Raw genomic sequence first — 144,179 nt, forward strand, 5'->3', positions numbered from 1 at the left:
AATTCCCCCGGGAGACGGATGTGTGCTCTGTTCAGACCCTGCCCTCCAGTGGCCAAGGGGACTTCGCAGCCTGGCCCCTCCCAGTCCACCCTGCCAGCCTCTAGAAACCTGGCCCCTGTCTAAGGCTGGCTGGAGAGAACTGAAAAACACTTTCCCCAGTAAAAAGCTGATTTTCTCAGGATTCCGCTCTCTATTTGGCCTTTAAATAAAATGTACCTTTTCCTGAAGAAATTGGGAGGGGGGCAGTGGCCCACAGTCACCATGTCTGAGAACTCAAGAGACCACTGATCTCTTGGAGTCATGTGCTCTGAGTTCAAGTCCTGCTCTGTACCTACTACCTGTGTGACTCTGGGCAAGTCCATTAACTTCCTGTTGATAAGCCTGTATATCTTTATTTGTGCAACAGGACTCTAATATAGCATCTCCCTCATGGAATTATCCTAGGAATCACATAGATGACGTATGGAAAGTACTTCCTAATATGAAAAGTGTTATACAAATATAAGGCATTGCTCCTGCTATGCCAGAGAAGCCTCTTTGTGGCTGCTCCAGAGCACTCCTCAGGGCTGTGGGCAGTGGGTGCCTGGACCTAGATGGCTTGCCCCTTGGTGGTAAGATCTTGGTGGCTGAAGACTAGGCTGTTTTAGGGGATGTTTAAGCCACATGAAGGATGTTGAATGAAGCACCTACCTTGAAGATAAAAGCCAGGGATTTGGATTCCAGTTTTACCACTTTCCTGGGCCCTGTGACCTTGGGCAACTCCTTTAGCATTGCAGAGTTTCTATTTATCCACATGGAAGGATGGTGATACTATCTGCTGGGGGTGGGGGAGGGGTGTAAGCAAAATAACCCTATGAAAGGGTATGGAAGGCGCTACCTCCTCAGATACAAATTTTGAACCTGCATCTTCTTGTATTTGGGGCTTAAGGAAACTAGGGTCCAGCAGCTTACTGTATGCCAAGAAGTTTGAGTCACTCTCTGTTGTACAGAGATTTTTAGAGAAGGGAAATATGTGTGCTTTGAAATCAAAGGTACGGCTAGGTCAACCAGTAAAGGGAGTGTGCCGGGAGGCTGGGACCAGTGTTGGTAGAGCTGTTTATGTTGGTAGGAAAGCAGGGCATTTTCCTCTGAGGCAAGCCTTTCACAAAGGAAAATCTGGATTTGAGAGAGATTAAAAGTCTCAAAGGTAAGGGAAAGATGTAAGGAAATGGCCTGCACTGAATCACTGCAAAGGACAGTATTCACCAGAGAATTAATTTAGAAGGAAATAGAGTGTGAAATAGCTGCAAGGCTTTCAACTCTGGGCACTGTGGCCTTAAAAACCCAAGCAGTGCTTCAGAGGCTTGCCAAGACCCAGCCTAGGAGCTACCTCCGGAAAAGCAGCTGGGGGATGCCCAGAGACCACAAATTGCTGAGCTTGGGAGGAACTGATTGAGTGTGCAATTAAGGGGAGGGTTGTATAACACTTGGGTAAGTAGAACTTGATGGGGTCAAACCAGCAGGGCTTTTGGGAGATGAGAGAGCAGTCCCTGGAGCTGTTAGTAACTGAAGCCAGCTGCATAAAGGTAGGCACAGCTTACCTGGGCCTTGCAGAGAGAAGGATGGAAGAGATCAGGAAGGGAAAAGGTTGAAGGAATGGTTGTTCTCTAGGTCAAATATTCCAAAATGCTGAATACCTTAGGGGTTCAGTTCTAGGACTAAGGTAATATTATGGAACAAGGGGAAAAATCCCTGGAAACTGAAGATCAGAGAGCCTGTGGCTTGGCTGAGGTCATATAGCACCATGGAGATTTAATGGATTCTGAACTGCAATTGTGCATCTGGAGTACATCTTGGCCAGGTAGCTCACACCTGTAATCCTAGCACTCCGAGAGGCTGAGGTCAGAGGATCTCTTGAGCCCAGGAGTTCAAGGCTAGCCTGAGCAACGTGGCAAAACCTCATCTCTACAAAAAATTTAAAATTTAGCTTGACATAGTGGCAAGTGCCTGTAGTCTCAGCTACTCAGGAGGCTGAGGTGGGAAGACTGCTTGGACATGGGAAGTCAAGGCTGTGGTGGCCCATGTTCATGCCACTGCACCCTAGCCTGGATGACAGAGCAAGACTCTCTCAAAAAAAACAAAAACTAAAGCAAAAACAAAACAGTGTATTTTTCTGTGCCACACTGATGGTGAAGACTGGAAGGTAATGGTTTGGAGTATAAAGGGAGTGTCCTTTGATCATGTATGGGGATCAGGAAAGGAAATCATTCACAGTATATTTGTGGACAAGATGGGTATGGATGGGCTGGATACTGAAGCAACTAGGCACATTCACCACTGGTTAAATGACTGGAACCCCAATCCCTGATGTACAAGGCCTCATGGAATAGGCCCCCTGCCTGCCTCTCCAGCCTCATCCTCTGCCACACTCCCTTTTGCTCTCCCCACAGATCTCAAGGAGTTGGCTCCCTCTTGTCATTTTAGATCTCAGCTTAAATATCACCCTCTCTCACGTGGGAATATATGTGTATACGTATATATTTAATTGAGTGTTTATTTCTACAGAGACACAGTAGAAGCCCAGTGGCTAAACACACAGGCTCTTCAGATAGACTACCCCGGTTGATGCTCCATCCTTTAGGATCCATATGACCTTGAGCAAGTGACAACTTCTCTGCATTTTAATCTATAAAATGGGAACAAGAAGAGTACTTACCTCATAAGGCTTTGTGAGGAATAAACACATAAAGCATTTAGAACAATGGCTGGCACATAGGCAAGCTAAAAAATATTAGTGATTATTTGTTTTTAAGGGTTTATTATCCCCTGTATCCTTCTCTGCAAAAAGCAGGAACTTTGGCTGGTTCACTGCTGGATGCAGTGAACATGCTGGATGCTGTCTGTAGATCATGGCCTGGCATGTAGTAGGGGCTCAATTTGAACTTATTGAATGAATTTGCTGAATTAATAAAGAAACTAATTCAGTGGTCAGCTGTTCTTCAGGGAAGTATCCCATGTTGTATGATAGGCCTTTGCCCTGTTGGACACATTTTTTTCTAAGATTTACATAAAATACAGCTGTGTAAAAATACAGGGTACAGACTGGTCACATTTACTGAAGACATAAAACTGGGGAAAATCACTGGATGACTAACTGAATGACTGAATAAATGATAGATGTCTTAGATATGTTTGTGCTGATACCAGTTTTAGATCCTAGGCCAAATATTTTAAGATGAAACTTAATGGAGACAAATGCAGAGTTCTGATCTTGAGTCCTCAAAGTCAGTTGCCCACAGCTGAAGAGGGGTTTGTTCTGTGTGAATCAATAGTATGATGTGTTCCTTAAAGTCCTAAATGTGCAATGGCTATCCTGGCAATGCCTTATATTTGTATAACACTTTTCATATTAGGAAGTGCTTTCCATACCTCATCTATGTGATTCCTAGGATAATTCCATGAGGGAGATGCTATATTAGAGTCCTTTTGCACAAATAAAGATACACAGGCTTATCAACAGAATGAAGGAAGTGATGTTCCATCCTGCATAATTCAGAGCACAGCCAGGGAACTGTGCTCAGATCTGAGAGCCAGACTTGATAGCAGAGCTAGACAAGCTTGTCAATTGGAGAAAGACCATCAAGAGAGAGGGATCAAAGAGACAGAGGGCATATCAAATATTTGATTTATGTGGGCACTGAAGACCACACGCAGAACAGTATTGTATAAGTTGCAGGGATGTATAGACTTGAGATCAACATAAGGAAAATCTTTGAAATAATCAGAGCTGACCGTGAATGAATTGGGCTACCTTAGAGGGTTCTTTTACTAGAGGATTATAAGCTTACACTGGCATTTAGCCAAAGTATTGTAGAGGGTCACACACGGGCCAGTCCCTGCCTACCATGAGAATCTGAAGTTCCAGGATTCCACAGCATCCTTCATTCCCTGTGAACAGTTTGAGTCAGAGTCAGGCCTCATTTTGCTTTTCATGTGGTCAGGGATGGAGTTTGGTCCTCTAATTAGATGATTCTGAACCTTAAAAGCAGGAGGAGAGATGTGCTTGAGAATCTGGTGACCCCAGTGTAACCCTATTAAAGTGTTGCTGTTATCCCCACCTTGGGCTGGCTGGGCTTGGGGACTCCAGGGATTAGCAGCTCTTGAAAACGCCTTCCTGCTGTGGCCACCACCATCCCATCGTGGAATTTCCACTGTGCTGCTTCTTTCCCTATGGCTTTTCTGTGCTACCTTTCAGTGCCCAGGAGGGCAGCAAGAGGGGTCCCTGGGTATCCCTTCTGAAAGAAGAATCACTATTTTCTGCTCCAGCTAGAACCCTCTTACTAAGCCCAGCTGGTGTATCTTGTGAGCTTTCTAATTTCCTCACCAGAGCAGCCATTTCATATCGTTTTGCATTACAGCCTAAGGCATCTCTCAAAAATGCTCTGATAACTCATATTAGGCATACACACGTTATCTGATACCAGTTTCACAAAAAGCCTATGACATCCAAAGGTGAAGCAGCCAGCTCAAAGGGATCAAAGTCAAATATCCAGGGAGAAGCAGAGGCAGGACTCAAACTTTCACCTTTGACCTGAGGATCAGCATGGTTTTCCTTCCATATCTGCATGTCTAGCTTCTGGGATGTGTCCCTTTGTCTCTTTGCTTTACCTGCTTCATCACACGTGGCACCTTTCTCCTTTCACTTCTGGTATCTTTCTTTCCCCAAAGTTTACCGCTACCTGTGCTTCAGTTCCTGTCCTGCTTCTTGTGATCTTCCTGCCAAGGATTTTTGTCCTCAATCCTTCCCACTCAATTGGTTCCTTCCTTTCTGTCTTAAATTAGTAGTATTTCCATTGTCTTAAACTTCGCTTATTTATATTTTTCTTCTACGTAACCATCCTATTTCTCTTGCCTGGTACTGCCAAACCTACTGAGCATGTATAACTCAGTATCTCTTCGCCTCTTTCACACTTACACCCCTTCCCCCGCATGCTTAGGTTTCTCTTCTGCTTTACCACAGCTACACTCTGGGAGACCAATACATTAATCAATTTCAAGTACCATCCTTAGTGCCTTCACCTTTTTTGATTGATCAGAAGTATTTGGCCCTGTGGACCACCTCCTATTTCTTGAAAGCCACTCCCCCAACCCCTCAGGACTTATGCAACTCTATACTTTCATAGCCGCCTTAGTCACTGATTCATTTTTATCTGGACAACCATTTCCTCATCAGTTAGATGGGAGAAGTGGACTAGATAATTTCTGTTTTCTTCCTATTCCGTGAGTTTCAGTTTCTTTTGCTGGAACTTCTTCCTGCCTGTGGACTGTGTCAATCCCTCATGACTGAGTACTTGGCCCTCCACTTGGCGCTCCATTCTCTCACTCCTATAGAGAAATAATCTATGTTCATCTCCATGCGGAGGAATTCACATCTCCATAGCTAGTCCAAACTGCTCACTCATCCCTGTCCCTAATTTCCAACTGTCCACACATAGACACTTCATCACTTCATACTCAACACTCTCTCAACCCCCAACAAGGACTTCTCCCCAGCTTCCCCAATTTTTACTCATGATAATACCAGAAGCTTGGGCAAGATTGGGACAGGAAGGGGAAGCTAAGGGCTCTTAAGCTGTATTCTGAGAAAAAAAGTAATGAAGAAGTAAAAGACAGACTCAGCATCTGGGGGAGAAGATTTAATAGAGGAGAGAGAGAAAAACGAAAGCAGTTAAATCCAAGTCCCTCTCTTTCCTAGTAAGTCTTTCCTAACAAGAGAATCTACCTTTAAGCCACAAATGGCCCAAGATTGCTGGAAGGAATTGAAACCTTAGAGAGGTGAGGACAGCACCTGGTTGATTTCAGTGAGTTCAGATCTTCCTATTTGGTAGGTAATACCCTGGGGTAAATAAAGTTAACTTATAGATGTCACTTCAGACAGTAATCTATGAGAAATGAAGATACTGTCAGATTTCTAGTCTCAAAGAACCAAAATACAAAGGCAAATGTGGCCCTAGTTTTTAAAACCCATAAAATGATAGACTCCAGAATTTAAAGACCGGAGAGCTCCTTGGTCTAGAGTATACCTTTAAACAAAGGAAAAGTCTGTGAGCACTTAGGAAAGAAAGCAGCAATCATCACTAGGAATCAGTACTTGGCTGAACTATTTCCTTTCTCCTTTGGGTTAACAGACCAGTAGATAGATGATTCTCAGGAAATTTGATAAAATCTTTTAGGTTGCATTTCCCTGTCTTCAATGTAGGCAGCTTCCTTTTCTTTCATGCCATGATTGTGCTTGTAGTCGCTTATTCAGTGTTCAACGTCTTCAATAGACTCTGGGTTTGATGAGCTCAGGGTGGGACCACTCCTGACCAGTTCACTGCGGCATCCACGGTTCCTAGCCTTGTAGAGACTGATGAGTCAATCAGAGCCAATTACTCAATAGGTAGATGGAGAATGAGAGCTAGATGATAATAGGTAGAATTATAAGTGATTATACAAGTATATTTAAAACATTTAAAAATTACTGAATTGATGTCACTCTAAAGATTAGCTGTAACTATAAAGTCTTAGAAGACAACAAAGGGGAAAAGCTTTATGATATTGTATTTCACAATGATTTCTTGGATATGATACCAAAATCCCAGGCAAGGAAAGAAAATATAGATATGTTAGATTTTATCAAAATTAAAAAAAAAAAAACTTTTAGGCATCAAAGGACACAATCAACAGAGTGAAAAGAGAGTCCATGGAATGGGAGAAAATATTTGAAAATCATTTATCTGATGAGGAATTAATATCCAGAAGATAAAAAGAACTCCAACACAACAACCACCAAAAATCCTCATCAAAAAACAGGCCAAGGACTTGAATACACATTTCTCCATGGAAAATACACAAATGGCCGATAAGCACATGAAAAGATGCTCAATGTCACTCATCAGGGAAATGCAAACCAAAACCACAATAAGAAAACAAACAAAAATAATAAATGTTGACAAGAATGTAGAGAAATTGGAACCCTCATACATTCCTAGTGGGAATGCAAAATGGTGCAGCCCTTATGGACAACAGTAAGGCAATTCTTCAAAAACTTCAGAGGGAGAAATGAGAAGTTATTGTTTAATGGGTACAAAGTCAGAATTTTACATGATGAAAAGGTTATGGAGATGGCTGGCGATGATGATTGTGCAACAATGTGAATGTACTTAATGCCACAGCACATTAATGTATACTTAAAAATGGTTTAAATGGTCAGGTTTTTGCTATGTATTTTTTACTGCAATTTTTAACAATGGGTGATAAAAGCACCTCAATTATGAGCTCCAGGTCTTTATCCTGGGTCCTTGTATCACTTTGATGAAAATATTACTAGCTTTGCTTTTGACAGAAAAATTAGAACCAATATAAAGATTGTTAGAATAAGTTTCTAAGGACTTTAAGATTGTGGAACAACAGATCAGAATGAATATTGAAATTAAATAGGAATAACTAGAATTCTGAATATAGGATTTAAATAAGCAAAATAATATACAGAATTAGGGGTGATGACTTTTTTTTACATGAAAAAGATCTTGAGGCTTTCATTTCCTAAAATTCCAATATAACTCCGTAGCAGTTAAAAAAAAAAAAAAAAGATAAAAGAAACTTTTGCCTATTAGTGAAACTATGCTCAGATAAAAGAAAGTAATAGTCTCACTGTGTTCTCTGCTGATCAGATAGTACTGGGGCACCAAACACTTTATTTCTTCCTCTGAGGTATGTGTAAACTGTGATAAAACAAGATAAAACTATGAGGGCAGTTAGGGAACCTCATCTCATTGGTCTTGATTGATGGACCAGGGCATTTAGCTTAGGAAAAGGAAATTAGGAGGGAAGTAATAATTGTTTTCAACTCTCTGAAGGGCTGGGATGAGAAAGAAGGACTGCTGTTACTCTGTATTTACTCCTACAGTCAGAATTGGGATGAATGGGCAAAAAGCTAAAAGAAGCCTGATTCATTAGGCAGCAGAATTTTCTAAATATTAGTGCTAATGACGTTCAGTAGAATGACCTCCCATTATCGGATGGCTCAAGTGGAGGTGCTGGCCACCTGTCAGGGATACTGTAGGGCAGTAGGGTGGCCCCTTCCAACACAATTCTACCTTTCTTTCAGCTTCTCAGTCTCAAAATCACCACATCATGTTTGATTTCTGCCTCTTCTCCAATATCTCCATGATTGCCCCCATTATCCAATGAAGTCTTGGGGATTCTTCCTTCACAGCTCTCTTTGCTACTCCCTTTACTCTCCATTGCATCGCCAGGAACCTCACCTCCTCAACCCCAGAATACCTGTGTGCTTCCAGTCAGCAATTCCAGCCTGTCCTTGCTTCAATCCATCCTGCTTGCCCCTGCCAGACTCATTTGATAAAATACTTAGTATGTAAGTCTCTAAGACCAAAGAGTGGGTCCTCGTTGCTTCTCATATCAAGATGAAATTCCTTTTCTTGGCTTTTGGGGCTATTCATTCTTCCCTCCCTTTTCAGTTTCACATTCTATTATGCACATGATCAATTTTGTTTAAGCTGTTCCCTTCACTGTCATCTGGCCTGCTTTTCTTTATCCATCCATTCCCACTACCATTTCCTCATTCCTGTTGTCCCCTGTATGTCCTCCACCCCCAGCCTCATTATAGGGTCCACCTCATGTACCACAACCAGCATGAAATCTCTCCTGGCCACCCAAGCTCATACAGATCCTTCTTCCCTCTCACTTACTTAACAGCTATTTACTGATCTTTGATAGAGTGCAGGCACTGTGCCAGATGCTGATGAACAAATGATGAGCAAGAAAAATGTGGTTCCTGACTTCACACAGTGGGCAAGATGAAATGCATAATTGCTATGACGGATACAAACGGGGTTGTGATACAAAATGATGGGGTGTGTGTGTATGTGTGTTGGGGATAGGTAGGTATTTGACAGGGTACTCAGAGAAGACCTCTCTGAGGAGATGACAAATAAGCTAAGACACCTAAGGGGCATGGAGAAGCCAGCCATTGGGAAAGCCTGGAGTCAAGTATGCCAGTCCAAGGAACTGGTGTGGGTAAGGTCCTGTGGCAAGAAGGCCTTGGCACTCTGGAGATACTGAAATTAGCATGGTTCGGCTGGAGCATAGTGGGTGGCGCGAGAAGGGCATGAAGCGAAACTGGAGAGGCATGGGGCCTGGCAGGCCTGCCAAAAATCTTGGGTTTCATACTAATTACATTAGGAAGCCATGAAAAGTTCTTAAGGAAGGAAGTGGTGTGATTCATATTTTTTTTTTTTTTTTTTTTTAAGACAGAGTCTCACTCTGGCTCGCTGCAGCCTCCGCCTCCTGGGTTCAAGCAATTCTCCTGCCTCAGCCTCCTGAGTAGCTGGGACTACTGGTGCGTGCCACCACATCTGGCTAAGTTTTGTATTTTTAGTAGGGACAGGGTTTCACCGTGTTGGCCAGGATGGTCTCAATATCTTGACCGCGTGATCCACCCGCCTCGGCCTCCCAAAGTGCAGGGATTATAGACATGAGCCACAGCGCCCAGCCAATTCATACTTTTTAAGGTTACTTTGTTTATATCATGGAGAATAGACTGAAGAGCTAGAGTGAAAACACTGGTTAAAAAAGAAAAAAAAACCCCATAATAAATGAGGTGAAAGATAGTAACTTCCTCCAGAGTGATGAAAAAAAGTGCATGGATTTAAGGTATGTTTTGGAAATTGGCATGAAAGGATTTGCTGATGGTTTTACGTGAGGAATAAAGAATTAGGAATGATTCCCAGGTGTCTGACATGAAAACTAGGGGCTGGACATGTCATTTACTGTGATGGGGATGTAGGGTATGGAGATAAGATTTGAGAGAAATTCAGAGGTTAAGTTTAAGACATGTTAAGTTTGAGGTGCCTGTCAGATAATTCTCTCCTGGGCCTGGTTCATCCTTCGTATGGGAGTGGTCCTTGTATTTCCTCATTGGTATTATCACACTTTTAAATAATGATGATTTTATTTTAAAAGCCTTGCAGGTACCGAGCATAACAGGAATGAAGAAAATTCTAGGGCTTCTCCAGCCTCATTGACAAGGAAAAAACAAACTACTCTTCATTGCAATGTTGATATTTCAAAACTGGCATTTAATTATTTACACACTTTCACATATTAAAGGTACATATACACGTGTATAAGTAAATCCGTATGTGTATATGTGTGTATAAAAGTTTTCAATAGCTCGACTACTCACAGCTATCCTAGAGAACTTTACCAAAGCCCAGGAGACCTTCTGCAGTTTAGAGAATAAAATAAATCACAGTAATCCACCATCCCCTGTAATCAAATACATTTTGACTGAACCCAATAACAATGACTCAGTTTCTAGCAAGGTGCCAGGCCCAGCCCTTGTCTTCATCTGATGTTGAGAACCGAGCAGCCAGAAGCCAGTACTCCAGAGCCCGTAAAGCACCGTCAAAAGCGTGGCCTTAGATCACAGATTGATTCATGGGGATGGGCAGGAGTCTCCAGGGAAAACAGCTCACGGGGTAGCTGTTGAGCTTCTATGTGGGAAGTGAGGAAAATGAAAGCTCCTGGAAGCTTGGTAAAGATAAGAAACAAACATGAGCTCCCGGGGTCTTTAATAAAAAGAACTTTGGCTGTAGAAAACAAACAAACAAAAAAATTATTGAAAACTTAAATTCACTCTCAACACTAATTAATTGGATACTTGGATATAACTGAGATTTGTAAGCTGTTTCTGCCCTTGACCCTGGCTCCAGCCTCTGGAGAACGAAAGAGTGTGGCTAGCACAGAACTGCGAGTCAGCCCCTCATGAGGGGGGTTGCTGGTCTAGGTGCAGCTGGTGAGGTATGAGAAACCCAACCACCCAGAACCGGACAGCAACACGCCCAGCTGGCCCCAGTGAAGACATGCAATTTCCTAGGGCTGGGTTTCTTTTTCCTGTTCTTTGGAACCCCAGGGTACCCACATAATTGTTTGGGGACACTAAGCGGGTATTTGCAAGAGAAATCTGAGTTCTTTCGTGTTTGGTGAAATAAGTGAATTTTCCCATGCTTTCTGTGTGAGGAAATAATTTCTGATTCTTCTCTTTATTTTATCTTTCTATCGTCATACATATACTCACCGTCTTCATCTGACAGTATTGATTACCAAGCACAATTAAGCACTGAGACAGAAAGTTAACAGCTGAAGTGGGGTCACCTATAGGCAGAAAATAGATTCGTGTCTGTTTAACAGTAACGCAGATAAGAAGCCATGTTAAATAGAGACAACTTCTATTACAATCCTCATAGCATACCTTCCTTTTAACATTATTTTTATGATTTAGCTCCCTCCAATAGGAAATGTTTGGCCACCCACTGGTTTTGTGCTTTATACACTTATTGCTTTAAATGTGTTATTAAAATCTTACCACCAAATTAGGACTTCATGACTTTTCTTAGTAAGGGTTTGTGACTTTGAAAAAAATTACAGGTCTGAGTTAGAGAAAAGAAAGTGGCAGTGAGGCTCAAGTTGTTTAAACAGCATGGGAAATATGATACAATTTAATGTTATTTAAAGCAAAAGAGATGAGTCTAAGGATTTTGTAGAATAAGCAAATTTTTGCAAGTGATCTTCCTGTGGTTCTCTCACCCCGCGCCCAGCCTATCTTCCACATCCCAGCCAATCTGATTACCTGATCCCTTGCTTAAAACTTCAAAGTTCAAACTCTTTAGTGGGCCACACTGGGCTCTCTGTGACCCACTCTCTCTCTAGGCTTATTTTATTATTATTATTTATTTTTTTATTTTTTTTTTGAGATGGAGTCTCACTCTGTTGCCCAGGCTGCGGTGCAGTGACGCAACCTTGGCTCACTGCAAGCACTGCCTCCTGGGTTCTGGCCATTCTCCTACCTCAGCCTCCTGCCACCACGCCCAGCTAATTTTTTGTATTTTTAGTAGAGTCGGGGTTTCACCATGTTAGCCAGGATGGTCTCGATCTCCTGACCTCGTGACCCGCCCGCCTCGACCTCCCAAAGTGCTGGGATTACAGACGTGAGCCACCGCGCCCGGCCTAGGCTTATTTCTTACTTCTTTATTTCTTCCTCCCTTAAAGAGGCCATCCCATCAGCAGGCCCTTGCTGTTCCCATTTCCTCTGCTTCAATGCTCACCACCATCCTCCAGGAATGCTCTCTCCTTTAAGAGTCAGTTCAAAAAAATCACCTTTCCTTTGAGCATTCATTGAATTTTCCTTTCTGGCCCATTGCATCCTGTCCATACCTTCACTGTAGCAATCACTGTATCGCAGTAACTGGTTTACACACCTGTTTCCACATCCCAGCCTTTGCATAGTTCTTGATACACAGTAAGTGCACTATAAATATTTGCTAAATAAATGATTCCTTGGGTTAAAATGCTACATCCCTCTCCTTTCAGCACCTTGAAATTACTCAGAAAAGGAAAAGGAAATGACTGAAGTGTAGACAGTTTAAGCGGAACACAGCAAGTATCCTGGCCACCTGTTAAGCAGCAAGAATAAATATGGAGACTGGGGTCGCAGCACCTCTGTGGAGCTGTTGTGATTTCTGTTTACAACAGCCGGGCTAAGCACTCTGTGGGACCCAGGGCAAAATGGAAATGTGGAGCCCCTATTCAATAATGAAGAACTCCAAACAGTGATGGTGGAGCATTAAACCAAGCTGGGTCCTGTCCAACTGCACAGGTGGCACATCCGTTAGGCTGGCCCTGATGACCACAGTTGCATTTTGATGATAATATCAATAAATATAGAGCGCAGGGAGGCTGGGAGAAATGCTGGATCCATTTATAAGGAGTAGCTTTAAATATGTAAAATTGTTTTCAATTTATTTTCTCATGCCGCCTCCTTCATAAGACTCCTATAATTACGTCTGTTTTCATTTATAAGTGTTGAATCTTTTCTAAAGAAAAGTATTTTATTTTACATTGTTGCATGGAAAATGCTACATACTTCTAGTTAGTCCTTAAGAAAAAATGCTATGAGTCACACACACTCCACCACTTATCCTGAAGTGAACAAGTCACTACTGCATTTTCTCCATTCAGTCCCAAAATTCAGAAGAGGAAGGAGAGAAGATTGGCTGGGCTTTCACAGGAATGTGTTAATATGAAACATCTTCATCACTCTTTCACTGATTTTTTTTAAAAATCTTATATCAGTTCTCCATGCAGTAGCATCCAGTCTAAATGTAATTTTACTTTGTAACAATCTTAGTAAATGAGAAATTGTTGTATTTAGACCCTAAATTTGGCTTGTCAGAGATGATCGTGATGAAATGGCATGTGCTGATAAAGTGAAGGAAGATGTATGATGGGGTATTTTTAAAAACCAGGTGGGGAAGTTGCTCTGCACTGCCGCAAATTCTCCAGCAGGGGGCTGTGAGAGGAGTGCCACACATCCAGCTACACACAGCAGCCAGACCCACCGGTCTCTTGCTAGCCCTCTAAGTGGGTACCTGCTCTGCTTTATGGGTACCTTTTATGCCTTGACTCCCTGCCTGTGAGAGTAACAACAGGACCACACACCATTAGTGACTGCAACACTTGGGTACACCAAGGAGGGGAGCGCCCCAAGAAGCCAGACCAGTGGGCAAATGCCAGGTAGGGCCCTTCCTTCAGGTTCTCATCTTGTGCTGCCCATGCTTGGCTGTCAGTCTGTTCTCATCTACAGACTTTAAAACCAGAGAACCCAGAAACATGGCTAAGTTTGTGAAACAAAATCTTCATTTTACTATCCTAATTTCTCTACAACATGAAAGTTTCACTACCCAGCACCAACACAATACACCAGATTGAATCAGAATTCTTAAACTTGTGAGCTCGGTTTTCTCATCTGCAAACGAGATCATTACCACTCACGTCATAGAGCCCCTTAAAAATCAGCAAGATAAAGTGCGTGGAGACGACTGGTAGAGTAGGCACTCAAATGTTCATCTCCACATTTTCTGTTGTCTGGGACACTTGCGTTACTGAGAAGACAGGGCTGCTGAAAAGGAAGAGAAAATGGCTCTCCAAAACAATTGTCGGAGAGAAAAGCTCAGACTGTGAAACACCAGCAGAGCCCAATTTGTCCAAGTTTGTCTGCAGATGACTCTGCACCTGCCGCTCCTCGATTAGATTCTCTCACCTAAGAACAAACACGCACACAGACGCCCACTTGCTGAGCTAAAAACACCTACAACTCAAAAGAAATGCACACACCAGAACAGAATTAACTGCACAGAAGCACAACAGCGAGTCCATTAGACACATAACTTGCAGGATACACACTGATCTGCTGAAGATGTGTGTGGTGAGAACTGAACTGTGCACAACGACTGAGCAGGGTTAGCAGAGGTGATGGAGATGAGGGGGAGGTGGGGAGCCAGAAAGGACCACGGAAACCCACGGACTGTGGAAACCCATAATTTGCAGGTATGGTAATAATATTCTACCTTAACAAGACCCAGGGACACCTCATAGCTTATTCAAATAACTATACAACCTTTGGCCTTCTTAATTACTTCATACCACTAAACTGGCTCTCACAAACATTCCTAATGAAGACCATTAATTGCCCTAGAGGTAAAGTTCAGCAATGGGACCAGGGTTGCTCTTCTGCTTATAACTAGGATTTCATGACTGAGATAGGAACAGTACGGAATAAACCTATATGAGTAGTTATTCCTTAACAGCATGGAATATGCTTTGAGAAGGTACTTTTATTTGCTTTCCCTAACCATCACCTTATTGATCAACTCCAGTACAAAGAGTTTACGCCTTGGGTCACATGGCAACCGGTATGCCCAGTACTAAACAATCAGGAATCCAAATGAACAAAAAAGGCAGTTCAATTTTGTAAGAAACAATATATTTTATTTTTCTGACACCACAGCTCTGGCGAGTGGTTTTGTACCAAATTTAATGGAGGTTACACAGAACGTCTTACGCATGGGAGGGGGAGGAAAGGGAAGGAACCACAAAATTTAAAACAAACAAACAAAATCCTGGATAGCTTTTAGCATCTGTTCCACTCCCACATTAATAAAATTCACTTGGGAATTCCTAATAAAAGGAGAACAGAAAACAAGGTGGGCAGGGAAGGGTATGATAGGGAAGAGAAAGGCTTAGGGGAAAAAAAGACCAGAGAGCATCCCAAGGACAGACCTCTCCCTCCCAGAGCCAGGAGGACGCTCGGCACGGAAGGCGAGGCTTTGCTAGATTTATTTCCCCAAAATAACACTGTGTATTGCAGCTGCCAAAGGGAAAGAGAGAGGGAAGCAGAGGGTCACCAGTGGGGGGCACAAGGGAAGGAAACACTTAACTGAGGAGACAGAGCAAAATGGGAGAGAGAAAACGAGAAAAATGTGCCAGTGGGTTGGTATATTGGGAGACAGACAGTGCTGAAGAGCACTTGAACTGAAAAACAAATGTCCTAAGAGTCATTATTTTTTCAAAAGAAAAATCTCCCCCCTCCCCCCACCCCTCGCTGAACTTAGTTCCTTTTTTTGTGCTTTTCATTAATACTCTGCTCTGAGGTCGCTGTTTGGTTTTTCTATACACTGGAGTTGAAAGAAAATAGTCCAAAGGTCTGAAGATGGATTCTCCACCTAAAGTAAACAGCCCAGCATTCCTGTTCTCCTCTTGCCCCAAAGACTAAAGTCTCTGCTAAAATCCCTTTTACAATATAGTACAGTACACACAAAAAAAATAAAGCCCAAATCAAAAAAACAAAAACAGAAAAGAATCCTGGGAGAAGCCAGTCCAAAGGACGTAAACATACAGAGAACGGTGCAACACATGACCGATGGCAATTCTCAAAGCACAGCTACAGGTTCCCAAAAGTAGGTGCCATCATGGATACCCAAGTCCACAAAAATAATTTTTAAAAAATAAATCTTAAAAAAAACACACCTGTTGATTAAATGAATAATTTGTTTTCAGGTAAATCCATACATTCTCAAGTTCCCCCCTCCCCCAAAGCAGCCCTCGGGTCTCTGTTCTCCTATTGCATGACCAATAGTAAGTACTCCTGGAACTCCCTCAAAGCAGCTCTCAGGACCTGGAATCTCATCTTGACAAGGATCGGCACATCCAATCTTAGCAGCTTAAAACATCATGTTTCCTGGGTTGCCAGGTCCTTGGCTAAATCCACCCATGCCCACATCAGCAGCCATGCCCCGGGGCCTCATCTGCGGAGGGATCATGATGTTCTGTTGGGGTCCCATCATGCCCTGCATGGACATCATCATGCCTGGAGAGCCCACGGGCCCAGGGTGGGTGTAGAGCCCGGCAGGCCCCCGATCCTTGCCAGGAATCATGCCCACGGCAGCGGCTGGATTGCTCATCAGGGTGGGCTGGCCAGGCATTGTAGATTGTGCTGGTGACATCATCCGATGGTGAGGTCCCATCATGCCTTGTTGGAGAAAGGCTGGTGGTCTCATGGGGTTGTGGCCTGGCATGGATGGAGCTGTACCAAGAGGGATGTCTGGAGTTCCCACTGGCCCTGGACCTCCCATGCCAGGTAATGCTAGTCCCATTCTGGGGGCTTGTTCGCCCATCATCCCCTGCATGTGTGAAAACCCAGGTCCAGGACCCTGGGGCTGTTTACGGCCTGGAACTTCCCCTCGAGGGAAATATTGCAGCGTCTGGCTGGGCTTCTCAGATGGAATAATGCGGGACAGATCAAACTCAGGAATTCCGGTGGCTCCAGGTCGGATGACCTCCTGCAGATCTGGGTCTGTAAACACTGAAGGCATGCTGTTCCCCAGGACAGTGAAGGAGTCAGGACCCCCAGGGCCTCCAGGCTTGCAAAGTGCTGCATCTGCTGAACTTTGGGGCAGGTTGCTGGGACGGCCAAGGGGGCCTTCTCCTGGGAAACCCATCCCTCCTGGGAAGCTGCCCTGCCCCCCACTGGGGCCATTGTGAGGGAATGGAACCTGCTGTGGGGGAGACTGTACTGGAGGGAAGCCCTGGGGGAAGCCCATCCGTCCTTGAGGTACCATCGGTGGCTCCTGGGACCCATGCCCCATGATAGGATTGTGTGACATCAAGCCAGGCCCCATTGGGACCCCATGAGGAGGTATGTTGGGTCCCATGGCATTTGGAGAGGGCATCTGATTGGAGTGAGAAAGTGGCTGGGTCATTCCCATTGGGCTGAGGGTTGGCATCGGAACCACGGGGTTTGGACCTGAAATTCGAGGATTCTGTGTATTAATGCCCATTCCTAGAAAAATAAAGATATCAAAGGAATCAACTTAACCAAAAATCAACTCAGAAAAACTATAATAAATTAACAAAAAAATTATTGTGCATCCAATGCGCATAGTACAATGCTGGGAAAACATACAACACACAATCCCCGCCATCAATAAGATCATAATACATCCGGGGACATACAAACCAAGAGCTCTACAGGACAATATATTATTGAGTCTTAAACTGTATGATTTAAGAGTGTGTAGAAGATAGCAAGGGAGAAATTCTCATGTGTGAAAAGTTATAAATTAGCACATAAATGAGTTTCGTCTTCCTCATTGGAGACATTTAACACAGAAGAAAACAATTTGCCTGAATGACTCAAGTACGGTCCTTTTGGAGAAATCAGTACTACAATCCCAGTGATCAGGAATCATAACAAACTATCAACAGGTCATTTTTAATTGGCATTTGGCATTATTTTATAGTGCCTTATAGAGAAAGCATTTAAAACTCGAGATTACATGATATGTTAAAGAAATAACTTTTAATAGAAAAGGAAAGTAACATTCTAATACAGTCCCTGGGACACTGAAGTATTTGGTCTCTCTGTGGAATTATCACCGAGTGTGGTATGAGGCTTATGCTCTTCCTGGTACATGTACTAACCTGGTTAATTAGAGTTACCGATAAATACATAGCATTCATAACAATCAGAATAGAATTGGAACCAGAAACTCATGGCTGAAAACTCATGGTCTCTTTGCTGATCGCTTTCACCATCCTGATCATTTTCTGTTAGTCAGGTGGCAGGGGCTGAGATGAGGGGTGGGTATAAGGAATGAAGGTGTACCGAATGTGTAGGGAAGGGAAGGTATTTTATTATCTCCCTAGTCCTTAAGAAAAAAAAAAAAAAAAAGGCTTTTCTAGGAAATAGGAGCTTTCCACTGTCTGAAATCCTGTGACTACTTGTGGTTTGAGGCTGCTCTTCCAGACAAAAGTACTTGAGAACTAAAGACATTCCAATCAGCCTGTTAGAAACGGCTCACTATATTGCTACATGAGGACCCAAAGAGAAAAAAAACAAAAACAACCCTCAAAACCATCCAGGTACACAGAAGCATCAGAACTATAAAGAAACCTGCTTTCTTACAAATAAGGAATCAAGCTAATAAGAAATTATCTTCCTCTAGTCAAGACACTTTCATTCTACTGAAACTACCTTAGATGGAAGATTTTTTTCTACTTGTTGAACTTCCACCTATTCAGGTGTACAGCCATTGAGAAAACGCTTCAAGAGGTTTCTCTTTGGTCTAGCACTCACTCCACAACCTGCCTTTCTGATTTCTTACCTGGCATATTATTCATTGATGGCAAGTTGGGAGAACGAGCTGGAGGGGAGTCGTCATCTGAGCTGGCCACAGTCTTGATGGCATCATGGTATAACGGGGTGGAACTGGGCATTGCAAACTTGGACATTCGAGACATCATAATAGAGAGTGGGTTCTGGGAAAGGGTTGGCTCTGGAGGCATGGTATAAGGTGTACTAGAGGGAAGACTTCCAGGGATATTCACAGAGGCAGGCTGGCTGGCTGTAGGAGGTGGGGGGCCACCTAAAAGGAAGCAAAATAAAACAAAACGGGCAGGGAATTAGATTCCTTTTGAAGGGTATTGGGCCCTATGATTATGAACTAGCAAGGCCAGGAATGAAACAGACGAACAGGACAGTGTTATTAGACCCCAGACACAAATCATCAATCTTCTAGTCAAGCTCTGTGTGAGTGCAGAGGGAGACCGCGGCGTGGTGTGGAGGTGACATGACGGATCAGCAGATGTGAAGACAAACACACCAGAATGTGTTAGAAATATTAGTTCAAGCTTGGGGAAAATATGGTTTACAGACAACCATTTCACTGAATAGAATGTGAAATAAGTGGATCTCTTTCCCTTGCCAATCACAGTTTAGAATTCGACTCAGGTATTAGTATGCCATGAAGCCAGACTAGTGATATAGCCCCAGGTACTAACGACATTACCCTACACGCATTCTTGATTAATTTCCACAACCAAGATGTTTGAACCAAAAAGGTCCGGGGGGCTGTTCCACTGTACTGCTTCAGTGAACTGCTACTCCACGGAGAGACACTTTAGTTTGGTAGGATAAATCTTCTATCTTGCTCTGATTCTAGTCTTTCTCAGGTGGAAACAGCGCCAACCTAGTTTTTACACCTTGGCGCTACTTCCACTGACCACCTCAAGTCCCACTCACAAAACCATCATCATCAGCAAGAATCTCTCCCAGGAAGAAAATCCTCCTAAATTGTAGCTCATCTGTGAAAACTGTGGTCTACTAAGGAGAAGGTTTTGTGGTCAACAGGTATTTACAAGAACCACACAAGTCTTACAGCAGCTTCCCCTGTCTCTGTTTGGGATTATATCCAGAATCTCGATTCAAGGGCAGCCGCTTGCAGTGGGTCCAGTATTTAAAGAAGCCACATTCATCCACTGTTAAGACATTTTATTGCATCTGTTCATTGTGCGAATGTAAATTATTCTGGGAACCCAACACATATTCCCCATTTCCCCTCTTCCTTTTAACAGTCCCTCTGACACACATATTTTTTGCTGAGATTGGGCACTTCTGCATAACCCCATGGAAACACTGATTATGCACCTTGCCACAAATACAGCCATTTCAACAAAGACTGCCAGAGGTGTACTCAAGACACCAGTTTTCTTAAAGTAACTGTATCAGGCTCTAGCCGTCTCCAGCTACAAGGTGCACTGTGAGGATGCAAGCATACTGACCTGACTCTACATTTCCCAGCATGGCTGGGGAGGCCATGGTGAGGGGTGCTTTATGGTTTGGAGGGATCCCAGGACTCTGAAGGGGAGGTTTTGGAGAAGAGGTCCATCCAGGTGATGGGGCAGGAAGTGATGGAGACTTGAGGTGGACAGGTGAAGCAGCAGCAGACCCCAAAACAGGGGGGGACTTAATGGAAGCAGCAGCAGCTGGGCCCGCCAGCATGCCTGCCAGCTGCGATGGAGTCTGGGGCGACTTGAGGTTCCCCGAGGGCGAGCCCAGCATTGGTGACTGGACTTGGTGCATCGTGGGAGACTTCAGAGGGTTAATGCCTGGGGAATGCACCTGGCTGCCTGCCACAGATATATCCAGGGGCTTCCGCCCCAGGCCGCGCTGAACTGGAGGAGCTGTGTTGAGGCTGGTGGGGTTACTGGAAGGGTTGAGAGGTAGTGGTGGCATATGACTGAGCCGGCTGTTAGTCCTTTGGTCGGGCCCAATTGGTTCTCTGAGATTCCGCAAGCCACTGTTGCTGCCTGGACCCTGAGACATGGGAAGGAATGGTCTGGGACCCATGCCATACTCCTGCTGGGGGTGCTCACCAAATGGCAGTGGCACCATCTTCTGCTGAGCAGGCAGCATGTCTGAGCCACCTGGGCGTAATTTCAGCATTTCCTCAGGGCCCGCCCCAGCCTCTCTCATCTTCTGAGGTATCATCTGAGAGTTGGATCCCATGTTGACATTTAGATTGACATCTCCCTTCATCCCACTAGGAACCATCCCAAACTCAAGTTCCCGACCAGGGCCCATCTGTGGGGGCATTCCTTTTGGAAAGTCACCCCTAGAAGGACTCAGAGGGCCCTCAACTGGTATTCGAGGGAAAATGGGGTTATTCCCAGGCTCCATGTGGCGCTGGGAGCCTGGAATCATCCTGTTCATCTCCATGCTGGGCCTGATGCCTTCCATGGCCATCCCTGGGGGGAGACCCAGCTGTTTCTCTGCCAGCTGCTGCTGAAACATCTCTTCAGACAATCCTTGGGGGTTTGGGAAGCGTTCCCCTCGGCCGGGACCGCTGAAGACGCCCTGGCCGGGAGGGAAATTTCGACCATCTGGGATTTTTGGCACATCATCTGGCCAACTGACTCCAGAAAGACCTGGTCTAGATGCAGGGTTGGGGACATTTGGCCCTTCCATTTCAGAGTTTATCATGCCTGCAAATCCAGGGAGGCGCATCTGGCTCCCTGGCATGTTAGGGTGGGGAGCCATGCCCCTCGGGGGCAGAGAATGTGGCATGTTGATACCATCAGAAAATGGCTCTGCACCCCCAGGTGCCCAGCCTTCACTAGGGGTCATCTGGTATGGAGGGGGGGGCCCTCGGACCACTCCCCGAGGCCCGTGCTGATGGACCATCATGTCCTGGAGGGAACATTGCTGGACAACCACTTGTTCCTGCTTCCTCCTCTTCTCTTCATAAAACTCCTGCTGCAGTTTCAGCCACGCTATCTGCTCGGGAGTCATATGGTCAAGGTGGTCGGGTCCTATGGTCCCAGACTGGGAGTTCAGAGAAGGTGGAACCATTTCATCTGGAGAAAAGGGCACATCTCTATGTCCTTGAGGGCCAAATGGAGCTCCCACGTCTGTCCGGGGCCCAGGTCCCTTACCTAGGCTTTGGGATTGGGCCATCATGGCCTGTATTGGCCCTTCTGGTTTTTTCTGAGGCCCATCTAATACCCCAGGATTCTGCTGGGGTCCCCCACTTTGTGTTCCTGTGAATTCTTTCTCATCAGGAAAAAGCATGCGCTGGATATCTCTGAGAGTTTGTAAGGAGCGCTCCCGGTGCTCCAGCTGCTCCTGAGATAGGCCATCAGGATTCTCTCCCAGTGTGGGGGGCTCGCCACTGGACACTGGTGGAGGCGGAGGGGCTTTGGGATCTGCTGAAGAGCTATTGCTCCCCTGGGAGACAGGGGTCACTGCCCGATTGTTGGGTGTTGAGTTGGGCCCAGTACCATCTGGGGGCAGTGGAGTGGAGCTGGCAGGACTTCCTACAGAAGGAATCAGTTTGTTTTCTATCCCAGGACTCTCCCGGTCCAGGGGACGTGGGGGTGCGGCAGGCTTGGGTGCTGGTGCCGGAATGGGTGGAGTTGGCTGCAGTCTGGTATTCTGGGAAGAATTCTGGTCCTGGTTGGCTGGAGCTGGGGGCTGTTGCGGGAGAGGTTTCGGATCATTCCGAAGGGCAGATATCTGTGTGTTCTGAAGACAAACAAATATTTTAAAAATCACTGGTAAACTGAACAGAAGGGCAATTAAAAGCGCAAGATATGTTATAAAGGAATTGTACCCAGTCACATAAATCTAACTGACAATGGCTGTAGAAATTGCTCATGTACAACCCTCTTTTGGGCAAGGAGACATTTGGATTTTTTTTTTTTTTTTAAACTTACTGTCAAATGGCATCCTCTTTCCCGTGCTGAAGATTAGGTTTCAATAACTTTAAAAGTATGCCAGGGGAGAGCCACTCTGCCAAAGTGAATACATTTCAGTATCTATTTTGAGGAACAGGTTTGATATCACATGTCTACTATGTGTTTCTGATTCAGAGAGAGATTAGTTTCTTGGTATGTGGGAGGCTGTACCTAACACCTTTTTCTTTTCCCTGAAAGTATAACTGGGTATATAGACTTCTCATTGTCAATCAAAAGGCCTGATGTTGCCATCTGAAAGAGAAAGCGTAAGTCACTTGCAGCTCTGTACTCTACCAGCCGAGGAAGCGGGTAAGGCTGCTCCATTTCAACATCTCCTCTGGCAGGGTGACTACTGAGGCGCTCCCCTCCTGGAGTTTCCAGGGGGTCTGACATCTCCGGTTTCTGTTTTTGGTTTGTGATCACTGATTCCATATTTGATAAGACTTTGTACATTAACTGTAGTGAGATAAGCTGCAGACAGGAAGCTTCTGTGGAGAAATCTGAGGCTATCTAGCTTATGGTGTCTCTTGAACTGTTCTTTCCAGTAGACAGTAGACTGCCCTTTTATAACATGCTGGATGATTGCCTTATTATTATTTATTAAGTCCCAATGCTATGTAAGTCCAGGGTGGGAGCACACTCACCTACAATAGCTGACATGGACACCTTGAATGTTTGGAAGAGGGATGTATATGTTCTGGGTCTAAACCAATAGCACTGCTGAAATCTAAGAGGGCACTGACAAACAGAAGGGCTTGATCTACAAACTCTGTCTCAGAGACCTTTCACCAAAGGCCTTTCTCCAGATCCTTTTTTCGTGTTCATTTGCTCCTACTTGTTCACTTAATCCAGTCCATATTTCCAAACCCTTCAGGCTCTTACCTCTTCACCTACTCTCTGGAATGTTTACCTGTGTGCAAATATGTAAACAAATAATTATGTATACCTCTGCATATGAACAATTTGTGTTATATATACATGAAAACATATCTTTGAGTACTTATATTCTGTGAATACATATATGAATGTTGGATTTGGAGGTATCCATGCACTTCTGTCTGTAGGTATCGAGTTGTGTGAGTAAGATCGGCTGAATCTTATATGATTCTGTACAGTCAAAAGTAGATTTCATGTCCACAACTCCTAACTGGAGTGTAGAGGTCACCCTGATTTTCCTTCTAGTACCATTTTAAGTTTGGTTTTGTTGGTCAGGTTTCGTTTGTTGTGGGTGGGTACTGATTTCATATAAGGAAACCATGACAGCAGAAAACATTCAGATGGGGAACAATGGATTATTCCCAATTCCTTCCTTAATTCCTTTCCTGATTTTAGTACCAGAGAAGGTGTAGGTGTAGTATTAAGGTGTAGATATTAAGAACTACCATTAAGTCAATAAAAGGTTGGTTTCAGCTGTACTGTACCGTATTCATTCCAGGACAATACGCATTTTAAATATAATTGTATGCATCTTCTACCCTTGAGTAGTCAAGATGCATGGGGAATGTGAAATTCCTTTTCTAAGTTTAGGAAGGCCTAAGCTCTGCTTATGTCTACAAAGATGGAGACTTTCCTGATACACAAAATAGGAAAGATGCCACCTATTTTATCTTGAATTGTCACTTTGATCATTTATTGTCAATTAACTTTTCCCATGTTTAAGACTCATGCCAAGGGCACGGCGCGGTGGCTCACGCCTGTAATCCCAGCACTTTTGGAGGCCAAGGCAGGCGGATCCCAAGGTCAGGAGATCGAGACCATCCTGGCTAACATGGTGAAACCCCGTCTCTACTAAAAAGTACAAAAAATTAGCCAGGCGTGGTGGCGGGCACCTGTAGTCCCAGCTACTTGGGAGGCTGAGGCAGGAAAATAGCGTGAACCTGGGAGGCAGAGCTTGCAGTGTGCCAAGATGGCGCCACTGCATTCCGTCCTGGGTGACACAGCAAGACTCCGTCTCAAAAAAAAAAAAAGACTCATCCCAGTATTAGATTTCATGCTCCCTGAAAGCAGGGACTGTGTCTTGAACCTCTTAGTATCTCCCACAGCATTTGATGCAATGGCTTGATGATGCCAGATACAAGAAATATCTTTTGGTTCAATTTGGTAAACTACATCCACTGTATGCTTTTTCTAATGGAGTTTATAGCAGGTGCTTAAGATCCAGATAGAAAACAGACTAACATTTATTACAATTTTACAAATATCAAGCAATTAAAAGCATTCAATGGTCTTACCACTTTGAAATAAATATGAATCACTTTGAAAGTTGAAGAGGCTCTGATTATGATATTGTCATCATGTACACCAGAAGTTTTAGTTGTTGCTTTTTTTCTGTTCTTTGTTATTCAACTAGCTCAAGAGTGTTATTTTTAAAAAACCTGCTCTGTACACAGGGTCTGAATTTAGATTTTCCCAGAGACGATTACATGAAGGAAACCCAAAGATATCTTTGTAGGTCCTCTTTTAGTTTGCATCTTCTTCCCCCTAGCAATTCAACTTTCTCGTAGAAAAGGCTAATATAGTATGATATGCCTAATGCCCCACAATGTCAGAATTAGGTTAAATGCCAAGAACACAGCTCATACCATCAAGACTACCTTCCTATCAATTAAATTCACCACCTCCTTTCCTTTGCAGTCATTGTAGACCATTACTCGGTTTCTGAAACAACATACCAGAGGGGCTGTGCTTCTCTCTGTCTTGCTGTTAGAAACGTTCTGGATGTGGAAAGAGACGATAGTTTCAACCTGACCTTTCAAAACAGCTTCTGCAGCTCTGCAAAGACGGAAGAGATAGCACACACTAGAACTTGTTTCTATTTCACTAACTGTAATTCCAAAGCACTTTAACCCCACAATAAACTTGTAAGGGAGAAGAAGGAATATAAAGAACCACCACAAATGTTGAAGAAGAAATCAAGACAAATATGTTTCATTATTTATGTTTACCACTTACCATCAAAATTCTAAAATTAAAAGATAGCCATCAGCAAATCTCAAAAGAGGCATTAAAAAACAAAAACCAAGATTTTCTCCTGAAACCAATCCACTGTGGTAGGCATTTTACAGAGAATCTGAGTTCAAAATCCCAACCCAAGAAAGGGGAAGATAAGATCGTACAATACCTAGTGACAGTTTAAGGCTATTAAGATTCACTTTTTATCTTAAGTGAAAAACAAGTCAGAAAACCATATGTAGGGTATAATCACAGTTCTGATAAATAAAAATTGATTCATCCATCCACTAGAAATTTATATATAAAAATGTTTACAGTAGTTATCTCTGTGAATTCCAGAGATACTAATTTTTAGTTATACTTTCTAATTTTTCTAGAATGGACATTTATTACTTGTGTTGTTTAGAAAATAGTAACAGGTAGGTTGCAGAAAAGTGTGTATTGTGCAATCAATTTCTTCTATAAAAAGAGGTATATATGGCCAGGTGCAGTGGCTCATGCCTGTAATCCCAGCATTTTGGGAGGCTGAGGCAGGCAGATCACCTGAGGCCAGGAGTTCAAGACCAGCCTGGCCAACATGGTGAAACCCCATCTCTACTAAAAAATACAAAAAATTAGCTGGGCGTGGTGATGGATTCCTGTAATCCCAGCTAATCAGGAGGCTGAGGCAGAAGAATTGCTTGATCCCAGAAAGTGGAGGTTGCAGTGAGCTGAGATCGCCACTGCACTCCAGCCTAGGCAACAGAGACAGACACCATCTCAAAAAAAGAAAAAGAGGTATATAAGTATATCTGTACAAGCATGAAAAATTTCTGAAAGGGAAGCAAAGGATATATTATCAGTGGTTGCCTCTGGGGGAGTTTGAGTTGGGGAGGTTTTATGTTTTATCTCTTTCTGTACTGTTAACTTTAGGTGATAATAAAAGATCAATCTGCAATGGGAATAAGAACTTAAGTCCCCAGACAAGCCCTACCCAACAGCAAGACACAGCCATCAACTTACTTATTGGCCATCTCAGTAGAAAACACATACACCACTTTGGCTGGAGTCTTCTGAGCAGGTGTGGGCTCTGGGGCAGTAGTTTGGCCATGGGAGGGGGTGGAAGACCTGGGGGCTGTAGCATTTGATGGGGTCATCGAGTGTGGTGTGTGCTGGGAATCCTGGGACTTTATGTGGTCAGCAGAATTACATTCTAAAAGAATAAAATGACTCGTCATAGAAAGAATACAATTTCCTTTCTTCTGCCAGCATTTATAGTATCACAACACAAACCAACCTTGAGAATTTCAAGGAAGTACCACCTTGCTAAGAGGAAACCTCTTCTACTCATAAAATTTCAAATACTCTTCTCTCTCAAATGACTAATCACAGAGTAGTCTTCCCCCACTTCCTTACCTCTCTATTACACCTCCTTCATATATTAGCGTAAATGTCCCTTCTTCCTGGTAACCTTTTTGAAACCTCCTAGACTTAACTGGGGATGGATCTCGCAGCCCTCTAACTTCTCTTATTTTAGCATTTATCATCTTTTACTGTAACTGTCTAATAATCAGCTTTCTAGGTGCATTCAAATCTTTGAGGACAACAGCTGTATCTATCTTGCTGACCATGGCCCCCCAGCATAGTGCTAGCACTTATAGCAGGCCTGCCAAAACACTTGAGGGAGGAGGGGAGGAAGGGAGGAGAAACAATCACCCAGGTTTTCATTTCTAATTTGGGTTGGAAAATCATACTTCCATTCCTTGAATACTAACTTCATGTTCTGGCCTACAGTTAAGACTTTTGGTCTTATACTAGGAGGAAAAAAGCCTAAAACCACAGCTGTTGGTCCCATACCCTTCTTGGCTCACTCCATTTTGGTACCTGCCAAATCTCTACACATCTGGTAGCCACTCATTCTTGCTACACTAAAATCAGCTGTAACAAATCTGGACTACTGCCAGGGCCATAAAGGCTTCCTCTTGTGTCTGCAAGTCTGGCAAAATGGCAACTGGAGAATACAAGACCCAAGCCTTGGAGGATTGCTCTGATGGAGAAGAGAAGGGGATACCAGAAAAACTGCCCCAGTGGGGGCCGCTGGCACAGACAAACTAGAGTGACTGGCTTGAAACTAAAGTACAAACAGCACAGAGGCCAGAAACATGTGTACAAACAGGGTTAGGCCTGTGAAACATCCTACCATAACCCCTAAATCACTGCATCCTTAAGGGCAAGAACTCCTTAACTAGGAGGTTCCAAACAATTCTTCAGCTAGTAACAAAATGAGAAGAAACAGTTCCATCATAAACTGTGAGAACTCCTGCATCTGCATACCTACTCTCCCCACTTGTCTGATACTAGGCTCTCTTGCCTCTGTCGAATGTCAGAGGCCTTCCCTCAGGAATACCTACTTCCCTCTGAGTCTCAAAGATCTTATAGACATACCTTTAATGTCAGAGTCATCGTTTGGAGTCCCAGGATCTCTCTGATCAAAGGAGTCGGCGGAAATACTTCGCTCCCTTTTCCCCTTGCCCTTGGCACCATTTCCAGCCCCATTCTTCAGCCCCATGCTCCCACCTGGGCCAGGGAGTGCTTTAGGGGTATGGCCCCCACTCTTGGAGTCACAGGGGGATGGCTGGGATTGGCTGGCTGAGCCCCCCTGTTTACCCTGATTGGAGAATTTGGAATCCAGCTGGGGGTTTCCAGATGGGGACATCACTGTAGGGGGACGGACCATCACCTCCTGCTTTGACTTAGGGCTACTAAAAGAAACAAATAACAAAGGAAGATCAGACACCAGATACAACTGGTCAGCACAAATTAGGGAGAAGCAGTTTCTACTGGGGGTCAAGGAAACCCTTAGGACTAAAATAACCACCCCATGATTCACCTCAGCCATTTGCTTGCTCCCACCACCCCGATCCCATCTCAGAGCTATCAGTAGAGAGGAGGATCAAGCAGAGTGGCCTGCCAGGTTTCAGGAACCCTAGAGTCACATGGGGACCCATCTCCAGGGCTTCTGTCAATAAAGGACAACGGTTTCTATGTACATAGAGAAGTGACTCTTACACTAAGACTAGCTCAGAGTAAACAAACAGGCATCGTTAAGATCAAAATACTACCCAGCCCCAGGCTGATGACAAGAACAGCTGTAGGAGAGCCTCACTTCCCTGATGGAAAATGCAAGCAGGTCCCAAAGAGCACGGGAGCTGGTGACTGTCAGGTTAGGGAAATCCTCCAGGATACTAATCCCTCCCAACAAGCAGTATTCCACCAAAGCAGATAAACCAACCGCTGCCCTCAGGGAGGGAGGACAAAATTCTTTTAGAGTAACAGTTTAAGTACTGGGAAACAGAGGAAAAAGTGTCACAGTGGGAGTCTGGGGAATAATGTTTTGGTTCTAAGGCGTCAGGCCTCCTCACCATTCCAGGCCTCAGTTTCCCTGTTTGCCAACTTGGGCAGATTGTACTGGTTGGTCTCTATGGTCCTTTTGTTTGTGCTTTGGCAGGGAGGTGGGTGGAGAGGTCAGGGAATGATGAACAGAAGAATAACAAAGGAAAACTCTAACATTATCTTTGATTACACTGTATCCTGCTTACTCTTACATTACTACTTACTAGTCTATTTTCTCTTCCTTTCCCATTTGGGTTTCATTTACTTCTAATTCAACATACTGTTTCACCAATGAGTGTTCATGGTGTGACTATGGCATCCCCAATGGGCTGCAGGAAGAGGCCCTAGCCCTTACCTCTGTGTGTTTCCTGATGGAGAGTTCCTCACTTTAGGGTTACTGGAATGCATTGATTGAAATCCTGAGCTTGCAGTCACAAACGGGACAGGCTCACCGAGTTGCTCTCGGGTTGCAGCAGAAACAGCTGCTGGGGGCAGTGGCACCGGCCCACTGCTTGCTGGGTGCGTTCCTTAGCGCTGGCTGCCTGTATGCCTTTTTCCTCTTTGTTTTTCTCTGCTGTGGAAGTGGGTCCTTTCCCCTTGCAGCTCCAGCATTCTCTGGGGGCGTACCTCCTGCTGCCAAAGGAAAATCTCGCATCTCCAGGGCACACTACAGGAAAAGGCCACCCAAAAGAAGTTGGGAGCAAAAACAGAGACATAAAACACCCTTACAACAGGATCAAGGTGAAAGCACTAGCCAACTCAGCGAAGCAGCTAGACCATGCCTCCACTTCCATCAGGGTGAAAGGAAAGGGTGATGCTCCCATTGTGGACAAATGCTCAGGGGCCACAACCAGCTGGAGGGTGACTAGGACTTCCTGTCAAGCATGCAAGCCTCCCACCCAAGTAGCATGGACCAGGCAAGGGTGAGCAGGGTGAGAAAGGCAGTTTTCTCTTTAGCTATGTATTCTCCCTTACATTTCTGTAGTTTTGAATACAAAACCCTCAAAAACTTGTGTCTTTCTTCTTTCAAAACAATGCTTTGAAACCCCTTGACACCGCAGATCCATAGTGACTATCTGGTGTTTCAGTTCTGATGGCAAACAACAGCCCTGAAATGAAACAACCCCCAATTTCAAACCATGATGCAAATTAATCTACGTTTATACTCTCAGGGCCTTGGGGGTGGGGGGACTTAAAAGGAGATACTTCTGAAATCAAATATTGAGCCAACACCAAATACAATCAGTTCTGCCCCCTGATTTCCATGATCTTTCTATTAAATTATGCCGAGTATGTGTCTCGTGTTCTCACTGCTTAATGACAGGGACTGCAGGCATGGGTAAGCATGGGAATGATCCATAATTCTGAAAGTCAAAGAACATCTTTGAAGGCTAAGATATTTTTTGAGCCAATTTGCAAGGCTAATTTGAAGCATAAAGGTCAATAAAATATTCCCAAACCCAGCTAGAGAACAAATGAGAAAGTCCTTTATTTAGGGAAGCCTAGATGAATTCAGGTAAAACCAAGACATACTTTAAATCTCTGCTCCCTCCCAGGGCAATTCCATTATGGTTTTCTTGTAACCACTATCCCCTTATCAACACCCTTCCAGCTTCTGGTATCTTACTGACAAAGTATAGCAATGAAGCAGGAGATTATTAGGTGCAGGACTAGTGACTACAGAACCAAAGGGAGTTAGAAACAGCTCAGGTGCTGCAGCTTACATGTACTTCGAGAGAATGGAGACTGGGCTAAAATTGGGAGGATCAGCTATATCCCAGGTTGTAGCACTGTGATCATTGTCACACGTTAAAGGTCTATTTATTCAATTAGAAATCTGCAATAGTCCCAGCTATTTTACTTGGGACACTGAAAGAAATTTATGGAAGTTCTGAGTACATTCAATTAAATTTTTTCCTTTTTAAATAAAAAAGTCAGGAAAAAGAACTAGAATGAAAACATTATGAATGTTTCTATGCCGACCTCAGGAGAGAGCATGTTAAAAAACATTTTGGTCTTGATTATATTTAAGGTTCTATTTTTATCCCCCATCATCTTCCAGCTTTTTTTTTTTTTTTTTTTTTTTTTTTTGGTTTAGACTAAGAAATGGATTGTGGTTGTCAAATTTGACATATATAATCATAAACCATTTTGTAACCTGTCAATGAACATTAGAAATCACTGGGAAAATAGAAGTAGAAAATGAATCTTGCATGGACAAAGCCATCAGAAAACATTTACCTCAGGAAAAGAAAAGCAGTTACCACCTATATAGTCCCCCTCCATAACTTCTTCTAGTACTTTCTGTCTGCTTCTAGCACTCCATCACATGTCGTACTGAATAATCCTAGGTGTGTATTTTATCACCCTGTTAAGACTATGTTCTTAGAAGACAAGAACCTTGTTGTAAAGTTTTGTTTTTCTATAATACTCAGCATGATGTACTAAGAATGTAGTTAGATCCTCTGTGACTTTTTCAGGTTCTCCCATAAGAGGAACACCTGGCATTTGTGTTACACACGTCTTCCAAAGAAACTCAAAACATTACAATTATCAAATCACCTCATTAATCTGCCAAGCATTTATGATGAGCTGGTAGCAAAGATTATTTCTGATAATAATGCTGTGAACATAAAACATTTTTATTTTTGAAGTACTTCTACATACAGTTTCATTTTCTCACAATTTGCCTGACTTTGATTGACAGGCATTTTAGAGATGAATGAATGGAGCACATGGGGTGTGAATGGTTTCTTCCAGGTTTCCAGTCACTGCTCTCAGACCCTGGCTCCTTCCTTGAAGCCATCTTGCTTCCCATTACTTTATGGAGAAAGAGACAGCACAGAGGTTGAAATAAGCATGTGGGTTCACCCAGTGACTGGGATCAAAATCTAGATTTTTCAATCCCTAATCCAAGGAAATAAGTTGTTCCTACTTTTAGCCTTTCTGATGATCAAAACGACTGAGCAAAAAATCTGCCAAACATATAGTTCCAAAGAATAAAATTAGGCTCTTCAGGAGGTTAGCGTTCAACTGTTTAACCTTTAAGGACTGGAAAGGATCTTCCGTAGAATCGTTACAGCCAGAGAGATTTTTTCTTTCCCCAACATAACTACATCTCCGAACACCTTAGATCCACTTATAAGATGTTTTTCTCTTCTATTCTTAAATTAAAACTTAAAAGTTTTACTATGTGCCATGCATTCCTCTGAGTACTGTACAAACATGTTAACACAGTCACAAAAACCCCAGGAGGCAGGTGCCACTACTATTTCTATTTTAGAGATGAGAAAACGGGCTCTGCAATGTTAAGTAACCTGCCCAAGCTCACACCCTAGTAAATGGTAGAGTGGGCCTTTAACCAGCACTCTGGTTACTCCAGCCCCAAAGTCTGTGCTCCTCATCACTGTAGTGCCTGTTAAAGTAGAGCCTTGGTGGGCAAGGTGAGCTAGTTCATATAAAGTGCTCAGCAGTATAATGTAAGCACTCCAGCGTTAAGTATCACTATGACTACTACTACTCTCTAGCGAGCACGCTGGCTTATCATGCCTGAATCCATTTCAAAATACCTTCTACATCTCCTAGGTACCACATTTCCTTCCTTCCTTCCCACTCCCAGTACCTGGACTTGCCCAGTACTTAATAAGAGATGTTGCCGGGCAGAAAGTTCTTACTAGTAAATACACAAACCAATTTTCATCAATAGCTATCTCCTCTTTCTTTTCTATTACTGAAACAAAAAGATAGCCCACTTTCTCCCAAGTCAGTCCAGCCACAGGTGAACTAGGCCTATCCCTTCCAGCGTTCTGAGAGCTATCATTCTCCCCTCTGGCCATCCCCTCTGTCTGTTGGATCTTTCCAATCAGCATTCAGACAGGCTGTAGAATCTTCCAGTGCAAAAAAAAAAAAAAGCAAAACAAAACGCAGATCTAGCATTCTATTACCCTTCAGAGCCAAATTTCTGCACAGAGTTGACAAGACACAGTGTTCACTTCATCCTTTAATCATTTTAAAGCAACTTCCACCTCGAGATCATAGTGACCACTATTTCTGTTAAGGTCACCACTGGCCACTCTTCTAATCTCATCTTACTCCATCTCTTAGATTCTGCCAGTTGCTCACTTCGTTCTTGTAACTCCTCTCCTGGTTTCCGTAACACCTCATTTTCCTAGCCTTCCTCCCATCTCTCCAGGCCTTCTTCAGCTGCTTCCTTTGCAGGCCTCTTTTTCACCTGATCTCTAAACTTTAGAGTTCCTCTGGACTCTACTCTGAGTTATCTTCTCTTCTCATGCTCTAAGTTCTCTCCATGCCAACAACTCCCAAATTCACAGGTCCAGTCCAGCAGATCTGTATATACATCTACCTGCTTGACATCTCCCTGGATGTCTCAAACTTAACAGGATCAAATATGAATTCTTCGATTCTGTATATAGCCTTCCTCCTAAAACCTTTTTCCTTCAGTTTTCCGTATCTTAATAAATGGCTCCTTTATCCACCCAGTTGCTCATGCCAGAAATTCGGAAGTCATTGTTGACACCTCTCTCCCTAAACTTCAACTTTCCCATATCAAGTTTGAATAGTTTTGTTGAATGAATGAAGTCTTGGCTTAAGTGTTTCTTTTTCAGAGGAGAATAATCCCTTAATGCCATCAATCTACATGAAATTTTATATTACATTCTTTTTAAAGCACCTAGGGTTTTTCAACATGTTTCATGCTTTGTAATTATCTAGGCAATTTATGTGATCATCTGTGTAACATTCATCTCTCCAATTAGACCACAAGCTCCATGAAGGTAGGGACCATAACTGACTTATTCATCTCTGTATACCCAGCAATTACTACAGTGCCTAGCAGATGGTATGTGCTTAAAAAAAAATTTGTTGTGTTCTCCAAAGGAAATGAAATCAGTATGTGGAAGTGATACTTGCCCTCCCATGTTCACTGCAGCATTATTTACAATAACTAAGACAGGGAACTAAGTATCCATCAACAGAGGAATGGATAAAGAAAATGTAGTATATATGCACAATGCAATACTATTCGGCCTTTAAAAAGAAGGAAATCCTGTCATTTGCAACAATGTAGATGAACTTGGAGATAGTAGGTTAAGTGAAATGAGCCAGGCACAGACAGACAAATGCCACATGATCTCACTTACATGTGGAATCTTAAAAAGTTGGCAGTAGAAGCAGACAGTAAAATGGTGGTGGTGACCAAGGGCAGGGGCTGGGTGGAGGTGGCGGGGTGAGGGTTGGGTGAGGTAAAGAAAAAAAAATCGTTAAATTGGGTGATGTAAAGAAAAAAAGTCGTTAAATAAAAGCTGAAGTTTTTCCCTAAGCTCGTTCTTCTAAGCCAGGCATGTGCTCCAGTGCTATCAGCCATCAGTGTACTCACCAAAACCCCAAGGGTCACGACACTGCAGTGCTCATCCTGGAGGTGAGGAATCCAGGAACCCCCTTCTCAAAGATGACCCTCGACTAGAAGAGAAAAAAAAAAAAGTCCTAAGCAGATTTTTTAAAAAATCAAAAACATCAATTTGTCAATGACTATCTTAAAAGAAAAATAGGTTTCTTATTTATTCCAGAATATCAGTTTCAGAGGAAGCTGTCATTCCCCACACAAATAGAATCAACTCCCAATTTTTCAAGGGTTATATCAGATCTGTAGCCAGTTCAAGGCTCGTGTGGCTTTTCCTCCTTCCCAACAGCACATTTTATTTTCAGAAGCTGGAGAAATATAAAGTGCAAATCAAGTTTTCTACTTTTTAGAACTCTGGAAATGTAGTAGAAAGAAACCCCTCATAATTTTGCTTCTTCCCATTCCTTATTAGTATAGAGATTTGAAAGCTGACTGTAAAGGTGAGAAGAGACAAAATTCCAGATACGTCTCTGAACTTACAAAGTGAAGATCACTCACAGTTCTCCCTACTCTCAACCATAACTCTACATCCAGCAAGAACATTTATTTTCATACACTTTTGGGGGTACTTAAGAGCTGAATAACGTGACCAGATGACTTCCTTTTATTCAGTGCCTACTGTGTGCAAAGTGTGGTACTGAATTGAGCTGGCTAAGTCAATAAAACACTAAGTACTGGCCAAGCAGAACAATTTCCACCATTAGTCCTTATAAACTAGAATTACGACACTGAGCCTCCCTCTTTGCCCAGAATTTACAGTTTTGAAATAGCAAGGGAGAAGTAAGTTGCAGACTGTCTTAGGGCTAAATTATTTAGGAATCTTTAAAAGGATTCCTAGAGAGGCATGCAATCAAGTTGTTTAAGTAAATTCACAAATTAATCTAACCAAGCTCAGAATCATCTCTATGATTCCAATTTCAACTCTTCCAGTGATGCTTTCCCATTTCCCTGCTCTAAGAAGTCCAGTTTATTAGAACGATGTCATCTTTAACAAATTTCATTTCTATGCTATGACCACTACTCCATAAAAGGCACAGTATCAAACTTAGAATGTGGAACTAAAAGGCCTCAGGATTCCATTCCTAGCTCATTCTTAACTTCTGGCATACCAACTACTAAAAAGCTTCCTCTTAGAAAAAGTACACAATAGGAAAAACCAATCTTTCCCCAACATGTGGAGAAAAGTAAACTATGCAATGGGCATGTAGAGAAAACTTTGGTCCAAGCAAAATATTAATGTACATTTTAGTACTCGTGGGGTAAAAACACCTCTGTCACCTTTTAATAGCTAACTTTAAGCAAATAAAATTTTATATCAAGCTAAAGATTTCTGACAAAATTCAAGCATTCAAAAATGAATTTCAACTATCACCATCTGGAATAATGGCTACCCAGAATATGATTTCAGCACAGATGCCCCTTCTCTGTGAAACTCTCCTTGATTACTAACTCTCCTCTGTTTGTCCTCCACGGCCCCCGGCATTATAATCACAATACTATTATAACACAAAACTGTCTGTGTAGACACGGAACTCCCTGAGGGCACTGTCATTCCTCCTCTCAGCACCTGATACCTGGCAGAAACTCAATTAATGCTGTTTGATCCATGTATTATAATGAGCTTGGGGCTTCTTGTATTGCTACCTTTACCTTGCATTCACACAAACTAAAGATGACATGATAAATACCTGTTTAACTTCTCACCACCTGCCTTTATCCTTGGCCCTATGAAATGAGTTACTGCACAAGTCCCTGCTCACAGAAAGGTGTAAGATAATTGCTCTTATATTTTTGACTTGCATTTAGTTTGATGATTTTTGCCTTGAGAATTCTTAGAATAATGAATAAATGTAGTTGTAACTTACAAGAGGCCCTACGGAAACAGAAACAAAAATCCAATATATTCAGACTGAATCACAAAAGTAACTGACTTATCAGGATGTTCTTTACCTTTCAATATGTCCAATTTGCTATTTCTTCTACATCAGGACACGGAAGAACTTTCCAAAAATGATCTCTACCACCCAATCAGATGGGAATGTTTAGGTCAAAGAGGAATGACACCAACTGGTCCCACATTCAGTCCTATAGGGATAAGGAAAAAGTAAAGTTCATACCTCAATTCATACTGATTCCAAGGAAAACCACCCATTCCCCAATGCTCTGCAGCCAAAGCAATCTTTGGAAGAAGAAACAGTAAGAAAACAATTAGGTCAAAAATGGAGAAGGAAGGCAAAACCACTAAAACTCAAAATACAAGAAGTCCAAGATAGGGTCACTGCAGCCCATCTCCATCCCACTGAGGCCTAACCATGCTAATGGATGACTGGGAGCTTAGAAAAGCAAAAGCCACCAGATACAAAAGCCTCATTTTAATCATTGTTTTTAACATTTTCCACAACCAAAAACAGTCACCACAGGTTGTGAAATGGACTTTTGTTTCATGTCTTCTCTGTGCTCCTGTTCTTAGCATGGTGGAGATGCTAAAAAAACACTGCAAAGCCTAAAATGCAACAGGCCATGAGATAATATAACTTTCAAAAATGGGTAAGAGTTCTTAACCTGGGATCCCACTGACTCCCAAGAGGTCTGTGGATAGACTTGGGGGAGGGGAAGATGTTTATGAAACTCCTGGGGAAAGCTAAGATGTTCATTTTGACTAACCTCTAAGTAATAATTAGCATGGCCTTCAATGATGAATGGAAGTAACCATCCCTGATAGCATTAGCAACTCTGTGACCTTGTCACCAACAGAAACCACAAGACATTTTCATGTCACATGGTTTTGTTGCAAGTATCTTGGTATAATACATACACTACTTCAAAAATTACAGTCTCATTAGACCTGCGGCTGTATTTATTATTTAATAATGTGTTATAAAGAAACATATGTTACAATTAATATTCTGATGACTGTTTCCATTTCATTTATAATTCAATGTATTTTATTTTGTGCATTTAAAAAACATTCTCAGAAGGGAGTCCTATGTTTCACTAGATTGCCAAAGGAGTACATGGGACATTATAAGGTTAAGAACCCCTGAACTGGCCAGGCACGGTAACTCAAGCCTGTAATCCTAACACTTTGGGAGGCCAAGGCAGGTGGATCACAAGGTCAGGAGTTCGAGACCAGCCTAGCCAACATGGTAAAAATCCCGTCTCCACTAAAAAAAAAAAAAAAAATTACAAAAATTAGCTGGGCATGGTGGCGTGTGCCTATAATCCCAGCTACTCAGGAGGCTGAGGCAGGGGAATTGCTTGAACCCAGGAGGCGGAGGTTGCAGTGAGCTGAGATCGTGCAACTGCACTCCAGCCTGGGCGACAGAGCAAGACTCCGTCTCAATTAAAAAAAAAAAAAAAACAAATCAAACAAACAAAAAACCCTGATCTAGAGCAAGTAATCTTCACCAAGGCAGGAAGAGAAGTTATTCCACCAACACTATTTCACAGCTGAAGAAAATTAAGCTGCCAGGAAGCCAGGAAACATATCCAAGGCCACAGACATTTGGGGTTGGCGTAGCCCAGGTTAGCACTCACAGCATCTATCTTCCTACTCTCCCATGGGGACCTTTGCTTACATTTCTACAATTGTCATCACTATTACTGTCTTGCCACTAAAGGGAGAGAGGCATTACCTTTCAAAACTAATATAAAACAAAAACCCAAACAACAGAACAAGACAGATGTACAAGATACTCCTTTTTGTTCCTTGATAAAGCACATTACCAAAGCTGAATTTGGTCTGTTAGTGAGATAGTAGTTTTACAGAAATTGAAAGAGTTGGGCTACATAATCTCTCATTCTAAGAGATGTTCAGAGTACTTTGCAGTTAGGCACTAACCTGTCAGGCAGAAACACTATTATGAGTGGTTAGGGCAGGTGGTCTTACTACTTTGTAGATGGGAGAACTGGAGAAATATGAGAAATATAAGGGATTTGTTTAAAGTCACACATAAGTCAATGGGAGAATGAACTTCCTGATTCTACAACTAAGGCTCTAATTACTGTACCAAGTCACCATGAACAAACATTTAGTTGATTATAATGCTTGTGAAACATCTGTATTCTTTTTCCCCACAAACCAGAGAGCATTTTCTTTTTATTCACAGAAGCAGACACTTCTGAGGAGCCAAGTGACATACACTTACCTTATACAAAGAGAACTCTATGGAAACTGTTCTTTTATCTTTTAGCCAATGACCTCCCTGTCTATCTACCATCTCTTTTGAAATCATTATCATCTTATATTCTACATGGTTATTAACAAAATATTTTAATGGTTCAATTCCAAATCTCTAAGTCATAAAACTTCCAAATCTCATACTCCCATCCCTCATCTCAACTTTTCTCAAATTTACATTAAAATTTCTCTTCTAGGCCATGCGCAATGGCTCACGCCTGAAATCCCAACACTTTGGGAGGTGGAGGCAGGTGAATCATGAGGTCAGGAGTTCCATTCCAGCCTGGCCAACATGGTGAAACTTCGTCTCTACTAAAAATTCAAAAATTAGCTGGGCATGGTGGCGCATGCCTGTAATCCCAGCTACTGTGGAGGCTGAGGCAGGAGAACTGCTTGAACTGTGATGGGGAGGCGGAGGTTGCAGTGAGCTGAGATTGTGCCACTGCACTCCAGCCTGGGCTACAGAGGGAGACTCCATCTCAAAAAAAGACAAAAATTCTAGCCAGGTGCGGTGGCTCACACCTGTAATCTCAGCACTTTGGGAGGCTGAGGTGGGTGAATCACCAGAAGTCAGGAGCTCAAGACTACCCCGGCCAACATGGCGAAACCCCATCTCTACTAAAAATACAAAAATTAGCTGGACATGGTGGCGTGTGACTGTAATCCCAGCTACCTGGGAGGCTGAGGCAGGAGAATCACTTGAACCTGGGAGGCAGAGGTTGCAGTGAGCCAAGATTAAACCACTGAACTCCAGCCTGGGAAACAGAGCGAGATTCCATCTCAAAAAATAAATAAAATAAAATAAAATAAAATAAAATTCTCTTTTTATCCAAACCCTCAAACAACTAATGGAATCTTCATTTCTCAAAGCATCCTTATGCCATTTAACTAACATCTCCTCTTATAAACCCATCTCTGTCTTTAATAGTTTGGGTGTTTTTCAATAGTGAATAAGGAGGTCTTTCTTAAATTTTTATGTAGGGTCATTACGCTATTCACACAAACATCTCTTCCTTGCTAAAACTTTCCAATCACTAGTATTCAGTAAAAAACACAAAACAAGACAATCATGTTGCACAATTTCCACAAAGGTTCTAAACCCACAAGTCTTACCTCCAACATCCTTTTGCCCCCTCCTCCCATCTCTCAATGATTTTACAATTTATCCTTACTGTCTGTTCTAATTCATCACTTTGCTCAGTGCACGAGTCCAAATCTCTGCCCCAAAAACGAACATTTAATTCCTGAATATATCAAGTGATAACTAATACCCCAATACCCATCACTGACCAAAATGTAACTCTTTACATAGACAGTCATTTCCCCACTGAAATCACTGCCAGGGATTTACCTATGTTTGCTGTAACCAAAGTCAAATTGTGCATCAATTCTATCCCATCTTACAGACTCTCTACTACGAGATACTTAGGTCCATTTCTCTAACTTATCTAGTAACTTTATTAGTCCCCAATTGGACTCCAATGTAGGCTCTAAGTCTCTCCTATCACTAAAAACCCATTCTTCCTTCCCCCTCCTTCAGACCTCTTGGGAGGACAGATTTCTGGCCTCCTCCTTTATGCTTGGTAGCCTTCCCATAAGGCCCCCAGCAATACTATTATAGGCCTCTGGCCCCTCCCTCTCCTTCCCTCTGGACATAATAACCAACCCTGCTGTTGTTTTACTTAGGATATCTCCATTTCACCAGGCTCACCCAACACTAAATCAGTGACATCTTAATAGTTTCTGCAACTTTCAAAGGCCGGTGACTAGGGCTCCACTTTGGAAATCACTGGTGTGTCCCACGACCCCCACAATGACTCAGTGACCTAGACATCACCAACTCACCTGCCTCGGCCCTTAACTACTCATACATTCTCCCTAGCTTCCACCTCCCTCTACCCTTCAACAAGTCACTGGCCTGCAAAGTCGGCTTTACCTCTCTCCATCTCAGGGGTCTTACAGACCCCATCAAACTCAATCCCAATTCCCTTATTTAGCTCTCCAGCTCGCCCCTCCAACACCCCTGCATTCAAGACCCTGGGACCGTGCTCACTCTCCTGGTTTAACCTCTCTAAGCACTGCTTGGGACACAACCTCTGAAAAAAAGAGATGCCCCCCTCTCTCCCCACCGCCCGTGAAGCACCCCCACCTCCCCCCACAGGTTCCTCCAGACTCGTCTCACTAAACCCGCAACCCTGGCCCCCGCCCCTTTTCTGCCCCCCTCCACCACGCTCTTCGTGGCTGTGGCTACCCCTGCCCCCAAACCGGCTCAAAACACGCGGACGCGGACCCGGCCCCCACTGCCCCCGGCTACGGTCCTTCCCCTCCCCCTCCCCCAGGTGCCACTTACCCCGGAGGCAGGAGTGGGGGAGGGGAGAGGAGGTGCAGAGCAGGGGAAGAGGCTTGGGGCCGGGGCGGCTCTCAGCCCCGGGGGGCTGGGGCCGGGGCCAGCGGCAGCGGCGGCGCAGCGTCTCCCCCCGGCGGCGGCAGCGGCGGCGGCGGCGCCGTCCCACTCCGGCAAGCACACATAGGCTCCATTGTCCGCCGGCGCCTCCCCCTTTCCGGCTCCCCCCTCCCGGTCCCGCCCCTTCCCTCCCTTCGGCCCTCCCCCGCCGCACCGCGCCACGAAAGGTATAGCCGGCCCCGCCTCGGACGCGAGCGGAGGATGCCCCCTCCCCCCGGCCCGACGTCCCGCCCGCAGGGAACCGGGACCGCCCCGCCCCGCCTCAGCGTCCGGCCCCGCCACCGGGAAGGGCCCGCCCCTCCAGGGAAAGTCGCTCGTCCCCCTCCCCGGACGCGCGCGATGGTACCAGCCGCGGCCTCCTCCCGCCCCCACCTTCCAGCAGGGCCCCGCCCACCAGGCAGCCGCGCCTCCCGCCGCCCCGCCCCCGATATTTTACTACGGGCCCGCCCACCGCCGGCACCACCTCCTGGTTTGCATAGGCACGCCCGCCAGGGCCCACCCCAGACCGTCACCCGGCCGGAGGGGACGCCCACTCCCCAGCTTAAAGCGGCAGAGCTCTAGTCCCCAACTCCAGAGCCTCCCGAGGGGCCGGCGGGGCGGGAGGTGCGGCCCGGGAGGGTCTCCTCTTCCCGTGCCTTCCTCCCCACGCGCGCACTCTCCCGGACCTCCCCGCCGCCTCGCGCAGCCCTGGGAGCAACCGAGCGGGGCTAGGAAAGGCGCGGAGGGGGAAGGGCAGCGTGGAATTTGGCCATTTTTGACAGAAACGAATTGAAGAGCCGGTCTTTCCCTCACTCTTCCCTGCCGCCCAGGTCCCGGCCTAGCCCTCAACCTTCAAGGCCACCTCCTCACACCTCCGGGACGCAGTTCCACCCTGCTTTCTGGTCCCGTCTCTCCACCCCTGAGTCTGCACCGCCTGGGCCATGGCCGGCTTTCTCCCCTCGCAGGGAAGCAACCCCTGCCCGGGACTGCGCTCTCCTCCACCCTCTGCGAAGTGCAGGAGTCCCGCTGATGCGCCGGGGGTGCCGGGTCTCCTTTCACATCAGGCCTGGCCCAGCCTGGCTCAGGCATCGCTGCCTGGTGCCCACAGAGGGGATCTCTGTCCAGGACCTAACGTCGCTTCACAGCCGCGGTAGCTCCCCTAATTTTTCGGAAGATCTCTGCTCTGGAGGGCTCAAAGCCCGAGGATCCCGGCGCTGTCGTGAGAGGGTAGCCCATTAAATTACACTTTTTCTCAGAAGGATAAAATGACGGCATCATGGTTAGAGCATGTGGCTGAATCAAAGCTCAGATTCGGGCTATTCCTGCTTCATCTGTGTGGCCCTGGTTGCTGCGGTGAACAACTGTTATTATAGATCTGTCTGCTCTGCACCCTCCCCAAAATACACTGTTGTTGCACCTCTGTGCTTGTGCCTTGTGGGGTCTTGATCTAAGTAAGCTGCTTTGGCAACTGTGCACTGACCCCGCAGCTCTTCTGAATCAGTTAGGTGAAGACTGCCCATGTTAGAGTGTACTGCGTGTTCTCCCTGGAGACAGATGGAGGCAATATGGCCAGGAGAACGAGATAAGTCTTCTCTTGCTTCTGTCACCCATGGTTTTAACCAGGGTACTTATTCATGTGTCGGTTTCCCTTCCTAAAGGAAACCTTCCTTGGGCAACCTTTTAAGGAATGGTGCTACTTGTAAAGGATGGTCAAGAGAGCCCTAAATGATAAAGCTGATCTGCTTTAGAAATCATTTAAAACTCTTTAACTGGTCAATGTAAGTTACTATACCCTGCCTCCCCTGCTTAGATCCTATGAAAAACTGTGGCAAGGTATTTTCTCTTTGTCTTCTGTCATGACTGAGGATATAAATTAAATAAAGAAGAAAGGCAATAGTTGGTATAAACAATATCAAGATCAATTGAAGAATTCCGAACAGAAAATAATTAAAACGCCTTTTGTTAAGTTTGGGACATAGAATATTTGATGTAACATAGCTAAGAACCCTTGTAAGAAAAGGGAGGAGGAAAAAGTCAGGTATGGACCTAACGGACTTTTCTTATGGTATAAGAAAAGACAACCAAATCAGGAATATGCAAGAAACATTTGGGATTGCTCATGTTAGGTGGAAAGAGGTGGAAAGAAGGAACTCACAGAACTTATCTGTATGAGAAAACCACTGCCAAAATAAGCTCTGGCCTGGGGGGAATCCCAGACCAGATCACCTCTGCTCAGCAAGCTCAAAACAAACTCAATAACAATAATACACATGTTAAAAGAAAGTCTTAGCCATTTTACTAAGCGTTAAGCCCTCATGCAGCCATATGTGTCAAATTTCAAAATTATTATTGAATCAGAAGAAAAATACAAATGAATATTAAACATACGACACTAGGGTAAAAGAATAATAATATTGAGAATTTAAGCATGCTAAAAGTCATGAAATCTAAAGGTTAGAGGTTCCATAGAAATGGTAATTTAGCTACATTGCGGATGGGACAGAAATGTGTTTTAAAATAGAATTTATTCTATTAAATAGTTTATTTTACTAGAATTTTTGCCCTCTGAATTTTCTACCTTCTATGCATTTTCATCTCACTTGAGAAAGAATTCTATTTTGGTGTATAAGGATTTAACACACTGTATATACATAAACATTAATGGATAATGAAATGCTTTTTTAAAAGCATCCTATGAATAAAAGCTTCAAACTGTTACTGCTACTCTAGAAATTTTAAGATAAGAAATCATTTTTTTACCCAAATGGTAAAATTGCTAAAAATAAAGGATTTTGATGCTAAAGAGACTTGGTTTTGATTTTCTCACTTACTGAAATTTGCTTCTCATAATGATGAGCACTCACTGTGTTGCAAACATAGATGATGTAAGTTTGACTTCTTAGTTCTTTAGCTAATCATAGCATTTATGTTAGGTTTGCCTCCAGTTTTTCCACCTGTAAACTCCACTTTCAAGTTGAGGCAACAAGTGCTTTTGTTTCCTCAGTTCTTGATAAACTCACACCTAAATTTTAGGATTGGAAGGAATTCCATCCTGTCTTACAGAATGCTAAGGCATAGAAGTTCAATGATTTGCCAAGATTATGCTCAGTTTTAGGGACTAGAATTTGAGTCCAAGACTCCACGGCAGTATTCTAAATTCCAATGATTGTTCATTCCTAACAATATTTATTATTGTAGGAGAGAATATGAAAGTCTACCTTAGAAATGATGAAACCAAGACTAAGAAAGGTTGAGCCCACTCAGCCAGCTGGTATCAGGGTTACGAGAAGGCTTAACAAATTCTTGCCTTGGTCAAAGCCCTCAGCTTGTCGGTGGGCTCCTGCTGCTTGTACTATTAATATTACCAATTCATCTACCTCATTGTTCACCAAAACTGGTGAATTTCAGCTTCAAAAGAATACTACCAAGAGAGTCATTAATGATTGAAAATGAAGGGTAAGAGGCCGGGCGCGGTGGCTCAAGCCTGTAATCCCAGCACTTTGGGAGGCCGAGACGGGCGGATCACGAGGTCAGGAGATTGAGACCATCCTGGCTAACACGGTGAAACCCCGTCTCTACTAAAAAATACAAAAAACTAGCCGGGCGAGGTGGCGGGCACCTGTAGTCCCAGCTACTCCGGAGGCTGAGGCAGGAGAATGGCGTAAATCCGGGAGGCGGAGCTTGCAGTGAGCTGAGATCGGGCCACTGCACTCCAGCCCGGGCGACAGAGCGAGACTCCGTCTCAAAAAAAAAAAAAAAAGAAAAAAGAAAAAAGAAAATGAAGGGTAAGAATGGAATAGCATCTAACCATTAGAAAGTCAATCTAATCTCTTGACTTTCATAGTGATGTGCCCCAGTGCTGTAATAACATGGCCAGGAAATTATTTCTTATTTAGGTTTCCTAGGAAAAAGAAACAAATCTCCTTATCCTACCTTTCACCAGTCTATTGAAGTCAATGAGGGAGTCCCAGAGCTTCATCCCTGGCTGGAAAATTTAAAACTAATTGTCTCCTTTGTTAGGTGGAAATCAATTTTCCCGCCCCCTTTCCTCCTGCAGCTTCACTTGAGGCCCCTGGCATTCGATGAGAGCTTGAGTCTTGTTCTGTGTCACCACATACCTGCTCTTCACAACTTGGGAATCAGAGTCACCATTATTATGAAGCTTTGAAGTGACATTCAGATCCTACCACCAATGCTTCCCCTTTGTTTTCATCCTCAAACCTACATGGTTGTGCTTCCTACTCTCATTACCTTCTAAAATTCAGGTTTTATGACATTCTCATTTCCTGAGCCCTAAATGATTGACATAATGATCCTGATCCTTTCCCACTTTTCCTATTTAACCATTGTCCATCATGCCTTACCAAAGGACAATCTACGTGTTCCACATGCTTTAACCATTTCTCTCCAAATCTCTTGATCTTCATACCAGTTCTTCACATCAGTTCTTAGAATCCCACTTTCCTTTTCTTCCTCAATTTCCACTAATTTATTATTTAGAGATAGTCTCCTATGTTTGCCCAGGCTGGTCTCAAATTCCTAGCTTCAAGCAATCCTCCTGCCTTGGCCTACCAAAGGGTTGGGATTATAGGCATAAACTACTGAACCCAGCCTCATTTCTTATTCATAACTGCTTTCCCAACAATAATTCTGGGTGTTTCAGAATTTGTTTAATTCTACTACTTTGTTTAATTCTCCTAGACATTTCCGTAGGAATTTTGCCCTCCAGTTGTTTTTCCTGATTTCAGCCTGTGCTACTGGACTCTTCCCAGCTCACACAATCAATCTCTTCCCAGTTTCTCTAGAATTACTACCCAACTATTTCAACCTTGATTTCACCTTTATGGTTTGCATTCAGGTTGCACTCACTGGCCACTTTGTCTCCATGGAATCCTTGACCATCCACCATTCTGGCCATGGAAATTCCCAATGCTAAGATGTTCCTTCACTTCCTTGTTTCCACATCTAGTCAACCAGATATTGCTAGAAAAAACATGAAGCCAATAAAATGGATCCCAACCAAAATTAAGGTGATGACATTGAATTTCTTTACTACCACTTTGTAATCCTTTTATGTATCCTCATTGTTGTCTCTATCATTTTCCACAGCAATTATTCCAAATTCTATCCATACTTTTTCTACACTGCAAGACCAACCTTATCATCTCATCTCACCTCTCTGAAGGACCTTGCTCACTCTTCTCCCGTCCATTGGCTTCTTACTCTTTGCTTTAGAATCTTCAGTAAAATTTTTCTTATATTAGTACCCTTTTCCCCCCCTTTTTTTTAATTCCCAATTTATCCAGAGGGCAACCTACATTCTCTGCCACAACAATTGTGTTTCCTCCTCTGTAATTAACCCAACCATTCTACCAAAATACTCTGTCCAATATGGCCAAACCTAATTGCCAAATTCATGTAACGAATATCCTTTCCTCCCTGAATCTCTTTTAAGTTGTTAATTCCAAGATGTGATGATATTACAGTTTTGCCTTCTTCATTGATTTAAATTCTTCCCATTGTCTCCTAATTGTGGATGTTCTTTAAAGTCGTTGGTTCTTTGATCTTGTCTCTCTCCAATTTTCCCTAAGTCATTTCACTCTCCTAACTTTAGCTATCATCTCTTTGAAGTTTAAAGAACTTTAACTATGACCAGCACATCTACAGGTCTAGCTCAGGCCTCTCTTGAACTTAATCCTGCATTTCTATCTACTCAGCTTGCTCATCTAAAGTGACTTAACATGTCAAAAAGCAAACTCACCGTCTGTCAAGATTAAGTCTCACTTCTGAGTTCCCTATATCTTTCACTTAGACTTAAAACTTTGTGGTAATCCTGACTCAACATCCTCTGTCTTTGTCTCCTCTCATCACCAGTGTCCACAAATTCCTCCTTAAATCAATTTCTTGTTTTCTGTTTCCAAGATGGGACTGTTGCAATAGATATCCCTGCCTCCAGCCTCTCCCCTCATCAGTCATTTCTACACGCTCTTGCCAGATAGATCTTTCTTTAAAAAGCGGTTTACATATACCACCATTTTTTACATAGTTCATGCAGTGTCTATTCCTTGTTAATTATTTAAGCCCTGCTGGTTCTGCTGGGCCCAATGAGGGCCCCTCTATCTACCTTAAGATCTCAACAATATGCCTTATAGTCCAGGGTCTGTTTTCCTGTAGCAGCTCCCTATTGCTGGAGAAGGAGAAAATTGCCCAAGATCCTTTCAGGACTAATTTATTCAAAAAGGAAATAAAAAATACTCAATATGCAAAAGTCTTGTGAAGAAAATGATGGAAAACCACAGAACATGCCAAAGGCCGAGGAAGATCGCCCTTTGGAGGATGTACCACAGGAAGCAGAAAGAAATCCTCAACCTTCCGAAGAAGGTGTAAGCCAGGAGGCAGAAGGAAACCCCGCAGGAGGGCCAAATCAGCCTGGCCAGTGATTTAAAAAGGACACACCCATTAGGCCTTTGAACCCTGAAGAAATGATAAGAGGAGTAGATGAGCTTGAAAAGCTTAGGGAAGAGAGAAGAAGAGTAAGAAACAAGTTTGTGATGATGCATTGGAAGCAAAGACATTCACACAGCTGTCCTTATCCTGTGTGCTTTAGGCCTTGAATTCATTTTTGCCCAATATTAAAATCTGGCCCAAGCTTGCTTTCTGTTAGCATTTTCTGATGTATCTTTGACCTCCATTTTACTTTTAATAATCTGATGAAATTTTGTTTTAGGTAGTTTCCTTGGTACCAGCATCTCTTTGGATTTTGGATTTTGACCCATTTTCCGGGTCTATTTCTCAATTGGAAACTTTCACACATTTGCATGGGAATGTGTTCATTCCATGTTGTAAAGTAAAACATAACAGGTTATGGCAAAGCAGCATATTTAATATCAGCTCACATATATAGGATAAAATTCCAAACTTTGTGTGTGTGCATGTGTGTATACATGCATCCATATAACATACATCAAAAACTTAACCAAGCTTATTTCTATGTGATGTGAAATTTTATTTGTTTTCTTCTTTTTATTCTTTTTGCTTATATGTGCTTTTTAGTGAACATGTGTCTCACACACAAAAAGAATTAAGGATTTTTTTTTACAAGTAAGAGTCAAATAATTTGCAACCAGCTTATGAGGGCAATGGGGGCACCTAAACTCTAGATGAAAGAACAATAAAAAAGAAATGTAAACCTCAGATTACCTCTGGATCTCTTAGCCAGAGGAATAAACTGGCAATTATTACAGATAAAAAAAAAAAACTCTCAACAATATTGTATGACAGAAACAATACTGGTTTTAGAGTCATATGGACCTGGGTTTGGATATTAAACTATATTTTTGTAGCCAAGTAATTTTGGTCAAAAACAATGTTTTCTTTCTCATCTATTTTAGTGGTAGATGTTTATTATAATCAACTTAAAAATATAGCCTAGATATGCAAAATTTACTCTAGGTCCCAGTCTTCCCCCATATCCCAAGAGCAGAATCTCACATCTCTTTTGTTTTTCAATTATTTATTCATTGCAATATTTATTGAGCAACTACTAAGTGCAGGGCTTGGGGGATACAAAAAATGAATCCGACATTCAATTCTGTTTTCAAAATATAATCAGATTTGTATGGAGGGTTCATTCATTAATAAGAAAAAAAAAGAGTTTACTAAGTGCCTACCATGTGCTGGGTATTGTGCAAAGTACTGAAGATTCAAAAAAGTATAACTTAACTCCCCTGATGTTGGGATCTGGGATGTAGCTTGTTAAAAATATTGACAAGTAAACACTTATAATCACTTATAATAAGTGGCATAATATGAATAAATGCCAAGTGTTTGGGCATACAGAAGAGAGGTATCTAGTCCAGGCAGAAGAGTCAGGGTATGCAATAAGACCTGAGTGGAATCTTAGAGAATGCGTAGGAGTCAGCCAGGCAAAGGACTCAGCAATGTGACAATGTATATAAATAACCACAATGCAAGATAGAAGGTAATAAATAAATGGCAGAGCAGAAGCAAAAAGTAAATCGGCAATCAGAGGAGATACATTATTTGAGGGAGAAGACATGAGCAGAACTACTTCATAGAGGTGGAAGCACTTGAGGCAATCTGAGGGTCAGGTTGATTCAGGCATATGGTGGGGCACCTCATGCAGTGCCCTGCATACACAGGGACAGCACCTTGTTTGCTGTGATGATGATGGTGAGGGTAATAATGATAATATCTAGGTTTGTTTCTCATGAAGTTTGTTCCTCTGTTTTCCCAGAATGTTTACAAGGGGAGACGCGTGATTCAAAAACCCACTTCTGGGTGGAAACCACCTGATTTTGAATCCTACCTCTGCCATGAGCAGGCTATATAACCTTGGAAAAATTACTTAACCTCTCTAGGGTTTTTTTTCCCCCATCAAGTGGAGTACTGATAATAGGTATTTTTCTCCCATAGTAGTGTGGGAATAAATGAGTGACTGTAGACATGTAGGAATAGTGCCTAGCACATAGTTAAGTGCCCGATAAATGTTGGTTCTTATTGTTGCATTTGGTCATCTCTGGATTTTCCAAAATGGAATTGGCCTGTGGGGAGATTTTAGGGACACTGAAAGGCTACCCCCTCAATACCTCACTCATTCTCACACCCAACCTCGCTTAACTGATATCTCCTCAACTCTCCTGACACACTCTTGTAAATTCTGACATTAGAAATTCATACTTTGGATTTAAGATGTCACTTTGCCCAGCCCCTGGGGGGATAACATAATAAAAGGTTAGCCCTGTTTCATTTTAATAAGTTATCTGGCCAGACCTCTATCCTCCTTAACTGCTAACTGCACTGAGGGAATATTGTGGGGAAGAAAGAAAAGGCGAATTTTGAAGCTTGGAGAACTTTCCCCAGAAATTCAAGATAGAGGGAAAGATACTCAGAGGGCTTTCTGAGGGCAGCAAGTCCTCTGGGATTGGAGGAAGTGATTGAGATTGGCGAGAGATGCCAAGAAGTGATGAGGAAAAAAACAAAAACAAGGTCATCTGTGCCAGTAAAGACAGGCTTTGCTAACTTAAACAGTGCTGACCTTGATTTGGGTGTTCTGCATCAACTGCTCTTTTCTCTACTCTGTGCTGGTGTTTTGAAATAACACTGCTCAGGATCACTCTTGATTCACAGTCATTGAGGGCACTATCCAGGTGGTTAAGGAACCCCTGTTTGCAAAATCTCACAATTACTTTTATGTGTTTGCTTTCTTAGTTATTGTTTATCAGTCAAGCATTAATAAGCACCTACTATGTGTCTAGTGCCAAAGTAAGCCGAATGAGAGCTTCATTGGAAGCTGAATAAATACCCCTCCTCCAGAATCTTACAGTCCAGTCGAGGAAACAACTACAACAGAATATGTTTAATAATTAATTTCTAAACAGAATTACAGACACTGCACAAACGACAGATTTCCGGGGAGTGGGAGGGCCGGACGAGAAGCAATGATTCGAATCTGGAGTAGTGTGTGATAATTTTGTGAAGGATCAGAAGCCGAACTGGCCTTGAAGAACACGATTTGGGCAGTTCCAGGAGGGGAGGATGGCCAGGAGGGAGAGACAAGGAGCCAAGCCAGAGACTGAAAGGAGCACAGCTTATGTGGGGGTAGTGAATCAGAAAACGATAGTGGTAAAGGTGATTAGAAACAAACATAATGGCAGCTGCTGTTTATTGAGTATTTAGTATGTGCATGTGCCAAGCACTATTCTAAGGACTTTCTATGATCTTATTTATATACACAATAACCCCATGAGGTATGAATTGCTCTCCCTCAACTGTTTTGCAGTTGAGGGGCCAGATACTTAAAAAGGTAAGGTAACTGTGTGGAGTCATGTGTCTAGAGAGTGGTGGAGCTGAGATTAAAGCCAAAGTCAGCCTGAGGTGAAAATGCTTAATCTTTCCACATGATAGCCTCTCTTCAATGTATGTGTTAGGATCAGTGGGGAATACAGATAGATAAACAAGGTGGGAATTAATTATGAAGAATATAATTTAGAGAAAGTATATAAGAAGAATACACTGCGTTTTTGTTTTTTTTTAAAAAGCTACAGTTTACAGAATACTGGCTGTGGAATAGGCACCATCTGACAGCATTAACCTCAATGTGATTTATAATTATACCCATTTTACAGATGAGAAAACCAAAATGGAGAGGGTAAATGATTTGTTCAAGCCTTGCAACGGTTAAAAAGCACAGTCCAGATTTGAATGCCAGGCTAATGGCAAAGTCTGTATTCTTGCTGCTATCCTGCACTGCCTTTCTCCTTATGCAAGGGAAAAAAACATGTAAAAATAACACCATTGCAATTTGCACGGTATTTTTCAAAGTATTTTTTATATTCACAGCCACACTTGATCCTTATGACAACCATATGATAGGCCTAGTAGATAGCGCCCATCATAATGATTAACAATAATAGTCACAATAATCATTAAAATAACAACATTTGCCAGCACTGATTGAGTGTTCTTCATACATCCGGGCACTGTGCTAAGGGCTTTGCATGTATTATATAACAACTCTATAAGAAAGGTTCTACAATTATCCTTAATTTGCATATGAGGAAACTGGGGCTCAGAGAGGTTAAGTAACTTAACGAAGGAGCTGGACTCAGGTAAGTTACGAGACTAGTTCAAGGTCACGTGATGATGAGTGGTGATTCCTGAACTAGAACACAGATCCCCCAATTCCATATCCATGCATGCTCTTTTCATGTTACTATTTTAACCATTGATCTGCAGCTATAGGAAGGAAGATTTGAAGAAAGAGCTATGACAGGCAAGGAGAGAAGCCAGAAAACAGCAGAAATTCAGGTGTGAAATGATGCAGATCCAGGTAGGGCAATGTAAAGATAAATGAAGAAGTAGGAAATTCAGGTGCTAGCTGAAGAAGATTGTAGCAGCTTACTTCTGAAGCATGTAAATGTAAGAGGAAGGAAGAATAGTGTGTTTGCTTTCTAGCCATAAAATTGGTGGAAAGTGGGGGCAGTATGGTCAGAAGTGAGACGAATTCAAAAATGACACTGGGTAGAACATGCTGGTGGCTCATGCTGGTAATCTTAGCACTTTGGGAGGCTGAGGCAGGAGGATGGCTTGAGCCCAGGAGTTAGAGACCAGCTTGGGCAAGATGGCAAGATCTCATTCCTATAAAAATAAAATAAAAAATGACACTGTTCTACAGTGAGCTACCACTACACATCAGCTAGGAATGGCTACAATAAAAAAGAAAGACAATGGTAAGTGTTGGTGAGAATGGGGAGAAACTATCACTTTCATGCATTGCTGGTGGGAATGTAAAATGCTATTGTCGCCTTCAAAAACAGTTTAGCAGTTTCTTAAAAGGTTCAATGTAAGTTTACCATGTGACTCAGAAATTCTACTTCTAGGTGTCTGAGAGAAATAAAAATGTATGTCTACACAAAGAACTGTATGTGAATGTTCATAGCAGTATTATTCCTAATAACCAAAAAGTGGAATCAATCTGAATGTCCATCAACTGATGAATGGTTAAATAAAATGCAGGCTATCCACACAACGAAATATTATTCAGCAACTGCTGATACACACTACAACATGGATGTACCTCAAAACCTCTTTGCTAAGCAAAAGGAGCCTGAAAGAAGCCAGATGCGGCCGGGCGCGGTGGCTCAAGCCTGTAATCCCAGCACTTTGGGAGGCCAAGACGGGTGGATCACGAGGTCAGGAGATCAAGACCATCCTGGCTAACATGGTGAAACCCCGTCTCTACTAAAAATACAAAAAACTAGCCGGGCGACCTGGCGGGCGCCTGTAGTCCCAGCTACTCGGGAGGCTGAGGCAGGAGAATGGCGTGAACCCGGGAGGCGGAGCTTGCAGTGAGCTGAGATCCGGCCACTGCACTCCAGCCTGGGCGACAAAGCGAGACTCCGTCTCAAAAAAAAAAAAAAGAAGCCAGATGCAAAAGACTACATATTGTATGATTTCATTTACATGAAATGTCCTGTAAATGTAAATCTATAGAGACGGAAAGCAGATTAGTGGGGGTGGGAATGGGGATCGACTGCAGATAGTATAGGGATCTTTTTGGGGTAAAGTAAATGTTCTAAAAGTGGATTTTAGTGGTGGTTGCACAACACTGTAAATTTACAAAACAAATCATTAAATTATACACTTAAAATGGGTAAATTTTATGGTTTGTAAATTATACCTCAATAAAGCTGTGTTTTAGAAAAGTGAAGCTGATTTGTAAAAGATGAAAGAGAGTCGAGTTTTAGAATTATGGGTGACTGAACACCAAAATGGAGATGTCTTGCCAGGTGAGAGGACAGGCTGGAGGTGCAGAGGTGAGAGCTGAAGCCAGGAAAATGAATGAACTCACCAAAGGAAAACGTATGCAAGAGAAAAGGAAGATGTCAAGGGTAAAGCTTTCAGTGTCACTACCATTAGGAGCAGGGATGATGGTTTGCCTGGGCTGATATGGTGCTCACCCTGATAACAACATGTCCAGGTAATGTTAAAATTCACTGATATCCTCTAAGCATGCACCCACTGAGAGCAGAGGTATAAGCCCCAAGGCATGGCAAACAGTAGGGTAAATCTGTCTGGAGGAAAATTGCCTCTAAATGACTAAAATACACAAAGATAACTGGGAATGGGTTGAATATATTCCCGGTATTTTGAGTTTAAAAAGAAAACTGAACAAACACTTTAACCTAAATTAGAAATCACATCAGCATTAGGGAGTGCAGGGTCTCAAAAGCAGTATTTCACTTAGTCACTTATCATGCTGGACCACCCCTAGAACAGTGCTCTTTGGTCCCGATATTGGCTTCCGACTTTAGAAAGAGCTAGCAGGGACTCTCAGGTAAACTCTGCAACTGCTTTCCCACCTCTGAATTTGGGGAAAACCCTCCTCCTCCTCCTGGCTTCGCCCCACCCCACCCCATCGATAGTACTTCTGGGAGGGGGTGCTCCCACACGCTAGGAAACTAGTGAGCCTCTCTTCCTCCCAAAGTCTGACATCTTGATGCCTTGGCGATCGAGGGAGAACCCAAACAATCCTTTTTGTTTCATCTTATTTCATATTTCTGTAAATGAAGTAAATGTATACTGTCCTTTTTTGTTAAAGGGTAAAAAATAAGAATCTGAGAGTTCAAGGTCAAAGTAGGGGTGAGTAGAAAAGGAAGCCTAGGGTCCGAAATGGCACTGGCTTCAGGACCACCCACATCATATTGAGGGTTCAGCTAAGTCAGGCCTCTTAACCTTGAGTCTGCAACGGAAACTAAGGCTAGAACTTGGATAGAGAAAAAAAATACATCTTTGCTTCCATTAACTTCTAGTTGAAAATGATCATTTCCTTCAATTATGGATCCAGGCAACAGATCAAGGTGGTATGAGCAGCTCATGACGTTTTAACCAGCAGAATCACAGATATCCCAAATATCGTTTATAGTCATCACTACGGCAGTACAATAATTATAAGACCTGCCAGTAGACTTTTTAATTAATGCTCTAATAAAGAAGCACATATTACTGTCTCACAAACTTAACTTTTTAAATATTTAGATCATTATATTTCATTATAACCTATTTTTGTAATCCTAAGTAATTTATTTTATGTGTCTAAAATTATTATTCTGTTCATAGGCTTCACGAGACTGCTCATGGGGGCCCATAGCACAGAAAAGTGGAAACACCACTGGGCTGGAGGAACTCTCCCCTAATCCCCATCAAACACCACACATACACACACACACACACACACACACACACACACACACACACACACGCCTCCCTACAAGGCCTGAAATCCCACCATTAGAGAACATTTCCTTTGGGTTTTTAAGATTCCCATTAAAATGCAAATGCCCCCTAAGGAGAAGAACTTCTCAGAGTGTTATTAGTTAACCCCTTAAATGAGGTTATTTAGCAGCTAGCTGGGCACAACATCCTACAACTCAATTAAACAAACGTTTATTGACCTCCTGCCATGATTAAGGAGCCAGACTTGGGGATAGGGAGCAAAATCCCACAAGGTTTGTCCCCTCAAGGGGGCTTGCAATCTAGTAGGGTGAGTAAAGGAAGTACAAAAAAGACAGGAAGAGAAATGCAACGCCAGAGGTGCAAAGAGCAAAGGCTGTTCCGGAGGAGGGCGGCTGGGAAGCAAGAGATCCATTCATGTATGCATTCTAGAAGGACTGACTACCTGTGGACTCCGGGCTAGGTCCTCAGAACACAGCCTGAGCCAAGTTCACTGCCTAGTGTTCAAGTTAAACAGATAAACCACAAGTAAGCTACTGTCGTTGGGTTCTCTCGGGGGTATAAAGTCTGGGGAAGCACAGAGGAGGGAGTGACTTAGCGGCTATGGGGGCGGGGAAGAGTCTAGAAAGACCGTCGTTTGATGAATGTGGCACTGAGTAAGTGACATATGAGCCGAGTCTATCTAGCAGGGTAAGTTTAGGAGAGACGGGGTTGGGTGGGGGGAGGAGGGGAGAGAGAGAGAGAGAGAGAGAGAGAGAGAGAGAGAGAGAGAGAGAGAGAGAAAGAGAGAGAGAGAGAGAGAGAGAGAGAGAGAGAGAGAGAGGAAGCACATTCCTGGCGGAAGTATGTGTAAAGGGCCTATGCTGAGAACCATTTCGGTGTGGTGGGAGCGCTTAGCGATAGTGGAGGAACCAGGCAGGAAGGCAGGAGATGGGCCTGGAATTGTAAAACAGGGCATCTTAAATTTAAGGCTAAGGAGTTTGCATCTTATCCATTTGGAACAATCAGAAAATTCTTCACGAAGGAGGTATTTGAGCTGGGCCTTAAAGCATGAGAAAAATTTCAACAGGTGGAGAGGGGGCTGAGAGAGCGTTTCAGGGTAAAAGAACAGCATAGCCGGGCACAGGGGCTGAAGACTCCAGGCTTGGGAAAAGCCTGCCAGAGCAGTGTGTGGTCCAGAGGGTCCCGAGCACTGGGATCACATGGAGGCCTATTAAGGGCAGGTGCCCTGGCCCCGGAGCAGACCCGCCAAATCAGAACCGCTCACGGCAGGCGCCTGCTAGCCAAGCTCTTGATGCGCAGTAAAGTTGTTCAGTGGCTTAGTGGGCGAGAAGGCCAAAAAGGAAAGTGACCTCTGAGTGCAGGGTAAAAATCTGCACTTAAATGGGAAGGCTCCTGAGAAAGGACCCAGTGGGAGAGTGGCATTTATCAGAGCCTTACTTGAGGAAGGTTTACCAGACAGAAGAACTTAGGATGGAAAGTGTAGAGACCCAGGTAGCGGGTAATGAGGACTGAATTTTGGTAGTGGGAGGGGAAGAAGGGAGAAGGGACAAATGTAAGACATTTGGGTGGCAGAATCTACATGGCTCCCCGGGCAACTGAAGTGGGTGGAAAGGCTGAGTCACACATGACTTCAGGGAGCTAAGCTGGGCAGTGGGGAAAACAGCAGAGCCTTTAAAAGAAAAGCAGAGTTAATAAGGCGACTTTATGGGGAAGGTGATCAGTTGAGAGATACAGTGCCAAGCACAGAGAGGTCAATACTTGTGATGGTTTTTATTTTGCATCCCACTGTAGTTAGTGGGATACAGGATGGAGCACAGGTGGTACTCCTGGGCTGACAGCGGGCTGAATTTATCACCATTTTGTTGAGGATCCCCTAACAAGGTGGCAGGAGCTCTGAGCTATAAACCCAGGCAAGTCCCTTCTCCTCTTAGGAGCTTCTGTTTACTCCTTGGAAAAGCAGGTGATAATAAAACCTATCACCCACTCATCCCTTGGGAGTGCTGCGAAGAGCAACCAATATACATACATAAATACGCTTGAAGCACTCAGCAAGAACAAAGTGTGCTAGAAATGCTAAACAATAATAAATTCAGCCACCCCCAGTTCACCATGATAATAAACAAGGTGTCTTTTTTAAAAGCAGGTGTAGTTAACTAGGTACTAACTTTGAGGCTGTCTTACATAGCCTTTAACAACAGGTAATTAAATCTGAACTCGATTTTCAAGAGTACCCTCATCAGAGGGTCTCAGAATGACCCTAATACCTCTATGAAACCGAGGTCTGGACTACATAGCAATTAATTAATATGAAAAATGCTTTATCGTCCCCTCCCCATCCTTAGCATCATGTGTGACTAATATCAGCATCCAAACTACAGGCAGTCCCCACCATCCCCCCAAGCTGTACTCTTTGTCACATGTCACACCCCTGAGGTCCGTCTCTTGGCAGAATGGTGCCATATAAAATATTCAGATCCTAGGTAGGATGTGTGCAACCTACATGGAAAAGAAGGCTGTCAGAAAAACAGAAAGCAAAAAACTGCACTCCTAAAATGACAAAGATTGCAAATCCAGTTTTAAAGGAACACATCTCTAATTATATGTTCCATGCATAGCAAATCTCTTTTAATAAATCCCACCACCATCTCTGCTCCCCTAAAGAGCAGACCTGATAGGTAATAACTCCCCTCCTCTGTGGTAAAATCCAATTTTCACACCTGGTAAATGAAATAACTCCACTGTGAACCAAGGTTGGGTTGGGGTGAGCTGTTAACAGAAGGTTAGGGGCTGTGCATCATGTAACAGCTCTTCTGGGAGCCCCTTCCGGATATTTGCTCTTTTTATGCCAGTTGATGCTATTTGGCCAGAAAAACCTCCAACCTCCAAGGTTACAAAGTTAAAGTCTTTGTCACCTGGAGTGGTTATGAATGAGCAGCAAGGTTCATGGTTCACCTATGTGCAAGGGCTGGCCCTGGCCCTCATCTCTTGTTTAGTCGGAAGGTTCCTTACCATTTGTGTACTTTAGGAGCTAAACTTCTACTTCATTCGTGACAAATTGACCAAATGAAGGAAAGATGCTACTGAAATTTACAGTAGAAAAGGAGTAGTACCTGGGAGGTGCACACAAGATATAAATCTGAAAATCCTGCCAGGGTCTGTATTCTGTGTAGGCCTAATCAGGAACAATAAGGTGGACATCCACAAGGAATCAGCAACAGAAATAAGAGATACACACACCATTGAACATAACTGGGAATTGATGAAGGTGACATCACAGATAAGTGGATTTAAAAAAAGATAAGTCGACAAATACTGTTGGAATAATTCTTCTACTGTCTGGAAGAAATTTTAAGATCCTCATCTCATACCATACAACAAATAATTTCAGAGGTTCTATAGGCCGGAGTTGAAGAAAAAAAATTACAGAGGGATGAAAGAGGCAAACATAAAAATGAATCCGGCCTGGCACGGTGGCTCACACCTGTAATCCCAGCACTTTGGGAGGCCGAGGAGGGCAGATCACCTAAGGTCAGGAATTCAAGACCAGCCTGACCAACATGGCAAAACCCCGTCTCTACTAAAAATACAAAATTAGCTGGGTGTGGTGGCGTGCGCCTGTAATCCCAGCTACTTGGGAGGTTGAGGCAGGAGAATCACTTGAACCCAGGAAGCAGAGGCTGCAGTGAGCCGAGATCAGGCCATTGCACTCCAGCCTGGGCAACAAGAGTGAAACTCCATCTCAAAAAAAAAAAAAAAAAAAAAAACGAATCCATTAAAGAAATGACAGAAAATAAAGGTGAATATTTATCTGAACTTGGGGACAGGGAAAGATACTTTTAAAATAAATTTTCTTCTTTTTGAGACAGAGTCTCGCTCTCGTCGTTCAGGCTGGAGGGAGGGCAGTGGCGTGTTCTCAGCGGACTGCAACCTCCACCTCCCTGGTTCAAGCAATTCTCTTGCCTCAGCCTCCTGAGTAGCTGGGATTATGATTATAAGCGCCAGCCACCACACCTGGCTAATTTTTGTACTTTTAGCAGAGATGGGGTTTTGCCATGTTGGCCAGGCTGGTCTCAAACTCCTGACCTCAGGTGATCTGCCCACCTTGGCCTCCCAAAGTGCTGGGATTACAGGTGTGAGCCACCTCGCCCAGCCAAAAATTTTTAAAAATTGTATAGACTTGACTACATACAAATGCAAAATTGTGTGTAAAAAAAAAAAAATCATAAAATTAAAAGGCAAACGACCTAGGCTGGGCACAGTGGCTCACGCCTGTAATTCCAGCACTTTGGGAGGCCAAGGTAGACAGATGACCTGAGGCCAGGAGTTTGAGACCAGCCTGGCCAACATGGTGAAACCCCGTCTCTACCAAAAATACAAAAATTAGCTGAGCATGGTGGTGCATGCTTATAATTCCAGCTACTTGGGAGGCTGAGGTGGGAGGATTACTTGAACCTGGGAAGTGGAGGTTGCAGTGAGCCGAGATTGTGCCCATGCACTCCAGCCTGGGGAACAGAGCAAGACTCCATCTCAAAAAAAGTAAAAGTAAATAAATAAATAATAAATAAATAAATGGCAAACAATCTAATAAAAGCAAAATATTTCCAACAACTATGATTTCAACAAATGACTGAAAAGACATTAATATTCTTAGTATATAAAGAGCTCATACAAAGGGATATGAAAAATATAAATGCCTGAGTTGAAATGTAAATATTTCATATACACAGAATATGAATACAAAAAAAATTTCATGAACTTATGGAAAAACTCATACTAACTCGTAATCAAAGAAATGCTAAGTTAATTGTATTTTTCATGAGGGCCTGGTCCATGGCAAACACTTGGTAAATATTTGTTGACTTGCTCAAATTAACAAAGAATAAAAAAATTCCAGCGTTCAATGTTAGTATGTATGTGGTCAACTGAACACTTTCATATGCAGCTTGTAGGATTACATACTAAAGCAGGGATCAGTAAACAATTTCTGTAAAGGGCAGATTGTAAATATTTTTGGATTTGCAGGCCATGCAGTCTCTATTGCAACTACTCAGCTCTGCCACTGTCGGGTGAAAGCAGTCACAGACAATATGTAAATGAATGAGCATAGTTTTGCTTCAGAAATACTTTATTTATGGACGCTAAAATGTGAATTTCATATAATTTTCACATGTGATGCAGTATTGTTATTCTGTTGATTTTTTCCCTAAGCATTTGAACATGTAAAAACCATTCTTAGCTCATAGTCTCTACAAAAACAGGCCACAGGACAGATTTGGCCCTCGGGTCTTAGTTTGCCACCCTGTACTACAGGAACATTTCTGGAAATGAATTTGGCACTAATAGCAAGAGGCTTTTAAAAGGCTGTCTGTATTAAAATAACCAAGTATAAATACGTTTTTAAATTTAAAAAATTAACTGTTCATACTCTTTGCCCTAATTGCCTTAATAATTCCCTTTCTAGGAATAAGTTACAAAGCAAAAGGAAATGGAGAAACTCGGACAGAAATTTATACAAAAAACATCTAAGCATAGAGCAGAATAGGAATGGTTAAATAAACCTTGGTACATTCATATGATGAACTATTATGCAGACATAAATCTTTCACAGAAACATTTTATCATATGCAAGAAATGCTCATGACATAAAGTTATATGAAACAGTAAGATACAAAATGCATACATGGTCTTATCCCAATTTTGCAAAACATATACATACATACAGTTTATATAGACAGAAACATATATGTGTAGAGAAAGGATGGAAGAAAATGCAATAAAATGTGAAAAGTGCTCTGGATGCTAGGTTTATGGGTGATTCAAATCTTTTCTTCTTTTGTTCTAATTCTCCACAATGAATAGTTATTAATTTTGCAATCAGGAAAATATATAAATATTATGTCTAAAATAATTTGGAAAAAAAATCCAGAATCAGAAGTTCACACAGAATAGTCAGAGAAGAAAAAAAGAAAAGCTTTCAAAATGCAACCTAGATGTAAAAATCTGACAAATATCTGCAATGAAAAACAGACTCAGGCAACTGAAAGTCGCCAGCGTCTAAAATTCATGCAAAATCACCACAGGAAGAAAAAAAAAAGTTCTGATCAAAAGCAGCTGAGACCTGGAATCTACAACTGACCCTACACTGAATGTATCCAGAAAAAGAAGCATGAGATTAAAGAGCTGCCGTAGGTCCTGTGCACAGTGTGGCTCGGGGACTCACGGGGTTTCCTTTTTCCTACCCTACAGCAGCCCACCTTCCCCCAAACAAAAGACCAAAAAACAACCTTCGGTTCACACTTTAGAAGGATGAAATTCTACAGCTAACACTTGCTTCTTTTGTTTTATTATTGAAGAAGTATGACTTCTCTCTTCCAAGTGTTCACAGCCACTTACACCTTGATGCATTTTTCTAGAAGGTGAGAGTGACAGGAATGAGGATGAGGAATTTAAGAAAACAGAGGGTTCCCTTAAGCGGAGTTCAGCTATTTCACAGTTTGGTCTAGAACCTGACCTACACACAATTAGCGAATGGCTGTCATTTTGGGAGTTTACTGTTTCCCAGTTGATATGCCATGTCTTTCTATCTGTTGATTCATTTAATGCTAAGAAGAAGCCAATAAGGAAGCCTTTTCCCAATGTTATCTAAGCAATTGTCATACCAGACAAGACATACCAGATAAGACTTTAGAGAAGTCAAATAATTTGCCCAGGGTCACGTTGGTAATTAGAGGCAGAGCCAGGTTTCAAACCCACCTCCAAGTTTGTGACATCGATGGCCAAAATACTTCTAAAACCAGATTTGAAGGAGAGGCAGGGAGGAGCACCAGTGTTATCATCACACACACCTGGATACAAGGCTTGAGGTCATAGTTGGGCAATGGTTTTTTTCCGAGCCCCAATTTTTTCACTTATAAAAATGATAGTAATAAAGTCTATCTCTCAGAAGTTTTGGAAGTTCAGAGATAATACAAGGGAAATACCCAGCACATAGTAGGTCCTCAATGATGGTGGCTATTAGAGGAACAGAGCTACTAATAATTTCCTTTGCTAAGTCAAAACAGGTACGAGGTCTCTACCAGGAAAACAAAGGAAAATTAAGGTGAGGTAGGGAAATTGCTTAGGTAACTTGGGAAAAGGGCTTTTCCTCTCCTTCATTTCCCAGAGAGTTTTAATTCTTTGCTTTTCTATTTACAGTAAGAGAAGCATGTTTGGGACAATGGATTAGACATGGAGGTGCTTTGTGGCATGTTTATGCTTTCAAAATTAAGTCTAAACTCTTTAAGACCACAAACCACTGTGCACGATGCTTTTCTAGAAGGGTAGGAGGGATAAACATATTCCTATAGGAAGACTCGGTCTCACAGAGCCCATTAGATGAGCCAAAGGAGAATCTTCTACCCACAAAGAGGAAAGTGGTAACGTCCTTCACTTCCTTTGTGGTTTTAATCTAAACCACAACTCCTCCCTTTTAGTTATAAGTCTTTTCTTTACATACATTCAGATGTGTGTTAGGTTTCTTCCATCTCATCTGTCACTCCTTTCCCTGCCACATGGGGAAATATCATAGGCTTCTCTTCCTCCAAGGAAAGCTTCTCCAGCACACAGGATTGGTTTTGAGGGGCTTTCACAATCCATCTATTCTATCCATAGCTGCCTGCAATGAGAGTCTGTTCCCCAAGACCTCTGGAAGACTCCAGAGTTCTTCCAATGCCCAGGCCTGTGGCATGGAGGCAGGGAGGATGAATAAACATGTTGTACATAGCTTAGGCAAAAGAGGGAAAGCCTTCTGTCTGAAATGAATGAGAACATCAGAGTTTCCAGTCAGAGATGAATGGAGGAAATATAATGTCTTGTTTTTGCTTTTTAAGAGAAGAGGAAGAATGAATGAAAGGGGGAATAAACACAATGCTCAAGCCAAGGAAAGGAAAATCAGAAAAACCCAAAGTGATAGTCAGGAAGGTGGGTAGACTGCTTGCTGCCTCCTAACTGCTGCTGTGGTTCGAGTTAATATTTGCCAGACTTAGCATTCCTGTGAGTGCCGTTGGGATAATGGGCCCCACTCAGCATCACGTGAGTTCTCCATCTCAGCCGAGGGACAGGATTTCAACCATATCACACACAGCTCTCATTACTTGCAAGGAAATGATCTTACTGAGGAAAGCAGCACAAACCATAAACACATTTACTTAAAAAGGCAAAGCTGTTAGGTGTGCCCCTATTCATGACTAATACAGTGTGCTAGTCTCAGTTTCTGATGTCCAAGTCCAGGATAGCATTTCCCAGCTTGGGTCTGAGAGTCCCTTTAGGACATGGGCTATAAGAGGGACACCTTCAGGTTTAACTTCTTGCTAGCAGGGGTAGAACAGCAGTCATTTTCTAAGGAAGCATTTATTAAGCACCATCTGTGTCAAGCAGTGTATATATTCTGTAGAGAAAGGAAATTCTCTGCATTTGAGAAGTTGGTGATTTTGTCAGGGAATGAATATGCCAAAAATCAAAATGCTAGGGTTAGAAAGAACCCTGGGAATCATTTGATCCATTCCTGCCTCACCTCTCCTTCCATCTTTTAGATAAAAAAATTTGAAATCTATGGAAGTTGAATGGACTTGTCCTTGGTCACTCAACTAGCATATTAGCAGAGATGAAAACCAAGTTTCAGCCGGGCGCGGTGGCTCATGCCTATAATCCTAGCACTCTGGGAGGCCAAGACAGGTGGATCAATTGAGGTCAGGAGTTCGAGACCAGCCTGGCCAACACGGCAACCCATCTCTACTAAAAGTACGAAAATTAGCCGGGCATGGTGGTGGGCGCCTGTAATCCCAGATGTTTGGGAGACTGAGACAGGAGAATCGCTTGAACCCAGGAGGAGGAGGTAGCAGTGAGCCGAGATTGTGCCATTGCACTCCAGCCTAGGCAACAGAGCGAGACTTGGTTTTCTTGGTCAGAAAACCAAGTTTCCTGACTCCAAGTCTGGGTACCTTTCCCTCATACTTCACATATAATTCAAAAGGAATAACAACAACAAATAACTACACAAGTTAACATGATACAAACCATGTGCACAGAAGTGTCGTGAAATGCAAATTAAGGGAATGCAAAGTCTGAATTGAGTTAGTCCAGAAAGGTTTCTTTGGAGGAAGTTGTGAAGGATGCCAGGGGTAGGAAATTGTCAGAAACTCAGTTTAATTCAACAACCATTTTCTGAATGCCTAGTAGAAGATTGAGTATCCGTTCTCCAATATGCTTGTGATCAGAAATGTTTCAGATTACTTTACATTTTGGAATATTCGCATATACCTAATGAGATATCTTGGAGGTGAAATCCAAGTCTAAATACAAAATTCGTTTATGTTTCATATACACCTTATACACATAGCCTCAAGGTAATTTTATTTTTTCCTTGAGGATACTGAATAAACTGCTTTCTGACTGTGACCTGCCACATGAAAGTCAGGTGTGGAATTTTCCCTAACGTTGGTGCTCAAAAACTTTTGGATCTTGGATTTTTGGATTAGGGATGCTCAACCTCTATATGCAAACACTTGACATGGAAGGAGGAAGTCCAATAAGATGAGTATCACGATTCCTGCTGTAAAAGAAAGCAGTACTGACTAAATTAATGGGGAATGGGGAATAATTGAAGTCAGTCACATAGTCATTCGCCAGCAGGAGGAGAAACGCAGACAGACTTTTGGAAATGTCGTGATGGCAAACAGAAGCTGGCCATGAAGAGCTATTCCTTGAGAGGGAAAACTCAAATCGTATTAAGGTTTGGGAGGGAAAGGTTTTCTACATCTAAGCTGAATAAAAGGGGAAATAATCAATTAACTCATATATCAAAACTAATTGGACTTTGTCTTTACAGACATAATGTCTCCATTTGTCATATCAATTATAGCCACATTCATTCAGAGCTTGATATCATGAAGACATTTACACACACACACACACACAAAGATATTGGTAGAAAAACTTTAGAAGCACTGCTCCAAAGTTCGGATGGTAGACTCGTAGAATGCCAAAGACAAAAGGGGCCTTAGGAATCAATTGATCCAACATACCATTACAATGGAAAGATCCAGGTCCAGAAAAACAAAACACAAAATTATCTTTCCACTAAGGAAAGCAAAAAGGGTTGGGCCCAACTCTAGAGACACTTTGTTCCAGCTCTAGTGGTTATATTTTCTAAGCCAAAACTTGAGACACAAAATAACAATGGAACAGAGTACTTAAAATAAAGACAAAAGATTACTGTGGTCTTAGATGATACCTCCAGAACATTCCACGGCATTCGTCCTTTTGTTTGCCAAAGACACATTCCAGAAGAAAATCACACTCTACTCAGTCATGAGTGCCTTCCATAGTCATAAAAGAAGAGCATCAGCGTCTGTCTCCATCCAAGAAAAGAAAAGCCACAGGGACTGCAGGCAAGTCTTTGATAAACAAAAGGAGATGATAAATAACTGAAGACTATCAGTTCGTAGGCCACCAAGTTTTCTACAGAGCTGAACATGTGCAGGGCTCAATAAATTCTAAATATAAACTGTCAAAAGCTGACGATGACCTTGGCTAGTGTACTCCTTGGGTATCGTGAGATACTCATGCTACAACTACTTAAACCCAGTTTATCTGTAGGCTTGTCCAAATGCAATACAATTATTGTAATTTCTTGGTTCGGTCACTTCTGATTATTCAAAAGCCAGAAACAATAAAAAAAAGTTAGCATACTAACTGCAGGAAGCTTTATGAATTTTCTTGCACTAAAATAATCATCCAAAGATTCATCAAGCCCCATCCATACAAAATAACATAATGATGATACTTTTTGTATCAACAGACATTTCTCTTTTGACGGTAATAGATAGATTCTGCAAATCTATTACCATCAAAAGAGAAATGTCTGTTGATACAAAAAGTATCATCATTATGTTATTTTCCACACTGTAGGCTACTTAAGTGAGGAATCTTACTGCTGGTCTCTTGTCACTTTCTCACCCGCCTCCTCTAGTGACAAGAGACCAGCAGTAAGTTTCCTCACTTAAGTTCCCTACAGTGACTGGAACCTACCAGCTTGGCTTCTTTGTTGCTGGTATTGAGATAAATCGCCACACAGAAACATCATCTAAGAGTTAATCAGAACAGAAAACCCAGGAAGATTCAGGACCCACACTGGATATCATTGTTGTCATAAGTCAAGCAGCATTTCTCCATTATTACCACATTTCATTACAATATAGCACCACAATGTTTAGTAATAGTTTTATAAGAAAATAGACTTACAAAGCTTTGTGCCTTTGGTTTCTATGTAGTGAATTTCTCATTATCACTTTCTGTCTTTGCTTAAACTGAAAAGTGAGTGAATTGACCTTTATGAGTCAGTGTGCACTCTGGTGTTTTACCAAGAAATAATACCTTTAAAATTATATATTTGCATATGCATAGAATATTCTAGAAAGATATGCAAGACTGATTATCTCTAGAGTGGCTGGGAGATGGGGGAAAGGTGGAAGGGGTCTTTTCACTTAGATATTTTTGTGAATTTTATACTTTGTGCAAGTATCATCTACTAATTTTTAATAATTATGTTAACACTCTTTAATGAATAAACAAAAATTCTTGTTAAGGTTCTTAATCCCTGAATATATTTCAGCGGTGACCAAGATTAAATAGCAATGATTTCCAAAGGGTCAAAGGCATTGGCTCCATTCTGATCTAGCCTGTTTCTTATTCCCCCACAATGCATCATGTGGCATGTTTTCTTTTAAATATCCAAAAAAAGTTAATTTGAAAAAAAAACTGAGAATTTTATGTCACTATTCAGAATAACTGGAGATTCTTAGGGTGTGCCAAAACCACAGCTGGGAATCACTGAAATACAGATTCCAAAAGCGTTAGGTACATTTTTAAAGATTTGCAGAATCCAGTGATATATAAATGCATATAAGTTCTATCTGGTTTATTCTAATTCTCTTGGGCTTATTAAATTCAGTGACCAATTATTTGAATATGCACACAAAGATCTAAATTATAACATAAGGTTGAAGCATTAAGTAGATAAATATAGTGAATGGTTAAGGCATCTGTTGCAGAAGTTTTAAAAAGCACTTTGAAATGAGAGGAAAGAAAATCTCTATTCCCCTATCCTTCCTCAAAATCCATGTTTATTATACTTGTGCTACCTAGAAACTTTGGAGTTTTAACATTAAAAAAAAAAAAAGAAGCATGATGTAATGGAAAGCACAGGACTACAGAACCACACAGAGTTGGGTTCAAATCATCCAATCAGTTGAGTAACTTCTGACAATTCATTTGGCTCTTACTCCTTGAACACCTGCTACATTGCTGGCACTTAGCTTGGTGTTGGGCACTGGGCAAAAGCAGTGAACAAGGCAAAAATGAGCTTACGGTTTGGTGGGAAAGGCAGACGATGAAATTATATTAAAGTGTATGAAGGAAAATTACAAGGAGCTGTGTCAGGAAACTAACATGGTCTAGGGATCAGAAGTAGCCTTCTAGAGGAGTGATGCTTAAGGCAAGACCTGAAGGGTAACACAGACTTAGTTGGGTGAAGCATCTCCCTCATCTTCAAGTCCTTATTTGTAAAACAGGGACGGTAATAGCTGCCTCAGAGGGTTTTTTGAAGTTTTAATGAATTTGACATTTAAAGCATTTAGCACAGCATCCAGCACATAGTAAATGCTCAATAAACATTAGCTATTATTATTTGTCCTTTTTGTACAGTCTTCCCCGGTTATATATGAGTCAGTCCTCAAAGGTATAAAGGTTACAAAGTGCCCCTCAACAATATACTTATGTTTTCCTATACTTTCTATGTGGGAGTCAAAGGGTGGAGTAGACCAAGGGCTCATCCTCTCTGCAAAAATGCCTTTGGCTCAGAGCTGTACACTCACCTTGGCCACTGAGGTAGGTCCCCATATCTTTTTTGTCACAGGGTTAACATGCTATGTGAGTCAGATCTAAAATTTTGGCCCCTTCAAAGGCTGCTGGGTCTCCCTGTTTAATCAGACATGAAACAAATCGCGTGCTGTGGCAGAGGCGTACAAACACGCTTTAATTACAATATTGTAACACCAATTAGAGATCTATCTAATCCAGGACTCGGCACTTCCTGCTCGGATATTACTCCCATGTTGGGATAATTACTGCTAATTAAGCTTGGAACTAATTAGGCTAAATGATCTCATTTATACCAACAAAGATGACTTCTAGGAGTTCATAAGAAAAACTAGGGTGATTTTATCATTCCTGGACTATTTGGCATTTCACACTGGAAATAAAACACCTTCCCCTGACATGGAGGTGCACAGATGGTTGGTTCCTCCGGAATTCTGGTCCTAAATGGCAGTAGGTTCTTCATTTGTCTACACAGATTCTCCTATACAGTGAAACAAATACTGTAAAAACACTGTCCACTCAAATTGCACTATGTTCTTCCACAAATGACAACTGCAGTCTCAGGAAGGGGCTACCACTGAGAGTGGAGACAGTGGCAAAAGCTGACCCCCACACAGCCTTGTTCAGGGTGCCTTTTGCCTTGCAGTTACATTTACTAGACCTCAGTATTCTTACCACAGTCATCACAGGATAGTGATGGGTTTGAGGGTCAGATGGGCCTGGGTTTATGTAAATTAGTCTACCTAAGCCTCAGTTTGCTATCTCTAGAGTGGGGATAATAACAATGTCATATAGTGATTCTGCGAGGATTAAAGAGGAAACATATATAGAATGCAGGACAGTACTTGGCACATAGTAGCCCTCAATGAACCCTCAATAGGATTTTTTTTTCCCTTCAAGGCACCATAATATCCACCTCTGAACTAAGCTCCACATCTTATCTGTCTTGCTACTCTTCTGTGGCATAGTGCAGTGACAGCGGGAAAAAAACACATTACTGAGAGTTAGGAAATCTAGTTAAGTTCAGGTTGTCTCTAACTAATTAGCTGTGTGGCTTAAAGAAGTCACTTCTCCTTCCTGGAAAATAACAATATTCACTGCATATAGTGAAGCAGGCATTGTGTTGAATGTAGTACATGAATTTTCTGACCTAACCTTTACAGCAATGCTCCCCATTTTAGACATAAGGAAATTAAGACCTAAATAAATAAATAAATAAATAATTTAAAACAAAACAAACCCTCACTTTTATTAAATGACAAGGTCAGGAAGTGAACCCCGGTCTCACACCAGAGCGTATCCTCTCAATCATTGTCCCACCAAATTGCTTCCACTCCCTTTTGTAACTGAAGGAACCGGGGAAAACACCTTCAAGAATGAGGCTTTCAACCTTATTCTCTTTTTTTTTTTTTTTTTTTTTTTTTGAGATGTAGTTTCACTCCTGTTGCCCAGGCTGCAGTGCAGTGGCCTGATCTCAGCTCACTGCAACCTCTGCCTCCTGAGTTCAAGTGATTCCTTCCTCAGCCTCCCAAGTAGCTGGGATTACAGGCATGCACCACCACGCCCGGCTGATTTTTTTGTATTTTTAGTGAAGATGGGGTTTCACCGTGTTAGTCAGGCTGGTCTCGAACTCCTGACCTCAGATGATCCACCCACATGGTCCTCTCAAAGTGCTGGGATTACAGGAGTGAGCCACCACGCCCGGCCTCAACCTTGTTCTTAACAATATTCGTCAATTATTAAGTCTTTATTGTGTGTCTAATAAGTCTTCCATCCTATGGAGAATAAGATGCTCACCCCAATACAAAACACCATGACAAATAAGGCTAATAAGACATTCCACAAATATGTGGGTACACAAACACATGTGAGTACACACATACACAAACACATATAGATGTTCTTTGCTGGATTGTTCCATCCGGAGAAACAAAAATGAGTGACCAAAGCCCCAGCTTCTCATCTTAAATGTTACCACCGAGAACTGAATTCTTCTACCTGTGGCCAGGTGTAGCAACTCATGCCTGTAATCCCAGTACTTTGGGAGGCTGAGGTATGCAGGTCACTTGAGGTCAAGAGTTCAAGACCAGCCTGGCCAGCATGGCAAAACTCCATCTCTAGTAAAAATACAAAAATTAGCCAAGTGTGGTGATGTGCACCTGTAGTCCCAGCTACTCAAGAGGCTGAGGCAGGAGAATCGCTTGAATCCAGAAGGCAGAGGTGGCGATAAGCCAATATCGTGCCACTGCACTACAGCCTGGGTGACAGAGCAAGACTCTGTCTCAAAAACAAACAAAAACTTCTACCTGTGAATCTTTCCTTCTAAAGAGGTGTTAAGGTGATCAGAATGCATACTGGCTGGTCACCTATAGTTAGCTCAGGTCAAAAGTTTTCCCAGCCAGCAGAGCTCTAGCCTGTCCTGGAAGTGATGTCTGTCAATGTTAGGAGAGGTTGAAATGGAAACACCTTGGTCACTTACCTCTTAGGAGCCTTTTCTGAGAAAGTCTGCTCCACACCTGGCCTTTAGTCTTATACCCCACAAGAATGTAAACTCCAGGACAGAATTGTGTTTTATGGTGTTTTATCTATTTTTTTGTTTGTTTGTTTTTTATTTGTTTGTTTGTTTGTTTTTTGAGACAGTCTCACTCTGTCGCCCAGGCTAGAGTGCAGTGGCGCGATCTCGGCTCACTGCAAGGTCCGCCTCCCAGGTTCACCCCATTCTCCTGCCTCAGCCTCCCGAGTAGCTGGGACTACAGGCACCCGCCACCACGCCCGGCTAATTTTTTTTTTTTTTTTTAATAGAGACGGGGTTTTGCCGTGTTAGCCAGGATGATTTTGATCTCCTGACCTCGTGATCTGCCCACCTCGGCCTCCCAAAGTGCTGGGATTACAGGCATGATGTTTTATCTCTTATACCCGAACAGAGCCTGGCTTATAGTAGATGCTCAATAAATGTATGTGGATCAAATGCATAGAGAAAATAAATAGAGTCCTGGGTTCTGGTACAGGAGTTTGGGGCAAAACCAAGGAAACTTAGATGCTGCTTCAGGTATGCAGAGGTCTGGGAAGGCGTATATTCTCTCCTCTTCCTGTGTTATCTCTGCAGGAGGCAACCCTCAGCAGGTCTAGCTTTTCTTACGACTGTGTCTGGAGGGCTGCCTACGGCCACACCTTGTTGTGAGGCCATTTCCTCTGTCTGAGTGCCATCACCCTGAGGTATCTCTGTAGGAAAATGGGAGTGGGATACAGAGAAAAGGGTGCTTTTTCACCGTCTGAGGAAGAACTCAGGGATTTCGACATAACCTGGGGAGGGGCTAGTGGTAAACTCTCCCCCAAATTCCAGATCATTGAGTTCCTCCCAACCCAGGAGCTTTGCTTTGATGAAAAGGGGGGTCTCTAGCTGCACTTACTTTTTTGGAGATTAGAAAACCCAGAACCACCCTTGCCTCTGTCTGAAATACACCACCCAGGGGTGGTGTCAGGTTGGTCTTTCTGCAGAGAAAGGGAGTATCAGTGATGGTTGGCCAGAAGGCTCAAGGAGGAAGGAAGGAAGGATTTGGAATCAGAAGACTCAGATCTGAGATCAGACTGTCTCATTTTTTTTTTTCTAGGTAAAATGGGGATTAAAAAAATAATCGTACCCACCTCAGAGCTGTCAGAATCAAAAATGAAAAGTTCTGAGAACAAATACCACAACCAATTACACACTACAAATGGCGTTTAACAGTGAGCTATTACCTCCTGACCATGAATTGTCTCTGTGATGAAACATGCCTTGGAATGTGTGTGACCTACTATGTTCTCAAGGATACCTGGTGGGTCCCAGGGTGTACAGCCTGGTGGATGGGAGATGCACACAAATACCCTGATAGCAAGTATGAGTCCATCTCTACCAGATATTAATTCTGGCTGCCTATCTAGCAGGGTGGCTTAGAGCTTTAAATCTAAGCAGCAGGTAACAAACTTATGATCTTGCTGGCCTCTATATCTTACTTTACTGGGGATGGATTTATATGGATGAAGACCAATGAGAGCTAAGGATTCCTTCCTCATTTTCTACTGGCCACAGGGATTGGTTCTTCACCACTCCTAAGACTATGGGCAGCCCTGGCAAGTGAGGGCCTCAGGGAAAGGCCCTTGGTCACAGAAAACCCCAGTTTGACATATTAGAAGAGCACATTTTTAAGAAATCCTGAAAGAGGGGAGAAACCTGCCTCTTAGAAGGCCTTAAAACATAACATGTGATTTATTTAAGAGGATTAAAAATGAATAAATAAATGTTTTGGCAAAATTAAGAAATTTTTTTTTCTTTGGGACAGCGTCTTGCTCTGTCACCCAGGCTGGAGTGCAGTGGCGCAATCTCGGCTCAATGCAAACTCTACCTCCCAGGCTCAAGCGATTCTTCCACCTCAGCTTCCTGTGTAGCTGGTACTATAGGAGTGCGCCACCACACCTAGCTAATTTTTGTATTTTTGGCAGAGGCGGGCTTTCACCGTGTTGCCCAGGCTGGTCTCGAACTCTTATGCCTGCCTCGGTCTCCCAAAGTGCTGGGATTGCAGGCATGAGTCACTGTGTCTGTCTGAACCTTTTAAAAGGGGATTCATCAGGTCATTCTCCTGATTCTCATTTTGTTTTTTACGTAAATACGGAGTTTTAATATATCACTTTGGTTTCCTTAATATAATTGAGATCCCCAGCTTCCTGTGTCTCTAAGATACATCAGACAGAGAGATGAGAGTTTCAGTGGCTAGGATGGAGAGGGAACTATTATGAACCCCCGAATCAAGGCAGAGCAGATCTGAGGAAGAAGTTGATTAAGTCAACCAACTCCTTTATTTAGCAGATGAAAAAGCTGTGGCCCACAATGTTTACGCGACATGCCCAAGTCCACACTATGGCCCTCTGAAGACAGAATGTTGGGATATTTGCTTGAGAAAACACACCAGCTTTCCTCATCTGAGGCAAAAGGAAATAAAAAATGTTTTACAATTGTTGCTTTAGGGGGAAAAAATCAGTAAAGTTGCCAGAAAATAAAGCCTTTTATTTAATGGCCTCAGAGAAATCCCCCAGTGAATGTGGGACTATCAGCAATCCGAGACTGACTTCTACAAACAACAAAGGGGCTTGGAAGTCACCTGAGGAAGAGGTGTTAGGGAGCCTATGTCCTGTCTATTCCTGTCCCCCCACATAGCCAGGAGAAGCCCCAAATGAGGTTGATTTATTCAGGACTGTGTATGTCCAGCTACTCCCCTTCAAGGAAAATGCCTGTCCTTGAAAATATCATACATATTATTTTAAAATATTTATATGTGTTATTTACAAGACACACACAAACAAAAATTTGGGTGCTGAAGCGTTAGAATCTTCCTAGTAAAACCTCACCTAAAGGCCAACCTTTAAAATTGGTCTTCCTAAAAAGACTTTAAAGCCAGTATCTGCTGGTGGTATGAAAGTGGTTCCTTAAAGCTAGGGATCTGATTCACAGCTCTCCTCTGCAGTCAAGCTTTTGCTCATTCATATTTGTTCAACTGGCACTTCCTGGGTTACTATTCTGAGCTATATTAGGGTAGGTCTTGGGAAGACAGTCTCCTTGCAAGAAAGATTAATTGATTTCTAGTAATTACCCCCTACCTCCAACCCTTGAAGACCAGGTTACCTATCACTCTTCCTATCTGGAAAGTGTTTTCCTCTGTGGGAGAGGCAAGAAGGGGAAATTCATAACTGGTTGGTTTAATGCATCCAATGTTCTCTAGCCAAAGGTCAGGTGACACCCAACTAAAAATAAACTGAAGGAACTGGGTTGACAGGCAGATCACAGGACAGAAATGGTGGAGCCACAGGTAGAGAAATGGTTCCATAAGCTTCTGGATGGTAAAGCAAATGTCAGCTATGAAAAGGCCTTGTTCATTCATTTATTCATTCAACAAATATGCGTTGACCATCTGCCAGGTGCTAGGTACTGTACTAAACGCATGGTTATAAGATTAATAAGGCAACGACCTTATTCTCAAGGATCTAAAGATTTAGAGGAGGAGACATGCACAGAACAAAATTATGATGAAATGAAATAATTCCTATTAGAAATATGTACACAGTGGAGAAAGAAAATGCTACATTTGGGCCGGGCGTGGTGGCTCACACCTGTAATTCCAGCACTTTGGGTGGATCACGAGGTGAGGAGTTTGAGACCAGCCTGATCAACATGGTGAAACTCTGTCTCGACTAAAAATACAAAAATTAGCCATGTGTAGTGGCATGCGCCTGTAATCCCAGCTACTCAGGAGGCTGAGGCAGGAGAATCTTTTCAACTGGGGAGGCAAAGGTTGCAGTAAGCCAAGATCGCGCCACTGCATTCCAGCCTGGGTGACAGAGTGAGACTTCGTCTGAAAGAAAGGAAAGGAAAGGAGAGGAGAGGAGAGGAGAGGAGAGAGGAGGGGAGGGGAGGGGAGGGAAGGGGAGGGGAGGGGAGGGGAGGGGAGGGGAGGGGAGGGGAGGGGAGGGGAGGGAAAGGAAAGGAAGAAAGAAGGAAAGAAGGAAAGAAAGAGAGGGAGGGAAGGAGGGAGGGAGGGAGGAAGGAAGGAAGGAAGGAAGGAAGGAAGGAAGGAAGGAAGGAAGGGAAGGAAGGAAAGGAATACATTTGGAGACATTTTTAAGGTAAAGGCGATAAATCCACATGAATATTTAGATGTAGAAATTAAGGAAGAGAAAAAATTTGATGAGGCCCCTTAGGGGACTGGATGAAAGGTTAGATATTATTTAGGAAAGGGAATACAGGAGAAAATTCAGGCTTTTTCGATGAAAGTGAATGTATTTTGTTTTGCTCAAGGTGCCCATGGAAGATCAAGTTTGGGGTGTCCATGGGTAACTGAAAATGTGTCTGGAACTCAGGAGAGAAGTAAAAGTATTAAAGAAATAATATAGATGGATGGTTTTGAAGCCATGGGAAACCCTAGGGAAAGTAAAGGAAACACTGATTAGAAAATCAGTCTATGGGTCTGGCGTGGTGACTCACACCTGTAATCCCAGCACTTTGGGAGTCTGAGGCAAGCAGATCACCTGAAGTTGGGAGTTCAAGACTAGCCTGACCAATATGGCAAAACCCTATCTCTACTAAAAATACAGAATTAGCTGAGCATGGTAACGCGTGCCTGTAATCCCAGCTACTCAGGAGGCTGAGGCAGGAGAATCACTTGAACCAAGGAGGTAGAGGTTGCAGTGAGCCGAGATCGCGTCATTGCACTCCAACTTGGGCAACAAGAGCAAAATTCCATCTCAAAAAAAGAAAATCAGTCAACGGGCTGGGTGTGGTGGCTCACGCCTGTAATCCCAGCACTTTGGGCCAAGGCAGGCAGGTCACCTGAGGTCGGGAGTTCAAGACCAGCCTGACCAACATGGAGAAACCCCATCTCTACTAAAAGTACAAAATTAGCCGGGCGTGGTGGCGCATGCCTGTAATCCCAGCTACTCAGGAGGCTGAGGCAGAAGAATCACTTGAACCTGGGAGGCAGAGGTTTTGATGAGCCAAGATCGTGCCATTGCACGCCAGCCTGTGTAACAAGAGTGAAATTCCATCTCAAAAAAAAGAAAATCAGTCAATAATTTTGTGTTAGGAAGAGTGGGAATGGGGGGCAAAGGGATAGGATGAGGAACAGAAAAGCAAAAGGCAGAGAGTGTAAATAGATAAGAATTTGAAAATGTAATTTTTGCCCCAAAGATGATGATACTGCAAAGCTTCCACCTACCCCGCTTCATAGAAACTGCTTTCGCCAAGGTCACAAATGGCTTCAAATTGTCAAATCCAGAAGGCGCCTTCCTGCCTACATCTTGCCCAACCTCTTTGTGGGATTTGGACTATTGACTCCTTAATGCTTCCTGAAGTTCTCTTCCTGACATGGCTTCTGTGACACCATCTTTCTCCTTTTCCTTAGTTATTTCTTCCACCTTTTCATTAAATATCGGGGATCTCCAGAGTCCCATCCCAAGACTTTCTCTTTCCATTCATCATGTTCCTTCTAGGTGATTTTCCATAGTTTCAATTGCTGCTTACAAACAGATGGCTCTCAAACCAATAACACTAGCTCAGACATCCTGTTAAACACAATATTTAACACAGAGAAAATAAGCAGTAAATGTCTGACAAAACTAACTAGAGTTCTAGCTAGATTTTTCCAACCACAAGCTCCTGTTAGACATCACCATCAGGATGTACCACAGAGTCTTTATATTCAACATAAATAGAACTAATCTTCTCCTGTGCCTGATTCTTCTTTTTTAACTCCTTTTTTTCCCTTCAGAAAATGGCCTCTTTAATATTCAGATGCCTAGGCCAGAAACCTGATTCATCTTAGACTCTTTCTACTCCTTCACTCCTACATTATCCTGCAGATTCTATCTCCAAAATGTTCTAAATACATCCCTTCCTCCTCTTTCTCACTGCCATAGGCCATCACCTTTCACCTGTTTTCACTACGACAGTCTGCTAGTATCTCCATCTCCAGTCTTGCTGTGTTCCGAAGTACTATAGAATGATTTCTTTTTTTTTTTTTTTTTTTTTTGAGAGGGAGTCTCACTCTGTTATCCAGGCTGGAGTGCAGTGGCAAGATCTTGGCTCACCTCAACCTCCGTCTCCCGGGTTCAAGCAATTCTCCCACCTCAGCCCCCTGTGTAGCTAGGATTACAGGCACATGCCACCAGACTTGGCTAATTTTATTTTTTATTTTTTATTTTTTTTGTATTTTAGTAGAGACAGGGTTTCACCATGTTGCCCAGGCTGGTCTTGAACTCCTGAGCTCAGGTGATCCACCCTCGTCAGCTTCCCAAAGTGCCGGGATTACAGGCGTGAGCCACTGCACCCAGCCAAGTTCAAATTTCTTATCATGAGACAGACCCTTCCTCTTCTGGCCCTTTGCTCATTTCCTTTTACTCTCTCCAAAAAGAATCTTTTTCAAGCAAATACTTATTTATTAAAAAGGCTTTTAGTTCTTTAATAGCTCCATGACCTTGCACATTCCCTCTTTCTCTCTGCCCTTCTTCTACTTGACTCCTTTGTCCATTTGTTCACCCAGATACCTCCTCCAGACCTGTAGAGCTCATTCTAAGAGTTTTTGTCCTTCTCCTGCTTCCACCAGCAACCTGTTGGTTAGATCCTTCTTCCTCCAGGTTTCCATAAATAATTTTTGTCACTTTATATTGGACTGTTTATTCATCAATACTCTATACAGTGTGCTCCCTGAAGGGAAGACATTTATCTTATGATTTCTAGAGATACCTAGCACTTGGCAGAATGGTAGGTACTCAGGGAATGACTGACTGAATTAATGAATGAATGAGAATGGTAGGAGAAACAAGATAGACATACACTCATGAGAAAAATGAAAGAACCTATATAATGACACATTTAAAGAAATGTATACATTTAAAGAAATGTATTCCTTCTTTTGGAATGCCCAATGCCCTGAGGCTAGACACAGCTGACTGTTTTTCAAAGATGGCCTCACGTCTTACTATCTAACTTACCATATCTTTTAGGAAGATCTGTAGGGACGGAGGGAAGCAGATAAGAGAAGGAGATAGTTAATAGTCCTCTTGAATCAGCTCTCTTATTTCATCTAACCCCTTTCTACATTTGAAAAAGAGAAAAAAAAAATCCCCCTCAGTAGGTGTACAGAAATCGCAAAATATTAATTCTTGTTCTGTTGGATCCAAGTGAAATGACTAAGAAACTTGTTTTTTTGTTTGTTTGTTTCTTTTTTGCTTTTTCTTTCAACAAGCTTTCTATTTGAACAGTGCCCAACTATGAAATTTAATGATAGAAGGAATTTAAGCCTTCAGTTAGAATACATTGTGATTCCTTCTAACTCAGAAACTTTGTAATTCCATGAAGCAGAGCATTCTAGGTTGTATCAGTCAACAGGGCACTTATTAGGAAGAATTTGCTGTTAGATTTTAAAGCCTCTCAAGGCTATAGAACTGCATTTCTTAGGAGGTGATCTGACCACAATGCTTCCCCCTAAAGTGCTTCAGTCCTATGACAGCCTACTGGGATAAGTAACAAGGCTAGGACTTTTTTGAGAATAAGAGGGTAGCTTGGACATTTCTGAAAGGAAGAGGCATTGATTACAGAGGTAGGTGAGATCATTAGCATTTCTAAAGCTTGATATGCAAGGGCTTCCATAAGAAAGGAGTTAGCATGCTTTGTCACAGAGAGATGCAGCTATATGAGGTTTGCTAGTGTTGTGTGTGCATGTGAGTTGCAGAGCAGTAAGGCACACACTTTCAAGGTGTGATTGTTAGAGCTGCAATGGAATATAAAATTTGAAATAGATAGCCAGCAATGGAGCAGAAAGGCAGTCAGACCTGCTGGGTCACTAGCAATGCCACCCTGGAAGTAGATAAGGGGATCTGCACATTAGAAGGAAGGAGAGATTGGTTCCTGGCAGTGGGAGGGGGAAGGGGCGGGCTCCTAAGACAAGAACGGTTTTAAGCTTCATTGTGCAGAACACTACTTGCTTTCACGTCTTGTGGTCTCATTATTTCCCCACATATTTTCCTTCAACTGAGTTAGGCATTATTCTCCTTGAGGGTCAGTTACATGCCAAATTTGATGCTTTAAAGATACTGAATTTTGTGCCATTAATTGTTGAGCATACCTTTTTCATAAATGAAATATTTTATTCTTGCTTTTACTTGACTTAAAAATAAATGACTGGGTTCCATTTTGTCTTTCCCTCCCAAATTTCCTCTAGGGATATACCAAGTATGTGTGGAAATGTCAACTCAAATAGAATATTTTGGAAATAAGTTATCTACAATTGTAAAAAGCAGGCCAGAGTAGCATTCTCTTCCTATACTTACTGATGATGTTACTATTGCAATAGTACCAATAATCTCCATTAAGGAGATTTAAACAAACCAAAAATTCTCTTCTGAAAAAATTTCACTTGATTTCCTCAACTCTGTACAGTCCATGAATTCACTCGTACAAGAAAACATCACCAAAGCCAATGGGTTTGTATAATCCACTTGTTGAAACTGTGTGTGTCAGGTGAAGGAGGGTTGGGAAAGGGTTGCTTTTCTTAGAAAACAAGAAATTAATCAAATAATACATAATCCCTTCACTAAGTAAAATAAAACTGTAAACAGATAATATCAGTATTGGAGTGAAACTCCTTACCCACATTGGAAGAGGCTCTTGTCCTCCTATTAAGCTTCCCAACCACCCAGACTCTATTTCCCACAGGGCCCAATTTAATGCTTTTTTTCTAGCTTCCGTACAAGATTAGTTAGTAAACGGTGCCTGATGCAATAACTTTACATATTCAGACTCTTTCTGTGATTAGCTTCCACCTAGCATTCCCTTATCACCCCAAATGTGAGTATCTTAAACATAAACAAACACTCACAGTTCATGCTTTACACAACGGCCAACGAAACTTTAGCTTTATGGCCAACGACTTTCTTTTTTTTCTTTGTGAGATGGAGTCTCCCTGTCACCCAGGCTGGAGTGCAGTGGCACGATCTCGGTTCACTGCAAACTCCACCTCCCAGGTTCACATCATTCTCCTGCCTCAACCTCCCAAGTACCTGGGACTACAGGCGCCCACCACCATGCCTGGCTAATTTTTTATATTTTTAGTAGAGATAGGGTTTCACCGTGTTAGCCAGGATGGTCTTGATCTCCTGACCTCGTGATCCACCTGCCTCAGCCTCCCAAAGTGCTGGGATTACAGGCGTGAGCCACCGCGCCCAGCCGTGGCCGGCCCATGACTTTCATAGTCTCCTTCCAAGGCCCTGTGTCTAAGTAATTTTGAATATTATTTTCTTCAAGGGGATCCCCTGAATTGAGGAAGCTTCAGGCTCCACAAAACCTAGACCCACTCCTGCCTAAACATATATTTTGTTCTCAGGTACCCAGCTAACCTCTTTGCCAGTGGGGCCCCAACATTCAATTTTCACCTGAAGAATGGACCTCTATTGGAGAAATAGAGCAACTACACGGTGAAGTTTTTGGCATATTTCCTGCCTCAACTGTGGTGCTGGTTGGTGGAAATGCTTTTCCACCAACCAGCTCCTCTGTCTTGATGCTAAATGTCTTCATGATAAATGTTACAAATATCCCCCTCCCCCACCAACTTTACGACTGTTAGGTACACTGTACCCTTGATTATGGACTCTCAATGAAGATTAATCAATGGGAAAATAATTGTAAGAAACAGTAGTTTGGGGTTCTGGCAACAAGAAGATGGGAAATGCAAGTCTTGTGTTGATTATCTAGAAAAGGGCTGGCCTCTGGTAAGAGGACGGGGGTGGAAGTGGGTAGATCTGGAAGGGAGGGAAATAAACATCTACCAGGTACCTACTATGTCCCAAGAGCTATGTCAAATATCTACTGGGCACCTACAACACACCAATATCTACATTGCATGCAATCCTGGGAGACAACAATCTCCATTCCAAATTCTCTAGAAGTTTGCTTGAAGATCCAATATTTCATAGTTTAAATGAGTGTGTAAAGAAGTAAGGCCTATCCCAAGGGATTTGAGCTGGGTCTGGGGAATTCTGAATCACAGATTACTCTAGCTCCCAAAGCAGCCATCCTTCTAAGACACTTGTAATTGAACAGAAGTAGAGCTGGAAAGGTGTGCTATCCAACTTTCAGCATATCTTCACTGTGACATAACGAGCACTCACCAACAGCACTTGGCCAGGCAAGAGGAAGAATGCACACTGATAACAGCTAGCAACTTGTAAGTTCTGTCTCAGGTATATTTTCTTCTGAGATGGAAGGTATTAGCAGTTCTGAAAAAGGAATGTAAGCCTCCTCTATTACTCATGTATATGTAGTTACATTGTGGAAATAGTAGTGGAAATCCATTGAAGAGTTGCATGGGCTTGAGCGAGTGATTTCACCTCTTTGAGCTTACATTTTCTCATGTATAAAATTAAAAGGTTAGAGTAGAGGATGGCTAATAGCCTGTAGATTCTTGACAGTCTGTGATGCAGTCATTGGCAAGTACACTGAGTTATTAACTAAAGAATAACTAGCTTGGTTTTATCATGGCTAAAGATGGGAGAGAAAGCATTAAAAAAATGGAATTCAAGAGAATCAACAACAGCGTTGTCCACTAGAACATTCTGCAGAGATGGAAATGTTCTCTATCTGCACTGCCCAATATGGTAGCCACTAGTTACGTGTGGCTATTGAGTACTTGAAATTAGGTTAGTGTGACTAAAGAGCTGAATTTTAAAGTTTTTATTTATTAATTTAAATTTAAATGGCCACATACGGGTAGTGGTTGCCATATTGGACCAGGTAGATATTAACTTTATGTAAGCCAGACTTCAGGTATAAAGATAAAAGAACAAGGGAGTGGTTTGAGAACTGTTTCAACAGAAGAATAAAGGAAGGCACAGGTTTAATTTAGGCAATTCACAAATAGAGCACATTTATTCTTTTAGACCTTCTAAAAAGAAGGATAGACTCTCACTTTATAATGCAGGCAATGATAATAGTACCTTACAGTTGTACATAACTTTACGTTCTCCAAAAGTTCTTCACAGCTGTAGTTTGATCCTCAGAACAGCTCTCAGGATGTAGAAGAGAAGAAATATTTTCTCATTTTACAGATGAGGAAATTGAGACCCAGACGTTTTCCCCAAGGTCTCAGACTTCAAACATAATAAAGCTGTAATTTGAACCAATCACTTCAGACTTTATTTTTCCAGTTCCTTTCACAGACAGTACAACCTCCAATCCTTCACCTTGCCTGACTTCAACATGGAAATGGTAACAATTAATAAAATACTAAATATAATAATAGGAAAGATGAGAAAATGCCAGGGGCTCAATAATCCACCACCTAGATAATCAAACCCTGACCGAATCAAGAGCTACTTGTGTCTGTTATGAGAAACGGAAAGGAGCAAAAACTTATTTTCCCACAATGTGCCAGGTGTTTTACAGATTGTACTCAACAGAACAATCCTACAAGAAAGCATTCGTAGCATCATTTTATCATTGAGGAAGTTACTAGTCTGAGATCACACGCCTATAGAATGGCACAACGGGGATTCTGTTCTATAGCTTCTGGCTGTTTTCAAGTCACATCCACATGCAAAGGAAGTGAAGGTTCCCACCCTTTCACCCCAACTCCTCCTAGAATGCTGCAAAGTCGTTAACAAGCCAGCTTTGGAGTCATCCAGAATGAACCTGAACCTCAGATCTCACACTGTTCAAAGGATTTAATGTTTCTGAGTCTCAATTTCCTCAACTGCAATATTGGAGAATCATTTTACCCATTTTCAGGATTATGAAGTAAATTAATGTGTGACAACAGTTAGCACAGTGCTCGGTACGAGTGTGTAATGAGTAGTAGCTGTTAATATTTTACATTATGAAAGTGCTGCCGACTCTATAGGCAATTCTAAAATAGAAATTCCAAAATTGACTTCAGACGTGGTAGCATTTCTGCCAAAGTCTACCAAGTAGATGATGTCAGGACACTCACTTGGACACTGAAGATTAGGTCAGTTGGATATCACATATTTTCAAACAGTCATTGATAGGATCGGTGGCTATGGCAGAAGCACTGCAGTGATGCCTTTGTTCAAAAAGGCCCACAAATTGTCATTCCTTCCCCTGATTTTTCATCTCCTGAAAGCAGATGTCAAATCTAGCCCTCTCTTGAGTCCTAACCCCATGTATCTAGGTCCTTGTTGCCCATGTCTACCTAAATGTTGTTATACCTGCATGAGAAGCCAGCATTCCCTTAACAGAACCCACTCATTTATTCGTCCATTCGATGACTATGTATGTGTATGTGCTAGGCTCGGTTCTAATAAACAGGGCACGGCAATGAACAAGACACATTCTAGGGGCTTACTTTTGGGGAAGAGGAGCTCACATAAACAGAGTAAACAAAGAAGATCATTTCAGATTTTAGTAAGTGCTGTGAAGAATAAAAAGCAGGACCATGGGATAAAGAGTGACTGTGAACGAAGAGTAAGAGAATTAATTGGTTAGGAACGGCTCTCTGAAGAGGTGACATTTAAGCTAAGGCCTGACTGACAAGAAGGGGCCAACCATGTGAAGATCTGGGGACAGAGTGTTCTGGGCAGAGGTTACAGTGAAGGCAAAGGCCCTGAGGCAGAAATGAACTCAGTGCGTTTGAGGAACTGAAAAAAGGCCAGTGTGGCTAAAGCTAAACCAAAGGAGAGCGTTTTAAGAGATGAGGTCAGGGAAAAGCAGGGACCAGATCATGTAGGGCTTCCACCACGCCATGGTAAGGGGTTCGGATTTTATTCTAAATGCAGTGGAAAGCCATTTTGATATTAAGTGGGGCAGCAATGAGATTTGGTTTGCCTTTTAAAAAGATTACTTCTAATCCTGCCACCCCCCATCCATGCTCCTAAGTATAAATGTGCAAGTGCATGCACCCACTTTCTATTAAGAGCATCATTATTTTGCCAGTTAGGTAGTCACATGTGAGTCTCCCCCTGCCTCTATTCAGTCTATTCCCAAATCCCATCAAGTCAGCCTCAATAGTGTTTATGAAGCTCAACTCCCCTTTGCATTTCTATTGCCATCATTCTATTTCAAGTCCTCATCATTTCTCCCTAGAATTACTTCAGTAACTCTCAAACTAGTCTTCTGATCCTTCTGCAATCCAACCTCTGCACTACTGTCAGATTATGTCTCTGAAAAATAAAGGCCTACATATGTCACTCCTGCTCAAGAACGTTTAATGGCTCCCCATTATCCAAGAAACGAAATTGTAATTTTCTAACCCACTGTTTAAGATCCTCTACCAGGTATCTTTATTTATTTATTTATTTATTTATTTATTTATTTATTTATTTATTTATTTTGAGACGGAATTTCGCTCTTGTTGTCCAGTCTGGAGTGCAATGGTACGATCTTGGCTCACTGCAACCTCCACCTCCTGAGTTCAAGCGATTCTCCTGCCTCAGCCTCCCCAGTATCTGGGATTACAGGCATGCGCCACCACTCCCGGCTAATTTTGTATTTTTAGTAGAGACAGGGTTTCTCCATGTTGGTCAGGCTGGTCTTGAACTCCCAACCTCAGGTGATCTGCCCACCTCAGCCTCCCAACGTGCTGGGATTACAGGCATGAGGCACCATGCCTGGCCTCTCCCAGGTATCTTGAACTGCTCTTCTTTCCTCTCCACATTTGCCTATATTTATCCTATGTTCTGGCCAAACTGGTTTACTTCCTCTTCTCGGAACATGACTCTTTTTATTTATGCCATTTTCTGGGTCTCAATTGACATCTCCTCCAATAACATCTGTTGAGCTCCTATACTAGTCAGTCCCTAGAGAGTCAAATGATACCATCTCCATGACACTCTCTCTGCTCTTTCTGACTAGATATGAACCTCCCACAGGATTTCAGCTGAAACTTTCTAAGGCGTTTATTATATTCTTTGTATTACAGTTATCTGTATACATGTCTTACTCCCCTATTATATTATTAGCTCCTTAAGGGTGGGGACTGATTCTTCTTCATTTTTTATGCCTATTAAGTTCCTAGCAGAGAACATGATGTGAAGGAGGTCCTTGATAAATATTTGTTGAAGAATGAATGAACAAATGAAGAAATAGACAAATAGACCCTAAAATTCATCTTTGAGCTGCATCACTCAATAAGATGATTTTAGAAAAATTATGAATAATCATAAGAGGGAATGAAAAGGGTCTAGCCCTTTAATCTTCACAATGGCGTTGAAGGGCCCCTGGGAAACACAAATAAGCCTGGAAATAGGTTTCCATTGTTTTACAGAATGGATGTCAGAAAAGGTCACTTGGGAGTTGCTGAAAATTATGCACTGTGTTAATAGTGCCCTAGGACATAGATTCCATGTCTGTGCCTCCCCGCTATCCATGGTCCTTCAATCCCCATGGTGGGTTTATGGGAAATAATGTAAAACCATCTCCCTTAGCAATTAATTTTGAGTTGAGCAGTTCCTTTTCAGAAAGAAAGATAAAAGTTTCAGTTAATTTCCTAATTCTTTGCTGTACTATATTAGCATTCCAGAAAGACTAAAGTGTGTGTTGGGGTTTACCTCAATCAATTGCATTGGTGAGTTCATTTATCTTAAGTGACTTTGCTTTGGAACAATGACAGTGAATGAACCTCCTCATGGAGCAAAGACTTCTGTTTATGTAGCAAATGGGCATAATATTTGCTTGGAAAGCAATGAGGCAACTTTTCCTCACTCACTATCTTTTGCCTCAGGCACTGACCTTGACTCTCTTTATGCGTAAGAGGATACCTAGGTGTCCCTGTTGTTATTTAAATTACACATATTGTTAGTACATTGTAAACCATCTGTTATTAATTATGGCTGAGAATCATGAAACTCCATGAAGTAAGGATGCCTTGTTTTATTACTTTAAAAAAATTATTTATGTATATATTTATTTTTATAAAGATGAGGTCTCACTACGTTGCCAGGACTGGTCTTAAACTCCTAGGCTCAAGTCATCCCCCCAAAGCCCCTTAGCCTCCCAAAATGCTGGGATTACAGGAGTGAGCCACCGCTTCTGGCCTTATTCGTTTTTTGTTTCTTGTTTTTTTGAGACGAAGTCTCGCTCTTGCCCCCAGGCTGGAGTGGGATGGCGTGATCTTCACTTCACTTACTGCAACCTCCGCCTCCCGAGTTCAATCGATTCTCCTGCCTTGGCGCCCCCCCACTCCCCCGCCCCTCAAGTAGCTGGGATTACAGGCGCCCGCCACCAAGCCGGGCTAATTTTCATAGAGGGAGGGTTTCACCATGTTGGCCAGGCTGGTCTAGAACTCCTGACCTCAGGTGATCCACCTGCCTCGTCCTCCCAAAGTGCTGGGATTACAGGTGTGAGCCACCGCGCCTGGCCTCGCCTTATTCTTTTTTAATAGTTAAAAAGACTCCTCCTGAAAGATTAAGGAATCCACCAAAGATCCTTCCCTCAGTGAGAGACAGAAGGATGGCATTGGACACTCACCTTGGGCTACTGCTCCTCATGAATTTCGTCTATCCCACACACCTTGCCTACTAACAAGCTTGATAGCAGCTGTGGTCTGAATAGCACAAGTGTTTCTCTGCATTATTTACGTTCTTTTTCTGTTCTGTTCTTTTAACTTTACAACAGTCTGTACTTATTCTGAAATACAAAGTCCTCTTAGCATGTCCTAGAGGAAGAGAGTGAAAGCAAGGCTTTCGAACTCTGGTTTCCAAGACTTTAGGTAACCAGCGTTTTACTAAGCTTCTTAAAGTCTCTGTTTTCTCTGGGTCTTAGTTCCCGGCCTTCAGGACCCAACAACTGTTCCATTGCTCAGACAGCCCAGAAAAGAATCTTCTTTTTCAAATGTTATTTTTCTATCTGTTTCTAAAAGAAGTCAGTGGGGAAGGTAAGGGTGTGAGTACTGTCCTTAGAGAGGAATGAGGTATTTACTCTCCTGCTTATGGTTCTCTGAAGGAAGAAGGAAGAGAGTACATTTCTATTATAACATTTGGCTCCTTGGGATCAAAAGCACTCTCTTGTAGTCCAGGAAAATTAGGTAAAAATACCATCTCTGCATTTCATCAAGGTAATTCACAATGGGTACAACCACGACAGAGAAGAAGGGACATGAAAGCTTGGGTGCAAATCCTGGTTCTGCTTTTATCAAACAGGGAAATTCTGGGCAAACTGCTTCACCTATCTGTAGTTTGGCTTGCCTAACCTAAACAGGAACAAAAGTACTTGGTACATGAAATTTTGCAGTTTAAGTGGAATGGCACATACAAAGCAACTGCTATTTTTATAGACAAGATAAAGAAATACAAGCTGATGACAGAGGAATCTGATGGGTTGGTAATAGAACAATGAAAAGATTTCTTACAGCCTCCCAAAGAGCTCTGTCTTTGAGCCTGTCCTACTCAATTTACATAGCAATGATTTGGCTAAAACTATAGAAAATACTTTTAAAAATCTCATTTGAGGATGTTACAAAATTAGGAGATCACTGACTTTCCTGGTAAAGAAGAAAAAAATTAGGAGAGATGATCATCAAATGACGACAAAAAAAAAAAAAAAAAAAGAAAGAAAGAAAGAAAAAAAATCTTGAAAATACCAATTCTAACAAGACAAATTCCAAATTTCAAAAGTGATAAAAGCAAAAATAATTTAAGCCCCACATAAAAATTACAGAAGTCCAAGTTGCCTACGTAGAAGCATGTGTTTAAAAGGAGGAGGAGAAAAGGTGAGAGTAAAGGAGATGAAGTAGGGGGAGGAAGATTTTATACTTATGTGATGAGGTGCTGAAAAAATCAAATGCACTCTCAGGCTGCACCCAGAGAAGTGTGGCCTAAAGCAAGGGAGGTGATAGTTCACCTACTCCTTGTAGAGACCTGCAATCAACTTTGAATGCCTCTGTTTAAAAGGACTACAAACAAACTGAGGTGCATTCAGTATAGTAACTGGAGAGAAAGAGAGATTTCTATATCATGTCCTATGAGGAACTCAGAATGTTCCACCAGAAGAAAAGTCTTCAGGAGACTCTCACACCTGTTTTCAAATACAGGAAGGGCCATGTCATGGTAAGATGGGTAAGGCTCACTCTCCATGTCTCCACAGATAGAACTAGGACCAACAAGTAGATAAAAGCAAAGCCCACTTGTGCTTCCACAGAGCGTGTGTGCTTCCTTGGGGTTGGTGGGGGCAGCAGGCATTATCAGACACCAGAGGGAGACCAGAACAAGGAATGCAAGATCTCCTTCTACTCTTAGAAATCCATGGCAGCCATTGACTCCAGAGCCATCCACAGTTTTCTCTGAGGAAAGGTCTTTGGGAGAGAAGTTCAAAGATAAGTGCTTTTGGTGGGATACCATGCATTTATTTATGTAGCTCTGAGTTCTGGGCAAGTGCTGATTTCAATCAGCAGCATGGTACTAAGGACAACTTACTGGATTTTGAGACAGACTAATCTGGGTCAAACCCCAGCTCTGACACTTACATGCTATTTGACTTTAGGCAAATTACTTGACTTCTTCAAGCCTCACTTTCTTCATCTACCCATATTATCACTTAGTTTAAGGGTTGTTGGGAGAAATAAATGGCATACCACATCTCACTGATTCTAAGATGCACATTTTTTAACATTGATGGTATGTATGGTATACATACAGTTTGATTGGGTATGTTTTTTTTTTCTTTCATAGTGGCACATAAACTAATGTGGGTCTTACAAAAATCAATGGCAACTTATATTCAAAGGAATATGGCGACATATATTAAATAATTAGCATAATGGCTGACAACCAATGAGTACTCAGTACAATGTTAATTTCATCCTTCCTTTTTTAGACAACTGTTTCACAACCTCTTGAGGAACAGGGAGGTCCTAAATAATTAATAATTGGAAGGAGCCTACAGATTTCCAATATGGAAAATTAATGAGAAAGTTTGCACCCACCAGATCCTATGGAAGATTATTTCTATTCTACACATGCATATATAAAATATACATGTATATATTTTTTTCTCATCCCATTTCCTATGGTAGGGTAAATATTCTACAACTTTCCAACTCTGTTTGCTCAGTATATTTTAGTTCAATGTGAAATTCATCCATTGAGCACAAAGCTAAATGTGTTTGCCTGCTTTATCTTAGAAAAGAGGATATCCCTGCGATCACCAAGCCTCAACCCCTATCTTCCAAACCAGTCACTTACCACAGAATGTCTTTGTCAAGTTGAATATCCTTCATATCCGACTTCTTTCCTCTACTGGTGCTCAATACAAGATGCTTTACTTTGTCACAAGAAGCATATAATAAACTCAAAGCTGCAAGGATATATCTGTAAGGGAAATTTTTTCTTTATCTGGCTGGCCTTGAACATAATCATCAGAAAGACTTTCTGTGCTCAGATATTATGGTTGCAAATGAAGATTTTTTTCCCTCACATAAGAACATATCTAATCCACTATATAAAATGTTATCAAGCAAGTTGTGTCACTGTTATTTTGTGCTAGTGAGTTACCCAGGTTAATTATATATTACTACAAAGTCATCTTCTTTATAGCTGCCTTACATTTTAAAACTATTTAACGGTATATATCATCTTGTCCTGCAATATTAGAATTTCGTTTGCTAGATCTGTCTCTGTCTCTCTCCCCCTTGTTCAACTTCTAGACAGTGGATTGCTGCTTGGTACCCCTGCCTGAGGATGTGCAGTGGCAAAGCCAAGCTTTGTTTTTTTAGTATGGTCAATTAGCTAGTCAGTCAATGGTCACTGAGGGCCCACTGTATACCCATCACTGCTATAGGTTCTGAGACTAACTAGAAAGATACAAGCTAGACCTTCAAGGCATTCATCTATGGCAAAGACATGAAACAGATGTCATATTGAGCAGGAGCTGTCTCAAGTGACCAACACTTAAGTGATTAATCTGTGGTCTCCATTCACTCCTTAAATGTAAAGATGGCCAGGTGCAGTGGCTCACACCAGTAATCCCAGCACTTTGGGAGGTCAAGGTGGGAGGATCACTTGAGCCCAAGAGTTCAGGACCAGCCTGGGCAACATGATGAGACCCTGTCTCTACAAACAAATTTAAAAATTAGCTAGGCGTGGTGATGCACTCCTGTAGTTTCAGCTACTCAGGCTGAGGTGGGAAAACTGCTTAAGCCTGAGAAGTCAAAGTTGCAGTGACTGCGATTGTACCACTGAATTCCAGCCTGGGTGACAAAGGGAGACTCCGTCTCAAAAAATATATAAATAAATAAATAAATAAATAAATAAATAAGGCTGGAAGCAGTGGCTCACGCCTGTAATCCCAGCACTTTGGGAGGCCGAGGCGGGCAGATCATGAGGTCAGGAGCTCGAGACCAGCCTAGCCGATATAGTGAAATCCAGTCTCTACTAAAAGATACAAAAAAAAAAAAAAAAAAAAAGTCAGGCATGGTGGCGGGCACCTGTAATCCCAGCTACTCGGGAGGCCGAGGCAGGAGAATTGCTTGAACCCTGGAGGCAGAGATTGCAGTGAGCCAAGATGGAGCCATTGCACTCCAGCCCAGACAACACTGTGAGACTCCGTCTCAAAATAAATAAGTAAATAAATAAATAAATGTAAAGACATAAGGCCTTCAATCTGCTGAGCCTCACTGCTAGTAGTAGGCTACTCTAGGACACCTTCATGCCCTTGCTCCCACCAGTGGAGCTGTCTGCTCACCAAGAGTCAGTGTTTGTTCCCAAGCCTATCTGTGCTAGTTCTTCCTATGATTGTAATTACATAATTTAATTAAACTTACTTAAAGTGATGAAATATGAGTGCAAAAAAGATGTTGTTTCTGTAAGATCTAAGGTGAATGTTTAGAAAAGGCTTTAAAAATGAGTTACTAAAAAATGTGCTGTCAACTTAGGCAAGAGAGAGCCAACCATAAAACATCATTAAATCTGGAAAATCTGATTGCCTCACAAATATCTTTAAGATCTTGCTCCACGTTAAAGAACCCGGGACACAAAATGATTGGGAAAGCCTCAGGGGTGTGACTTCTGTAAGAAACAAGACTCAGAAGTCTAATAGGAAGCCTTCAACTCCAAAGATCGTGCCTTGGCTCAACATCAAAAACCTGAGGCATGTTTTAAGTTAAAATAAAAGCTTAAAGTATGATTCCATCATTTTGTATGATTCCTGCCTTAACTAACTTGTTCAACTAAATCGCTAATTATTAATTGAATCGGGCATGAGGGTTTCTACTGTTGTTAACCAAATAATACGTTAAAAGTTGCAATACAGGATGCGAAGGCACACAAGATGATCTCTTACAGGGGAAGAGAGGGCTTAGGACAGCCTCCGTGGGGGCAGGTGAGTCCTGAGTTGGGTGCCAAAGTATAGAGTAGGAGGTCCTAGGGAAATAAGGAAAGCCAGTCACTTCCCAGGGTAGAAATCAGTATAGTCATATGACTCAGTTTTCTAGACTTCGTAAACCAACCCAGAGGCATGATAGCGTAAGTTTGACTCTTTAGTCTGCCATTACTGTGTGTTCTTAAACAAGTCTTCTATGTCTCAGGGTCTGCATCTGAAAGATGAGGATAATAGCAGTACCCACCTCAAGGGGCTGCTGTGAAGATTACATAAGATGACCTCTAATTAATCATACACTAATAAAAATGAGTGCAAAATTATTTTAAGGCTTTCCGGGAGCAAGGGAGTAGGAATGCTGATTCTGGAGATAAAGAAAATGTTTTATACTTCTAAAATCTCTTGCCAAGATCGTAAGAAGTAGGAGATTGAAGAGAAAGAAAGGTGGGGTGTAAGCACCAGAGACCTGGAGATATGTCGGCCCCTGAGGCAAGCACTCTCAACAACCAATTCTCAACCTGCACAGTCCAGCCATCACTTCCAACTAGCTCACTCATTTCCCCCAAAGATCCTGTAAAATAAAATGGAGATATTTCCACTATCTCCATTTTACATATGTAGGAAGTAGGTCTCATAGAAGTTAAACACTTCATTCAAAGTTGTGCAGACCATAAACAGGGAGCAAGGACTAGAACCCAGGTCACCCGATTCCAAATTCTGTGGACTTCTCAATAGCCCAGGCTGCCTTTCTCATGTTCACTTCACAAACCCTGAGCTGTCGTGTCTGGTATTATATTTATTCATTTGTAAAAACTACTGGTAGGACAGGATGCTGCAACTAATAGCTAAAATGAGGATTGGAGATTATCCTGCCTATCTCTGACCTCCATTACTAAGGATAAACAGAAGCCAGCTCTAGCAATTTTCTGAAATTTTCATTAATTTTAAATTAATTTATACAATGTCATCTTTCCCTTTACCCAAAATTAAAATGTCCTTGTCTTTTCAGTTTCTCATTACAGACAAATCCCTGTATGTCTTTGAGACTGTCTGTTGTTTTTCTCTGGCTCCTTTGTATTTCTGCTTTGTTTTCTTTGAAATGAAAGGACCCAGTGCTGATTTCTGATTTTAAGGTGAAGTCATAACATCAATGTGTATCATTAAAATGTTTTATTGTAATTACAGAAATAGTCAATGCCAAATTATGCACACTATATTATTTTCTGCAGTATTCTTTATCCCATTCTCAAAGTTAATACAGCCTATTATATCTCATTCATTCTTCTGACTGCTGCTGCACAGTGAGCAGATGTCTCCATTGAGCAATCCACAATGAATCTGAGATCTTTTTCCTGAGCACTCACAAGTAGAGTAATTCAGAGCCCATCAGTGAGTATGAGCTGTTTCAATTGTTCCTTCCAGTGTACATTAGTTTGCATTTGTCTACATAAAATTTCAAAGAATCATAGATATTAAAGATGGAAAAGACCAGTTAGTTTACCAAACCTGCCAACTCTGCCAGCAAAAGCAAGCAAAGGAAGTAATCCTATCAGTTCACACTATTTTAATGATGCTTATTAATAATAATTACAATTACTGCTTATATTACGTGGTGTCTTTCGTCCCAAAATCAGTTAAGATGCTTTTTATTGTTAAGGCAGCATTTCTTTTCCAAAAGGGAACTGGGGCACAGACATTAATGTTACCATACTCAAAGCAAATCCAATGAAGCCAAGAATTCAATTCAGTTGGGTTCAGTAAACATCTCGAGCACAACCACTTGAAAGGAGAGGAACTCTGCTGGGTGCTCTTGGGGATGCAGAGGTAAATAGGACCTAAATCCTTACCCTCTGGTTTACTCTCTAGTAAGGGATTTATGACAGTGAACACGTATAGCTAATATGATGATTCTAAGCAAAGTAGAAGATAACATGGACACAAGAGTCCTCTGGCTTTAGGAATTGAAAAAGACTATGAAGAATGTGACATTTGAGCCAGACCTTGAAAGAAGAATGAGTCTAATGTCCATTTGCAGAGTTTGGGAAAAAAGAAGCTGAGCAAAGAACCAAACCAAAACAGAACAAGAGAGCTTAGCTGGGGTTCTACCTTACAGTGTAAAGACCAGTCCGTATGCACTTAGTCACAGCAAGTGAATAAAGTCCATAATGCAGAAGACATCTACTAGGCTTTAAACAGGATTAGGATGTGAAAACTCAATATACCTGAACAACTTGAAACAGCTACCAGAATATATTGACTACCAGTCATGAATATACTTATGGAGACAAGGCAGAATGTTTTAAATTAGGACTGTCTCCAAAAAACCCACCAAATCCAGAAAGCCTGGTATTGTATGTAAAAAAAAAAAAAAAATTAGAAATTCCCAACTACAGGGCCGGGCGCGGTGGCTCAAGCCTGTAATCCCAGCACTTTGGGAGGCCGAGACGGGCGGATCATGAGGTCAGGAGATCGAGACCATCCTGGCTAATACGGTGAAACCCCGTCTCTACTAAAAAATACAAAAAACTAGCTGGGCGACGAGGCGGGCGCCTGTAGTCCCAGCTACTTGGGAGGCTGAGGCAGGAGAATGGCGTGAACCCGGGAGGCGGAGCTTGCAGTGAGCTGAGAGCCGGCCACTGCACTCCAGCCCGGGCGACAGAGCGAGACTCCGTCTCAAAAAAAAAAAAAAAAAAAAGAAATTCCCAACTACAAACTAAAATCTCAAACATTAGATGAATAAATGACCCATCTGTCAGTATCTCAGTACTCCTTTGTACTACAAGAACTCACACTAGTGTCCCATATGGTCACACCAGGGATTGATAGGCCCTTGTTAGATTGCTGTTCAACTCTAGAACCCAAACCTAGAAAGCAGAGAACAGGGTATTTCATTGTGTGATTCCTTCAATAGAACTCTGGGAAAGTACAGACTAGGAAATTGCCAATATATTCTTATGGCTAGTAAGAGTAGATATTTCTCCGCTTTCATTCAAAGAAACCAATCTTTGAAAGCATTATTATCTGTCAGTCTTTGTTTGTTTGTTTTATTTTTTGAGACAGAGTTTCACTCTTTTTGCCCAGGCTGGAGTGCAATGGCATGATCTCGGCTCACTGCAACCTCTGCCTCCTGGGTTCAAGTGATTCTCCTGCCTCAGTCTCCTGAGTAACGGGGATTACAGGCATGCGCCACCACGCCCGGCTAATTTAGTGTTTTTTAGTAGAGACAGGGTTTCGTCATGTTGGCCAGGGTGGTCTTGAACTCCTGACCTCAGTTGATCCATCATCCTTGGCCTCCGAAAGTGCTAAGATTACAGGCGTGAGCCACTGCGTCTGGCCTCAATCTATTATTCAGTCATTACAATGCTACTTTATATCACCCTTTATAAAACCACTGGAGTGAAGAAAAAGGAAACTATAGAAGACTGCTAGTACTTCCACATTCATCCCTCAAGGACCATTGCAAATGTCATCCCCTTCATGAAGCATTCCCCAATTCCTTCCACCATTATTCCCTTCACCACCAAATTAATTGTTCTCTCCCGTGACTACTACAGTTCTTTTGATCCATTGGTATATGCTTTATAATTAGTTCTGTGAATATCTGTCTCTCTCCACCAGGATGAAAGCACCTTAAAGGTAGGGATTCAAGCCTCAATCATCTTGCACCCCGCAATGCCAAGCTCATTTTCATTGCCTGACATACAACAGATATTTATCATGTTTGTTAAATCACTTCCTCAGGTCTCAGAGACCTTATTTTGACATATTTAAATTATTAAAACTTTTTAAAAATCTATGCTTTAGTCCATTTTCTGCTGCTATGACAGGATACCACAGACTTCGTCGTTTATAAAGAAAAGAAATTTATTTGCTAGAGTCTGGAAAGTCCAAGATCAAGGGGCCACAGCTGGTGAGGGTCACTCCATAGCAGAAGGCATCACATGGTTAGTGAACACGTGGGCATGGTAGAGTGAAAATGGGGGCCAAATTCATCCTTTAATCAGGAGCTCACTCCGTCGATAACTAACCCACTCCCAAGATAACAGCGCTAATCCGTTCTTGAAAGTGAAGCCCTTATGGATTCTCCACCTCTTTAAGGTCTCACCTCTTAATACTCTAATAATGGCAATTAAATTCGAACCTAAGTTATGGAGGGAACAGCTGAACCATAACAGTACCCTATCCAAAACTTACCCTTGTCTAACCATGGCATTCAGAGTCAGATGCAAGACCCTTATAGGTGTGTGTCTGCCACTATCCTTCATTCAATCAGCATGTACCTCTGGCTGTGCACTGAAGAAGTACTGCCCTTAACAAGACCTGAGCCATGACTCTGTTATTTAGCAATTATATAACTTTGGAAATCCTTTGCAGTCAGACCGACCCAGCTTTAGATAGACTTATACTCTAATGGTCACTTACTAATTGTATGATGTTTGGCAAGTTATACTCTCTAGACCACAGTGTCCTCAACTATGAGATGAAGGTATTAATAGCACCTATCTCAGTTTGAATGAGACAATGCCTGGAAGAGTTTAGCTCAGTGTGTGGCACACAGCAAATACTCAATTATTATTACTGTCTCCTCATTTATAAAGTAGAAATAATAATACAAGTCCCTCAGGACTGTTGTAAGGAATAAATGATATAAAAAGCGGAATTTTACCCAGCACGTTGTTCCATCAACATTTTCTTCCTCCTTATGTTCTAGAATAATTGCTACAACTGATTGAGTGCCTTTTACATATCAGGTAATGTGTATCAGTCACTTTAAATATATGATCCCATCCAATTTAATTCTTAAGACAAGCTATTTAAATAACAATTATTATCCCTATTTTACAGATGATGAACTGAGTTTCAGAGAGAACAAATAACCAGCCCAAGGTCACATAACCAGTTCAGGACAGACTGTTCCAAAAGCTACAGACAAGTTGGATCAAGTACAAAACAGGGAAGCATAGGAAGAAAGCACAGGAAGAAAGCACAGGCTTTGAAGCTCCCTATGGAGTTAAGCATTTCTATTTATCCTCATCCTGGTCCCCAATTCCAGTACTACGCTTGCTTTTCAGACTAGCCTCTGGGATCCATGTCAATATATTCTCACTCTCACTATTCACCTACTCTTGCTTTTTGATAAATACATGAAATGACGTCTCTCATGTAAGAGCTAACTCTAATACACTTCCCTCTCCCAATTTTTTTTTTGTTATAAATTTGCTATTGCTCCCATGGTCTTTTTATCTCAGTTGTACTAATTGTCACCCATGAAAATTTTAATTTTTAGTAATCTAGTTAGCCTTAATTTCCTAGACTTCCATAATGGGCTTATATTAGCTGTGTCAAACATGTTCATTGCCAGCCACATGGAAGGGAAGATGGCCCTTCCATGGTTCATACTAAAAGACAGCCCAGTTTTATACCAAGTGACAATCGCTCTGCCCCTACCCATCTCCCTTTACCACAGCACCCCAGACTAGAGGTGAGCTTCTGACTCATGGACAGCTCCAACCTCAAGCTGGCTAAGAACCTATAAAGCATGGCAGTGAAAAGATGAGTTGGGTTAGTTGGATCCTTTCTTGGGAATCTAAATTAGGGAATTCTGAGAGAAGGAAGCAATTATCACGGAAAATTGCAGCTGAAAGAATGGAAGGAGAGAAACCATGAGGAGAAGCCATGAAGCGGGGAGAGTAGAAAGAGTAGATTCTGGACATGGGGCTCTTGACAAGTCAAAGAAGCGACAATTAGAGGTGTAATTAAAAAGCTATGAGATTGAGAGAGCTCACTCTGAATAAAGCTAGAAGATCAAAGCCGTGAGTAGCGAAAGAGCCTGGGTAAGGCAAACACAGGGGGAGAGAATCAGACTGATATGAACGAGAAGGTTGTCCCCAGAGCTGCCTCAGCACCTAAAAGGTCTCCAAGTCTGATTGCAGGCTCTATCCGTGAGCATCTTCACAATGAATGTCACTTTCCTAGAGGGAACCTGGGTGAGTCAGTTCTTTGCAACCAGAAGCCCTTTTCTAGACAGTTTAGCACTTAAAACCTTTTTCAGAAAATGAAAATTAAATTACAGTGACTCCTTCTTTGTTTCAGATGGTCACAACTGCAGATTCCTGGAAGTCAGGCATTCACCTTACTATCCTCTGATTGTCCAGACTTCCTGAAAGATCTCTTGATTTTTCCTGTTTCTGAGCTAGAAGAAACTTCTCCTCTTTAGTCACTACCTAAATATCAATAAATAGCAGGTAAGATAGGCAAACTTAACTAACTGATTTATCATCTGTGATTCTTTGACATAAAAAATAAACTCATAGGAAATCACAAGGTCCAAGAATGGGAAACATAAAAAACAAAAGCTTTAGGGAGAAAAAGCTGGGCATAAGAAAGGAGAGGAGGCCGAGTATGGTGGCTCAAGCCTGTAATCCCAGCACTTTGGGAGGTTGAGGTGGGCGGATCACTTGAGGTCAGGAGTTTGAGACCAGCCAGGCCAACATGACAAAACTCTGTCTCTACTAAATATACAAAAATTATCTGGGCATCATGGTGCACACCTGTAATCCCAGCTACTTGGAAGGTCGAGGCAGGAGAATCGCTTGAACCCAGGAGACAGAGGCTGCAGTGAGCCGAGATCTTGCCACAGCACTCCAGCCTGGGCAACAGAGGAAAACTCTGTCTCAAAAAAAAAAAAGAAAGAAAGAAAAGGAGAGAATTTGAGAGTATACAAAATGCTTTACTATGATTGTGTATTTTATTCTTTGCAACAGGAGAGAAGACGAATACCCTATGAGAAATTTCCTTTTTTTTTAATGCAACACAAGGTTGCAATTTAAGATTCTTCTTGTCAATTCTTTTTGTATTTACACCTTTTTTTTGAGACAGGGTCTCACTATCTCGCCCAGGCTGGTCTCAAGCAATTCTCCCACCTCAGCCTCTGGATGTATATTTCATTAAATTCATTAATAAGCTTTATTTCAATGTGAACTGTTTATTCATTCACCAACATTTATTGATTGCCTGCTCTGTTTCACCCTATGCTAAGGATTAGGGGTACAAAAACTACAAACAATTCCAACCTTTGAGGGCCCACAGCCCAGAGCAGGAGGCAGATGATTCCAGTGCAATGTGATAAGAGCCACATAAGTGCATCCTAGGAGGTGGTGGAGCAGGAATGACCTGGTTTGGGTCCAGGAAGCTTCCCAGAAGAAATGCCCAGGATCAATCTTGAAAGGAGCAGCTGGAGCTGGCTTGGAAAAGCTAAGGCAAAAAGACATTCCAGGCAGAGACAGCAACGTGGGCACTGGCACAGAAGTTAAAGTCCTGAATTCTTTAGACTATGGTTGCCTTCAACACTCCAGTGTGTCATGGATGTCTAAACCGTAAACTACCAATCCAAGCATCCTTGGAGAAAGTATGACCTAAACCTTCACTCAAAATGATCCTTGTCCACAGACCTTCAGCAAAATTTCTCTCCTCAAACATATACTAACTACACAAGCCCTAAGGATAACAGAAAGTCCAATATATCTAGTATTATCCAAGATAAAAAGTTACCACAAGGTTCATAAGTTTCTCTTCTGAGCAAATGGCGGCTTGGTTTCCTTCAAATGCTATTAGTGGCAGTTTTGAGTTGGTGTATTTTTCAGGAAAAAGAGTGATTGTGATTTTCATGGAATTACTCAAGCTCTCCAAAGTTTTAAACTAAAGGCTTTTTGAATCTTTAAGAATACTTTTGGTAACTACTTAGATCATTAAAAATGAGATTGGCAACAATAATATATAGAATATGCTTTCCTTTTCCCTTTATAATGTTTAGCATTCATCGGTAACCAAACACTTCACAAATTTCTACAGAGTACATTCTTAGGTTCTAAAAGTCTTACTGGCATGTCCACTTCACTAAACTATTTCTGTTTTCCTGTCTTTAAAGTTAATAATACATTTCTCTTATGTATTTACTTATTATTATTGTTATGATATTAAGCAAGATATTCAATGTCAGGAATTTTAAGCAACCCAGAATAAAGACACATTCTAAATCAAAAAATTATTACATACAGTGTGCAAAATCCTCTTTCCCAGCTAGAAAGTAATTATATCTTACATACTATTTTTTTCCAGATGAAAAAACATAAAACTAATTAAAATAGAGTCAGTGGTTTACTAACTGTCAAAGCAACCTTAAACTGGTTTCCCTTGCTCCAAACAAGATGATATTCCTAAAACATGGCAGGAAAATTTACTCTGGGGTTCTAAAAATTACATTAAGAGCCACTGTGTAAAATTTTTAGATTATATATTTTCAAAGGTTTAACCAATTTCAAATGAATAGTGTTTGGAATTACTCATAGAGATGACAGGATTAATGAAACCATTATTCATTCTCTACCCTCTGTCTCACCCTCAATCACCTTTCAGAAGCAGATTATTACTTATATCTTAAAGGCATATATAATATATATGCACACACATATATTATACACACACACACATATGTAACTATCAGCAAGTCTTCAATAATCTCTTTCAGGAGTTTCATGTCATAAAGATTGCCAATGGTCCCGTCATCCCCAAAAGCATAGTGTTAAATGCATAGCATGTATCATCAGCACTACAGTTGCTTACACTGTTCCTTTGCATCCTCAAAACAACATGTGAGCACAATACAAAAAAAAAAAAACACAATTTTTATGAAAAAGCCTGTGAGAACAGCAAAGCTAAGAGATGTACCCAGTGCCCATCCATTTTAAATTCATACTTATACAGAAAAACATGCATTCAAAACAGCCTCTTCTTTTGGAAATGGTTCTTTAGTCTCTTGCACATGTGCCTGCATGCTGACTGGCAAATTCTCCAAAAGATATAAATTAAACTCTCACTTCTTCCTATTGAGCTTTTCACTTCAAAATGTCAACACAGTATGATAGATATAGACGTATAGGAATGAATCCTATGTATCCACAAAACCTACTACCCTTTCCCCTTTAATAACTATAGTTCTTGAATTGGGCTTCATATAAGATGACCAAAGACCAGATTCAGTAAGTATCCTATTCACAGAATCAGAAAAACACTGAATAGCAGAGCTGGAAGGAAGCTTTAAGATGATTTAGTCAGATTCCCTCATTCTGAGAGGTCCAGAGAAGTAGAATGGGGATTTCTAGGCCATAGACTGGCAAAACCAAAGATAGAGGCTGGTCCATTGCACTTTGTAGAAAACATGTCGTTATTAAACTAGAACTAGGGATCCCTTTTTCCGATGAACACTCTAAATCCTACCGTTAAAAAAAAAAAGGATGGGGGAAGGCAAAACTAAGGCAATTATTACTATTTATTACTATTATTATTATTGAGATGGAGTCTCGCTCTGTTACCCAGGCTGGAGTGCAGTGGCGTGATTTCAGCTCACTGCAAGCTCTGCCTCCCGGGTTCACGCCATTCTCCTGCTTTAGCCTCCCCAGCAGCTGGGGCTACAGGCGCTCACCACCACGCCCTGCTATTTTTTTTGTATTTTTAGTAAACACGGGGTTTCACCGTGTTAGCCAGGATGATTTTGATCTCCTGACTTCCTGATCCGCCCGCCTCAGCCTCCCAAAGTGCTGGGATTACAGGCGTGAGCCACCGCGTCCGGCCCAAGGCAATTATTTTCATGCCAAGTCAACACAGTACCTTTAATCTGAATGTCGTGGTGATTGCCTCTGTTCTTTGCTTCTCATCTCTTGCAAAGATGGCCTAACAGGGAGATTTAATTAGCTAGCAGTTTCACCCCTCATTTTCTTGTGAGTCCTTGGGTGAGTCACATAACCTTACTCAAATATAACAGAAGGATAACAATACTATTTAATTCACAGAGCTCTTATAATAGAGGACTAGGCAGATATTTTAAAGTGCATTAAAATGTCAAGGTTTAAAAGGAATGGAAAAAAATTCCATTGTACATCTTATATTTATGTCCCTTGGGAGTAGAAAAACTACAAAATCCCCTTTAGTAAAGCTACATGCAAAAGCCGTATTTGTAACTAATGAGTTTTGGAAATGTCCTGCACCTTGTGTTGGTTTTACTTTCAGCAGGACTAGAGACTCCAGAATTTTTATTTATGCAGAGTACCTACACATTGCACCCTTTAAAATGTCATAACAATCTTCAGTTTTCTTTCCCCGGAGTTAAAGATGACCTGTATCACTGCTGTCTGGCTCTCCAGTTCTGTTAAATCTTTCCTCTGACCAGATCCTTGTTTTACTCACTCCTCAACTCCCCACTTGGATTACTCCTCTTTTTGGATTACTCTTCCAATGCCAACTCAGAATGCCTCCCCAAGAGGCAGCTCCCCGTGAGTAACAAACTTGGGGTGGGGGAGAGTATGTCGGAAGTGATCAAAGACTTGCAAATGAAGTGCATACCGCTCAGAGGAGGAGGCGTTGGCCACAGGTGCCAAATGCAGACCACAGCAAGCTGGCAAGCTCCGGTTTAGGTTGTTGCTACAATGTGGGCTGGGCACATCCCTGTGTAACAATGCTGGGTATGTAGAACTGACTCTTATTTTTCTCATGACATGGCTTAACCACACATTATGTGTGGGTTCCTAAAGTATAGGCATCAAACCTATGATTTATGTGTGGGTGGACTTGTGTGCCTTCTAAAAAAACTATTAAATTAATCTTAAAAGAAAGATGGATGGACAACACTGAAGACAAACTTCGCTGAGTACTAGAGAAAGACACGATGTAGAAAATGGTGACGCCAGCATTAACACAAATCTGCCTCCGTGGAAAGGACTGGCATTTCAACCAGACACTGTATTCTTTCCAAGAAAGGCCACAAATAGGAGGGAGAGAGAGAGAGAGAAAAAAAAAAAAAAGGTTCTATCTTTGATATCACTAAACCAGTCAGATTTTAATAACACAACCAGAGATCTGCTAAAAAGGTATTTAGTTTTTTTTCCCTTTATGAGTCCTTGCTGGGAGGGGTAGGATATGTTTCCTTGCTGGGAGGGGTAGGAAAGGTCATTTTATTATACTGTGTTTGGAATTCCAAGATGACAGTGATAATGGTGGAGTCTCCTGCAGCTGGGTGTTTAGTACTAGCCCTAGAAGAACGATGGAATCAGTAAAATGAGATCAGAGTCTCACTAACCACAGTCAACATGAATTATCCCGGTAGCAATGTTAGGCTGCTCACTACAAGAGTGAAGTTACTTCACAGTACAAGTGTAGGGGATTAGCAGATATTATTTGTTGGTCTGTGTGCTGAGAAAGAGAGAGAGTGAAGGACGGTGAGAGACGGAAGGAGAATATTCTGCTCTTTGGAATTGCTGGGCTCCCTGTGAGTAGGAATGACACCAGAGGAATGGAAGTTGGCTGGGGCAAGGGGAACTCAACCACAAAGAGAAACAGAACAGTTAGCTTATGTCTAGTTACACACTTTGAGTCAATAACTTATGCAACTCTATGCACTCCGTCATAATACTTGCATGCTGTTCAATAAGTATTATCAACATTAGGATTACTAGTTTGTGTGACCATGTGATTAATGTGGATCATACCAACAAGACTGTAAGTTCCCTGAGGGCAGGGGTATGTCCGCCTTTCTCTTTCCTATATCCTCAGTGCCCAGTGTTTGCCTGCTGCAGAGTAAAGATCCCCAAAATATTAGTTGAATGAACAAATGAATACATGAATGAATTTATGCAAATTCATGTTGTCAACCCATGCTTGTCATATTTGTGCTATTTGATGACATGAGCAGGGCAGAGCATGCTGCTGTAATCCAGCACAGCAAGCAGAACTACAAAAGACGCCTCTGTTTGGTTGGCCAAGTGCTGGAGTATGTAAAATCAAATGTGGGTGTGAGGTAAAGGTACCTGGCATGAAGACCCTCGGGGTACTCTGAACCCCCGGGTGTGGTCTAGATGTTACCACAGCTTTGTTGCGCCCCTCAGATCAGTGCTTATCTCTTTTGGACCTTAACATCCTCGTCTATAACATGATGGAATAACACTTCTTTTTCCTTGCAGTCCTTAAATTCTAACATTTTAGGAACATATCTGAACCCTGAAATCTTGTCAGGAACAACCATGGTAAGATCTCTGCCTATAAAGTAGAAAACAATTAAGTTTTCATATATATATACACACATATATATAATACAGCTTTATTTTAATAAAACACTAAATGTAGGGGGACCTTCTTGCCAGATCCAGGCCAACTAATGGCTTTCCTTCAGCTTTTCCCACACTCAGAAGTCAGGTTTCCAGGCCTCTGTGAGAAGCACATAAATATTCTCAACCAGGGCTGGCCCTTTGCTTCAATCTCCAGCTATCACAGGGAGTCAGTCTGATAAACATTTGCAGTTAGAATGGAAGGAGGCACAGCCTCCTAGACTTTTACAGATTTTTTTGGACAAGTAGCAGAGTCACAGAAAACCTAGAATTAGGTAAGAAAGCAGAATTCCCCCCCAGAGAATTCAGAGAGAGCTACAACTGAGAGCCTTTAAACAATCGCTGTGTAGGAACAGAAGAAAGGAAAGCCACAACTCAAGAAAACAAGCAGACATTTTTTTCTTCAAAAAAAATTTTAAAGATGCATGTTAAGCACTGATTTTAGCCCTCTATTCCATCCCTCAAGATGTCACTTCAAAAAGGAAAAGGTTTTATCCACAAAACCACCAGCGAGTAAACAGCCTTCACATTCTTAGCCTCATACACACACAGTGAGATATTTACTCTCTGATAAACAGCAATTATAAATAAATCTCATTTAATCTCTAAAAGCCACAATAAAAATCTTTAACCTCCAAGGTAGAGTTTACAGATGTGTCTGCATGCCCTGCCAGTGCCAGAAAACACAAGGTCTTGAATAAACTACTATACCAGGAGGCACATTTTCTCGCTCAAGCATCTTACATTGACCTTCTTTAAAACAAAAATATGTACAAGGAGGAGGAAAGGGGAAAACCCAACCCCTCCCACCCCATTCTCTGTACAAATCAGCCAATAAATCTAACGAAAAGACACAAGAGAAAAGGATAGAAGCCAACAGGTGGAACAAGGCTTTTTGTTTCCTTAGAAATGCTCAGACACTTGATCTATGCTCCTCAGTCTATTTGTCTCAGGGTGTCTTTAATGATGGTTTTATTACCCTGATGATGATGATCAAGAATAATGATAACACTTCTACTCTGTGATTCCACAGCATCTCTAGCTGACGATTTCTCCACGCGTTTCAGACACAGTGATCTGTTCTGTTTCGCTCAATCCCAGGGAGGCATACAGCATCCCTGATCAGCTCCCTTGATTTTACAGATGGGGAAATTGAGGCACGGGGCACCCCACAACTCTACAGTCTCTACGACCAGAGGAATCCCTGAGACTGGAAAAGTTTCTGGATCGTCTTGTGGCAGAGTTCTCTTGCTCTCCCTTCTCGCCTGCCATGCCGCTCCTCCTCGTAGAGTCTGGGCTGGGGTGGTAAGGATCGGGGTGCCTCCCCTTCACAGCAAGGCACACCAGGGCAGTGTGTGGGAAGTCCACATGCACACACAGACCCACCGGCACACTGGCACACACAAAGCTCGATGCAATCTCTGCAGTCACTCGGCAGAGCCCTGGCCGGCCCTTGCTCAGCCTGAGAATGCACAGCTTGGAGCCTGCAAGGCCTCCCTGGGCTCTGGGCTGGGGCTTCCCTGAACGAAGGCTCTGCCCTTCTCTCCCTCTCTTTCAGGCTTCCCTCTCTCTCGCTCCCTCTCTCTCTCTCTCTTTTCCCTCCCACACTCACACCCTCCTCCCACCCCTCTCCATCCACCCCTTCTCCCCCACCAACCCAGAGGCACAGATCGTGTTACTGGGGTTCCCTCGAAAGAGGGGCCATCCCCAGCCCTGGGCGCCTTGAAAGACTTCCAGGGGCAACGCAGGAGCTCCAATCGCAGGACCCCAGCGCTCCTCCAGAGCAGCGCAGGAATGAGACCCCCACTTCCAGGCACAGGCGAACAAGCCTGCCACCGAAGAAGGAATTGTTAGGGCTCTTACCTTTTTTATGAGGAGAAATTCTGGAGAATCATTTCAGAAACTGAGGGGGGAAAGTGAATGAAGACAAAAAAGACCCTTTTCCTGCAATCCCTGGCCTCCTGGTATCAAGACACCAGGACAACATCAAAGCAACTTAGGGGGAACACTTTAGGGGCCTATTGTCTGCTCTGGTCTGATCTGTTTTTCTTCTGACTCCCCCTCTTGCTGCGGTGACACTTGGTACGGCCCAGGCATTCATGCCAAGTAGCTTTCACACATGGAAGCTTGTCTCAAGCAATTGCTGACAAGCCACAAACAAGACATTCTCCCTCCCTTCTCTACGCCCCCCCTACTCCTCCCCCCTCCACCTTTTCCTCCTCCCCTCTTGTCTCCCCTCCTCCTTTCTTCTGAATGCAAACTAAAACTCTCCAGTGACAGGCAGGCTCGCAGGCTTGGCCTAGCTGCGCACGCAGACACACACACACACACACACACACACACACACACACACACACTCTCTCTCTCTCTCTCTCTCTCTCTCTCTCTCTCTCTCTCTCTCTCAAGCAGCTCAGCTAGTTGCTGCTGCACTGGTGGAGTTAAGAGACAGGAAAAAGCCCAGGCTTAGTTGGGGGCAGGGAGAAAAAGAGAGAGGGAGAGCGAGAGCAGAGAGCCGCCTCCTCTGTCCTAGTAAAATGGCAGAAGAGAGGTGAGCCCTTTGGAAGAACAGCAGTGGCCACACACGTGTGCACACATACACAGACTCAGGCCATCTCAGCGTCAGGAAAAGTGAAATAAATGACCCGACAAAGGAAAAAACAAAGTCCCATTAGCTGGAGATTGGGGGAGTAGGGAGATAAGAGGGTGGGTGGCCCCAGGACTGGGGTTTCTGTTCAGTGGTTAGGTGATTTTTCTTCTTTACAATAGAGAAAAAATTGTTTCCTAAGGATCTAGCCTTCTTTCACTGCATAATTGAGCATGGACTTGAGCTACTAGTTACAATAAAATCATGAAATGTGTAAATGTGTGAGTAAACTTAACTGTAGGTTCAACTTGTACCCAGGATATTTTTAAAGTGAAGCTTTTTTTTTTTCTTTCTTTCTTTTAGCACAAACCCTAGAGAGCAGTAGCAAGGAGCGTAGTAACAAGTAGTGTAAACTAGGAGAGCTGTGAAGTGTGATGCTAAAGTTACTGATTGCCAGGCTGCTGGAATTTATGGAGGGTGGGCCTGAGAGTTGGAGGAGGGGAGGGTGAGTCTGCGTGCTGTTTTCTAGGAATAAGAGGGGAATGAGGTAGGATAATGAATATGGCAAGAAACAAGCAGGAATTTGATTGGTGTGGAGGGAGGAGGTGGGGGCTGTAAAGGAGTGGAGAGAGAGAGAGAAACAACACTGCATTAAAAAAAGAAGAAAAATGGAAACCCAGAGAGATTGAAACATGCAGAGTAAATGAGATGGTAAAAGAAGGCATAAAATATGAGCAAAAAGGAGCACAAAGGATGTGCAAATTTGCAGATGGCATGAAATCAGGAGGGCCAATTGAGATCAGGAAGAAGAATGACAGGATGATTATATGACATTGATATTTTTAGATACTGTGGACTCACAGACCTAACAAGATCTCCTCTGCCTAGGCCAGAAGAGTCACCCCTATTCAACAGGATCTGAATGGAAGCTTAGCTCCTAACTGGTGCTAAATCAGATCTGTACTTTTTCATGAAGATTGTTTAGACTCTATTCCTCAGAATCTTCCTCTACAAAATGGAAATTATGTGAACACACATCACTCATTCCTTCATAGGGGTGCAGTAAAGAATAAGTTATGACTTCTTTCATACTTAATACTAGCGAAATGAGGTGTCACTACCTAAAACTCACCACATCAAAGACATAGACTTGTTCCTGTTATTTTCCCCCTTAATTTGCTTCTCCATTATCCCTGATCCCTGAACTGTCTGTCCCGACTCCCATTAATGATGATGATGTGGTGATAATAATGATAATAATTACTTTTTTTAAGTATTTACTTGATTCTTAGCATTTTCCCATGCATTTATATCATGAAGTAATTTCTGTTAAGATCATTTCCATTTACAGATGATAGAAAAATGAGGCACAGAGAGGTTAAGCAACTTGTCTGCGGTCACACAGCAAGGTAGAGGTGGAGCTGAAATCCAACTGAGGTCTGTGTAATTCTAAAGCCCCAGCATTTACCCACCACATTGTGCCTTCTCACTGGAGTAGACCAGGTAGTCCATGGCACTTCAAGTCCAGTCAGCCATACAAGTACACTGTTTTTTCTGTACCCCAGGGTTGGATTTGGATCCTTTCATTTTGAGCCAGGGGAACTTCTGACCTCCCCTTAATAGGTTACTGACTCACCGTCCACTTCTAAGTGGTGGTGACTCACTATACACAATGAGGCCTCCTAGGTAAGAATTGCATAAAGGGTCGACTTAACCTTCAATGACTGCACTATTTTCAGATTGCTAGGGAATGGAGAAAGGTAGCTAAGACCAGAAAAGCTTCCTTTTCTTAAGTATAAACCTTTTCTTAAGTATAAAAAAGTTTTTTAAATAAAAAAGCAAACTAAAAAGGCCCATAGATATTGATGATAATGATGATGGCAACAACTAACATTTATTAAGCATTTCCATATATTAAACAACCACATACAGTGTAAACTATTAGTGTTTCTATTTTCTAGATGAAGGAGCTGAGGCACAGAAGTGAAGTAAGGTGTTAAGGTAATCCAGCTAGGAGGTAGTGGCTGAGATATGGCTCCAGGTGGTCTACCTTTCTAGAGACCAGGATCGCCACCACTATGCTGTACCTCCAAGGCAGCGAAAAGACTTGTTCCGATTATTAGAGTGAAAATACAAATGCTCAATGAGAGAAAGAAGAAAGAGGCAGTCATGATCCTAACATTTTCACATGCATTTTAAAATCTCATGACATCTCCTGAAAGTAGCTAATGAAGAAGAAAGCATGTGCCCAGGCCCCCAAACAACCTTTAGTTTTCCAATTCCTCCACTTGGCAGAGGACAGAGAATGCCAGGCCTCCAGGCCAGAACATGTTGGTAAGAACACCAGGTCAGACTCTCTTGCCTCCAGCACTGATGGCTTCCACCTGCCAACTCCAAAGAGAAAAGAGAAATTCCAAGTGGATATGTGAACAAGGTCAATGCATGAGCATTTCTAAGTGTATTTTACAAGACTTATGAATGCTGAGCATGGAGTATAGATTAAAACGTCCTAGATTCTTAGGCAGAAGACCTGGCATTCTAGTGCTGGTTCTATACTCACCAGTGTGTGAGCACAAGCCTTGCTATCTGAACCTTATTATAAAATAAGCTAATGACATTAGCTCTAAAACCCTTTCCAGTTCTGAAGTGCTATCATGCTAGTAGTTATCTGGTTGATGAGGGAAAGACTGGAAACCAGACTGGGCGCAGTGGCTCACGCCCGTAATCCCAGCATTTTGGGAGACCGAGGCGAGTGGATCACAAGGTCAGGAGATCGAGACCATCCTGGCTAACACAGTGAAACCCCATCTCTACTAAAAATACAAAAAAATCAGCTGGGCGTGGCGGCATTTGCCTGTAGTCCCAGCTGCTGGGGAGGTTGAGACAGGAGAATGGTGTGAACTCAAGAGGCAGAGCTTGCGGTGAGCCGAGATCGCACCACTGCACTCCAGCCTGGGCGACAGAGCAAGACTCTGTCTCAAAAAACAAAAACAAAAACAAAAAAAACCTAGAAGCCAAGGTAACTGATGAGATGTGTTTGGCACATGTGTGAGAAAATGTGTTGGAGGGGGTGGTGGCATTAAGGAATGGAACAAGAAGTAGACCCTATCTGGGCTGTTCTACCCAGATTGCAACACACCTCTTCCAAAACGCCTTCTACATGATACCCACTTTTCACTTTATTTTGTTTCACTGCTAGAACTCCCACCAATTACAAATTCACTTGCATTATTAATAATCCTTTAGAAATGTAAACGCTCTGGAAGGGATAAGGGAAGTCAGCCTTTCCTACTTTAGCATGAATTATTTCATTAGCCTACTTTTCTACAAATTCCTAGATCATATCAAACAGCCATTTAGAGTAGAGGGAGAAGAGGAAAAAATTAGTAGGAGCCAGTAGATAGTTTTGGAACTTAGAAGACTCCTTGGTGTAAGGCAGGTCTGATTTGGAGGCTGTACAGGGCAGTAGAAAGAGAAGGGACACTAGGAAACGAGACAAGCTATAGGAGGTGAGGAGATGTGGAAAGCAAAGACTTTCAAAACTTTTATCTAGCCCAGCCCAGAATGAATTGAAGGACCTTCATCATTCTCCATATTCCTTCTCCCTTTTCCTGCATCTGGCACAGGCTCGTAATAGGTTCCTGTGGGTTCCCTATGGGACTTAAGGTTCATTCAAAACATGGGAAAAATGCTCAGATTTCTAAACAACCAACTTACAAAATAACCATAAAAACTACAGCCCATTCATAATTTGATATCTACCTACATGTATATATTTAACTGTGGAAAAGAATGTGGGAGTAGGACAAATGAGACTTCTCCTCCACATTTCTGAAAGGTAAATTGTCTGACTTAAAGGAGAGAATCAAGCAGAAAATCAAGAAACACATTTTAAGATTTACCAAGATAAAGGAGCAATTTAGTGGCTGGCAAGATTAGAACTCACCTAATCTGAAAATAGCTACCTCTTACTAATAATAAGTAAATTAAATTACAGAAAAACATAGCACTCCCCAATGATTAAAAGCCAAGGTAAAATGGCTGCGTTTTGGAATTGAAAGATTCAGGTTCTGATATCAGTGTGCTTACAAGCTAAATGACCTTGGCCAAGTCTTTTAACTTTTCTGAGACAGTTTCCAACGAGTTACTACGTAAACAAGCTTTACAAGCAGTGAAGTGCTACACAAATTTTAGCTAGTAATATATAATAATATTTAGTAAGAATAGCAGTGCTATGTGCTAGGCATGTGCCTTATATGCATTATCTCATTTAATCCTTGCAATTCACCCTGTGAGGGGAGTACTACTATTGGGAGTGCTACTAGTGGTGTTTATTTATTTGGTCTCTAGACCCAGACAGACATGACATTGAGTTACAGGCTCTGCTACTTTGTGACTCTGGACAAGTTACTCAACCTTTCTGAGCTTCAATTTCTTCTTCTGTAAGATGAGGATATTAATAGTACTTTCCTCATGGGATTATTTTGAGGACAAAATGAGATAATGAATGTATGTGACATAATTAGCATAGTGCCCAGTACATAAAAAGTAATCAACAAATGTTAGATGTTATATTTGTTCTCATTTTACAGGCTTGCTGAGATTAAGTACTTTGTCCAGGGTCACACAGTTCATAACTATAAGGGCCTCAAACCTGGTTCTGTTTGACCCAAAGCCCCTGTTATTTCAGCTGTTTTATATTGTCTATCTTGCTATGGTTTTTCAGACCTACAAATAACTGAAGGGACAGACTAATTATCATCATTTGTTTTGTCCTTATTAGGTTCCCATTTGAATGGTTAGTCTGTAAACAAACACTCAAGGAAAATATTTTCTATACAGGACACCTTAGAGAAACAATGTTAATATTTAAAAATACTATTTGAGGCTGGGTGTGGTGGCTCACACCTGTAATCCCAGCACTTTGGGAGGCTGAGATGGGAGGATCACCTGAGGCCAGGAGTTTGAGACTACCGTGGCCAACATAGGGAGATCCTGTCTCTTAAAAAAAAATAAAAAATACTACATCAGCATAGTGCAGGAAGTTAAAAAAAAAAGTCAAAAAATTTAAAAATGGACAAAATAAAAATACTATTTGAAAAGACCGCTCAAAGTGACCTACAGTAGAGTTCAAGCATCTCAGAAAAGCACAGTGACAAATTCATGATTTAGGACTTAAACATTATTCATTTAAATTTCATCTTTTTCTCTTCTCAGCTAAGCTTCAAGTCACTAGAGAGCATTAAATGGCCAAAAGCTCCAGTAAGAAGAAAGAACAAGGTGTCCGGGTGATCCACAAGCTGTAGTATATAATATGTAATATGTACTATGACATGGGCAGAAAATTGAGAACTACCGTTTATATAAGCAAAAATATTTAAGGGCACACGACTAACTTATAAATATGTGTTAACAAGAGATTCACATTATTGAACTCTGGTGAGAGGCAGCACCATTGTAGTGAGGAACAGAAATTCCCCTATCCTTCAGAATGAATGAATGCAGCTTCTTTGTTCTTTTTAAACAATAATAACTCAGAAGGATGGACTCATATATGGGTAGGCCGACAGTATGACCATTCTAGAATTGGCCAACAGACTAAATGCCCAAGATCTTAACATATTTTTTTAAAAGCATAGCTATTTTTTTTTTTTTTCGGGACCACTTTCTGAAAAAACTCTAATTGTTGCAGAAGACCTAAGAAGGATCCTGATTAACTGATAAAGGAGAGTCAAAGAAATTTGCTTGAGTTCATATGCATTTGATTTGTATTTGTAATTGTTACTTAAATGCATTAACTAATGATAAATTGGAGTTCTGTGCATTTCATGTAGAGATGCGGCACATATGTATGTGAACACTCACACAGTGTCTTCTTGCAGAAGATCAGCCAGGATTGTACCTTATTAGAACCCCAGATATGAAAGTCTTAGAATGTCTACCATGAACGTGGTATATGTGTAATAATACAACTAACATTTCAGTAGGACAGAAAAGCCACTTTGTCCTGTCCCCAACTCCTTCTAATGAAGATGTGGAAAGGAGCTTAGAACACTCTGAAAAAGGCCTCAGGAATTGATATGAGCCAAAGCAAGGAAGGCACAAACAAGAACAAGTTGCATTTGCTGTGGGCTGTGTTTGTAATGCCCCTTCCCTGAAATATGCTTCTGCCAGAAGCTTGCAGCTCATCAGAGCAGAAAGAGGCAGCGGAGCTACCAGTGGGAGCAACTGGTTTTGGTAAACAATGAACCAACTTCTCCCCCAGGGGAGCAGATCAGAGGGGATGTAATAAACTATGGAGAGAAACTCTCCAGCCATTTGCAGAGACTCATTCACCAGAAAGAGACCGCCTCTTCTGATTGACCTTCGCTGCTGCAATGGTGTTGAACATGAGCTTACGCTGGCCTTGGTTAATGGGCAGAGAGTTTCAGGTATGACCTGGGGCACTCAGCTGTTCTCAGGGCTGCTTAGATGCCTGCAGAGGCAACAGCTACCTAGGCCACTAGCCACAGCTAAGTAGATTCTCTGCTGAAACTAATCTTGAGTTCAGTTTGGACTGATTCTGAGAGGGCTATGTATAAAAGGATTTCTCACCAGCTGGGCTCCAGAGTTCGAGTTGTTCTGCCCTACAGAGCTGGATGGAGATAATTGCTCTGAAACTATTATAGTTGCATTCATAGTACATCTGGATCTGAGGTTGTTTGACCTCTGAAAACCTAAAATGGAAATAATGCAATTATCTGAGCTAAAGACAATTTAATAAAAAACAGTACTGAAGCCAGGAAAAGGAAATTTATCTTTTATACCATGTCTTTTGCCTAGCAATGGAATGTGTACCTTTCATAAAGATGAAAGATGCATGAAAGACTGAATAGAAGGTAGTGTTTTTCATTCAGTTCAATAAGTGTTTGCTGTTACCTATTACTTGCAAAAGACTGCGCTAGGACTGGGGACACCAAAATGAGGAAGACTTTTTCCCTGTTCTAAAGGAGCGTTCCATCTAGATAGTAGAAAAGAGAAAGATGTACACTAGTAACCATGACACAGCCATCATGAAATAAATGAAGCCAGCAAGTATTATAGGCATTTTGAAGTGTCTGCACAACACATTCCCTCTGTTTTTGGAAAATAATCCCTAGACTACCCGTTCAGTTAAGCTTCTGCACTTATGTATATACTGTATGACCAGTTCCCCTGGCCAATCCGATTCTCTCTCCCATAAATTTATTTATTTATTTATTTTGAGACAGAGTCGAGCTCTGTCTCTCAGGCTGGAGTGCAGTGGTGCGATAGCTCACTGTAACCTCCGCCTCCGGGTTCAAGCGATTCTCCTGCCTCAGCCTCCCGAGTAGTTGAGATTACAGGCACACACCAGCATACCCGGCTAATTTTGGTATTTTTCGTAGAGACAGGGTTTCACCATGTTGACCAGGCTGGTATCAAACTCCTGACTCCTCAGGTGATCCACCCACCTCGGCCTCCCTAAGTGCTGGGATTACAGGCGTGAGTCACCGTGCCTGGCCTTCTCCCAGAAATTTAAAAGTAGGGTTCACAGAAGCTACTTGAGCTCTATAAGTTCTTGAACTGATAAAACTGATGAGGAAAAAAAAAAGAAGAAGTAGACCCACTCAGAGACATAGAGATAAGAATCCATGTGGCCCAAGACAGAGAGAGAGAGAGAGAGAGAGAGAGAGAGAGAGAGAGAGAGAGAGAATGAAGCCCAAAGCCCTGGTGGAGATTTCCTACACTAAGATGTTCCTAGTTCTAAATCGTTCCCCTTTCTCCCTCCCACTAGACTGGTTCTAATGGATTCCTTTTGCTTGCACCAACAGAGTGAAAGCGAAGCTTTGTGGTTCAACCCAACCTTTGTCGGTTGCCAAGCACTGTGCTAGTTCTGGATGAACAGCAGTAAATTGAACACGCAAGGAGTTTGAAGCTTCATAGGAATTTTGGTATGGGGGGACACCCAGTGTTTAGTATATACTATAAAGAAGTGCTTAGAGGACTCTGAGGAGGCAACAACTTTTAATTCTTCAGGGGAATTTTAACAGGTGTGATTGGATCACGCATCTCAAGAGGAAAAGGCACTACTCACTGAAAAGGCAGGAAGGTTATATTAAGATGTTACTTCTACACTTCATTGCCCCTCTAATTTTCAACCAGGCTCCAGAATGGCAAGCTAGCTTGCTCCCTGTGACCCACAGGCCAAATCCAGCCTGCCACCTGTTTTTACACAGTACCATCTGCAAGCTCAGAATGGTTATTACATTTTAAAATAGTGGTTGGAAAAAAATTAAAAGAGTATTTCATGGCACTTGAAAATTATAGGAAATTCAAATATCAATCTCCATAAAGTGTTATTGGGGCTGGGCATGGTGACTCACACCTGTAATCCCAACGTTTTGGTAGGTGGAGATGGGAGGATCACTTGAAGCCAGGAGTTCAAGACCAGCCTGGGCGACATAGTAAGACCTCATTTCTACAAAAATTAAAAATTAGCCAGGCATGGTGGTGCATGCCTGTAGTCCCAGCTACTCAGGAGGCTGAGGCAGGAGGATGACTTGAGCCCAGGAGCTCCAGGTTACAGGGAGCTATGATTGCACAACTGTACTCCAACTTGGACAACAGAGCAAGACCTTGTCTCAAAACAAACAAACTAACTAAAAAGAAGTTTTATTGGAACATAGCCTCTCTCATTTGTTCACGTATTGTCTATGGTTGCTTTTGCACTACAACCACAGCATTAAGTAGCTGCAACGGAGACTGTATGGTCTGCAAAGCTTAAACTGTTTCTGTCTGGTCCTTCACATAAAAAACGTTGCTGACCAGGCGGGGCACAGTGGCTCACGCCTGTAATCCCAGCACTTTGGGAGGCCAAGGCAGGTGGATCACCTGAGGTCAGGAGTTCGAGGCCAGCCTGGCCAAACTGGTGAAACCCCATCTCTACTAAAAATACAAAAAATTTGCCAGGTGTGATGGTGGGCGCCTATAATCCCAGCTACTTGGGAGGCTGAGGCAGGAGAATTGCTTGAACCCGAGAGATGGAGGTTTCAGTGAGCCGAGATCGCGCGATTGCACTCCAGCCTTGGCAACAAGAGTAAAACTCCATCTAAAAAAAAAAAAAAAAAAAGGTTGCTGACCCATCCACCCATTCAGAGGTTTCCTCTGAATATTTGGGAGGTGGAGATGCAACCTTAGAAGAAATATAATGGAAACAAAACCATGTATCAATAAGTACCTCGTAAGATTGTTTTAAGAATCATCCGTACTATTTGTCAAATGAATAAAGAAATGTAAAAAAGTGTATATGTTTTGGATCTCATAGAATGTGTATATAGATATACATATATCTAGCCTGAAAAGTATGCAATAAGCTATGAATATGGGTTATTTCTTTTTCTTTCTTTCTTTTCTTTTCTTTCTTTCTTTCTTTCTTTCTTTCTTTCTTTCTTTTTTTTTTTTTTTTTTTTTTTTGAGATGGAGTCTTGCTCTGTTGCCCAGGCTGGAAGTGCAACGATGCAATCTTGGCTCACTGCAACCTCTACCTCCCAGGTTCAAGCGAGTCTCCTGCCTCAACCTCCCAGGTAGCTGGGACTACAGGCGCATGCCATCATGCCCTGCTAATTTTTGTATTTTTAGTAGAGACAGGGTTTCGCCATGTTGGCCAGGCTGGTCTTGAACTTCTGACCTCAGGTGATCCACCTGCCTCGGCCTCCCAAAATGCTGGGATTACAGGGATGAGCCACCGTGCCTGGCCAATATGGGTTACTTCTGACATGTGGATCACGAAGAATTTTATTTATTAAAAAATAATATAAATAATAACCACTTTATATGGACTGCTTACTATGTGCAGAGCACTGTGCTCATTGCCTTATGTATACAGCATCTTATTTAAATTTCCCAAGAACACTAGATGTTAGAACTATCATTGCTGTCATTTAACAAAGAAGAAAACTGGAGCATAGAAGAGTTAAATAAGACCACCCAGTGAGTATTAGAAGAACCAGAAAGTAAACATAGACAGTCTGCTGTGCTTTTTATGTGACTTTTTATAAGGCATTGGTCAGCAACTTTTTATGCGCTTTCCCTCTTTCTAGTGCACTACACTTGGTCTTTTTATGTTATGCATTTCTCGTTAGAATTTTTAAACACTGGTTACTTTTGTAATCAGGAAAAAATATACCTAAAAAAATATATAAAGTACCTAGTATGGTTACTGGCAGACGGTGAAGGTGGTGATAATGAGAAAGAGGAGGAGAAGGAGGAGGAGGAGGATGACAGCTTGCATTTGTTGACTTCTTCCTATGATTCAGGTTTTGGAACGATGTACCAGGCACCTTACATGCTAGTTTAATTGAGGAGACATTTGATAAATTATTATTGCTGTTACTATTCCTGTCACTATCAGGTGTTTCTTAGAGCCCCAGAGATGGGCTGGGGCTGTGTGGGTCTGGGATGGAGCATGTCATCTCAAGTCCCTAGCCCAAGGGTTAGGAAGAAGTTGTTCCTAATACTTCCAGCTCTCCCTTGCAATTTCAGGTGGTCAGAATATGACTGGATGGCCAGATGACTGCGGGCTTGAGTGATATAGAGTTCTAAATCTGGCTCCAGAACCTATTAGCTCTGTGGCCTTGCTGTAGTTCTTACATTGTCACAGTTGGATATATTTATCCCATTTTCCCAATCCCACTTTGCCTAGTGGGGCAACAGGTATTCAAGACCACTGGGAAGGCCCTGCTGGCCCACTGGCAGGCCTCCCATAGCCTAAGAGCCTTTCCTGAAACATTCATTTCCTTGGGTTAAAGCTCTGCCAGGGAGAGGTGACATATTAAGCCACTGACACTGTGGCAATTTAATTTCATGGAATCACAAGATGTTAGAGCTGGGAGTCACCTAGCATCTAAAGCTTCATTATTCCTGCATCTAAATCCATTTTTTCCTTTTTCCATTTACAGTGGGAGAGGTGTCCCTGCTCCTGTCTAAGCAAATCCTTCTTGCACTGTGGATCTCACCTGCCATTATTCCCTCTCTTTCCCACACCGGCACCACTGCTGGCCTCTCTCCATCAGTATTTAAATAAGCTCATAAGCTCAACTGTCTCTTAACTTCTCAGTCAAGCTTCTTTTTTTTTTTTTTTTTTTTTTTTTTTTTTGAGACAGAGTCTAGGTCTGTCACCCAGGTTACAGTGCAGTGGCGCGATCTCGGCTTACTGCAACCTCCGCCTCCCAGATTCAAGTGGTTCTCCTGCTTCAGCCTCCAAGTAGCTGGAACTACAGGTGCCTGCCACCATGTCCGGCCAATTTTTTTTGTATTTTTAGTAGAGATGGGGTTTCACCATGTTGGCCAGGCTGGTCTTGAACTCCTGACCTTGTGATCCACCTGCCTTTGCCTCCCAAAGTGCTGGGGTTACAGGCATGAGCCACTATGCCCAGCCTCAGTCAAACTTCTTATGAGAATTGCCTGTAAACTTTGAGGGGCAGATGGGAGAGCTCTGGGTATTTAGGGCAAGCCTATGTTTAGGGGAGCCTGGGTCGCTTGGAGGAGGAAGAGTGAGTGACACAGAAGTTGGTTGGGAAATGGAGGAGGGAAAGTGGAAGGTTCCTGTGGACAAACTACTGTCTTCCTAATTTTACCTAAAACCAATACTAACTTTTCACAACAACTAATAAATTATATTGGGTTTGGGTACCTGCTCTGAGTATGCTAGCCAGGTCCTGTGGGGGATATAGCTCAGTACCCACCACATCACTGCCTTTGATATGTTCACAGCTGCATCTGGATACTCAGTTACAGTATCAGCACAGGGTAGTTCATGATTAAGGCTAAATCAATGGTACAGGTTAGGGGTTCCCAGACAAGAAGCATCAGCGAGGGTCATTTGGGAACTTGTTAGCAAGGTAAATTCTCAGGCCCTGGCCCAGACCTACTGAATCAGAAACTCTGGGAATCAGAAACTCTGGGGGTCCTGGCAACCTGTGTTTTCAAATGCCCCCTGAGTGATTCTGATGCATGCTAGGGTTTGAGAACTGCTGGTACAGGCAATAAGAACCACTGTAGGCTGGAGTTTCAGGTCAGACTTACAGGGCATTCAGCACTTAAATTTGATTCTGATCAATGAAGTAAAGCAAAGGGTAGAGAGTGATCCAGAAAGAGTAAACCAGATGAACAATTGTATAGATATTGGGTTGTATAAATGAGAGAAAGGGTTGGGGGTTACTGAGGGGGGTAGAAGGAGGAGCGGCCTGGCCTGGTTGACGTGGAGATGCCTGCAGAGGATGATGGTGAGGCCAGGAAGCCTTGACTACTAGCTATCATCTGGGGAAATAGAAACCTCTTCTGTGTCTCTCTGTAGAGAGGGCTCCACCTACCACATCTAAATTCTTTCTTTCCTTTACCTTCACAGCCACTCTCTTCCAGCCTCTCATCTCCTGAGGTGAGGATCACCCCTCTCCTTTGACGTTCACAGCTCTGATCCAGGATGGCATTTCTTTTCCTGCCTCCCCCATCAGTACTTCCTCCTTCTTCCTCTGAATCCACCCCCTCACTACTGCTACAGATGAAAAATTATAAAACACTCTTGAAAAACTGTTCCTAGAGAGGCTACATGATTTGAACAAGTTCCTATTCAAAGCATCAGGGGAGCGACACCTGCCTCTTAAATCCTGACAGCGTATACCAGGGATTCATTAGGCATGAACAGAGGATGGTTTTTGGAGCCGGCTTTCTACTGTGCCTCGACAGTTAGTTACACAGGGACCTTGCAGAAGGCTGAATGTGTTATGATTGGAAGCAGTTCTCTGTGGGAAGTCCCTTCCAAAGCCCAGAGGAATCCTTTAAGGTGGTGCAGACTTGTTTCCCAATGGGATCTTCTCAGAAGACAGAGCCTCCAAATGCATGTTTAGGCTCTGATGTTTAGAGCACCTTATTCCCGAGAGGCAGCCTGGTGTTGTGGGATGTGCAGCAGGTGATGAATGCACTGGAAGAAGGGATTCTTTTTTCTCTTAAAGGTTTTTATTGGAAGACCAAGGTGTTAAGCCTGAGCTCTTCTATTTGCTAGCCAGATGATTTTGTCTCATTGAGCTAACTTTTTTTCGTTGCCCTATCTGTAAAATGAGGCTAGTAAGGCCAACTTGCAGAGACACTATGAGGATCAAACGAGCGGTCAAAGTGCACCATAAGTTACACAGTACCGCACAACACTGCTGTTACTGCAATAGTCTCTAAGTTGGTCTGCCTGTTTCCTGTCCTCTCCCTCCTCCATTAGACCTTGTCCAGTGCTGTGAACTGGTTTTCCCAAAATACGATTTTAATTAAATGGCAGGATAATATTCACGATATTATTAATATTTTCCACGTCTGCTTCACCTGCAACATTCCTTTTCATATCCTGGTGGATATAGGTGACATGAGGGACAAAACAAAGAGACAAGTGCTTGTGAATACAGGGGTTCCAGCCCTTCACCTCTTTCAGACCAGGAAAGACCTTGCAACCCTCACGAGGAGCTGTGGCTGGGACCCTTGTGGAGTAGAGCTACAGGATGAGGATGTCCCAGGGGCACGAGGGGGAAAGCGGTCAAGGACCAGCTCCCTTCCCCAGTGCCTGCTAAGCCCCCCAGAACCTGGTCTTCACCCTGAGCATGGGGGACTGGCCCATCCTTACTGAGATGTTGCTTTCACCAGAGACCGGAAGCAAGGTTGGAAATAAAATTCCGTGTCAGTTCTTGGATATTTTAGTTTGAGGCTTGACATTTGAAAAGCTGTTACTGACCATGTTGCTTCCGTAATCAAAAGGCCTCAGCGACTTTTTATAGTCTTCAAATTCAAATCCATATGTTATCCTGTCATCTCAGCTTCCTGCAACCTAATCAGCCCTTCCTGCCCCAGCCAATCCATCAGATTTCCCAGTCTCTTCTTCCAGCCCATTCCTGGCTCCTAAGCTCCAGCTGGGTCTGTCCAACTCCCCACTAGGATCTCTGCCATGGAGTCCCACAGCTTCCTCAATTCATTATCTCCTCACCTCCTTTACTTCCTATAGTTCCTCTCACTGGTAGCAGCCTCACATGAGACACACTTAGAGGAGCAGAACCTGGGAGTCATTCCAGTCCTCCCTTCACATTTCTCCCTACATCTAATCAATCCTAACATCTGGTAGAGCCTACTTACTCAACATTTCTGGATTCTGTTTCTTTCTCTGTATTCTCACCCCTACTGCTTTAGTTCTGGCCTCATTATTTTTCATTCTGACTTCAGCTCCTGCTTCTTTCCTCACCACCCCCTTGCCTCCCTCCTCCATGCTGCAGAAGTAGCAGAGTATAAGGGTTAAGAGTTTGGCCCTGTAGACAGAGCATCTTTCTACTCCTTACTACTCAACTGACTTGGGGCAAGTGTGCATGCATCTCTCTGGAGATGATTAACATTATTGTGAGGCTCGATGTTTAAATCATAGTTGGCCCTAAATAGTGTAAATAATATAAGACAATGTTATAATTTATTATCTTTCTAAAATGCAAAAGTAGTATGTCCTTTCCTATGAAACCTTTCAGTGATTGCCCTGTCCTCTGAATAAAACCCAAATTCCATAGAACGTCCTCAGCGTGCCTTTATGATCTGATCTCTACCCATCTAGCTACCTCATTTCCCATCACTCTCCAGTGGCCCTTATACGCTTTCCTCCAATGTACCTCCTAAAGGGCCTCTGCAGCCCTTTGTGCTTGCAACACCATGGCTCCCTCCTCACCCTCTGAGCCCCCAGCTCATTCCCCGGGAGAACCTTCTGCATGCAACTTTATACCTACCTTGGCTAATACACTTACCACACTGTAATAGACATTTTTCTTTACGTGTTTGCCTCCCCCATTAAACTAAAAACTGTTTGAGGGAAAGAATGATGATGTGTTCATCTTTCAGGCACATAATAGATATTTCAAAACAAAAGTTTGTTCAGTGCATTGATGAATCAATAATATAACAGCCATGATCATCCCTGCCTCCGTGAGCTTCCTCCTAGTGTCTTCTTGCTTGGGATGCCATCCTTCACGCCCATCTGTTTAGCTAATACCACACCTTCAAGGTCCAAATCAAGTCCCACCACCCTCAAAAAGCCATACCAGACTACTCAACCAGGCAACTCTGATAACACTCACCCCAAGCAAGCTCTGTGGCCTCATAAAGCATGATCACATTCTGCCCCGTATTGGAGTTATTCTCATACAGATTGACACCAACTCAATGAAGCGTAGGTTCCTTGAGGGACGGGAACCCATCCCAAGCTCCCTGTCTCTTATGGCCTTCGGTGTAGTGGGTGCTTAGTGTCTTTTAGATAATGAGTCAGTAAATGAATACATGCGAGCATGAACAAATGAATTGATGTCTCCCTTGTCTTAACTTACTGTAGCAGTTTCCTGTTTTGTGCACTTGAGATGTGATCATATATGATCTTGCTTTATGATTTAACATATTCTCTCTGCAAGAGTTAGGGCTGCCGTGTAGGGTTTTTCTTTTTCCCACAACCCCAATGGTAGGGCTGAAAAAAAAAATAGGAGTTTTGTAACTACTTCTTGAGGAATTGAACCAGCTCCTCTGACTAGGAATGGAAATAAACTGTAAAAAAGAAGAAATTGGTCTGATATATTACAAACAGTTACACTCAGTGTATGTGCTTCTGCAAGGCACTGTTTTTCTCCTGTTCAAGTCTGTTTCTCTAGCCTGCGGCTAAACATTACAACCAACGCAGCTCCCACTACTCTCATCCTATTCAATGCCAATAGCAGTTTTCCTGGGGATCCTTCTTCAGTTAAAGCCTGCAATTGCCTGCTCCTATTCTAAGTTGATCCTGAGGACAAACTTTTGGCTTTATCATCAACTGGCAGACCTGGTAAGATCAGAATGATTTTTTTTTTCAATAACAACAACAACAACAGCCAGCATTTAGTGAGAGCTTACAATGTAGCAGGTAATGAGCTAACTGCTTAAAAATATTTAGTAATAATAATACCTGATTACATTTTATTATAAGAGACTTGAGGTCGGGTGCAGTGGCTCACATCTGTAATCCCAGCACTTTGGGAAGCCGAGGTGGGAAGATCACTTGATGTCAGGAGTTCAAGACCAGCCTGGCCAACATGGAGAAACCCCGTTCTCTACTAAAAATACAAAAATTAGCCAGGCACAGTGGCACATGCCTGTAGTCCCAGCTACTCGGGAGCCTGAGGCACAAGAATTGCTTGAACCCAGGAGGTAGAGGTTGCAGTGAGCCGAGATCATACCACTGCACTCCACCCTGGGGGTAGGGGGCAGAGCAAGACTATATCTCAAAGAGAAAGAGAGAGAGAGATTTGAATAGTTCAGAAGTATATAGAATAAAACATGAAATTCTCACTATTTTTTCTGGATTTAGTCAATTAACCCTTATAACAATAGTGAACTGATACATAGTCAGGCACTATTTTCTGCATTTCACATACATTAACTTGTTTTAAGCCTCACACCAATCTTTTGAGGTAGGTGTTCTGTTATCACCCCCATTTCACTGACAAGGAAACTGAGGCACAGAGAGGCGTAGAAAGATTCACTAACCTGCCAAGTGGCAGTGATGGAAACGGCTGAACCCAGATTCAAATCCAGGGAGTCTGGCTCCAGCATCCACGTTCCTTATCGTGATTTTACTGCCTTTGGAGTAGTAATAAGGTTATTCTCATTTCATAGATTTATTTATTCACTCAGCAAATATGTATTGCCAGGTGCAATACGAGGCTCTAGGGCTCTTGTAGAGAATAAGGCAGACTTCATGGAGCTCCCATTCTACATGAGGAAACAGTGGCCCCAGAAGGTAAATACTTGTTGAGCAAGGGTTGTTTAGCCAGTAAACAGCTCTGGGACCCTTGGGTCTGACTCCAAGGCTAATGTTCTTAATCCTAGGCCATACTGCTTCCCTGAAGAGAGTCCCATATTACAGGCCAGGGAAGACTGTGTAAGGATTCCTGCAGGTGGGCAGCCTGGGTGACCTGAAATGTGCCACAGCAATGACCAATGTCATTCTCTCACCTTTCCTTCTCTGCTGTCCTCTCTCCCTTCTTCTCCTTATCACTTTCATTTGCCTTCAAGTGTACAAGGGTAGAATCTGACGGGGGCACTCAGGGCTGGAGAGATTGCTGCGAAGAAAAAGCCCACTCCCACGACTCTCTCCAAGCATTGCCTCAGCCGTGTCTAAACTACCTGAACTTTTTAAAATGTTGTCAGAAAAAAACTACTTAGCAATCCTTTCTTCACACTCTCCAATTATCTTTCCCGTCTCACCTCCCCAGCAAATTCAAGTCCTTCCACAGTCTTCGCAAGGCGAAAGTTCTGTCTTGCCCCAGTCTCTCATATCGTGTCCTCTGGGCTGAGTGGGCATCTTTGCACTTCCTGCATTTTCGAGAAGGTAAGTTGCCCCACTTCTCTAAGGGTGCAGCCTAAAGCTGTTTTTCAAACTCATATCCCTTTTGTTGCTTTATCTTATTTTACTTTTTTTTTTTTTTTTTCAGACAGGATCTTGCTCTGTCATTCAGGCTGTAATGCAGCTTGTAGCTCACTGTAAACATGAATTTCTGGCCTCAAGCAATCCTCCTGCTCCAAGTGGCCCTCCCACTTCAGCCTCCCAGAGTGCTGGGATTACAAGCATGAGCCACCATGCCCTGCCCTTTGGTTGCTTTAGATCCTCTCCAAGTTCTTGTTATCACACTTCACTTGTGAGGCATAAAACCCAGCATGGTCTATGCTTGGAAAGAGTCAGGACTATTACCAAGATCAGGCCAGCTTCTGAGCATGGCTTCTGGTGGATATACTCTGGGGCTGGGTGGGTTGGTGGTCCTGGGAAGATCCCAGCCCAGTGCTGAGGTCTGAGAACTTAAAGAGGTGGTAGGGATGGGAGTCCCACAAAGGATGTTTCAGGGAGGCTAAGGGTCAGCTACCTCCTTCCCTGCAGTCCTTGGCCTGGGAACGCAAGAACCCCTTTCAACTTTCAGAGATGTCTGAAGGAATTGGGGAAGGAGAAGAGGGCTTGGCTGCGTCACTCTCAGTGAAATGTCCCCTACCACATGGGTGTGAGGCTTCCCATCACTCAGGCTTCAGGGAGCTCTTTAAAGACCCCTGGTGGCTCTAAGTGAAGTCCCCAAAGGATTGATCAAAAGGTGGGAGCCAGTTAGGGGTTTGGGAGGTGTAGTAAAGAGAATCTGCACCTTTTCCCTGTGCCACGTTGTTCAGCTTTCTCCTTTCTCTGGAAGTTACTTTTCAGGGATATAGGGAAAAGCAACATGCCCATTTTTAACTTTAGTTCATGTTCCCTCCCAAAAAATGGCTCATACAGGTGGTTGAATTGGGGGAGTTATGCTAAGAAGTAGGATTGGGACCTTTGAGGTCTGTGAAGGCTGAAAGAAGGAAGAAGGAGAAGCCAATCCATGATGACTTTATCGGATCATCGTTGTGGGCAACCAGAGCTCAGTCCTACTTAGAAGGCTATGAAGCCCCTGTAGAATGCATCTCAGACTTGGCAGCCTGCAAGGTGGAAGAGGGAAGTATTAATCTACCAGTGTCTGCTCCCACTGATCAAGTATTGTCCTTTGGTTGTTAACTTCCCCATACTCTCGGGTTTGCATGTGTATCAGAATGGTCGAGCAGGTTCCTGCAGGCAGATGTGGCACAGAAACCAGGAACAGAAGGTGAGCACTGCTCTCTGCATCCAAAGACACGGCTCTGCCAGGTTTCACTTGCTCATAGCTGGTTGCTATAGCAATGGCTGAAACAGTAAGGTGGGCCCAAAGGAGGTATGTGGGGCACTGGATTCAGGGGATGAATCCTCTTTCTACCTCCCTCCACCTTCAGATTCAGATCCTGCCAGTTCTTCAAAGACTAACTCAGTCCCCTCCTGAGAAGTTCTTCCAAAGGAATCTGACCATAGTCAACTTTTCCCTTTAAACTCTCAGAGCAGTCACTAAGTAGAACTTACTTTTGCTTGATCTGTATAATGTACTACAATCATTTTACTCCTTGGATGATAACTTATGGTCAGAGATTTCATGAACCCCAGCCCCAGCATGTTGTACAGCAGTGGATGCAAAACAGGCTTGTCAGTGTTTATTGCATTGAATGGTATAACAATTATTGATAATAAGAGCTCTGCAGTTTTTAAGTATTTGCTTCCTTGTCAGCACCATAGGCTAGGTTATAGGAATGGAAGAAGAGAACCTGAGTGAAGGTTTTATTTGGGGCTCTGGATTTTAAATTTAGCCTCCAGAACCATGACACTTTCCTACTCCTCAAAGTCTTCAAGTTATCTCTAGCAGAAAATGTCCCCTGCAGCCTTCTGTTTGAAGACTTTGGCGGTGCTGGACTGGCCTTTCCAGCTGGTCATTTCTTCCCAGCCCTTTTTCTCACTTCAGCCTGGCACACCCCCTCCTCATGAAGCCTTTCTGGGTCAGATCCACTCAAGTCACTGAATTCAACTCCACATGTATCAACCCAGAGCCTTCTACGGCTAAGTCCAGTGATGCACTATCCCTTTTCCTGGGCAAAAATAAAAGCAATAAGATTTTCTTCCCCATGTCCCTCTAGAATTAGTAATGAACTTGCTCTGCTCTATCCAAATCCTTTTGCCATTCTCTGATGTTGACTCATAGGCAAAATGAGTGATTAGGGCAGTGGCCTGTATCAGCAGAACTAAGCTTACTGCCATCTTGAGGCAAAGGTAACTGGTCTTTTGGGAGTTGAACCAATGACCTGGACCTCATTGGCACAATGCTTTAGCTGACACAGACTAGTCCATCATCTACTTTTTGTTATCTAAAGAAGGGGTGCACTGGACACGAATAACAGAAGCCATAGGTAATTCAACTCAACGAAAAGCTAATGAGGGGCATAGAGTAAGCCAGGCCTTGTGTTACACAGCAGGGTACTCTGAAAAGACCTTCATATTTGGCATCAGAGATCCTGGGTTTGAATCACAGCTCTGCCATTTGTTGGTCTTAGGTGTGATCTTAGGTGAGTCACTTGACTGCTAGATGTCTCAGTTTTCTCATAGGTGGGATTTTATTGAGGATCAGATGAGATACAATATGTGAAAGCACTTTTAAACAGTTGAGTGTGAGATATTATTAGTTTTTATGTAAAGAAGAACAGGACCCGATCTCTATCTTTAAGACTCTTACCTTTTGTCTGAGTCTGATTGGGTTGGACTTCTTCCAGAGAGAAAATTTCCTTGAGGAATAAGCTCAGGTCTCCAGTCCACTTGAGCAGAAGGGAACCTTCTTGTGGGAAGAAGTCGTCTTCCCTCCATGTGGTCCAACTTCGCCATCAGGGAGGAGGCTGCTGGTGTCCATCCATCTGAGCAGGTGGCAGCTGAATGCCAGAGGTAAGGGCACACAGCCTGGAATATGTATTCATGGATTACAGAGAATTCACAGATCTCTCTGGGTCGACCCCCAAGGTATATAGGTAGATATTTTGGAGTAAATTGTTCTAGACAAATGGTTTAAAAATCAAATTTTCCAGGCTGGGCACAGTGGCTCACGCCTGTAATCCCAGCACTTTGGGAGGCCAAGGTGGGTGGATCACAAGGTCAGGAGATCGAGACCATCCTGGCTAACACAGTGAAACCCTGTCTCTACTAAAAATGCAAAAAATTAGCCTGTCGTGGTGGCGGGCGCCTGTAGTCCCAGCTAGTGGGGAGGCTGAGGCAGGATAATGGCGTGAACCCGGGAGGCGGGGCTTGCAGTGAGCTGAGATCACGCCACTCCACTCCAGCCTCGGGGACAGAGCGAGACTCCGTTTCAAAACAAAACAAAACAAAACAAACAAAAAATTAATTTTTTAAAAATCAAATTTTCCCATAATTGACAGAAACCTTCTCCCCATAAGTCCCACTCAATTTGAGAAGATGTGTACATTCTGACCAGTAACCAGTCAGACCTCAACTAATTAAGTTGTAGAAATATTAATGGCCGTGCTCATGTTTGTCTAGAACTTAATGAAGCACGTGAGCTGAGAAACTAGAGTTACCCAAGTTTGGAAATCTTATAAAGTGATTAGTGTTTAGGAAAGGTGGAAGAAAATTGAGAGACTTTAAAAAAAAATCAAGATTGGGAATATTAGAGAATCTAATCTACTAGAAAAATCATTCAGCCGGGAATAAATGAGAAATAGGTGGTTGAAAAAGTTCTATCATTTCTTTCTTTGGCATGTATTGAGTGTGATGTGGTAGGACATTTTCTAGCGGCTGGGGTATGTAGTAGATTCCTGCTGTCTGGCGGAGCACCCATCCCCCAGCTACTAAGGACTCACACTTGCACCCTTCTCTGGAGCCCTGCAGCAGGGAAGCACTCCCCCCAGTGATGCCTGGATGCCTGGGAGGTTATGCTACCTTCATCCCCCCACCACACACACATACACACACACACACTCTAGGGGCAGCTTGCAGCCAATGTCCGGTTGTTAGGGATGGGAATAAAAGCAGCAGTCCCCTTGTCTCAAGTGGGCTGACTCTGTGATGTCATTCAAGCTCCAAAGTGCCCCCTGGAATCAGGCTGAGGCTAGACCCACAGCTTGATTGATCTCTCCAGCCCTATCCAGTTTCCCTCACTCATATGAATTTCACCCTCAGTAAATCACTTGAGTAAGAATTCTCATCTCAGTGTCTGCTTCTAAGGAACCCAAGTTAAGACAACAGGCAATGCTGAATAAATCAAAAGTAGTCTCCCTCTGGGAGCTTGTACTGGGGGAGGATACGGACAAATACACAAGCATTTATAATGTAGAGTCACAATGGTAGCTTCAGAAGATACACGGTGCTCTGGGAACAGCAATAGGCACAGAGTGTTTCTTAGAGTTGAACATTTCTGAGCTGAGAACTGAAGTATAACTAGGAGCTGGCTGGGTAAAGAGTTTGGGGAAATAAAGAATTTCTCAAGCAGAGGAAAAATAAGATATTGAGGATGAAAGGAAAATACTGTAATATATGCCCCCCATATCATAAATGGTTCAGTATGACTGAAGCCAAGGGTGAGAGTAGCAAGAAAAGACACCAGACACAGATAATGAAGGGCGTAGTGAGATATTAACACATTTCTATTGTATCCCTGGGCAAAGGAAAAATAATGAAGAATTTTAAGTGGACGACACATGATAATGAGAGGTGAAGCCAGCTGGACATTTCTGGGGGAGTGGGGGACTTGGAGAACTTTTCTGTCTAGCTAGAGGATTGTAAACACACCAATCAGTGCTCTGCGTCTAGCTAAAAGATTGTAAATGCACTCTGTAAAAATGGACCAATCAGCACTCTGTAAAATGAACCAATCAGCTCTCTGTAAAATGGACCAATCAGCAGGATGTGGGCGGGGACAAATAAGGGCATAAAAGCTCCCCCCCCCCCCCCCCCCCACCGCAGGCACCCAGCTAACCAGCAGCTGCAACCTGCTGGGGGTCGTTTCCGGGTGGAAGCCTTGTTTTTTCGCTCTCCATAATAAATCTTGCTCACTCTTCGCGTCCGAATGAGGCCTATGAACGCTAACACTCACCGCCAGGCTCTGTGGCTTCATTCCTGAAGTCAGCGAGACCACGAACCCACCGGGAGGAACAAACAACTCCGGATTCGCCCCTCTAAGAGCTATAACACTCACTGCGAGGGTATGTGGCTTCATTCCTCGAGTCAGTGAGACCACGTACCCACTGGAAGGAAGAAACTCCGGACACACTATCTTTAAGAACTGTAACAGAACCCACCAGAAGGAGTAAATTCCGGACACAGTAAGATCACTATTTCTTAAAAATCCCTGGGCTGTAGAATGGGAATAAAAGACTTAGAAGGCAAAGCTGATAGTAGGGATACAACATCAGTTAATATTTCAGTTGTAATATTACAGTTAAGGGCTGGAGTATTGGCACTGGAGAGAAAGGGACTAAATTCTCAGCTCCAACACTTACCAGCTTGGGTAAATTATTTATTCTCTTTAAACTTCAGTTTCCTTAATGATAAAATGGGGCTACAGTAATAACCAGAGCAGATATGCACATTGAAGGATCTAATGTTCCAAGTTGGCACCTTGGAAGCACCATCAAAATGATCTGTTATTAACCATGTGATCTTAACCTGGGCAACAGTCGTGGAAATGGAAAGACATAGATCATTGGTGCTGTGGCACACACGTGTAGCTCCAGCTCCTCAGGAGGCTGAGACAGGGGGATCACTTAAATCTAGTGTGGACAACATAGCAAGACTCCATCTCTAAAAAAAGTGTAGCTGGATTCAGAAATAGTAGGAGGTGGAATTAAAGGGTTGGATGTGGAAGTGGAAATGAAAGAAAGTAAGGTGTCAAGGATTTCTGGCTTGGGCAGCAGGTAGATTGCAGCATCTTTCCTTGAGATAGGACTTTAGGAGAAGGTGAAGATTCTGAATGGAAGCTATAGAACTGGATGTGTTGCTTTTGAAGAGCCTATGAGCTACCCAAAGTGGAATTGTCTGGAAAGTAGTTGTACATGAGAGGCTAAAATTGAGGAGAGAGATCTGAGTAGAACATACATAGGTAGGGTAGAGGAGAGAACTCAGACAGTGTGTGAGTTCTAATTTGCATAGTCCACATTCATTTGTATCTTCAGATTTTTCTGAGCTGTAGTAAAAGAGGTGTGTATTTCAAACATCATGGGAACAAAACGTGGGAGGGATCTTACAGAGCAGCAATTAAAATCATTGCTGGCATGTGGTCTTTCACAATAAAATTTTCCCCTTCCTTTTGATTCCTCTAGGCAACAGCACAAAGTTAAACCAGGAAGTCCCTCTGCCTTGCTAGGGATCCAGGCTTGCCTTCCTGTCGAGGTATCCCATTTGATCAGTTGACCTAAGTTTGAACAAACACTGCCACCTGATGCATGAAAACTCTACTGTGACTTACGTTAAAAGGTAATTTTCAAAAAAAAAAAAAAAAGATAGAATCATGACTCATACAGATTGAACATGAACTGAGAATAGAGAAGAGGGCGAGTCATGGCACTGGACCTGGGAGACAAAGGTGAGAAGACAAGACTTCCACTCTCAGGGAATTCAGTCTGGTGGGGGAAGCAGATAATTAAACAGATCATTAGAATACAGTGGAATACATCCCATACGTTTAGTTTTGGACCAAAGCTATGGGGTGGATCCCAGCAGTTGAAGGAACTGAAGCTAGAACAAGGACTTTAAAGGTCAGAGCTAAAATTGGAGATAGTCAACAGGGTGGGGATGGGGCAAGGAAGGAAAGGGTGGAACAACTTGGAAAAGATTTTGAATGCTCTTAAGCCAGAGACAAAGTAATTGACTGCAACATCGCAGCATTAGGAAGAGTGTTAGTGCTCTTGGATTCCATGCTTCTCAGACTGTGCGTCATGGAATCCTCAGAATTCTGAGGGGCCCCTATGATTAGAGGCCACCATAGTGGAGGAGTTGAAACCAAGCAGACACCCTACTAAACCAGAGTTGTTATCTTGTTTCGCACATTAAAACTGTGTGCAATCTTTCTTTTGAAAAAAAGAAAAGTTGTTGTGCCTGAAAAGAAATTGAAAGCTACCAGCTTAAGGTAAATCAATGTACAGATAAAGAATATGAGGCCCAGAGAAGCTAAGTCAACATGCTTAAAATCAAATCATACAGCTAATTAGGGATCAAGTTGGGCCTAGAACCTAAATTTTTGATTCTCAGGCTGGTGTTCTTTCTTGCTATGTCTGAGACCTTGTACTTCTAATTTGCGTAGTCCACATTCATTTGTGTCTTCAGATTTTTCTGAGCTGTAGTAAAAGAGGTGTGTATTTCAAACATCATGGGAACAAAACGTGGGAGGGATCTTACAGAGCAGCAATTAAAATCATTGCTGGCATGTGGTCTTTCACAATAAAATTTTCCCCTTCCGTTTGATTCCTCTAGGCAACAGCACAGAGTTAAACCAGGAAGTCCCTCTGCCTTGCTAGGGATCCAGGCTTGCCTTCCTGTCGAGGTATCCCATTTGATCAGTTGACCTAAGTTTGAACAAACACTGCCACCTGATGCATGAAAACTCTACTGTGACCTACGTTAAAAGGTAATTTTCAAAAAAAAAAAAGATAGAATCATGACTCATACAGATTGAACATGAACATATGTTAGAGATTTTGTATAACTCAATCAGTGAAAGAACTAGGCAGATATTATGACTAACTGGCTCAAAAGAGAATACAAAGAACATGTATAGATCAAGAATATTGAAATGAATGCACAAAAAAAGGGCAAAACTGACTTTTTCCACAGAGGGAGTGGGAGTCAATTGAACCTCTACCAGAGGGACAAAACTTGAATGTTTACAGACAACAATTATTTTGCAATGCTATCAGCTAGTTACAGTTTACAAAGTTGTGAAATAGCTCCCATAGAATCCAAATCAGATAAAAGATAGCAGAAGGGTGTGCGATGGACAACACATAGTTTTCCAAAGATGTGCAGACATTTTCCTTACAACTATTGGAAAAGCAGAAGTATCATTTACAACAAAACATGGGCATCCCAGGTTCCTTTTTCTGTTTTGTGTACATGCAAAAATACAGAAGTGTGTATGTGTATATGTATTTGCATATACTTTCTAATATAAAAATTTCACAAAAAAGTATTTAACCCTGAATTCATGCAATGTACCCTGATACTTTTTATTCTATTCTTTTGTTAATGCTGGTATCCACACAAATTAATTTTGTGACGCCTTAACGGATTACTACCCACGAATGGGTCAAGAAATCACGTTTGTAAACGGGACTAGATCAGTGCTCCTCAAACTGTCGGTTGTGAAGCACCAGTTTTTAAATACTTGACAGTATTTAAAATACGTGACAGTCCTTCACATACTGACCGATGCTTTCATAAAACACAATAAAAATAAATTATTAGGAAAATGAAGTGAAAAAAACTCCCATAGACTTACGCAATGCAAGCTCAACTTTTTATTGTTAGATTTAACAGACATAAAATTGGATGCTGGGGCAAGGTCAAATTCCTATTTAAAGGTTTCCAAATGCTTATTCTGTTTCTATGCTTCATTTCTGCACACTGGAACAGTGATGGATTCCACTGGTCCTTGGACCACACTTTGAGTAGCACTAACTAAGTGACTACCTCTGACAGTACAGTGATTTTTTGTTTTCCAGGAACTGACACTCCTTCAGGCTACCTTAGTCACTGGGGGCTTGTTGCAGCATACCTGTGGCAATGAGAGAGAGGTACATCACAGGAGCATCTGGCAGCAGTGGCCTCCCGGTGAGTGAAATGTTACATGGCCACTGGAAGGATCTAACACTGAGGTGGCCCTTCATCTCCGTGCTGTTCACTGCGAGCATGCCTTGGCTGCTCTTCTGTGTTCTTCCTGATACTCCTCATAATACTGACTGATTGTTTTTTGGAATTTCCCAGTTCACATTCCCAAGAGAATCCACTGCCCTATTTAATCATCACTTCTGTTGCTGCAGAACTTTGTGCAGTACTGGGGTTGCTTGCTGCCTTAATGTCGGGGGTTGGCCAGGCATCCAGTCATAGGGCAGAGTAGGCTCTTGTGGTATAGAAATGGCCACTCTCCTTCAAGGAACATCAGGTCCTCTTCCTCAGCACAGCAGGGAATGGTGAGGAAGAGGCTAGTTTTCCTTTGAAGAGGATTTTGAAAAAAGGTTGGACCATCTAAAATACATTTTACAATTCTCTATTCCCAAACCCTGAATAATCCTTGGCGGTCACTCACTGTGCAGGAGGCTGAAGAAGGGTAACACTGACACAACTGCAGACACAGACCCTTCTGGCTCCACCTCTATCCTACCCTAGAACTAGATTAAAGAGAGACTCTGGAGAACTTATTCATACCCAATGGGGTACTTCTGCATTTCTCTAAAGTCAGGAGACACTTTCCATTTGTGAATATTTATACTTCTGAAGACATTTGCAGATCTTCAAACTGTTGGTTAAACAATAGTTTATACTGTACCCCTATAATTCAGAAACGCGTAACTTCAAACGAACGATGACTTGGCTGGGCACCGTGGCTCACACCTGTAATCCCTGCACTTTGGGAGGCCGAGGCAGGCGGATCACCTGAGGTCAGGAGTTTGAGATCAGCCTGCCCAACATGGCGAAACTCCATCTCTATTAAACATACAAAAAATTAGCCAGGCATGGTGGCGGGCGCCTGTAATCCTAGCTACTGGGGAGGCTGAAGCAGGAGAATCACTTGAACCCGGGAGGTGGAGCTTGCAGTGAGCCGAGATCGTGCCACTGCACTACAGCCTGGGCGACAAGAGTGAAACTCCGTCTCAAAAAAAAAAATGACAAACTCAATGAAACACATAGAACAATCAAGGTGTACTGAGATGTAGACAGTAGCAGTGAACAATTCTCTACCCAAAGCTGAAGGAGAGTCATTGCCCACCATAAGTCAATCCAAATCTGAGAAAATTACAACTTAACCCCTTTACTTTAAGGGTTGCCCATGAATAGTCACAGCTAGTTATGTCAAATCCTTGAATGCTGGAGTCTGTGTTTACATCTCTACCCATATCTTTTCATTTATTTCATTTCATACCAAAATGAACAGGCCTATTACATGATGTTTAGATTTTCTAGGCTTGTCCACATCTCCCATATATAAGATGTAATGTGTATAAAGTGCTTAATACAATGTCTGCTGCATAGTAAGCACTCCATAAATGTTAACTCTGACATACATATATGTTAAACTTATACTAGCTAGATTGCTTGAGTTATTTTTTGTGCATGTGGCTGTATTGATGTCTGCTTAGGTAATAGCCATCTTCATTATTCAATATGATTCTGGTTTCCTCTGAAGTTTAGTGAGGTGTGGTTTTTCTGTGATGTTCTCCTCCACTAGTTTTCAAGCTCATCTTGGAAGGTCTTTTACAACCTCAATAACGCCCTGCAGTTATTAGTAGCAAGAATGCTCTGTACACTGTGGGCACCCGGCACATGCTGCTGGCTGACTGACTGATTGATTTACTATGCCTCCCCCTTGCCCATTATAAGCTTTCATCACTGCAAATGTAAGAACCTTCTTTGCTACATCTCCTGCCATCCAGAACAGTCCTCGTAGATCTCCCTGTCTCATTGACTCACCATCTCATTTCACCCTTTCTTCCTTTTTCTGGACCTTCTAACTTTTTCTCCCCAGATTATCATTTTTTCACTCAGCGTGCACACATTATCTAGTTTTGGAAAATACTCCCTATTTGCTCCTGTATCTTAATTTGGCTGTCCCCATTTCTATTCTGCCTACTAGTATACATGAGACAATAGCTCAAAAAACAACTTGTAAAAAATGAAAAACTCCATGCAGACTTTCAGGGAAATTAAAAACATACTTTAGACCAGGAGCTGAATCTATGGGTAAGAAAGCTTCCTTAGCTGTGTTCTCTATGAAGCTGTGATTGGGTGGATGTTTTTAAAGGAACTCTCTGAATATGAAAGGGGGTTGGGGTGGGATGAAGCCTTGGCCATCTGGAAGAGAAAGATTCAGATGCTGAAACAGATCTCTGGAGTTAATGAATTTCACAGGCCTTTGCCCTTACTTTGCTTGTCTTAGTCTAGAAACAGACACCTGGTGTGAGCTTGTTAAATGGCAGGAATAAGTAAGGAGTGAAAAAGAGGTAAAGCAAACTTCTTTGCAAACTGCTCTCCTTGTGAAACTAAGCAGGTAGCTCTGTGAGTGACGGTAACTCACACAGCCTCTTGGTTTTGTGTGGAACATAGCACCAAAGTTCACACGCATTTACACACCTATAGTTTTTTTCTCTTTTTTTGTAAATCAGGTCTGGCCTAATTACAGGATTTCATTGTATTTTTATACATATAATAATCTAGTTTCCCCTGTAAATGATTTATTTACAGTTCAATTAAACAGCCAAGGAGAACCGAATGTTAAAATAAACGTTTTTAAATGAGATACAATGTGTATAATTAGACAGAACACATACCCCTATCTTAGTGTTTGATTTGCGTGATAATACAAAATAGGTCATTTGAGGCTATGCCAAATATCAGGGATTAGATGACCTTTAAGTTCCTGCCAAGCTAGAGAGTCTATGATTTTGTGATCTGAATGAAAAATGAAAAATTCAGTGCGTCATCCAAATGTTTACAAGAATCCAGCTGTTTGATGTCAGGTAGACAAAACACCTAGACAACTGACAGAGATGCTTCATTTTCATCCAGATGTTTTTGCATTGCATTGATTTAGCCTGACACATAGCAAAGTTAAGTCACTTACTCAAGATTTGTGACAAAACCTTCTGAATATACTGGCAATAAAATTGTTGAGAGATTTGCCATTTTAGTATCAGTGGCACGAATGTTTTGCTACTGCCCCATTGACAGCTTCTGAATCCATAAGATTTGAAAATAGTCAATTCAGTTCTCTCCGTTCTCCAGCTCTGTGCTCTCCTCACTGTCTCCATCCCCCACACCCCCAAAGGCCTGTGTTAACCTGAGCTCTGACCCATGACAAAGTGGTCTCCTCGATCACAGGGCTGTGTATGTGGCCTTTGTCATGGAAACTGCTTCTGTTCACAGTGATCACTGTGTCTTGGGGACATTGCTATCTGGGCCAAATGCTGGCCAAATCAGAATTTCCGGTCATCCTAAAGGTTGATTGCAGTAGGCAGTCATAGCCACCATTCATCCTCCCATTATCATCGTCAATAATACCACTCATCTAGGTTTGGCTGTGATTCAGGGACCTGCCTGAGGTGACTGATGCTGATCAAAAGTCATTTTTTTTTTTTTTTTGAGATGGAGTCTCACTCTGTCACCCAGCCTGGGGTGTAGTGGCATGATCTCGGCTCACTGCAAGCTCCGCCTCCCAGGTTTGCGCCATTCTCCTGCCTCAGCCTCCCGACTAGCTGGGACTATGGGCACCCGCCACCACGCCCATCTAATTTTTTGTATTTTTAGTAGAGACGGGGTTTCACTGTGTTAGCCAGGATGTTCTCGATCTCCTGACCTCGTGATCCGCCGGCCTTGTCCTCCGAAAGTGCTGGGATTACAGGCATGAGCCACCGCACCCGGCCCTGACCAAAAGTCTTATCCACACACCCGTCAATTTAAACACTGTCCTTGAGTTTGCAGCTGTAGCCACACTATATGGAGAGCCCTGTGTGGTTTTCACATCAGTGTCTTTGATTCAGCTTCTTACGGTTGCCTTGACTCCCAGTGAATCCCCCAGTGCCTGATTGCTGCCCATCCCAGGCCCATCTGGTAACCTTCATGCTCCGAATGTTGCAAACTTGACCACTTGGTTTGAAATTGTGCTTCAAAGGCATCTTCCTCTGCGATCCTTCCTGGTTTCTTTTCCCCCAGCACCCTGCAGCCTCATTTTCTTTACCACTGCCTCCCTCTGGCTCTCTGCACAGGCCCGGTTGCTGCCAGTCAAGCCCTGCCTAAATCTGGATAGTATGGCCTTGGGTGCCCAGAGGGCTATTGCTCAACTAAATCCCCTATGCGACCTTGAGCGAATCCCAACACTTCCCTGGGCCCCACTGTCCTAATCTTAACATGAGAATGTTGGACTAAATCAGGTCTGAGGTCCCCTCCAGTTCTAAAATTATATTATCTCTCTAATACTGTGAGACTGGCTGCCTTCCAAGGTGCCACTGCTCATCATTCTATCTAGTTGTTATGCAAGGATTTCAGGAGGAGGAAAAAAATAAGGCTCCAAGAGTAATACCTTGAAAAATTATAAAATGTGTCTGCTACCTTTCTCATCTTCATGAGCCCCTTGTTTTTCTTCTGTGTTGAATTTAAAACTCAGAGACTTAAACTCACACATTATGACAGTTCTGTCACTTCCTTAAATTACGCAGTAAAAACACACAAAGGTGCAGGTAAGTTTAGCACCTTGAGTGTTTTAGAAGCAGTGCTGTGCTGGGCCGAGGATGGGGGTGTGTGGTAGAAAGAGGTGCTGCACCAGAAGCCAGAAGGGAAGGAGAGCCTTTAAGGGAGAGAGACGTTAAGGGCCTGAGGGAAGGGAAAGTGCCTGAGCTCAGGGACTGTAAGGGAGGACTGTTCACCTTGAATGTCCAATCAGCACTTTCTCTGGAATTTAGATATGTTAATTCCACACGAAGTTATTGCCTAAAAAAAGAAAATAAATTTAGCTTATACACAGTCCTTGGATGCTTCCAGTGTTTAGATTTTTTAGATGAACAATCTCCTATAGTATTAAGAGCTTGTCCTTCTCTGGCAAGCATGGTCCAGGGCAGATCATGTTGAGTGCTTTCCTCTAACATATTTATATTGGTTACATCAGGTTAATGAACACCCAAGGCACTTTTCAAGAAGTCACAAAGGGGGTGAGTCTAAGGAGCAGGTGTTGAAGTAGAAAAGAAGGCCCGTCTACACACACTCTTTATGTGAATGAACCAGAGGTTTTTGCTGTTGCAATTGTGGTTGATTTTATAATTTGAAACCACTAACTGATACAGTGATTGACTTTCCAAAACATACCCCTGGTGGTGATTGAAAAAACTACTGAGATTATCCCCGATTTGGGCCTCTAAACTCAGGGATGGTTCTGGATAAGCAACCCTGTTTCCAAGTGTGTCTTAGGTGATGCTGGTTGAGAATGGGACACCCATTCTCTGGGAGCCAGCCAGAGAAGTTACCCTGCTTTTGGAGAGATGGGCTGTCACTGAGAGAACAGTGCATCACCAGGGAGGATCAAATTCATGCTCCTCCTCCCACAACAAATCTTGTAGCTCCATAGATACTCCTTGTTTCTCCTTGTCTCCCTTTTCTCATACCCATGTCAACCTCCCTCACTCAGTAGTCGACTCATTGAGGGTTTGCTTTAAAAACCTATCAACATCTTAATCTTCTCCAAATCAGCTTCTCTATGGCCAGGAAAACCTTAGGTTAGGATGTCCATCTCTCGTAAAGTTTCTGTAGCAAGTGAAAGCAAGAGGGTCCATTGGGGTGGTAGGGCAAGAGGCTAATTCTCAGTGCAAAGGTAGTCACTAAGTGTCTTGGCAGATTAGAGGGTAAAGTGAGTGGGGAGAATCAGCTTAAAGAACCAAATTGGATTGGACCAGAGCAGAGGTATAGGTATGGAAGAGTGGTTTTGGCAGTAGCTGCTGATTGAGCCAAGTTCAGCCTGGAACTGACAGATGATACGGAAGACAACTTACCTAAGTAGCTCCTGGATCAGAAAGGAGCCTCAAAGTGAGAGAATCTGGGGCGAATCTCAGCTGGAGTCCCCTGATGGGGCTTTGATACATCAAGATCTCTTGGCTGTTGAGGAGATAGTAGGTCCAGAAAGAGGATGAGGAATCTGGAAAAGTGTGAGAGATCAACCATGCAAAATTTATCATTATGGAGTGTCTTCTAGAATTTTACAGTTTACAAGGTATAATCACACATATTATCTTGTAATTTCCACAGTTACCTAATAATACTGAGAAGTAGTTTTAGCTAACTCTATAATTCATTCATTTGTTCATCATATTTTGAGAGCCTTTTATGCACAAGGCACTGTGCTGGATACTCGAGATACTACAATGGACAAGACTATATCAACAGTTGAAAAGTAATTGCCATGTGACGGGATTATGTTTCGGTACATAAGGGTAGCTGGGCACAGCCAGCAGGAAGACCTGAGATGGTGTAGGCAAGTATTTTCAAAAGACGTGACATTTAAGATGAGACTGAATAGTAAGTAAAGATGAGCTAGGTGAGGGGCAAGGGATGGAAGCATGTTACAGCTAGAGGTACAATTTATTGAAGACCCAGACATGAGAAGATCAGAGAAAGTCAGAGAAAGCAAGCAAGTGAATTTGCCTTACTCTAGGAACCACACTGCGGTGATCACAGCTGGATGAAGAATGTCAGGGATGAATCAAAAGAAATGAAACTGGAAAGAGGAAGGAACCAAGTCTTGAAGGGTCTTGTAAGCCATGTTAAGAAGGATGAATGAGAGGTAAAGAAGATGACATTGAGCTTTCTCACTTGGACAGTTGGTGGATGGCTCATGTGACTTTACTGAGGTAGGAAGCCTGAGAGGAAAAGCAGGTTTTGAGGGAGAGATGACTAATGCAGTTTAAGACATGTCATGTTGGAAACATCATGTGTCACTGTCCAGTAAGTAGTTGAAGACAAAGATCTGGATCTCAGGAGAGGAGCATGGGCTGAAGATGGCAATATGGAACTATTGCCACGTGGTTGGTTATTAAAGACAAAGAAGTAGCTGAGATTGCCAGGGAGAGTAGACAGAGGAGAAACAGGCCCAGGATAGAGCTCCAAGGAACTTCAAAAGTAAAAAGAAGAGAAGGAGAACCCATAAAGGAGTTGAAGAAGCATGTTGTTCTGTTGAGAAAATATGTTCTGGCCATATGTCTCTGGGCAAGTTAGGTCACCTCTCTGAGCCATGGTCTTTTCATCTCTAACAGGGGCAATAATAGCACCTACCTTATGGAGCAGTACCTAGAAAGTTTATGGCAATTCTGGCACATAGTAAGCATCAGTTAAGGTTAGCTCATGTTTTAGTAGGAAGAATGATAATGAAAAAAAGCAGCAACTAGAGAAGTCAGAAGAACATGAGATGAAGGTGATGGCATGGGGGAATAGTGTTGAGACAAGGGAAAACTGGTCAATAAGGACAAATGGGCCAGGTGAAGTGGCTCACGCCTGTAATCTCAGCACTTTGGGAGACTGAGATGGGTGGATCATTTGAGCCCAGGAATTCAAGACCAGACTGGGCAACAAACTGAGACCTTGTCTCTGCAAAAAATAAATACATAAATAAACAAAGACAAATGTGCTGAGGTCAAAACAAAAAGGCTGAAAATAGTCTATTGGATTTGGCTGTAGGTAGGACATTGATGACCTTTGCAAAGGTATGACCTTTGCAAGACTTTTAGGAGCATGGTCTGAGGTGAGGAAGACCTGGAGATAACAATTGTGGGAGAAGTGGATTTTCAGACGAGTTCAGTAGTTAGGCTGAGGTCATACAGCCAGTAAACTCCGTTGTCACATAGTGACTCAAACTCAGATTGTCAGAAAATCTGGTTTTCTTTCCACCTATAGGACCCAAGGAAGATAATTTAACAAATACACATAACTCCATGACTTCTGCCTAGTTAACTGAGGAGAGGAAGGAATGAAAAAAATAAAAATAGAAAGAAAGGATGGGGTACGGGGAGATAGAAATATATAGCAAGGCACAGAATTTGTCAGGAAGGGTAATTAGGCAGACCCATTCCCAGGAAGGGGAGGAAGCTGAATATAAAATCAACAAATGTTTCTTGAATGCCTCTCACGTGTCAAGCATGTGGGGACTGCAGATGAAACAGAGACATAAGACACGACTCTTGCTTCCAGGAACAAGACATAAACATGAGAAAAATTTAAGTGCTGAACAGTTTAAGGCAACAATGGAAGAGCTGCCACAAAGCAATTTATTGTCAAATGAATGGTAGCAAACAATGAATGAGAAAACTTCTTCAGAATTTGCCAAGGAAAGCTCACTCAGTTTCAGGTAGATGAACTGGGTCCCTCAGCAGCGCCAGGTATGGGGTCCCCTGGGAGTTGTGCCAAGAGATGGGGCTGCCCCTGCTAGTGGAGGGTAATAAGTCTTGTGGCATCGGCCCAGAAAAGCTGGGTGACCCATAACTGGGCTATAGGGTGAGAACACTGAGAACACTGGTCTCCACCTGGCTCAGGGTGTGTGTGTGTGTGTGTGTGTGTGTGTGTGTGTGTGTGTGTATCAGAGACAAAAATTGGAGAAAGACACATAGAAACAGGTAAACACAGAGACATAGAAAAAGGGTAGATGATGAAAAATAGGGAAAGAATGCCTGGCACATAGTGGCTCATTGGATAGATGAACAGACAATCCAAGGAGATTCAAAGCAAAGTGTATGAGAGAGGCTGAGCCACGTATTGGGAAATCTGAATCAGACTCAATCATGACTCTTTTAACTGTGTGCATTTAGGCAAGGTTACTTGACATTTCTGGGTTTCCTTTTCTTTGCCAGACAGGAATAGCAACACCTACTTTGCCAGGCTGTTATACCAGGCCTGAATGGAATACCATGTATATAAATTACCTGGTACACGGTCTGATCCGAAGTCCAGGCTCAATAAATGTCACTTGTCAGTGGCAGTTCAAGGTGCTTACAGATTGTCACCTTTCACTGAAGAAGTTTGAGATGCTTTATAAATATTAGCAGATGACGTCTCACAAGACACTGGAAAAGTGGAAAACAAATGTTATCATCCTTATTTTATGCATGGAGAAGCTTGGCGCTGAGAATCAGGGTTTTGCCAGAGGAATAAGCAATTCGGTGGGAGGATGGGGGAGGGAGGAGGATGAAGCAAAGCCTCAACAAAGATTCTCAAACATGGCCTGCCTTCCCTACCCGCCCTCCAGCCAGCCCTCCAGCCAGCCAGCCAGCAGGTGGTAGGGTCAGATTACATTTGCTCTCCCCTGCCGGGTCTCTAGCTCTGACTGGAGCTGGCTGGTGAGTTTGCAACGATGCAGTGTAACCCTGGGCATTATTTCTCAAAAAATCAGGCAGCATGAAAGAGGATGAGCTCTGATCAGAACCAGCACTGATTCCTTCTGAGAGCAGTCTACGAATCAGACTGTCTTTGGCAGCCTTTTCCCACCTCCTCCGTGACAACTTGATAATAGTCCGTCCTGGTGGAATTTTCTCCCCCAGGACATTCCTGCAACTGAGTTGCTTCGCCCTTTCAAAACACAAGCGAGCAGAGCCCAGAAACTGAAACAGCCTTCCGGTCTCATTAGCGCGCTATGTTTCTCTGTTGTTCTGATTTGTTATTGTGGTTCCTGGGTGTGAATATGATCACTTGTTAAAGGGGCCTATTTATACGAGTCTTCTCTTTAATTTACCTCCATTTCTCAGCACCCGAGGAATAGAAGGAAATCAGTGCACTGTGCTAATGATCTCTGTGGCCCTGGTTGCTAGGTGCAAGGGTGGAGGCCCAGACCCTAAGGAGGCTTTCAATGTCTGAACCAGTGTCACTGTCACCTCCTCCAACCCATCCTTCAGCGCACACACCAGGGAAGTACGTCGGCGTTATGGCTGACTTGAGTATGAGTTTGTGAGTCAGAAATCAGCTGCTGGAGAAGAGCAGGCGAATTAAGGTTGAATTAAGGGGATTGCACGCCCATATAGACAATTAATGGTGCTTCAGAAAGGCCGACTAGGAGGTCTGGAATATAAAACAAGTGTGAGGCCTTGGAGGGTGCTTGGCACACAGTAGGTGCTCAGTAAGTGGGGGCTGAATTTGACAAAGTAGAACCAAAGCTATGGCAAGAATGCCAACAATGTGGCAGGGCACGGTGGCTCACGCCTGTAATCCCAGCACTTTGGGAGGCCGAGGCGGGCAGATCACGAAGTCGGGAGATGGAGATCATCCTGGCTAACACAGTGAAACCCTGTCTCTACTAAAAAATACAAAAAATTAGCTCGGTGTGGTGGCAGACGCCTGTAGTCCCAGCTAGCTGGGAGGCTGTGGCAGAATAGCGTGAACCCGGAAGGTGGAGCTTGCAGTGGGCTGAGATCGCGCCACTGCACTTCAGCCTGGGCAACGGAGCAAGACTCCATCTCAAAAAAAAAAAAAAAAAAAAAAAAAAAAAAAAAAAAAAGAATGCCAACAATACTAGGTTGTTAGACCTGAGGCTTGGAATACCGATTCATTCCAACTCACCCTTCGCCTTAGTTAAGTCCTTATTTCAGTAGGATAAGAACGTATGTAAAGGTCCAAAACATGTTTCTATTTACATTATAAAGCTCCACAAAGTAGGAAATAGGCGCCTTTCTTCCTCCTTTAGAACTCTATTCTTAATTTCTTATTAGGACAGTCTTCCCCTCTGTTTGGAAGCAAGCTCATTTCTTCTGGACCTGCCCTTGGAGGAGACAGAGAGCTCTAGTTCGCTGTTTTTTGTTTGTTTGTTTTTTGTTTTTGTTTTTTGTTTTTTGTTTTTTTTTTGAGATGGAGTCTTGCTCTGTCACCAGGCTGTATTGCAGTGGTGCAGTCTCAGTTCACTTCAACCTCCGACTCCCTGGTTCAAGCGATTCTCTTGCCTCAGCCTCCTGAGTAGCTGTGATTATAGGCATGTGCCACCACACCCAGCTAATTTTTGTATTTTTAGTAGAGACAGGGTTTCACCATGTTGGCCAGGATGGTCTCAATCTCCTGACCTCGTGATCTGCCCACCTTGGTCGCCCAAAGTGCTGGGATTACAGGCATGTGCCACTGCACCCGGCCTCACTGACTTTTTTAGGGAGCCCTTTATGCACCAATCCATATAATGCCTCAACCCCCTTTCTCCACAATGCCTGATCTTATTTCCTTCCATGTTTATAAGTGATCTCATTAACCAAACGTTTACATCATCCTTTTGCCCCTGCCACAACTTCTTTCAAGGAGAAATCAGGCTGGAGATGATGAGAAGATACCAATACTGGTGCAACCAATATTTCCTACTTGTCTGTCTCACTCACACCAATTCAGAATTAATAACCATGCCTAAATTAATAGTGCACTCACCATGTGCCAGGGCTATACGTATATTATCTCAATTTATCTTTCAGCAACTCTATGATGAAAGTGCTAATAGTATTCCTGAATTATACATAAGGAAAACAAGGCACAGAGAGATTGAATGACTTGCCCAAGGCCACAGTAAAGAGCAGCAGAGTCTGGACTTGAACTCGAAGTAGTCTGATGCCAGAACTCATTCATGCTCCTGACAACCCTGCCATGAAATCAGGAAGTTTGTCATGCTTCCTCCTCTGTAGTCCCTCTGGGGGTTCCATTATAAACACAGTGCTTACATTCTTTTCTGCTATATTGTACGGCATCAATCTTTTTCCATGTCTGAAGATTTTATTTTTCCTTCACTAGTTATTCCCTTCATACATTCATTTTGTTCAACATCTGTTTCCTCACCACCTACTGGGCATTGGTTCTATTGTGTACTAACTCTGCTGCACTTCCAGCAACACTTTCCAAAGCCCTGGTGGCTTCAGTCTGCTTCTCACCTTTGCTCATCTCTTGTCCTTCCTTACCTTATTCCCATAGAAAATAAAGTTAAGGCCAGGCGCGGTGGCTCAAGCCTGTAATCCCAGCACTTTGGGAGGCCGGGACGGGCGGATCACGAGGTCAGGAGATCGAGACCATCCTGGCTAACATGGTGAAACCCCGTCTCTACTAAAAAATACAAAAAAACTAGCCGGGCGAGGTGGCGGGCGCCTGTAGTCCCAGCTACTTGGGAGGCTGAGGCAGGAGAATGGCGTGAACCCGGGAGGCGGAGCTTGCAGTGAGCTGAGATCCGGCCACTGCACTCCAGCCTGGGCGACAGAGCGAGACTCCGTCTCAAATAAAATAAAAAAATAAAAAAAAATAAAGTTAAGAAGGATTTTCAAGGCTTGAAATTGAAAGAGCCTCAGAAGTTATCTACCAGCCCACTCACTTTACCCATAAAAACCCAAATCAACAGAGCTAACTGTGGCAGAGCCTTGTTCTAATTAAAGTTTGTTCTCTTTCCTCTACTCCTTGCTACCTCATTTTAGGATCAGTTACATAATAGATAATAAGTGTTATTTGGTCGTGTGTAGCAATCTGTGAGTCAATTTTTAGTTTGTAAAATGGGAATAGTATTGATATTTATCCCTTAGGATTCTAGTGAGGTTTAAATGAGTAAATACATGTAAAGAGCTTAGATTGGTGCCTGAATTGATAAATGTTAGTGATATGGCTTGACTCTGTGTCCCCACCCCAATCTCATCTTAGATTGTAATCTGAATTATAATCCCCAGGTGCAGAGGGAGGGACCTAGTGGGAGGCAATTGGATCATGGAGTTGATTTCCCCCATGCTGTTCTTGTGATAGTAAGTTAATTCTCATAAAATCTGATGGTTTTATAAAAGGCGGTTTTCCCTTTTCTTCTCCCTCCTGCCGCCTTGTGAGGAAGGTGCCTGCCTCTCCTTCACCTTCTGCCATGATTGTAAGTTTGCCAAGGCTTCCCCAGTCATGTGGAACTCTGAGTCAATTAAACCTCCTTTC

The 144,179-nt window shown here is 42.6% G+C and overlaps 1 protein-coding gene, 1 long non-coding RNA gene and 1 pseudogene across 6 annotated transcripts; 2 read left to right on the top strand and 1 right to left on the bottom strand.

Moving 5' to 3' along the window:
- Positions 1-14,849: 14,849 nt before the first annotated feature.
- On the bottom strand, positions 14,850-104,635 carry BCL9 (BCL9 transcription coactivator). 5 transcript variants are annotated; one of them, XM_030936467.1, is made up of 11 exons: positions 104,356-104,635; positions 36,149-36,283; positions 34,175-34,257; positions 29,755-29,888; positions 29,135-29,446; positions 27,832-28,148; positions 26,410-26,599; positions 25,128-25,227; positions 20,002-22,243; positions 18,546-18,806; positions 16,076-17,221 (listed from the first exon to the last, which is right to left on the bottom strand). In XM_030936467.1, the coding sequence occupies exons 5-11, from the start codon at positions 29,185-29,187 to the stop codon at positions 16,104-16,106; spliced, it is 4,281 nt and encodes a 1,426-aa protein (XP_030792327.1). In that variant the 5' UTR covers positions 29,188-29,446; positions 29,755-29,888; positions 34,175-34,257; positions 36,149-36,283; positions 104,356-104,635; the 3' UTR covers positions 16,076-16,103. The 5 variants fall into 5 exon arrangements, with proteins under 5 accessions (XP_030792328.1, XP_030792329.1, XP_010382293.2 ...); XM_030936468.1 differs by lacking the exon at positions 29,755-29,888 and having other exon boundaries at positions 14,850-17,185; XM_030936469.1 differs by lacking the exon at positions 29,755-29,888 and having other exon boundaries at positions 14,850-17,221; positions 28,054-28,148; positions 104,356-104,634.
- On the top strand, positions 47,000-47,435 carry LOC115899177 (annotated as a pseudogene).
- A 24,227-nt stretch (positions 104,636-128,862) lies between the features above and the next one.
- LOC115899065 lies at positions 128,863-131,354 on the top strand. Its single transcript, XR_004058666.1, has 3 exons — positions 128,863-129,002; positions 129,999-130,152; positions 131,246-131,354. It is a non-coding gene; the product is annotated as an uncharacterized LOC115899065 (long non-coding RNA).
- Positions 131,355-144,179: the final 12,825 nt, after the last annotated feature.

The sequence above is a fragment of the Rhinopithecus roxellana genome, chromosome 8 (assembly GCF_007565055.1).
Source record: "Rhinopithecus roxellana isolate Shanxi Qingling chromosome 8, ASM756505v1, whole genome shotgun sequence".
Lineage (NCBI taxonomy): Eukaryota > Metazoa > Chordata > Mammalia > Primates > Cercopithecidae > Rhinopithecus > Rhinopithecus roxellana.

Excerpts from the sequence above, each read along its gene's own strand:
- BCL9 (XM_010383991.2), bottom strand. The coding sequence starts at position 29,187 with ATGCATTCCAGTAACCCTAAAGTGAGGAACTCTCCATCAGGAAACACA. Across the intron at positions 26,600-27,831 it reads CGATGACTCTGACATTAAAG|AATGTAATTCTGCTGACCAC; the intron begins GTATGTCTATAA and ends TTATTCTTTTAG. Across the intron at positions 17,222-18,545 it reads ATCAATGAATAATATGCCAG|GAATGGGCATTAATACACAG; the intron begins GTAAGAAATCAG and ends TTATTTTTCTAG.